The following is a 136,682-nucleotide window of genomic DNA, read 5'->3' as shown; positions in this document are numbered from 1 at the left end:
CAATTGAAGCTTGGCCATATTACGGGTGTCATGAAAGGGAGTACAAACCTAGCAAATCCAAATTCAGCAAATATGCTTTAAAATTCTCATGTAGAAGGATATTAATTGAATTGATGATCGATCCAATGCAGGAATTGCAGCTCATAAGATTTGGGCAAATAAGCCAAGCCCCTTCTTGCTCCTTGAGCTATTCAAAACCTAGTTTTCTAGTCAAGTGAAGAAGCCCCATCAAACTTCTCATGTAACAAATGGTCAAGTCTAGTTAGGCACCTGTACTTCATGTAAGAATAGTTTAAAGTCCAGATCTGCTCCTCACAGAGTACTCCCCACACTAATCTTACAGCACGTCCCAGTCGCATATTTGGCGAACATCCCATCCATCCATGTATATTGTTATTCATGAGGAGATGTTCCCAGTACAGGATGGAATGTGTTGTAAGGTTGGTGTGAGACTGTGAGGAACAAATCCTGATTCCTGGGGAGGTGTAACGTGTTTCTGATGTACGGCTGTAGTGTCTTGTGGCCAAGATAAAGTCAGCACTTTGTGATCTTCAGATCCGAGCTCTTCATGGACTGTAATTGTCTAAGCTTTAAAACTCCTACACTGAAGAATCCCTCCTCCTTGGGGCCAGTAAAAGGACACTACAAAACGACTTTTGCAAGAAAATGACAACTTAATGATTCACTAGGAAGCAAAAAATGGATTTAGGTGCAGAATTGCTCCTTGTGCCACCCTTACGGCTCCTTGGGCAACTTTTCACTCAATTGGTCCTAGAAACAATACAAAATTAAAGCAAAGGCTAGGGCCTTTCGTATGAGTTTTTTTTTTTTTTTTTTTCCTTTTTGAATTCATACTTTGTTGCTTTTGAAATAAAGGTTCGGTTCTGCTGTAGTGATGTGAACTTTAGTCCATGTAACGAAGGCGATGCAAGAAAATGGGGACCGAAAGAGAAACAGCTAGCCAGAAGCCTAGAAAGAAAAAAGTGGAATAACTAGGAACCCATCACCAAATCAGCAGGACCACACATCAAAATAATGGATGGTCAGGACAGATTATGATATAAAGTTCAAATGTGTTAGACACATTCCATTTAATCATATATCTCTCTTTGATTGTTGTACGTAGTACTTGTTTTATTTACTTATTTTTTATGCACTCACTTGCTTTCACTAATTACAGAATCTCCTCTGTTGGGGTCATTGCTTGGTTCAATTATAAAATCTCAAGTTGATAAGAGTGAAAACATAAATAGTAACTAATCCTGGATAACTAGGACTAATATTATGGTCCTTCGATAAAACCAGTTATATGTGGAATAAAATTAGCCAATTTTCTTTTTTAATCAAGGGGCATTTAAGTTACTAAGGATGATGGATGGAGTTTGAGTTATCATGTGATGACTGTAATAGTAATTTAATAATGGATATTGACATTAAGGTTCTGTTTGTTTTTTGGTAAGTTATTTATTTGGATGCGTAAATTTTTTCTAGGAAATATTTACTTAGGTGAGTGTATTTATTCATGTTCTTCTATTTTCCAAGCAAAAAAAAGGAAATGACCATTTTAACTATAAAAATTCATTATTAAGAGGGACATTTTTGTCCCATTCAAATCAAGTGTTTGATCGAGTGTTTCCCAACCATTTCAAGCACCACTGAATGTCTTGAATTCTTTGAAAGCAACTTTTGCCGAAAATGCCATTTTAGCATTTTTCTTTTGCTATAGAATAATTTTGCCTTTTTTTACTTATATGATGCCTAATGGCACCTAATTGACACAAAACAACACTATAAAATAGCACAGAACCCAAAATTACTTTACCGAATTCTAATGATATCAAACATTGCCTTAATTTAAGTGCCTATTTGGCATGACTGAACTAAAGATTCAGCTAAGTTGGTTCAGCTGTTCTCAAGTGCTTTAGATAAGCTTTTCAAAAAATGCTGACATAGATGAGTCTGAATCTACTGACACAACACATTGCTGGCTACACTTATCCAGCCACATATATGAAGCATCGGTTGTATTGTGGTCACTGATATTCTCAACGTGCAGCTGGATGAGTGGGGCAAGTGAATCCGGACTCAAAGAGAACAGCCCTTCAAATGACCGACCAATATTCGATCTGGGCTTTCTATATTTTATACTGAGCCCACCTCAGAAAGCAAGAAGGCACTACGACCTCCCAAACAAGCACTAAAACTTAGGTTTTCAATAGCTTCAAAAGAAATGGCTACATCATTATTCCAAGTGGTAGGCATAGGATGGGTGAGTGATGGGCCCAATATTCTCTATATCAGCAGGAAGTATAACATCATATCGCGCAATTATATTAAAGTACTTTACAGGAACATACAATATTGAACAGTTATCCTCCTACATAAAATTCAAGACTTTGTATTTTGTACCTTTTGTTAATATACCCATTTGATGATTCCAACCAAACAGGACCTAAACTCCATTTTAGCAGCTGGCCCATTAGAAGGGGAGATCAGTTTCGGTCAATGCAAGGCCCGTTATAATACTGTTCAAACAGCCTTTAGGCCCTTTACAGCCTTGCATCGGGAACATCTCCATACTTCTGTGCTTTATTTTATGGGAGATATTCCCAATGCAAAGCTATAATGACTGTTCAAATGGGCTTTGCACTGACTGAAACCGGTTTCTCAAAATAATAGCCCATACTAGAAAAAAGTTGGGTTAAGTACACTGCAGCCCGAATTCTGAATTACAACCCCCCATAGTCTACTAATAACCCCCCTATAAGCCGCATCTTGTCCATGGATTTAACATCAATCCATTATTAGGATTCATCCCCTCTACGATGGGGTTAAAAAATTCTGAGCTGAATTGATTGATCATTCTCCAAAAAAACGTTCTTGGTCAATTTTCAACAGAAGAATCTATAGTGCCAACATTCCAGTCCGTCCACTCGTCATACTTGAGGGGATACTTTTTGTTTGTATTCTTTAATCAATTAGTTTCTTAAAATTAGATTTCTTTAGGCAAATTTATATTTTTCAGGTTTTTCACACTCCCAAATGCTGTGCTGGAATCTGAAAGAATGTATGAAAAATTTCGATTAGCATCCTGTGTATTTTGTGCCTAGTGCCATTTTAGTCCCGAACTTCAAAATGTGATAATTCAATATCCGGATTTTCAAAACATGATAATTGAGTATTTATCATTAATCAGTAGTTAACCTGTCATTAAATGACATTTGAAAAGGATATAAATATCTTTTAAGTGATATTTAAAAAATAATTAAAAAATGGTCAAAAACTATTAAATGGGTCAAATGGGTCGACAGTTTGACTGCTCAAGTCAATAGATTATTGACCGATTCAACAATTTTTAGCCATCAGGTTTGGGATAAAATCTCGTATTGATAAAAACGAAATGGGCTCTCCACAGCGCATCTCCTCATGATAATATATACAATATAAATACATACATATTAATAAATTAATACAAAATAAAAGGTTTTACATTCTACGTACATATTTGTATGTATTTATACTCCTTTTAAACTGCGCCTTTAGAAGTCAGAACCAAGGGGTGAGATTTAATTTTACTATAAATTTATCATTATCTGATCCTGCAGAGAATTTAGACATGAAACTTAAAAAAAAAATAAATGGATAAGGAAAAAAAAAGGGAAAATATTGGAGAAAAATAAAACCTTTGATCGACACTCTGACAATGGGATGCTGCAGAAGTGATAATGCATAATCGAAGGAAATGCAATTGGATAGTTAATATACAGACAAAAGCAGAAAAAATAAGATATAGAATATGAATAAGACAAAAAGGTGATCATGAATTGGAAAAATAAATGTTATTACTTAATGGTCCCCATAACCTGGGGTCTTAGCGCTAGGGATGGATTGGAGAGATACCTAACCTTATGGCATTTTCTTTTTACTTTTTTGGCATGGAGTGGCTGCTATTAGAGATACCTAACTTTAAAATTGATGTCAGATTGTGGGGCTAGTGATAGGGGACGCCCCCTTTGGCACAACATGGAGAGCCTGTGGGGGTGTTTGTCAAGTCTTTTTCAAGTAAATCTTTCTATTGTGTCAAAGTCATGGTTTTCGAACTGTCGTTGATTCGGACAGTTGGACTCTTTGCCCCAACAACCGTTCAGGCAATCAATTATATTTTACTATAAATTTAGTTTTTTGTCAAAAATCGTTGAATCGGTCAATAATCTATTGATCGGGATGGTCGAACCATTGACCTGTTGATCTGTTTAATGATTTTTGGCTGTTTTCTTTCTTTTTTTATTTTTTATAGTCAAAATGGGCCATCCATTTGAACTGGACAATCGAACTATCAACCTAAAAACCAGTAGCCAAAACGATTCCATTTTCAAGTTGTTTTTTAAAACCATGGTGAAAACTTAGAAGACTGCATGAAAAAATGTACCAAATACCCTCTTTTTTCTGCAGTTTGAAACCTTACAATCAACTTGACACAAGTGGCTACTCTTAGAATTGAATCCACATTTTGTTCACTTACATGCTATTATGTTATTATGCTTTTTTTTTGTTCTATTGTTGTGTTTATTGTTCTTATTTTATTCCATGTTCTGTTGACTTTGTTATACAATATTCAAATGGTAGGGATCTTCTTTTGAAAAACTAATAAAATTTCTGTCCAAGTTATATTATTGAAAAAAGGGGGCTGTGTGCCTTTATTTCAATCCCAGCAGGAAAATATTTTTGGCAAGCAAAATGTTTGTAAGGGAAGATATTTATTTATGAAAAATATAAAGCTCAGTTTGGAAAGAGTACAAATGTAAATATGTACAGTAAAAATACATACAAAACAATACAAAATATAAGGTTTTGCACTTTTACATATTTGCATTTGTACTTCTTCCAAACTGAGCCTAATTGTTATTCATTTTTTTTAACATTTGAATGCAAATGTTAGGGGCCTCATCTAACAATTTAAGCTTTTAGGTTGCACGGTTCCTCCAAATGATATTAGTCTATTTAGACAACTGATCTAGTATTCAGTCCTTATTACCCTCATTGTAATTAATTAAATTTTAATATAAGGTGCGGAAGCTTATAGGATATTTCACTGAGAAAGAGTATAGTCAGCAATTATAATCAAGTCTCATCAGATCAGATCTGATGGTCCCTATTACAAACCCTAAGATGTGGATTAGGAGTCTACCTTGACCCGACCAGGCCCTTATTCATTGGGAAGAACTTTAGCTGTTGCAAGCCAACAGCATATGCTGTTGAAAGAATTTTTGGGAATGCCACATTACCATGAGAATGGGTAAATTAGTAATTATATATATATATATATATATATTAAAATTGGTCCTACCATGTCAGCAGTCCTCTCCTTGCTTCAAACCCCTTCCTAATTTTTTATATTTTTTAAATTTTTTTATTTTTTTAGTTCCACATATTTACCCATTAAACCAATAACGAAATCACATATGCTTAACTATTTCTTACAACTATAAAGAAAGAGGGATTTGTTTTTCTAATGTTTAGCAAAGTGGCACCACTTTCCCCCACTTCCTCCTAAATTGTCTCTAATTCCTATTTATCTCCTAAATGATCTCTAACTCCTATTTATCTCTTAAATGATCTCTAATTTAGTAGAGAGATTCTCTCCTAAACTATCTCTAATTCCTATTTATCTTCTATTCCGCTTTTTATCTATCTATCTAAAGAAAGTTTCAATTTAAAAAAATTCAGAACTATTTAAATGTTATAAAGAAATTATATACTAAATTTAAAATATTTATTCAAAACATAAAAAAATAATAGATTTAATAATATTCATATTATTAATAATTCAATATTTTTACAAAATTCATCATGAAAGTATGTAGTAACAATATAAATTATAATTTTACGAATTATTCAATTTAAATGTTATTCAAATAAAAAAAAGTAACATTAAAAAATAAAACATTATTTAAATATTTCAATAACTAAAAATCTTAAATAAAAAACATTAAAAATAGCTAAATAATATAACAAAATATTTAATATTATGTAATAACATTAAAATAAATAAAATTCAAATAATGAAAACTTTTAAATATTTAAATAACAAAATATTTAACATGACAAAATTTTAAATAGTTAAAATAAAAAAATTATGTAATAAATTAAAAAAATCTTAAAAGTAGAAAAATAATTATAATAGAATTCATAATATTCATATTAATAATAATTTAATATTTTACAAAATTCATAAAATGACGATGATGATGAGTCAACTTTTCGAAAGAGGGGTACTAATAATAATAATGAATTCTAGTTAATTAATTTCAGTTATTAATTATTAATTATAATAACTCACTAGTAATAACTAATTACTGATAATAATTTCTTATAAAAATTACTGCTAATACTTAACTACTGATATTAACTAATTACTGATAATATTTCTCATTATTAATTCGGAATGATAATTAATAACGATTTTCATAATTGTAGTTAATAATTCAGAAATAATAATTATATATATATATATATATATATATATATATATTAACTCGTATTAGTTATTTTGAAAATAAATATTGAATGTTAATTATTTGTATTTATATAAAATAATTAATTATATTATTATTATCAGTAATTATAATTAACTTATATTAATTAGTATAATTATATTATTATTATCATCAATAATTATAATTAATTATTACTAATAATAATGATTTCTGATAAAAATTAATTACTGATTATAATTACTTACTTATAATTAATTCCTTAATTATAATAATGATAATTATTGGGATATAATCATTTTATATTTATATTAATTCATATTAATTTTTTTATAAATATATAATTAGTGTTAATCATTTACATTATTATTATTATAAGTAATTATAATCAATACTATTACTATTCTCCAATAAATATTTCATTTAGTGAAAGTAAAATTATAAACTTTCAATTATTCATTATTGTTAAACTAAAAGAATTATAAAAGCAATTATTATTTCAGGAATTAATTAAAAATCGTAATTATAACAAATTAATTACTTCATAATAATAATAATAGTAATAATAATAATAATAATAATAATTTAATATTACTGATTTCAAAATCAATACACACATAATAAGAATATATTATTAGTAAATAATAGTAATAGTAATATACTTATATTGATTTCATAATTATTAATATATTATTAATCTATGAGTATTCTAATTTACTTGAATTTGACACATCAACATGCCCAAAATTATAATTTCAACCTACATTTTCTATTTCTATCTCTCAATTCCCATGATTCAAACATACGATTAGGTTATGTACAGTCTTATCTTTTTCTAAAGATAAATTCTAACCAGTCTACGTGCATTGTGGGGAGCTTAGACTTAAAATCCATAACCATGATTGACCAAAAGAAGCGTTGCCACCTAACTAGGAGGTGACTTCCATACTTAGGATGGTCCCATTATTCTCCTTTCTTTCATGTTTCCTCTGTTGGATGGGCTTCAAAGTTCTAATTATATTATCAGTTGATTATAGCCATACATGATGATGATTTGATTGTAGTATATTTTTCATCTCTTACTTTAGAGGATGGATGCATCTGGAAATGTTGTTTGGCATGGATTGTTTTTCTTAACAGCTCTTTGAATGATTTTTTTTCCTTTTTTACCTCTTTGAATGGATATCATATATGCTTTTTATGCATTCATATGTCCCTAAATATTAAGCACTATTGGTGATATTGTTGTAAACATCTATCTAAGTTTACTATTTTATAAATAGATTAGTGATTTCAAAATTATTGATACTTTTTTTGGGATGGGTTGCTCAACAGGACATTGATTTTTTATTATTAAATAGTAAATTTCAAATTAAATGATACTGTAGTTGCCCCTTACTATGGGGTCATTGTCTAGATAAAAAACATGGTAAGTCTCTTAAATCAAATAAAGAGCCTACCCTAAATGTCTATTATAAATAATTAAAAAAATAAAATAATTCATATTAAATCAAATAATTACTTACTCAAAATTACTAAATCATCAAGTACTTATTTAAGTAAATAATAAAAAAAATAACAATCATCACTTGTCATTAATGTTTATTCAAAGCATGCCCCATAATAATTACCAAATACATAATTAAACCTTAAATAAGAATCAATATTTATTAATAGTCATTAAAATTGTTAAGCCAAATCATTAATGTTTATTCTAAAATGGAAAATGTGAATTAACAAATCTATTATATAATAATTATACTCGGTTGAAAAAAAATTTAAGTAAATATTTAAATAATTACAAATTTAGTTAATATTATTACTAAATAACAAAAAAGTTAAATTAAATACTAAAATAAATTAATAATAATAATGGTTAAATTAAAGTAATAAATGTTTCAAGTTGAATTTAATGACCCGTATAATTTTGCAGGTTTGTCATATAAGGGTCAATTTATGTAGACCCGTACATATATATAGATTAACTACCCCGTACTTAGTACGGAGTCATTCACTAGTTGGGTGACAATTTTAAGCTATTTTGGCGGATAATTAAGCAGAAGCTTTTTATTAGCTTGTGATTTCTATTTTTTTTTTGGGTTTAAGGTGTGGGCCACATTTTAAAACTTCTAAATTCCCTTTTAAATGCCATTAATTAATGACCTCAAAGTTATGCTTTAAATTTATCCATAAGCCTGGATAATTTTTAAGCTATTGGATTGAGCCTTCCCAAACACAGCCTAAGAATTATATAAGGCTTGGTTTAGAAAGATTATAAATACAAATATATACAATGCAAATATCTATACTACTTGTAAAAGGGCGAATGCCCATTCTTTCTGGAATTTTTATTGGACATTTTCTACTCCTTTATCTAAAGATACAATGGGCATAAAGAGGATATATATGTCATTTACTCCTTCAAAAACTATCCTATAACCGCTTAGAAACTATCCACTCAAAAAAATTTAGAAACTGATCATGAATTATAAATAATTTTATCTTAAAGATACTGAGAAATGCAAATGTACATACACGTTTACTAATAAATTTAAAAATACAAAATACAAGTAAGAAACACTGTGGTTTAGGACAAATTCACACTGGTGTAGTTATGAATTGATACAAATTATAACAAATTAGTACTTGGAATTAATTAATGCTTCACATTCTTTTGTCTTAGAAGCTGGAAGGTGTCCTCTTGACCAGGCCACTTGCCTTACTTGATAAGGAAGTGGGACCCCCTTGCAGAATGGGGGTGGGACCCATATACAACATATCAGAATTTGATTCAACCAAGGTAGGCCCCTATCATGTATTAGGTGCATTTTCGTCATCAGAATTTGATTCAACCAGGCTGGGCCTCTTATCTGTAATCCAACGATAGAAAATGGAAGATGGAAGAACAAGACCTGAAGATGTTAGATGACCCCACATTATGATAAATTGATAATGGTGATGATGATGATGATACCGAGTCACCGAGTTGACTCGCTTGTACCAAGTCAATCGACGCACCTGACACATAACCGTTGCTCCGTTGGTTAGAACACGAAAAGTACGGGGATGAATGGTGAAATCCGCTACGCGTTGGCCTAAAACATGAAATCATGGCCTTTGGATATATTTTTGGAGCCCACCTTACGTCACTTATCCATTTCAAGGTGGGCCACATCAAAAACATCGAGGGCTGTGATTCACGACTTTAGCCCAAGGCTACGCAAACGGTCGTAGCAGATATCTATTTCTCCGGTTTCATCCCAGATTCCCGACATACGAAAGAAAAAGGAGCCAAAGCCTAAAATCAAGGAAATTGTTTGAAAAAAAGAAGCCATATTTGAATCTTCTTTATCGGTTTCCAGTTTCCACCGTTGCCGGTGCCACCATGACCGGATCTTCAGGTTCCTAATTTCCTCACTCTTCCTTCTCCTTTTATTTCTTCATTCCCTCGCATTCCCCTTCTCGTACTCATCCCTTCTCCGCCTCTTATCTAACAAATTTAAAGAAAAATTCAAGTATAAGAACAATTCTCTGAAATCTGAATATCTGAAGAAAGCTAAAAAGTAAGAGATAGAGAGAGAGAGAGCGAGCGAGAGAACCAGAGTGCAATTACTCGTTTTTTGTTAAGCTTTTGCCAGCTCTGCATCCCTTCTCACCACATTCCGGCCATCTTCGGCTCTGCAAGGAGAGATAAGAAATCGCCGGTATGTTCGGTTTGCATTCTTATCAATGAGATTCTTTCTGATTGCTTATAAGTTTGCTGTTTTCGATAACTGCAGTAGTTGTATGAAGATCTGGTTTACCTTAGATTCTTGTTACGTCAATTTAATTTGTTGTCCAAAAATATTTAATGTTAACTGTTTTAGTCATTTTTACTTGATAATTCATAATGTCTTTTTTTTTTATTGTGGAAAAAATTGGAGGCTTTTTCCTTTGGTGTTTCTATCGTGCACTGTACTGATTGATACATTGTTGAAGTGGATTTTTCTGATGGTTTTGTGTTTGTTGGATTTACTTGATGTTTTGCAGGACATTGTATTCCTGAATCCATCTGAACTAATACTGAATTGTAATTGAGCATATTAGACGCGCTTATATGTTTTTCATGCACTAATGGATATCCTAATTGTGCATTGCCTTTAAACGGAGTTATTGATTTTTGAGTAATCTTTTTAGATTTTTCAGAGGATTAGGAATATCATGGATGCATTCTTTCATTTTATAACTGATTATTGCATAACTTGTAGATCTATGGTCGTTGGTTTCTCCCTAGTATTGCTTCCACAAAAAAAGTTTCTCCACTATTGCTTATGATCTGTCATACCACTTCTAAATATGTTTGAGGCTTATTCTTTTTTAAGAAATTCATAGTCATGTCAATGTTTTCTTTTTCTCTTCTCTTTCATTTTCTGGTTCTTCAGTATCTCATATATGTTTGTGTTGTGTTTGTTATTTTTTGAAAATTTTAGACACCAGAAATTTGGGAATTGGAAGGCATCCTCTGAAGCCTGTATAAGAGAGATTGATAAAGAAACTGCTGCACAATGGCAAGCTCTACAAAAAATGTGGATCCTGCATTTCATGGAGTGGGCCATAAAGTGTATCCTTTATATGAAAATTCAAATGATAAATGTTTTTTTCTGGTATTCAGCTACAGTCAGCCAAGTGCATTTTTCTGTCTCCTGCTTCCTACTAACTGGAATGCTTGGATTTTCTCAAATTCCATTATTGCTTGGTGCAGTGGTAAAATCTCAGCTTGACAAACATGAGATTGTATGTTTCAGTCTGAGAGTGACCACTTTGTGTAAGAAAGTGTCAATGGTTAGGTCTATATCCACTCCACCTCCCACCCTCAAGAAAAAATAAATACACTAGATAGCTAGGACCAACATTGGGTAATGACCCTTCTTAGTAAAGCTACAATTCATGGTTGCTGATCCTAAAAAAATGAAAAATTTTCTGGTATTCACTCAATTGCATTTGGACCTTTGTATGAGAGAACAGGAATTAGTGCAACTTTCTTAGATTTTCTACTTAACATTGTACAGTGGGACTGAAATTTGGCGAATTGAGAACTTTCAGCCAGTTCCTTTGCCAAAAACTGAATATGGTAAATTCTACATGGGGGATTCGTACATTATATTGCAGGTACTTTAAGTCATCTATTATATTTGTTTTTAAATTTGGACATGTTCCTTTACTCCTATCCTTCTGCCATTTATGTTTATATGCTTGCGGGTAATTTCAATCATATGTTTTGGTTCTCTTTTTCTTCTCCTCTTCTCCTCTTCCCCTTCCCCTCTTTCTTTCCTGTTTTCAATTTAAGTGCTGTATTTTATTCCTTTCTTCTGTCTTCAGTGTTCTTGGACAATCTAAATTCTTAGCACTGAGTCCTATGTCACTTTATACTAAATGGTATTTTCTTAATATCATCTTGTATGTGGTAGAGACTTGGGATGAAGTTAGAGCTCCCAAAGAAAAGGCATTTACAGCTCTGTTCACACAGATCTGATTTAAGAAAGCTCTTCAAATTTCATGCATCAAATAAAAGTTGAATTACATAAAATGGAAAGTACCCATCACATAATTATATAATATGGTCAATTTATAAAATAATTGATTAAAAACATATATGCACATTCCTAAAACATCTGCAACAGCTATTTGGGCATCTGATACAATAACTATGGCTAATAGATTTACACTGATGGCCAGTTAGGGAGCCTCTGGTAACTTCCCAAAGCTCCACTGATTGGTTTCTATTGGCTGTAACCATTCTACTACCTGCTGCTTCAAAATAAGTGGTCTCTACCCCCAGCTGCTGCCTCAAGCCCAAGGATTAATTTGTCACAAAGTGTGTTTACATTTACAGAGTTTGTTTCGTGAGGCAGCCTCGGTCTGTTTCCTGTAATGATACTCTTATCTATTCTTGGAAACAAGATTTCTTTCTCTTTTTCATTAATTCAATCCAATTTCCGTTATTGATAAAAAAGAAACTGTGCTACTGGTTTATAGAGTGACTTAAGGAGTGAAGAAAAGGCCTTGCACTTTTTATATGTCTTATTTTCAGATAATGGAATTCTCAGTTACCGGAAAAATAGGTGCTGTTAATTTTCTTAAATATTTTTTAAGTACTCTTGCATATAAAATAAGTGCTTCCTGCTTAAAAAGTCAACTGCACAATGGTTCAGGAATTGACCTGAACCTTTTTTTAATCAATACCAAGAAAATTTCATTAATTAGAAACAATGTACATTAGGGAGTGGTAAGCTCTCTTCGCTCATCCAAAAAACATACTAAAAATCCAGAAAATTACAACTGAGCCCAGAATAAAGCCGCCCTTTTCACCCCTTGTTTGGCTAACCCATCAGCAAAGGAATTGACACTTCTTTTAATCCAGAACACTCTAACTTCAATGCCCTGAGCCAGCCATTTGAAATTTTTCTTTTCATTACTATAAGCCCACAGTCCATGTTCATTCTGTTTTGCCTTCAACCAATCCACCACCAGTTTGGAATCCCCTTATATTATCAGTTTGTTAATTTTCATCTCCTTGTCTCTTTGTACACCTTCCAAGGCTGCTAGGATCTCAGCCCTAAGGGAGTCACCAACTCCAATTGAACCTGAGAAAAGAGAAACTAGATTCCCTTCCTCATTCCTTATCACTCCCCCAATGACTGAAGGCCCTGGATTCCCAACATTACTTCCATCAAAGTTTAGCTTAAAAGTTCCATTGGGAGGAGGGGCCCAGGAATTGACCTAAACCTTTTTTTGCAACTTATTGACTGTCAGTACTGTAAACTGTATGGTCTGGTCATTCCTTATATATGTATCCGATTTTGACACATTTCTTTAAGTTGGTGTTGCTTCTTACTTTTGGAATAATACTGCTCTTTTCTGTGTTTGATGAACTGTTTTTTCTATAGATGCATTTGCAATTATGCACCCAATTTCTGTAAGTCTAATGTTATGGTGCGAAGTGTACTCTCTTTTAGGCTTTTTATGAACTCATCTAGCAAATATGCTGCAGACAACCGCTGGAAAGGGAGGCTCTCATCTATATGACATTCATTTTTGGATTGGGAAAGACACGAGTCAGGTGGTCTTCTAGAATTGCTATTATTCTGCTTTTATTAGTTTTTTTCCTACAATGTCCCTGATAAGGGCTATTACCTACCTAATACATTGTCACTTGTAATTATCTATATATTATTTTTATTCTCATCAATAACATTTAACAGTTACTGAAAACAATCTGTTCTAACTCGAAGCTGTAATTTCCGCAATTGTGATAGGATGAAGCTGGAACTGCAGCAATCAAGACAGTTGAACTTGATACAGCCCTTGGAGGGCGTGCAATTCAGCATAGAGAACTCCAAGGGTATGAGTCAGACAAGTTCTTGTCATACTTTAAACCATGCATTATTCCTTTGGAGGGTGGTGTTGCTTCTGGATTTAAGAAACCTGAAGAAGAAACGTTTGAAACTAGACTCTATGTTTGCCGAGGAAAACGAGTTGTCAAATTGAAGCAGGTTTCAGATATTCTCAACTTGAACCTGAGGCACTTATTTTTTTTAATCTGGGATGAAGGGAAAACGTGATATTATTTCATGTCACGCAGGTTCCCTTTGCTCGCTCGTCACTGAATCATGATGATGTGTTTATCCTTGATACGGAGAACAAGATTTATCAGTTTAATGGTGCAAACTCCAATATTCAAGAAAGAGCAAAGGCTTTAGAAGTAATTCAGTATTTCAAGGACACGTATCATGAAGGAAAGTGTGACGTTGCAATTATTGGTAAGGCCACCTATAATTTTGATGTTTTGTTTTCTCACATAATTTATTTTCTGAATATTTTAATATTTTATGTTTAAATTTTGTACCTATATCTGCATGCATACGTAGTTCTCTTTAAATATCTAAATGGTGTTCTTTATGCTAGATGATGGAAAACTTGTAGCTGAGTCAGCTTCAGGTGAATTCTGGGTCATTTTTGGTGGTTTTGCACCAATTGGGAGAAAGGCTGCAACAGAAGATGATGCTATTCTGGAGACTACTCCTGGAAAACTTTACAGGTATTTCCAAAAAAGAACCTTGCTGGTAGTTTATCTTCTATAGTTCTAATATTTGTACAAACCAAAGGGGAATCCTAATAATGATAGTATCCTGAATTTATGTGCCCCATGAAGTGTGTAACTAGTCAACATATGATACTAACATGAAATTTCTGGTTACTGTAGCATTACTAATGGTCAGGTGACGCCAGTGGATGGTGCACTTTCAAAATCAATGTTGGAGAACAACCAATGCTATTTACTGGATTGTGGTGCTGAGGTTTTTGTCTGGGTTGGCCGTGCCACACAAATGGAGGAGAGAAAAGCTGCCAACCAAGCTGCTGAGGTAGAGCACTTATTTCCATTCCTTCATGATAATCATAGCATCAGACATTCTTATATATACTCTCTGCTGTCAGGAATTTATTAGCAGCCAAAACAGACCAAAATCAACGCACATAACCAGGGTTGTTCAAGGGTATGAGACACATTTTTTCAAGTCAAATTTCGAGTCATGGCCAAGTGGATCAGGTACTTCTGGTGCTGAGGATGGAAGATCAAGAGTAGCAGGTACTATCACTTCTACATTTTGCAAGTACATTTTTTCCTGAGATGATAATTTAATTGTTAAATTGTTTTCATCTGTTAGCAATGCTGAAGCAACAAGGTGTTAATGTCAAGGGAATAACAAAAAATGCCCCTGTTCATGAAGAAGTGCCACCTTTACTTGAAAGTGGTGGAAAAATTGAGGTCTGACTATTCCCATTGTTTTGTTACTGTATTTCTGAAAATGACATGATCTTTACAGGATTATGAATGATAATATATTATTGAAAGAGATGAAGTGTGAAGTCCACTAGTTTTTTCAGGTATGGTGCATTGATGGCAGTGCCAAGACACCTGTTCCTCAAGAGGAGATTGGTAAATTTTACTGTGGAGATTGCTATATTATTCTCTATACATATCATTCAGGTGATAAGAAGGAAGAGTACTACTTGTCCTGTTGGGTGGGGAAGGACAGTATCCAGGTAATTTAAGTTATTCTGGACATGCTACATGACAATTTATTTTTGTGCCCTCCTCATGGGGCATGTCAAGTGTCAAGGCCTATATCTTTCTTATGAAAAAGTTACTTTTATATTCCTTGGGAGGCAATCCTATGTACTGCATTTTGATTCTAATTACCCCATTGACCCCCTTTTTTGTCTTCTTATCTAATGAATGATGCATCAATTTGGATGGAGTTAAATGTAGAATAAGAAACCTTGCTTTTCTCAATTCATAAGCTGCAAGAATTATTCTCTTTTATATGCATGTATCTTCCAAAAGTTATGGCCCTGGATAGAGTGGAATGCCAGAACAAGGTCTCTCTAACCCACCTATCTAGTTGGGACAAGGCTTTGTTGAGTTGAGCATCTAAATTTTTGTCTCCAAAGGTTTTTCTTTAGATGGTTGCACTGGTTTTGTTCAGGTACATTGATGTATAACACTAAATTTGGTATATATTTTTCATTTCAAGGACCACAAAAGTTTCTACATGATTGGTCCCCCTACACCCACCCCACCCGAAAAAAAAAAAAATCCACCCATCCCTTCATTCTGGTAGAGGCTAAAATCCCATTATGTTGTGCCATTCTGTTCATACTTCACTGCTCAAGTGGTTCTTACACAATCCTTTTGGTACTTAAAACTCTCTGTTGACTAGTTATCCAATCTATCTACAATCTAGTCCTTCCTCCTAATTGTAAGACTAGTTTTCCCTGCAAGTATATATTTTGCTTGCTATGTATCCAATGTGTAACTGTTTTTGCTGCTGCTAGAATAATATTTCCACCATATCTCTGGACTGTCCGGTAGCCAAAAACTATACTTGTGATTGAGTTCTACTTGTCTTTCACACAATCCTAATTGCTAACTGTAAGTTGATCTCATATTTTAGACTTTAACGTTACTTTTATGTCATCCTATTACTCAATCTCAGGAGGATCAGATGATGGCCATGCAGTTGGCTAATACAATGTTTAACTCATTAAAAGGAAGGCCTGTTCAGGTAGCATGTTTTACCCTATTTGAATAAAGGTAGGGTAGGTGACTTAAATTTGGTATTTACCATTAAACTTCCTGCAGGGCCGCATTTTTCAAGGAAAAGAGCCTCCACAGTTCATTGCAATCTTTCAGCCTATGGTTGTCCTTAAGGTATGAGATATTGAGCTTGAAGGACCGACTCTGTACAAGTAATATGTTTACTCAGAAATTGGACTGTTATAAGTTAGATGCTTATTTAATGGGAATTGCTATGTTTTAATCCAGGGTGGACTAAGTTCTGGTTACAAGCAGTTTATAGAAGACAAAGGTCTAAATGATGAGACTTACACTGTTGATAGTGTTGCACTTATTCGTATTTCTGCAACATCTGTGCATAATAATAAAGCAGTGCAAGTTGATGCGGTATGTTCTCATTATTTTACTACTTCCATTATGATATTTTAAATTGGAGTTTGCTCATATGATCGTATCTTGTAAGACTACCATTAATTAGGGTTATAATCGGATCAGATCCAGCCACATATGAATCCAATCCGACTACCGGAAGAATCCAAATACAATCAGATCTAGGGGCATAGGATTGTATTTGGATCCTGATGGATTTTGGGTCATATTTAGGTTTAATCCGACTCTGTTTTATTGTCTTTACAATAAACAAAAACTATAAAATTTAAAAAAAAAAGCTATCAACTTAACAAGGGATTTTGTTGGGGTAAGGCTTGGGTGATGATGATGGTTCCAAGCCTTACCCCAATTACATGGGGTTGGCTACATGAATCCTGCTTTGCCATTTGGTTCTGCTTATGCCATATCCATTGTTAAATTATAGGTTCTTAAATCATTTCTTACTACTTTGACCGATTCTCTTTTTGGTCCACCCCGAGCCCTTCTACCCCCTTTAGCCTCTTCTACACACACACACACACACACACACACACACACACACACACACACACTTGCATGCATAGCATGCTCAGACATCCTTTTACCATTTAGAAGTAGGCTGTTAAAATCACTACCCATGTTCACTTTACTCATTCTATATGCATCTGCATGAGCCCCAAAACAATTGTTCCATATTCACTCCTTGGCAAGTGCATCAGACATGGAATTCATGCTGAAATGAGAAGACAGGGGGATTTCTTTTTATAATTTATTCACTAGTATCATATTTTTGTGCATTTCTGGTCTATTTTTGACTTTTTGTTTCTGTTGCATCTCCTGCATCAGTACTAAACAAATCAGATTTATTTTGTCATTTGTTAATGTATTTTCTTTTCTCATTCAGGTGGCAACATCTTTGAACTCTAATGACTGTTTCTTTTTGCAATCTGGGTCTTCAAATTTTATCTGGCAAGGACATCAAAGTACTTTAGAGCAACAACAATTAACTGCAAAAATTGCGGACTTTTTAAAGGTATGTAGTTCAGTTTGTCCTTTATTTTTATTTTTTCTATTCAAAATCTGGGTTGGGGGGGAGGTGCAAAACAGATTGCACGTTCATCATCTTTTTTCTTCTTAGTAGATACATAAAGATAAAGAACAGTATAGAAGGAGAAGAAAAACCAACATATGCCAATAAAATCTGAAAGCTTTGGAATATTTGGGGTTTCTCTCACTAGTAAGTTATAACAATAAATTTCTGATTCGCTTTCTCTGATAAAAAACCACAGATGCCAAAACCCTGAATACCACAAACCACCACTCTCCAGATACTACAAGTTCACACCAAACGGCTCTTAACCTTGATGGGCATTCCATTGCTTCCCCTGTGACCCACAAATCTCTCAGTTTTTACTAATTTCAACCATCATCCCAGTGGATTCTAGCTACTCCTTTACATCTACCTTTTGTTATTTTATATCTTATGTTTTAACTGGAGCATTGTCATAATTCTTTCTCTTCAAAAATCTTAGATTTCATTTTTTTTTCAAATTCTTCTTTATTTTTCTCTTACTTATGTTTATCTTAGGAAAGTGGTGGAAAGGAAAGAACATATTGAAGAACCACTACAGTTAAAACCTCAAAAATTATTTCACCTGCTTATGTCATGGTAATGGCATTCATATAGAAACTAAAAGGCCACTACCCAATATTGGTCCCAGCTATCTGGGGTCTTGGGAGGGGTAGACAGGGTGCGGTCCTAACATTTGGCATTCTTTGCACAAAGTGGCCTCCCTCAGACTCAAAACCGTGTTTTCACCTTTGCCAAATAATTTGAAGTACCGGATAATGTAAGGTGGTAAGGAAAAATAAGTTCAATCATTTCTAAGAGAGGTCTAGCTAAGGAAAGATGTCCTTGTAAACTGACTTTTGGTTGATGTGGTAGATTTTTTTCTTTCTTTTCTTAGTTTTTTTGTGTGTTTATGGAGGTAAGGAGGGAGGTATTCTTTTTGACTTTTACTTGTATTAATTTGTAAATCTTATCATTCTAAAAGCCAATAAGATAAATTGGAAAGACTACTTTTATTTTATAATTTATAGTTTTTTCCTTTTAATTTATTTCAATTGATAATTTAAACTGGATGACATAGAATATTGTTTTAACTATATTATATTGTTCTATTAGTGATCTTTACAAAGGTGAGGAGTTAGGGTGGAACCCATCAAACATGATACTAGAGTGGATTTGGAATCTGGAAACTCTGAAGAAAATGGTGGTAATTAGCAGGAAAACTAGCTTGTCTTTATGAATGACAATGGGGAGGTAAAGATTTCTTTCTCAGTGGTTAAGGAATCCTGTTGAAGAGAGTGATAGCTCAAAAAAGGTCGCAGGGGCTGAGATAAGCGAGTGGAAATAATGAGTGAGAGGTGGAATCTTTGTACCATTGATCCACATTTTAAAAGGCAGTAAGGCCTAAGGGAGAGTTAAATCCCCTTGCCTCACCCACCTTGTATCTTTAGCAGCATACACCTCATCTATAAAACCTCAAAATTTAAAAAAGAAACTAAAACATTAAAATATTAATCTATCATATTCTCCAAAGTTCAAGAATACTTGAGTATTTGTTTGCGCACACTCAAAAATCCCTCATAATACCTCTCTTAGTCCCAAAAAAATCTCTTTGATTTTCTCTAACTTAATAAATATGGTAATACCAGTATGCTACTCTATGTCTCAATGTACCACATGTAAAAATAACTTCTCCATTCAGATGTTCACCCATGACATGTGACAATGGGACCCATAAATCTACAAACTAAAAATCACAGTTAGTTCTTTCTTTAACTCAAGAAAATAAAATATAAATTATTAATAATAAAAATAAAACAAAATTTTCAAACTATTTTTTTATCACAATCTCACTTCAAGTCATTAGTTCCAATAAAGAAGTTGAATATGATGCAAACTATTTATTTAAAAATTTTATAAATGAATTTATATTGAAAAAAAAGACAGGAAAGAAGCATAAAAATCAATATTTAGGTAGGAAAGGTTGTAATGTAAAATAAAATACAACATAAAATTAAAAAATGTAATATTAAAAAGAATACACATGTAAAGAGGGGACTTGATCAAGATGAATCAATTGTACTCCCAAAGGCAATATAAAGATATTGATAAAATTATCATGGATCAGTGAATGATAAAAAAAGATTTATTGGAAACCCAAAAGATGTGTTTAATTTTTCATTTGTCAAAGAATGCCAATTGATTTGTTTATTTAGTCTTAGTAATATTGCAATGAATTTTGTAATATTAAAAACATTCTCTCTTATCATATTATGATTTGGATAATCAATTCTGACGTAATTTCTTAATGATTCAGCCAGGAGTTACTTTGAAACATGCCAAGGAAGGAACTGAGAGTTCGACATTCTGGTCTCCATTAGGTGGGAAGCAAAGTTACACAAGCAATAAAGAAACACAAGAAACTTTTAGGGATCCTCACTTGTATACTTTCTCATTCCTTAATGGTTGGTGCTTAATCTTCATCTTGTTAGTCCAAAATATTTTGTTGTCTGTAAACATTATTCTTTTAATACCCTTAGTTAACTTTCGGTATAACTGCTGGATAAAGCTGATCATTCTTTTGTACTTGTTTTTCCTCTTTCAATACTCGTACCACCATGCTGCTTTGCCAGAAAAGTTTGAGGTGTGCCCACGGCTTCAAATTTCAGTGAAACTTTCTTGTATTTTTATTAGGTATCTTAGGTTTTCTATCTTTAACTGTAACTGTTTCTACTTTGTAGGTATCAGAAGTTTACAATTTCTCTCAAGATGATCTACTGCCCGAGGACATTATGATACTTGACACACATGCTGAAGTATTTATTTGGGTCGGCCAGTGTGTGGACAGCAAAGAAAAACAAAAGGCTTTTGAAATTGGCGAGGTATTAATGCTTTCAGGACTATTTTCCGGGATTATCTAGTTTCTCTTCTTTTACCTCATGCAGTGCAGTATTTTTCAGAAATATGTAGAACTGGCAGCAAAATTGGAAGGTTTGTCTCTAGAGGTACCGCTTTACAAGGTCCTGGAAGGAAATGAACCATGCTTCTTCACAACATATTTTTCATGGGATTCCTCAAAAGCTATTGTATGTGCTGCAACTATGGAACTTTAATTTGGTTTAGCCTGTAATTTTTTTTTATTTTATTTTAACATCTTATAACTTTTTCGCTTGAAATAATATAGAAATTTGTGCTGTTGTAGCAATAGTTAAAGAAAACGCTAAAGTAGGAATCATATTAATCATTGCATGGGGTTTACCTTGATGGAAATTTAAATAATGCTACAGGAACAAAATATTAAATTCAGTGGGTTAATATTAACCTTTTATAGTTATGAATCTTCCCCATCAAAGTTGCCAGCGCTGCATTATTTCTTTGAACAACCTCTATTTATTATGTTTTTATTTAATTTTTATTTTTTTTGTGCTTCATGCATCTTACTTAAAATCCACTAGAATCTTCACCATATTGTGAGCGATTCCTCTCAAAATCTCCAAACCCTTCAGTGGCATAACCATAAAACCAATTAGGACTGTATAATGTTTAATGAATATGGAAAAAAACAATTTTCACAACTTGCATATTTGTATTGTAATTACTTAATAGGTTCAAAATGTATAAAAATGGTCCAGTCCCCTTCATTTCACTGAGATTATGTCAATCAGAAACAATGCCATGAGAAGTGATTTATTTATATTAATCTCTATAATCCAGTGTTAGGTTCTGATACAAATTATCTATTGCTTCTTTTAAGCATATGTTCCACATCAAAGATGTTTTCCTCTATGAAATTGCAGGTTCATGGAAATTCGTTTGAAAAGAAGGTCTTGTTCCTGTTTGGTGCAGCACATGTTTCAGAGGTGAATGCTTGATCTGGTTATTTAATTCCATTACACGGATGAAATTACACAAATTGTCTTAGTTTTATAGTAGGAAATTCAAACCATCCAGTTTAAGTGAAATATGCTTGAGGATCGGTGGACTACAAACATTGGGATTATATGATGCCCTTAGGTGTTTCACTTTCTTATGTTTAACAGATGCCCTCGCTTTATATTATTTTACTGTTCATATACAATAAAATGATTGCTTTGCTTTCGAGTTGCATTTGGAATTTAGTCAGCCAACAGTGATAGCTTTACTCAAGTTTCATCATATCACTATGCCATTGAAGGGCTCAGTTTTTTCCCCGGTGGATAAGAGGCTTTCTGAAGGTTTCTGTTTTGAAACAGTAGATTTCTTTCATGCCTCATTGATTATACTGTTCTTCACGGTAAAGTATGAGATATGTGTTGCAACAAAAGATATTACAACTGAAAGAGTTGAAAAGAAGTTCTAGAGTAATGAGTTTGAGGGAATTTTAGCTCATATCAAGGATATAAAAATGTCTTGGGGATTTGAGATTCAAGGGTTGAATACCCTTATCATAATAATCAAATTGGGAGTACAAAATTCAGTTCAGGTTATAGTCATATATACATCGGGAACTCAGGTTTAAAGATTACCCAGCCAAAAATAACTGAATGAAAAGGGGGTTGGCACTTTTTTTTTTTTACTCAATTGGAACTGTCTACATTCCAATAGTTATTGCATTATTGCTTTGTGAGTTACTTCTTCGAGTTCATTGATAACTCTTGGGGATGCAACGTGGGCGGGCTGGGATGGTTTTAAGGTCAAAATAGGCCCAACCCTAACAGTTGGGCTAAGACCAGATCCTGAGGTCAAATGCCATCTATCCAACCCAGGCTCAGCCCGAACTAAAATTTGACATACTTGGGTTGGGCTCAGGCCTGGACCAACTTGAGGTTTGACACTCAAGCTTGATCAGGACTATTGGGTCCAATGTGTTTAAAATGGTCCTAAGTACCTTAACCATTAGATAGGAATAATTTATGTATCTATGCTTGTGTGTGTATATATGTACATTATGTATGTATGCATGCATTTTTTCATGTATATTAGTATGTATGTATCTGGTATGTGTATGCATTATGTAGCTGAGCTAGGGTCAGGTTAGGCTCGGTCCAGGCTTGGGTTACTTAGGTGCTAGGCCAAGGCCCAGCCCAAGGACCCAAAATCCAAGATTAGGCCATTTAAAATTTCAGGTTGGGTCCGTCCAGGCTTAGGGCCCTCTCAAGTTGCACCCTTAATCACTGTTACATCATGGATTTTGTAAGTTGTCTGTTTATTACTCTTCTAGGGTACTGAACTCAACATAACTGGATGTTTAAAAGAAGTGTTATTTAACAAGTTACTGTGGAGTTTATATTGTACGAAGGAATACAGATTGATTGGTTCTGTTTTAATAAGAAACCCTACTGAACATTTCATTTCAAGATTAGGATGAATTTTGCCTTGTTACCAGATAAGGTTCCTTTTAATGAATGACAAGTTTTGGTTGTGATCTCTCTCTCTCTCTCTCTATTGTGGAGCCAGGATAAGTCTGGATCATCAAATCAAGGGCCAACTCAACGGGCTTCAGCTTTAGCTGCCTTAAATTCTGCATTTAATCCATCCAGTGGAACAAAATCAGTTGCCAGGGTATCTACCAAGGGTGAAGGATCACAGAGAGCTGCTGCTGTAGCAGCTCTTTCAAATCAACTTACTTTTGAACAGAAGCAGCGGCCATCCGATGCCACTTCTGCAAATACACCCACCAGGAGTCCTACTGGTACGGGAAACAGCTTCTTTTTTTTTATGCTTGATTACATATTATCTATTAAAGACTTCTGCATGCAGTAACCAGGAATCTGATTCAGTGAACCCAAAAAAGTAGGATTAGTGGACATGTGTTGTATAAATAATGCTTTATCATTCATTCATTCATACATACTTACATACATATCCATCATCTAAGCCTTCCAACTATATGGGATTGGCTACCTGAATCTTGTTTTGCCACTTGGCTGTTCAGTGCCATATCTATGGTTAAATTATCATCACTCAAATCATTTCCTATTACTTGTACCCAAGTCCTTTTCGGTATGCCCCTAGCTCTTAGCCCCCTTGTTCAAAAAAAAAAACCTCTTATAGCCCTTTTTTCAACTTGTAACAGATCACTTTTTCTAACACACATGCACACATAATTACATATTATGATTTTTAATATTATTCTTAAAATTATACTTTCATAGAAATATATAAGCATACTTAAGATTTTAAATTACAATTTACAATTGACAACTAAATTAGCAGTTTCCTATTTTCCACCTGGTCGCATTAGTTTCTTTTTCGTTATTTTCCTCATTCAATGTTAATTGGAAAGGTTTAATGAAAAATGGTCATAAATTATGTTTAATTTGGGAAAAAACACAAATATTAAAGTTCCCTATTGGACCGTTAAATTGTTAGACCAGTGTTACGTAGAGGCATTTGTTAAATTGTTGGACCAGTGTTACGTAGAGGCATTTGGAGTGAGAATTCGTAATTTTGGAGAGTTCAGCTTCAGTCAGGGCAAAGCCCATTCAAGCAGCCTTTACAGTTTTGCATTGAGAATATCTCCCTGCTTATGCTTATGTGCTTTATTTCATGGGGAGATATTTCCAATGTGCAAAAGGCGGTTGGAAGGGTGTGGGCACGGGCTTGCCCTGATGGAAGCCAATCTCAATTTTGGAGAGTCAACACAGAGGGCATTTTGGCAAGTCCCCTTGAATCGTACTGTAGCTGAGTCCAGCATCTATTTTGGAGAGTCAGACATGAGCCAGACTTGAAAACAGATGCCAACTTGTGAGTTTCCTCCCTGTAAAGGTTGGGTGTCCATGCAATAGTGCCCTTTATACAAGTGTGCCACTTAGGTTGGGGTCAACTAGATCATTTGGTTTGGCTCAGCATGTCCAATACAAACTTTTATTTATTTTTTTATTTTTGGTTTGGTTGAATTGATGAACTTGTAGTCTTAAGGTTGCCAAGAAAAAATCCATGGAACAAGCAGAAAGAAAACTAGGAAAGTAACAATCCCCATCCCCCGGGATTTTTATTACCCAAAAAAACAGTAGGCTACAAGGCATTTTGTAGGGGCGCCTTTATATCATGCCTGGTTTTGCATACATGTTTGTTGCCTTATTAGGCAAGGCGGTCAACTTTTGCTTTATGTTGGAGAAAACCTTGCAAGTTCAAAATTATAATCAACCATGATTTGAAGCTAATCATCGACTCTTCTTGGTATGTCAAATCGGGTCTCATTTTTGTGAATGTACTGTCTATTTCCCTAGATTAGAATGATATTAATTAACATTATTCTATATCAGTTGCGGCTGCCACGAAGAGTGAACTTGCTCCTGAGACGGAGGATACTGAAGATGTTCAAACCAATGAAGAGGACTCAGAGGTGAAAGAAGAGTCAGAACAGCAAGACAATATAGTTGAAGGTGTATACACATACGATCAATTGAACACCAAGTCAGAAAACCCAGTTAGTGGAATTGATTTCAAGAAAAGAGAGGTTTGTATGATTACCTTTTATCTTCTTGATATTCAATAGTTGAGAAGTTATCTACTTATATAGAAGAAACAGATATGTTCTTGAAATAGAAGGACTGCTTTATTTTTCTTTGCTTTAACTAATCCTATGGAATGTCAAAAGACAAAATAGCGAACCTATTTTATTTGATCAATTTAATTGCTAATATATGCTCAATTTTATCAGGCTTACCTGTCTGATGAGGAGTTCGAGACTATACTGGGGATGACCAAAGAAGCATTCTACCAGCAACCAAAGTGGAAGCAGGACATGCAGAAGAAGAAGGTTGATTTGTTCTAAATCAAACCAAGTAGTGACTGCTTACATTTCTGCTGGATTTTATCCATCATGCCTTTGCTATCCTGCTGTCTGTTGAGAAATTTGGTAACACTGAAGTCTTGAGGGGCTCCATCTAGCATTTGATTTTTGCTGGTAATGAAGTTAGTAGCTGTCATTTTCCTATTTATCATGACTTGGTAATACCAAGTCTGGGAAGTTTTCTTAATTTTCTTCGCTTTTTTGTCTTTTCTGTTCAGTTTTTATAATTTTTTGGGGTGGAGTGGGGGTTTAATTAAGCTGCTGCCGCTATCCCTGTGATAAGCAAGATTTGTAGCTTTAAGAGAGCAGCATGCAGGCCATATTCTTTTATTTGTACATGAGGGTATTACCATTTGATGCCCTCAGATTGATGTTTATCAAGAAGGGGGTATATATGTTCGTTGTACTCCTTATCGAATTTAATTAAAGAAACCCATTTGTTTCGTTGAGGTTATCTATATATTAAATCTTATTCTTTGTTTCGTAAGCCCCCCATTTAGTGTTGGAAAACATCTGCTCCTCACACCGGCCTCACAGCATGTCCTGGCCGTAGGGAGATAGATATTCATGGAATACGGTCAAGGTGCAGACATTGTACTTATTTCCAACATGAAGCCCATGGCTGTTTTGGGGGCCATGTTGGTAACAAGTCCATGATGCATGGAATAATGACAATTTCAAGATTTAATTAATCAATCCTAAGTAGTCTAAAAGTCTAGTCTTGGTTAACTTTTTGATATCCTGAGAAGACCCAGAGTTCACTTTAGTTGCATGTGGGTGTTTAAATCTGTATCCAAATATGTAAACCAATTATTTTTAACTTCCTAGATTTTAGAAGTTGTATATGTGAAGGCTAAATAAATATTAATGTTTAGACACTGAATTTGAATAAAAGTCCATATTAATTATAAGGAAAGTGACCAGTAATGTAATTAGTGGTCATATTAATGTATACATTAAGGCTAATTATATAGAAAGAGTAATCCATGCTTCCATATTTGCTAACTTTTGTTACTATTAATGGAAAGGAAGAAGGTATGTAAATTTGCACCAAGCAATTAAGGTGGCCACAGAGAGGGATCCTAAGGCCAATTTGATCCTTGGATCGGGTACCTTCTTGATTGGCCATGGTTTCACTCTGGTCCATACCAACTGCCATGATTGACCACTTGGACCTTTTGTGCCTATTGGACCATGCTGGAGAAGTTGTGTTGGGATCTATAGGCCTCATTACACTGGCATGTTCATTCGTAATTGATCTGATTATATAGCCTGTTATACACAATTGTATGAGCAGTAAATCCGAAATCCCAACTACATGCTGTGTTTGGAAAACCAGATTGAAGATCAAAGAGGGCTGATTTTGTATATGTTTGCCAGTTTAACCGGGCAGATTTGCCTCAAAACGCCAGGTTTTCATAGACCCAGTCCTTGTCCAACCCAGTTCAATTGGCTGTCCAAGTACTGTTTTCAGAACATTGACTACATGGGTTAAGTCAATAGCCATATGTTCATCTGACCTTAATACCAACACTATTGTTCTGGACCTCTTTTGGAAGAGGTTCAATCGGCTTCCCAACATTTGATGCTATTATTAAGCCTAGAAAGGCTCTTACTGAAAATACTCACATTGTGATAGTAAAATACTGAAAATACGGCTATTGAAATAAAAATCAAAGATATAAGAAACAAAATAAAGATATTATTTAACTTCTTTTCCTTAGTTGCATATTCTTTTCACTTTTCTTGTTTAGCTCGAACTTCATGCCATATGTTTGGTATTTTGTTTTTAGATACATAATATGAGTAGTTTCATGTTTTATTGGCTTATTTTCACCATGTTCATTAATTTTTGATGGTATGTTTTATTTCTTGTATTTGACCTCTGATGGTGATTTTTATTTATTTTTTGACCCAACGTAATAAAATTAGAAAAAATTGTTAAACATTAATATTTGCATAAACAATAATTTGAATAATTATTTGGCAAAATTGTAATTTGAATAATCAAGATTTTAATATCAGAAAAAGAGAATCAACTTGTAATTGATAAGAAGTTTTGTTACAAACCAAAATTATTGATTACTTGCTATAAAATTTGTTGAGCTGGCTGACTTTACAAATCGGAACAATTGTACATGATCATATATGGTCCAATATTGATGGACAAAGATAAAACACAGGCTAGAAACAACATGTATTATTTTACAAATAAAAAATGTTCAAAAGATATTACAAAGAATGCTAAGAGATTGATAATTTCTATTATTTTACAAATAGCCGGGAATTTTGGCAGTACGGCGTCAATGGTTGTTCGGGAATGGCGGTTAGTAGCAGCCTAGAAACGACGGTCAATAACAATCCAAGCCAAAAAGAGCAGCACATTGTTTCGTGGTAATTGTTCTAGTTTTCTGATATATATTGTCGGATGTTATCAGTGGTATTGCAATAGACCAACATCGATAATAGTCAATGGTCGGGACAGCAATGATAATGGATAATGGATTTAAGTTAGGATATTTTAATTTAAAACTTCAATCAAATACAGAAATTGATTTGGGAGGAGGATTGTGTATTTGGGTCTCCCCCAACCTTTTAAGGTCTTGTTGGATTTTGGACCTTTTTCTTTTTCGTCTATGAATAGGTCTTAATTTGGCTGATTTGACCATGATATATGTTAATATCTATGCAATATGAGGAGGGAAAAGGATGGAAGTCATTAGCAAGTGAATTTTAATTGTTTTTCATACTCAAGAGATTGAAGAATTGTATATATATATATATATATAGAGAGAGAGAGAGAGAGTGAGACTCACAAAAATTCCTATAGAGAATCCTTTAGATAAAACCCAAAAAAAAAAAAAAAAATCTTTCCAAAGAAAACAAAAACTTTGTGATCAGAATCCATAAAAATCCCATCTTTCCTATGAATTAAGGGGAAAAAGCTCACCTTTTACAAATTTTCATATCAGATCTATGAAATAAAATCATTATTCCTCTACTTTCACATTCTTAGAGCTAGAAGGATGAGGGAACAAGGGCGGAAGCCATTAACAAGTGAATTTTAATTATTTTTCTAGAGTTGTGGTCTTTTCTTCTTTAAGTGGTAGGCATGATAAGGAATCTCATTCTTCTTCAATATTCATCAAGGAGCTATCATATGTGAGCATACTTTACTTTTATGGATAAAAGTGTTTGATTTGTAATAAATATGTAAGTATATTTACACATTATTGATTATTTGCTATATATAAAATTTGTTGAAATGATTGATTTTATAAACCAAAACAATTGTACATGATTACACAGTTCGGATTTCCGGCTAACCTTTTCCTCCTCTCCTCTCTACTAACCCACTCAAATCAGGCCACCTGTCCCTATCTATCCAACCTGCTAACAAATGTCCAACAAAGTTAACCCTCCTTTAACTTTAATGTTTTATTGACATCTAAATAAATCAGTTCAGTTTAAATTCTAAACCGTTTTAATTAATTACTGCTAATTAATAACTGATAGTTAACAACGGTAATTAATTACTGATAGTTAATAAATAATATAATTAATTAAATTATAAACCATTTTCATTAATTGCTGATAATAATTTCTTATAATTAACAACAGTTTTAATAATGACAATTATTAATTCCGATATAATCATTTAATATTTATATTAATTCATAATAATTATTACATAAATATATAATTAATGTTATTTACTAATATTATTATTATTATCAGTAATTATGATTAATAATATTATTATTATCCATTAATTATTTGATTTACTGAATGTTAAATTATAAAACTTTCAATTATTCAATATTCTTAACTAAGTTAATTATAAAAGCAATTACTATTTCATTAATTAATTAAAAAATAATTATAACAAATTTATCACTTAATATACACAAAATAAGTACATACATAATTATAACAAATTTGTTAATTACTTAACAAATTATAAAAGCAATCATATGATCCAAACATTCACCAAGGAGGAAGGAGACAATTTCCGTAAGACCTTTCCATTCTTACTTAGCTTTGGCATGCACCCACCTTCTATAGCTTCATAGAGTGTTTGCGAGAAGATCCAATTGACCCCAAAATCTTCTAACAAAAGATCAAACCTGTTTTCTAAAATTATAACGCAGGAACGGGTGACTATTAGTTTCATTTACCCTTTTGCATGGCATACAATAAAGGGTCCTGAACTATCATTCCTCTGTGTTTGAGTTTGTCTTTTAGAGGGGGCTTGCTGAATTCATAACTGCTTTCTTGGGAAGCTAGGGCTTTCTACTCTTAGAATATGATGATCTTTTAGGAAAAGATTTAGGGGTCATTTAGTGACAGCTAAGTGGCTGAAATGAATGACTTAATGTTTTGTCTTTTACTTGACAAAATAATTAATAATAAAATAATTGAAGGCATAATAATCAACCTAAGTTCAACATCAGCTATTAAGAAGCTAACAAGAATCCCTTCAATTAAATTTCACTAAAAGACAAAACAATAATCCATTCAATTTAGCTACTTCAGCTGTTACCAAACATCCCCTTAGTTTTGCATGCTATTGATGAATCTCATATCCATGGTCCAGTATCTTGATAGTTGATCCTTACTTGATTTTGCTCCAATTTCAGCATAAGAGTTGCTGATGCATCCACTTCCCAGTTTCCAATCGTTCAGGTCTCTATGAAGGTTTAGGCACCAATTTGTACCTTATGCTGAAACATGTAGCAGTTTTTTTACAAAAGCTTCTTTGAACCGTGTACAAGTGCAACAGGTGAAAACCTAAAACTAAGGCACAGTTTGGGAAGAGTAAAAATACAAATATGTACAAAGCCGTGTATATGTTATTTCTAAACCTTGTATTTGCACTGTACGCATTTATATTTGCAGTCGTCCCAGACTCAGTGATTATGTTATTTTAACTTAGTAGCTTCTTTTGTAATTTGGACCTTTATATTCTTAAATAATGAATTGACATTTATTTTATTTTGTTTCAGTAGGAGATATTGAAGCGTCTTCTCCCTGCACTACTCCTGCTTGCAAATTTAAAACATGAGCATAGGCAAGATGTTCACGAAGCATTGGATGTTGTTACTTCATTGGCAGGTGTATCCATAACTAACAACGACACATGTAATGAAGTTGAGCTTCCATGGAATAAATTGGTACGTGCAAGACAGAAGAAAAAAAAGTTTGTAATCATGTTGTTGATCTTACTACTTTACATTCAGTTGATAAAGTGACACCAGTGGAAGATTCTCAAATGAAGACATACAAAAGAGGATATGGGCTAAGAAGTAGATCCAAGATGAAAACACAATGGACTCCTAAATGATGTTTTTCATCAATTAACTCTACTTTGGTTCTAAGTATATATAAATGTAACTGTTTTTACAAATGCTTGGCATTCTAAGTAACATTTTGTTTTTCCTATTTAATATGGATTAATTTCTCTTATCCTATATCAATTCCAATCTTTGTATGTATTTTTAGTTTTACTAGATGATTTATACTAATAACACCTTTTTTAGAAAAGTATGTTAAAAACCGTTCGGTCTGTTCAATGTCAGATGGTTTCTAAGTCTATAAATTAAACACCATCTGGACTGCCTTATACCGGATGTACACATATGAGAATCATATAGAAACATGTGGTTTATTGGGTCCTAGATGCTTTTAATGGTGTAACTACATGCAGATCATCTGGGGATAGATGTTCGCAATTGTAATTGATGTTTCAAAACTGAAAACAATCATTTGGTCTGTTTAATGTCAAATGGTTTCTAAGTTTGTAAAAGACCATCCAATCTCTACTAATACTGGATGGCCAATCATATACAACATGTGGTATGTTGGGTTTTAGATGAATTTGAAAGTGTATCTATTATTTTATTACCAAGGTAATTGATGAATCAAAATTTTAAGCTATCATCCAACGCTAGTGTAATGTCAAATGGTTTCCAAGTTTGTAAAACACCATCTGGTCTTCCCTACACCGTAAGGTCTATATACTTGTGAAAATTATATACAACCTTATGATAAGTAAAACACCATCAGGTATGTATTTTGTCCAATGCTGCCTACATCTGTTAAACACCATCTGGTCTTCTATATACCGGATGGAAAAGCAATGATATATTAGATTGCAACATTTACTGGGAACTTCACTTTATGAAGAGTCTTGAAATTCTCATCCATTCTTTTGAGACTTGATCATATACATAATTTCCCTTATTAGAAGATTGTTGTTTACAATTTGTTTCTTTGTTTAAGAAGCTTGAACACATTGTAGAGACTAATCTGCTTATAAGTAGTTGCATTTATAGATGGCTGCTCTTCAGAACAGCCATAAAAGCATACAAACTCCAATCATTGTGTTGAAAGAAGTAAATACAGTCTGCCTTTATCCATATTGCAGTTGCAGTTGCAGTTGCAGATGATATTGATACCAAACAATCCATGCATCCTCCAATCAAGAAGGTTCGAAATTGTCCAAACCAATTTACAGAAATCAAACTTGAAGACTTCAAAATTGTCCACTTCATCAAGCGCACATCCCAAGTATATCTTGGAAACAATGAAGATGTCTCCTCAAAAATTTACCAAATAAAACTGTCGTGCTATGGTTTTTATATGATCCTGCACTTCAAATAAGATTATGGTGGCAGTAGTAGCAGCAACTCCACTTATATAATAGTTAGACTTCCATTAAAAGTATAAGCATATGCTTTGACCCCACAACCGATTTACAGAAATCAAATCTTACTGTCCAAACCAATTTACAGAAATCAAACTTGAAGACTTCAAAATTGTCCACTTCATCAAGCGCACATCCCAAGTATATCTTGGAAACAATGAAGATGTCTCCTCAAGAATTTACCAAATAAAACTGTCGTGCTATGGTTTTTATATGATCCTGCACTTCAAATAAGATTATGGTGGCAGTAGTAGCAGCAACTCCACTTATATAATAGTTAGACTTCCATTAAAAGTATAAGCATATGCTTTGACCCCACAACCGATAAACAGTCATAATCTTACTGTCCAACTGTTGCTGCAAATCTTGATGAATCTATTGGTCATCGTCAGGTCGGGCAAACAAGATGCAAGGCTCCTCTGATCTAGGAAACAACATCACCACAAACTTACTGAGATCAGATTCAGTGGCTGTTGGATTACATGTCAGAGCAGAGCCGTAAATCGAAACGGATGGCTCCAAATTCAATGACGGTAGCTGCAATTTTACCCGTGTAAAAGGACTCCAGAGAAAATAGTCCAAGCCAGAGGCGGAGAAATTGTCATCCCATAAAACTAACCAGCCTTTGGAAGATGCCAAACATTCCATCCCTCGCATCTCCGCCTCTCTGGTATGCTGTTGACGTGATAACGTCCTTCTGGCAGGTTGAAAAACATCCGGTTGTGCATTTTCCTCCCATGCATGAAAACTAAAAAGGGCGCTACTGATTTAGGTGGAGCTCGGAAACGCCAGCCTTTCTCTATCGATTCTTCTTCTTCTTCTGCCTTCAATCCTTGGCTCTGTTGCACCTCTCCTCCGTCTATTCTGCAATGTTAGCAATGATTAACACCGAGTCGCTAGCTTCCTATTCCAAATAAATTCAGTTTCGACCTATACAGGTTTGAGGTTGTTTTCCTAGTTGTTAAATACCGGAAAAATTAAAAAGGATTTCCTAGTCGTTTAATAACTGGAATTTCGGATTTAGATTTGGAGTTGGAGTTGAATGGGTATTGGGCCGTGTTGGAAGGGAGTAGGATCACAAGTTGTTACTCTGGTCCAGTGACCAGTGGGTTGGATACGAATGCTGGGCAGTAATTACTATTAGTCCCCACCTTATTCACTAGAACTTTATTTAATTTTTTGGAGTCATCATGTATCCCAATCCTGTTTTTGTGGGAGTCTTGTATTTGGGGGTTGGCTGTTGAGTTAAAAAATTAAATTTCAGATCTGGTTCAAATTTGGGTTAAACTGATTCGTATGCCAACTTTTGAATGAGGGAAATTCAACCCACTTGTGATCTGTTGTTTTTTAAAAAATAAAAATGGAATATATGTTCAATTTTTTTCTGATTTCTATTTTGTAAAGAAAGTTACAAATTGGATTTTCAATTTGATTATTTATCCAAAAAGAAATTTCCAATTTGATTTGTATTTTGGAGTTCTGAAGAAAAAATGAATAATTTCCAATTTGATTATTTACCAGAAAAGAAATTTCCAATTTGATTTGCATTTTGGAGTTCTGAAGAAAAAGAACAATTCCCAATTTGATTTGTATTTTGGGTCTTCAAATTAGTTTTTACAAGCCTGTTACAAATATGAATGATGTTTCTACCATTTGCATGGAATGAATGACTTAACCGTAAATGTCTTAGCATCCTTATAATCTTTTTAAATTTCTTCTCCTTTTCTTTAAAGGTCTTGGGGCCTCACAACAACTAATCACAAGGTACGTATTTGAAAAAACAATCACAAGAAATCTAATAGCAACAAAAATGATAAAATCCAAGCAAAGACAAATAAAAGCATATGCCACAAAGAATACAGAGACTTAAGTGGTCCGGCCTTATCACCTACGTCCACGGGAGAGATAAGATATATTCATCACTATGAAAGAAAACTGAGAGCAATATAAATACCTTGTGGCTTGTTGCTCAAACCAACCCTTAACTCTTGTGCACCTGTTCTCCCTTTCTTCTCAACCCAAAAAACAAAAACAAGAGAAAAAATTCACTCTCACACCAAGCATTTTGTATTTTTCTCACACCTTTTTTTCCCAAAAAACCTTAACCTTACATAGAAAAAAAACTTTTATATGTAAAACCTCTTTAACCTAAAGAGGGACCACACCAACCGATAGCTAGGTCATAGGGCTCACGACCTTCCTAATTATACTACGACCTTCCTAATTATACCAGTGGAGTTCTTTATCAGAATATTCATCAGGCTTCGACTCAATTTCAATCCAAGTGCAATGCCGCATTTCCCATGTGCCATACTGATAGGTCCCAATCAAAGCTAGAGAGAGATAGAGTATTCTGCTTAGGGCAAGAATAGGCCACAAGAGGTTTATTAACTTTCAACTGCCCCATCCAAGTGGTGGGGTGGTGTTTAAATACATAAACTTCTTAACTTCCTACCACTGAAATAGCCTTAAAGTAAGGGATTAGCCTTCTAACTATATGGCCTATCCCTATGCCTTCTCATGCTAACAACTTAACAGAAATAACAAATAACTTATTTGACTCAATCTTGCTTAAGACCAGCTAACAACATGCTTAAGACTAGTTAACAATCAACAACTAACTGCTTGACCGATTCTTGTGGCTTGACTGAATCCTTCTCTACTGGGTACTGCTCTACCGGGCCGTTGCATGGGCCATGCATGTGCATTATCAGTCCACATACCTTGGGTTACACGTGGGTACCTAGTTCGATCTTCTCGGCCCATCATTGCCACCATCCTGAAGATGGACCTTGTCCTCAAGGTCCAGATTGATATACTTCTTGCGCAACTCTTGGGAATTCTCCCAAGTGGCATCTTCGCTAGGAAGGTTCTTCCATTGGATGAGACTTTCCTCCACGAAAGTGGATCCTTTCTTCACCAGCGGGTATCCAGGATGGCTTCTGGTTCAGTGATGAGTTCTCCCTCCTAGTTTATGGGTGGTAAGTCGGTGGTAGTGGCAGTGGTGTTGCCCACCTATTTTTTGAGTAGGGAAACATGGAAAATTGGATGGATGCGCGAACCCTCGGGAAGTTGCAGTTTATAAGCCACCTTGCCTATTCGTTCCTCCACTAGGTACGACCCATAATAGCGACTGGCCAGTTTGTGATAGGCCCGCCTATGAACCGTCTGCTGTTGGTATGGGTGGAGCTTGAGAAAGACTAGATCGCCCACTTGGAACTCGACATCTCTTCTTTTAGCGTTAGCCATTTGGGTCATGCGATTAATGGCCGCATGTAAGTTTACTTTGAGTTGCTGCAAAATGGCATCGCGAGAGAGCATGGCTTGATCTATTTCTTCTACTAGGGATGTTCCACCTTGGTAATTTGGAATACGAGGTGGAGGTCTCCCATATAGTGCTTGAAAGGGGGTCATTCCGATAGAGGAATGATAGGTGGTGTTATACCAAAATTCTGCCCATGGCAAGAAGGAGCTCCACTTCCGAGGTTGCTGAAAAACAAAGCAACGAAGATACTGCTCTAGACAACGGTTGACCACTTCTGATTGTCCATCAGCTTGGGGGTGATAGGCGGAGCTCATCTGCAATTTGGTACCAGACATCTTAAAGAACTCCCTCCAAAAGTGGCTGATGAAGATAGGGTCTCTGTCACTAACTATCGTCTTGGGCATACCATGCAGCTTCACAATGCCTTCTACAAACCTTTCAGCTACTATCTTCACCGTATAGGGGTGCGGCAGGGTCAGGAAATGGGCTGATTTGGTGAGACGGTCTACTACCACAAAAATAGTGGTTTTGCCTTTGGAGGGTGGTAGTCATTCTATAAAGTCCATGGTAATGTTGTCCCATACTTGGCAGGGGACGGGTAATGGCTGTAACAGTCCTGCCGGGGATAGTGTCCGCCTTATTTTTTTGGCAAATGGCGCAAGAAGCTACATATTGTTGAATATCTTTGTACATGGAGGGCTGCCATACGCTTGTATGTGCGTAGTACCCCAGAATGTCCACCATAAAGGGGAGTCATGGAACTCCTGTAAGAGTATAGAAATGAGGTGGGACTAAGGAGGGATCACAACGCGGTTTTTGTAACATACCAGTCCATTTTTCCATGTGTAAGGAGCTCCAGGATTCTCTGTTGCCAGCTTGTTGATGGGGATCATGTAGGGGTGGGTGCTGGCTTCTTTCTTGATGGTGTCCCATAGAGATGTTTGAGGCATGTAGAGAGTATTAAGGCTGGGACTGCCCAAGACTCTCGAAAGTGCATCTGCAGCAGAGTTTTCTCGTCCAGGCTTGTAGATGATTTCATAGTCATACCCGAGCAGTTTGGATACCCATTTCTGTTGTTCTGGTGTCCCAATGCACTGCTCTAATAGATACTTGAGGCTGCGTTGATCGGCTTGGACGTAAAACTTGTGGCCTAGCAGGTAAGGTCGCCATGCCCGTATTGCCTGAACAATGGCGAACATTTCTTTGGCATATGTGGACCAACTTTGCTTGTTGACGCCTAGAGATCGGCTCGTGAATGCAATGGGTCGTCCCTGTTGCGTCAATACTACTCCAATACCTGCGCCGGAAGCATCTGACTCAATGGTGATGGGCTCCTCAAAATTAGGCATTGCCAGTGTGGGAGTCGTGGTCATTGCCTTTTTTTAAGGCTGTAAATGCTTCTTGGGCTTCGGTGGTCCATCTGAATTCACCCTTCTTGAGAAGATTGGTAAGGGGTCGAGCTATAATTCCATAGTTGCGGACGAACTTCTTGTAATACCCTGTAAGGCCTAAGAAGCCACGTAAGTCAGTAATATGATAGTGGGTTGAGGCCACTTAAGCATAGCCTCAATTTTCCTTTGGTCTACCTTGACCCCGTGGGAAGTGACAATGTGTCCCAGATACTCTACCTCTAGCTGGCCGAATATGCATTTACTAAATTTGATAAAAAATTGGTGATGCCTTAAAACCTCAAAAGCTGTTCGAACATGTTCAAGATGCATGTTCTAGTTGGGACTATAGATAAGAATATCATCAAAGAAAACTAGCACAAATTTACAGAGATAGGGTTGGAAGACAGAATTCATAATAGCCTGAAATGCAGAAGGTGCATTACATAGGCCAAAAGGCATAACCAAGTACTCATAGTGACCATTGTGTGTGCGAAATGTCGTTTTATGAATGTCTGGTGGGTGGATCCGTACCTGGTGATATCCGGATCGTAAATCAAGTTTGGTAAAAAAGGAGGCTCCATATAGTTCATCTAGCATATCGTCAACAGTTGGGATAGGAAATGTATCCTTAATGGTCACGGCGTTGAGTGCCCGATAATCGGTACAAAAATGCCAAGTCCCATCTTTTTTCTTAACTAGCAAGACAGGGGAAGAAAATGGACTTGTGCTAGATCGGATGAGCCCCAACCGTAACATATCTTGTGCTTGTTTTTCGATCTCAGCTTTTTGAAAATAGGCATACCTGTACGGCTGGACGCTGACAGGTTCCGTTCCTCCTTTGAAAGTGATGCGGTGGTCTATCTCTCTTCGTGGTGGCAGTTGTGTTGGTTCTTGGTAGAGATCACTGAATTCCGCCAACAACTGCTGCATATTCGGGTGTAGTTGTGGATACACCTCTTCTGCAACTGCTTGGAGACAGACGACAAATAGCGAATGTTCCTGTTTGATCCCCTTTGTAATTTGTTTGAAGGAGGCCGACTGAATTGTTTGGTGGTCGATCCCCTTCAATAGCCGGTGTTGGTTGGCCCAAGAAAAATCCATCGTCATACGCTTCCAATCACACGCCACAGTTCCCAACTGCTCTAGCCAATGGATTCCTAGTACCATATTCAATCCAATTAGTGGTAAAGAATAAAGTGTCAAGGTGAATGGAATACCTTGTAGTAGGACATGCACATTCTCGAATCTTCCTCGGCACTTAAGGGGTTCGCCATTGGCTACTTTGACGTTGAACGGCTCGGTAGGTACTACCGGTAGGTGCAGCAGTTCGGCTATCTTATTGTTGATGAAGTTATGGGTGGATCCACTATCGATGAGAACAATCAGTTCGTGTGATCCTACCTTGGCCGTGACGCACATGGTTCTAGCTGCCGACCAACCCGTGAGAGCATGTAGAGATATTTCAGGCTCCCTACGCAATTTCGTAAAGCTTGGTTCGACATCCTCTGGTTCGTTGTCGCTGTAGTTCCCAGCGAGCAGTAACAGTTGCGGTCCCTTGCATTTATGCCCGGGCCCAAACCTCTCGTCACAGTTGAAACATAGACCTTGAGCATGCCTTCGCTGCATCTCTGTCCAAGAAAGACGTTTCAATGATGGGGTTGACTTTGTCTTTGTCGGGAAAGTTACCAGTAGTCCTGGTGGCTGTACGCAGAGTCCTCTCTTGACGACGCAGCTGTTCATCCTTCATTCTAGCTAGGCTAATAGCCTCCTTCAAGGATTTCAGTTTAAACATTCGAATCCCGTCGGCTATGTCCGTTTTGAGCCCTCCCATGAACGTACCGACCAACGCCTTCTGGGTCATTCCGTGCACCCTATTGCCCAGTCGTTCGAACTCTTTCTGATAGTCACGTAGAGACCCCGTTTGTCGTATTTTGGATAACGACTCATCGAAGTCTTCGCAATCGGTTGGGCCGAAACGGGCCCAAAGTTCTTCTACAAAAATCTTCCACGTTACCTCCTTTCCGTCTTCGAGATAGGTCCGACGAAGCCATTGCCACCATTGGTTTGCTTCTCCTTCCAGATGGAAGGAAGCTAGTGACACCTTCTGTGGATCCTCGGTGTGTTGGCATTCGAAGAATTGATCAACACGGGCAAACCATTCAGTTGGGTCATCACCTGCATACTTGGGAAACTCGAGCTTGGCTAACTTTGAGGAAAACATGGGTCGTCCTCCTTCTGTATTGTCACGGGATTGTCCGTAGGAGGACTATCCGCTGCGTTCATTAGTTGGCTCATAGATGGTTCCTGCCGCATCAACAAGACTTCAAACATCTTACTAATAGCTGCCTCAAGCTGGTGTAACTTGTCATTAACACCTAACTCGAGCCTGCTCAAACTTGCTTGGAGTCCTCCAAGCCCAACTTCCAAACTCTTAATTCTTTCTTTGTTAGTTGCCATGGAGCCTAGCTCTGATACCAATGATAGGTCTCAGTCAAAGTTAGAGAGAGATAGAATATTTTGCTTAGGGCGAGAATAAGTCACAAGAGATTTATTAACTTTCAACTACCCCATCCAAGTGGTAGGGTGGTGTTTAAATACATAAACTTCTTAACTTCCTACCACTGAAATAGCATTAAAGTAAGGGATTAGCCTTCTAATTATATGGCCTATCCCTATGCCTTGTCATACTAACAACTTAACAGAAATAACAAATAACTTATTTGACTCAATCTTGCTTAAGACCAACTAACAACATGCTTAAGACTATCTAACAATCAACAATTAACTGGGTACTGATCTACCGGGCCGTTGCATGGGCTATGCATGTGCATTATCGGTCCACATACCTTGCGTTACGCGTGGGTACCCTTTTCGATCTTTTCGGCCCATCACACACAAATCCTCACGAGAGCAAAAATTTCCAAAACAACTGTACTTCCGAGTTGCAGAGAGTAAAACACACCATCTTGGCCCTGAAATCTTGGAAAATAAATCTTGTTTTCTGTTCCCTTTCTCGGAGCCGGCGTCAACAGTGATGCGGTACGGCTGACGAAGAATGTACAGTTATCCAAGCTCACCGCTTCCTCCCACTTCAGCCTGGACTCATTCAGCCTGAGAACACAAATTGGCTTTACGAAAACCGCGAAAATCTTCCCATTGCACTCGGCCATGAAACTATTGTGAAGGGAAATATTTGGTCCTATGACCTTTGGAAGAACAGTCCAACCATTCTCACCTAGCGAGGGATCAAAAGCTCCCACTCTCCCATCCTTACCCAAACAATAGAAACTCACTTTATTCTTGTTTTCTATTCTATAATTAGTCCAGTCGCTTTCTCCCCTACGACAGACATAGATGCTAACAGATTTCGGACTGCAATCAAATTGAGCGAGAACTACGCAATCTGAGCAAGTGGGTGGGGCTGAGAAAGAGACCCCCAAAATTTCACAAGCATAGTCTAATAATATATCAGGAAGGTTGATTGTAGTTCTTGTGCTGGGATTGAAGAAGAAAATCGAGTTCCTGCTTCGAGACATTAACAACCACCCGTACTTGGCGTGGCGGATGTCTGCATCCACTATAGATCGGGACGAAAAAATTCCACAGACCTGCGCCCGACGATGTAGCTTTTAAATTCCGTCGGAAGGACAAAAGACATGGACTAGAAAATCGTTTCGACGAGGTTGCAGGAGAGAGCGTGAGACATGGACTAGAACATCGTTTCGACAAGATTTCAGGAAGCGAGCGGGGTGGAGGAGAGATATGTAGCCACGCTTTACAGACGAGGCGGAGGCGAATGCAATCACCCATGAATAGACCTAATTGAACCAACTCTATGAGATCCCTGGGGAGGTCAGCCCACGGTCTTTTCTCATCCTCCATCTCTTCTTCTTCTTCATCCTTCAGTTCTGCTGCTACTCCTCGCTCCTCCCCACAATCCAAAGCTAACTTCATCGCCATGTTCTGCGCAGGACGCGACACCGGGAATAAAGAAAGAGAAGGAAGAAATAAACAGTGATTGATGGCTTATCATATTGTATCTCTCACGAGTCACGTCACGAGCATATATATATAGCCGGGGACCGGGGTTTCTAATTTGTTTCATATCTCAACTAGGAAAAAGCCAAGTCACACTATTAAGTCCTAACTAAACTCCAATGGTCCAATCCAATTCTAATTCTAACTACGTACGTACCACTGACTCCACCATACACATCGGGCTGTTAATGGACGGGATATGGGCCCAATCCGACTCGGTATAAATCCATTACAGATGGACCGCGGGTCCAATCCTATCCGATCAATTCTAGATTGGTCCAATTCAATGTTTAGACCATCCAATTTAAACCTGGTCCATTGACACCTGTACTCTTATCTTTTTGGTTCAATTTGCTCCGAGTTTAATATAAATCCATTAGAAATGGATTATGCCCAATCCAATCCAATGAATATTTTGGACCATTAAGTTTGGACTGATCCAATTTAATATGTCTTATTGGTCCTTCTTCCAATCCAATTAAATTGCTTTTGATTTGGATGGAATCCAACCAAATCCAGTCCATTGACACCTTTATTTAAGCAGAGTTGGCTGCTCGTTTCATTTGTATCCATGTCTGTTTATCTATTCCAATTTATCATTTGCTATTGTATGTAGAGTAGAAATTTATTAAGAATTCAAATCGCCCCACAGAACATCCCCATCTTGTATTGGGAACATCTCCCAATAACAAATACGAGCGATGATGAGACATCACCAGGAGATGTTCCCAATACAAGGTTGGGATGTGCTGTGGGCATTGTGGGGCGTAGATGTGAACTCATTTATCAATTACAATGAAAATAAATGCAACACTCCCTGGGACACCCACCAATTCTCATCACCCATGGATGTTGGATAACAAATAGATTTTCTTTTTCTCTACTGAACTTACGGGCACTGAATAACTTAAAAGGGATATGATACATCACTGATAACTCTCGATAACAAAATGACAATAGAATGTATAAACCAACATTTCCCATACTTGTTTTTATAATTCATAGGGAGATGTTCCTAATACACGATGGGATGTGGTTGTGAATTCAGTGTGAGGAGCAGATCCCAATTTCTTTTATCCTGCCCAACTAGGCTGCCCCCTGGCCCCTTCCCACCAAAAGTAAAAAAGAAAAAAAAAAGAAGAAAACAAAAGAACAACAGGCCTAGTTGAATGTCTGATATAGACATCAATGAATGGGTCTCAACTAGGATATTGGCCATGACAAATTAAGTAATAACAATGAAATGAATTTTAACCATTTGATCTAATTTTGGTTTTGCCTATAAATACTCCTTGTAACTTAAAAAAAGAATGTTAAAAGGGATATTATCTAAAATTCACCATGATTTTTCACATTCTCTTAAATTTATCTTGACTTTTCAAAACCTCAAATAGCCTTCTATTAATGAGTTTTATTTGTTTAAAACTCACATTCCGTTAGATTTCCGGTAGTACATTGTTAGTGATTATTAACAAAAGTTGTCCACATAAATATTTAAGTATTTTACAAAACCAATCTACCCCTGAATGGGCAGTCAATCTTATTAAATAGTTTTATGGCAAAATTATGCCAAATCCGAGCCTGGGTCACACTAGGCCTGCAATTTTTAATATGTATATATGTTATTCTATGTTATAATATATATTTTACATATAAATATTATAATATGATATTTATAGTATATTATATATAATATTTTTATATTAATAATGTATAATACAAATTTATATGCATATTGTAATATATGCCATTTCAAATAAAATATTATATATGTAATAGTTTATATGTTAAAGATATAAGCCTAGGTTTTATGTTTTAGGCTTGGAACCTAGGTTGGGCCAGGCCTAGGCTATAGCAATTATCATAGGTACAAAGCCCGACCCAGGATCAGTTTCACCCATGATCACTCCTAAATTTAACCCATCAAAGAATATATATGTATAATTATTATATATGGGAAATTAAAGGTAATTTTGTCCTAAAAATTTGTAATAAGGTTGAGTGGCCATTTAGGGGTAGTTTGGTCATGTAAAATACTTAAATGTTTATGTGGACAATTTCTATTAATGATCACTAACAATGATCTAACGAAAATCTTAATGTAATGTGAGTTTTGGACAATAAAACTAACTTTGGAGGTTTTGAAAAGTCATGGTGAATTTTAGAAAATATCCCTTCATTATAACATGGCTATCCTTAATTGTTTTGTAATGATGTTATCATTCCTGGCAAGCTTTTTTTTGGCGATCTTCGAGTTCTCTCTGACAATGTTCAAGGTCCAAATGTTTCGACTTCTATAATGACATGGATGGGTGGTTTTTTTTTTTGCACATTTTACGTCCCTACAATTACAAGTTACAACTTCTTTTATGCACTTTTGGCTTTCTATGGGGCCCATTCCTTGAATGTTTGGATGGTAGAATGTTAGGGAGAGTTTTGTAACAGGAAGCAATCTTGGGCCTCTCCCGCTCTCACATTTTCAATTAATGCCATGGATTGGGTGCCATAATACCTGTTTTCTCTATACCCCTCGAGGGTTTTGCATAGTTGATTCAGACTCATTTGGTAGGGAGACACACTTTCTAGCTTCACCTCTGTTGGAGGCATTTAGCTGACCTTTTTGGCATTACCTATATTTGCGTCAATTGCAAAGATTTCTCAAGTCGTTTTTTTCTCCAGGTGCTCGTGGTTACCTATTTTTGTCTCAGCATGCTTAACATTCTTTTTTGGTTATATTTTTCATTGCTGTTACTTTTTCTATTTTGTAACCTGAGCATTTATGAATGAATTTGCCTTGAGGTGTCAGAAAAAAATTGTAATGATTAAATGCTCGAAAGCTTTTGCTTACTGAAATTATTTTGGAAGACAGTCATGGCTTGATCCTTGCCATTTCTCTATATTCCCTTTGGTTGATTTTGTTTCTCCATAAAATGAATGGGAAAATTTTCAAACCAAAATATTTCATTTATTATTTCCATCCCTTGGAAAATTTTGCTCTCCACCTCTTAATTTGTGTTGATGAGATGGTTTTCAATGTAAAAAGTTAAAAATGTAGCTCAAATATTTTAGCCTGTAAATTTTTGTACGTTTTACTTTGAATCAAAAACAGCCTTACACTCTTGCCTCCCCACCCCCACCTCTTAAAAAGAAAAGAAGCCTTACACGGCCTTTGTAGTAAGGCTGTGAAGAAGGGGAAACAATTCAATCCCTATAATTAGGGATAGCGATTCAATTCAGCTCCTTCAACCGCATCAAACAAGGGAGACTGGATTAAATAAAAGTAAAGAGAAACCCGCACAACCCACTCTACATGGGCCATAATTGTGTTCTTCGAAGACTCTTAAGTGATGGAACATTACCAAATTGGATAAAAGACTTGGGATCTCCCCTGAGATTTCTAAGACATGGTATTGGAGGGACTTTGGACCAATCAAAGCACCCCGTGAATTTTGATTAATACCACCTAATTGGTTACCACTTTTATGGTGCCACTTGATTGCCCGCAAGCTTTTTTGGTATCATAATCAAACCCTAAATACTTACAACCCTCTTTTTTTTCTAACAGGACTTATGCCTCCCCAGTCATAATAAAATGCCGTTATATTCAACAGAATTAGAAAAATACTATTTTACCCTTAATTTTCATTCAAATTTTCAAAGAGAGCCACTACCATTGTTCTTCTGGGTGGCTTTGCCGATACCACCCACTTCTGGTTCATCATCATTACTCTTGGTTGAAGAAGCCAGAATTTTCAATCTAAGTCTGAGCTCAAATGGCAACACAGTTTACGTGGCAGATTGAAGATGCTGGGATATATAGTTTCAGGGTGCTGAAAATCCAAATTCCATTTCATTGTTCAAAATTTCAAATCATAAAAACAACTTTCTATCAAGTTACTAAAATTCAGCCACAATGCCGCCATGATCGACAATGAAAGAGAGTATTTATATATCAAGATTCAGCTTCAACAGAGAATGCCAACATGGAAATGGGTGCAGGATGGGTTTTTCTATCTCCAAACATTAGCAAGTTATTCCATTGACATCAGCTTTTATCAGTCAGCATATGTGATACTATTCCTTGAAAGACTTGTTCAGAGGATAATGGGGACTTCAATAATGATCCTGATGTCAGAACCAAAATCTGCTCTCAATATTTTCTTGTGTTGGCATTGGCTGAAGCATTGCTGCTTTTGTGGAGAAAGCATACTGGGGGCGGAAGGTCATTTATTGATGCAACATTAGCAAATTTCTAGGTTTCTCTTTCTAGAATATTTCTTTACTTACTCGTGCTGAACAATATTATCAAATCATAGGCCGTCCAACTCTTACCAATTCTATGGACTGATGAAGAATATTTTTCTAATTTTGATGTTCTGTTAAAGAATGATTCTGAGCTCCAGTGAATATATATATATATATAATGATGACGTGATTTCTTTACACTCTTAAAAATAAAAAATGAGAACTTTACATGGACGTAAGAAAGGAAAGTATATTGTTATGGAGGGGATCTGAGATGTGTTCAAGAAGATTTTGTAGAGGACCTTTACCAGTTAGAGCTGCTTGGAGATAGAAACCTAACCAGGCAACCATGGCTAAACGCCCATTTTTTATCTCTTTCACCTTCAGTTCTTCAAAAGCCACTGGGTCCTTGGATAGGCCCAAAGGGTCAAAAAGTGTACCTCCAGGATAATTGATGTCCCCTGGCAAGTATATTCCTAGAGGCTCAAGGGCTTCAATACCGCAATATCTTGCATACTCAGGTCCCACCTATTTACACAAGTGAAAAAAATATATATATATATTAGAAGATTAGAAGTGTATCAAAGTTTTCAGTTACAAAAGACAAATCTTGGTCCCTATGGTGGCCAATCATCTTCTCAATGTGGACCTCAAACCACCTGTTTTATTGGTTCGGTTTACATTCAGTTTATAGATGTTCAATTCTGACCATTTAATTTGTCTATTAAATCATTCCAAGAGGAGGGGGTAGTCTAAGATACTCCCTTTATATGGTATACCATCTTTTGAACCATGAGCACGAGCATAGGCATGGCATCTTGGCAAAACAAAACTTTTTTTTTTGGAAGCACTACATGAAAGCAGAAGATTATAAAGAAATTGTCAAAAAAGAATCCAGACATGAGGATCAGATATACATCAAACTTTTACTATCCATATGCTGCACTGGGATCTGAGACCAAGATGGTACTTCAGCAAGGGAAATGGTGAATTAGATGGTAGAGATTATGATATATATGATTGAGTTCAAAATAACAACTCAGTAATTCCCAACAATCATGGATAATAGCTGATGAATGTGATAAAAAGAAACATTAAACAATAATATGCATACTATGATATCGGAAAGGCATGATATCTAAAAAAATAACCAATCAACTAGTATCATCAAAGTGGTTACCAATAAGATGGTATTCATTGGGAATATATATTGTTAATTATAGATCCATGGTTTGGGAATAAAATCAACTCTTAAGCATTCTATGCACATGCATCCAAACTGATTGGACCTCATGGATAAGAAAAGACATCATCCACAAGATTTTACAGATTAGATGGTTAATATCATTTGTTAAGTACATACACCAAGAGGATTTTGAATGCTGGAAATGGGGTTAGGAAATGCACTTTAATGATGGATTTCAATCCCTTACATGCATGCAAATTTTATGAGACATAGGATAGAAATATTCTACCATTATGATAATATTGCTCTATAGGGAAAAAGAAAAGGAAAAATATATAGTAAACTTGGTACTTCATAAATTTATTACCATGAGAAGGGCTTGGCATATAGCTATAACGATCACTCCTTGGCTTCCAGCAATGTGAAGCCCCGGGATGCCGAGGTAGTCAAGAGTATCCCCCTGGTGGAATGTATGCAAACAAAAAGGAAAATCACTTGAGTTTTCCAAAAGAGTTTCTAACTGACTCCTTCCAGTTAGAAAATAAGGAACACATTACGTTCAAAGCAAGAAGGTAGATTTAAAATGAAAACTCAGTTTATGCTCCAGGGAGATGGTTGACTGCATGGAATAGCTCCACAATATATTAATGAAATAGAGACCATGTCACTTACCTTGAGTTTTGCATAGCCAACACGCCACCATACAGGCTCAACAAAGTGAACAGTGCCTGACAGGTCCAACAATTCGGGAATCAGAGCACCAAGAGCTGCAAGCATAGCCCATCGAGCATGCAGTATTTCAAAGCTGCAGAAAGGAATAAATACTATGTTCATCCTTTGAAAACTCAAATTCCAAATTAATAAAAGCTTTTACATCCTGTTTTCTGCATTAGGAATGAGATATAAAACACAAGTAAAATAAGTTTTAAATGAATCATGTTTAGATGATGCATCTCATCCATGGTTACAAGGAAGTAAGAACCAATATTAACATTTAAGTGTGTTTCCAATGGAACACTTTCCGGGACCACAAGTGACTTTCTTTTGCTTTTCTTTAGTTCTAAACTTTGCTACCTAGAGGATATCAGTATAAAATATCCTTGACAACACTAACACCACTAGTTTAAACTTAAAATTTTGTGTATGGAAAAATATCAGAAACAGACAAGTATGATATGAAAATAGATGGAGAGACAAAAAGTCTTCATACTTGAAGTATTTCTGAAAAGAAACGGGATCCTTGCTCAGGCCCACAATGTCAAAACCATAATCACCAGGTAGTTCTCCTGTGAGATATGATGGGTAGTCATACTTGATTGGACCAAGCCAGCGAGGACGTTCTTCTCCATACCAAAAACTGCAGGGAGACCAAAGATCTTATCATGAAACAAAACAAGTTTAATTAAGACCAAAATGCAAGGAAAAATGAGAATCTAGTTGTAGATACACTTAGAAACTGTTTCATAGACAAGTATTAAAATTGTTTTCAACCTCTAGAAAAAAGAATAGGAAAACAAGAATACAAAACCAAATTTTTACTAACCATGCAAAATCAAACAGCTGGTAATGCTAGTAGTACATATCAGAATGCATTCCGTTCTCCTATTTTAGAATCCCAAGAAAATGTTATATAAACTAAGAAAAAATCAATTAATGAAAGTAAACTATCAATGAGGTCATGACTAGAATGCATCATATAAGATAATGATAAATATCCATCTTAAATTGTCAATGAGGTCAGTACATATCAGAATGCATTCCATTCTCCTTTTTTAGAATCCCAAGAAAATAGTATATAAACTAAGAAAAAACCAATTAATGAAAGTAAACTATCACTGAGCTCATGACTAGAATGCATCATATAAGATAGTGTTAAATCAGTGTTCACGCTCTCTTTTATCAGCATTATTGGGATGAGGTTGGCCCAGATCTACTACAGTTTGTAAAATCAGTGTTCCGAAATCCACAGTTAGTCAAAGAGGTAAATGATACCATGTTAGTGCTCACTCCCAAGAAAATGGGAACAGCTATTCACCTGATTGGACTCACGAATGTTCCCTACAAAGTGATGACTAAGATCATCTCCTTCAGATTGAAACAGTTCTAAATGATCTTATCATACCTTTTCAGAATACTTTTTTGCTGGGAAGACAAATCCATGACAACAGAGTAATTGCTACAGAGATTGTTCATTCTATGGGGAAGTTGAAGGGTAGGGAGGTTTCATGCTTAAATTGGATTTATCTAAAGCCTATGGAAGAGTAGAGTGGGGCTTCATTCCGTGGAGCCTACAGAAACAAGGCTTCTCTTCCCATTTTCGGTCACTTATTCGGGTTTGCATCTCAACTTCCAACTATTCTATTCTAATCAAAAGGAAATGTAGAAGCATCCTTCAAGCCTGAGAGAGGACTTCACCAAGGCTGTCCTCTCTCACTGCATTTATTTATTCTTTACATGGAACTCTTCTCCAGGATGCTCACTAAGAAGATGGACATTGGGGAACTTCATGGTTTTAAGCTTTCCAGAAACTGTCCAAGGCTGAATCACCTCATGTTCACAGATGACATACTTCTTTTTTGGCAATTGTTCCACTAGCGAATTTATCAACATTAAGATCACTCTTGAGGAGTTTGTAGATGCTCAGGTCAAGAGGTAAACCTTACAAAGTCTTCTATATTCTTTAGTAGAAATGTACACCACAGAAATAGAGGGACTTGCCTGTCTGATGAGAATAAACATCATGAATGGAAAGGAACACTACCTTGGAGCCCCACTGTTGTCCAATGAAAATTCTTATAATAACTGGAAGTTCATTGTGGAGAAGTGCCAAAATAAGCTTAAAAGTTGGAAGACTAGCTGTCTATCCCATTCAGGAAGAGAAACACTAATAAAGTCCAATATTACCTCTATTCCTTCTTACTTTTTGGCTACACAACAGGTTCCACATTCAATCTGTTCGCAAGTCAATGCCATTGCCAGAGACTTTTGGTGGGGCTTCACACCAGGAACCTCTCATATCTACATTCATGGCTGGAAAAAATTCATGGTAAGAAAGGATTTGGTGGGCTAGGCGTTCACAATGCCAGTTTGAGAAACAGAGTACTTTTCATGAACCCCTACCAATGATGTCAGCATATTCACCAAAGGGCCCATCGTGATGTGGCATTGCTGAAACATAGATGCAAACAGGTGAAGGAGGGAATTAAGATCAAACCGGTCATAATGATAGCTGCTGACCATGCACAAATTGCTGAGCTTGTAGAGCTAAAACTCAAAAGGAAAAAAAGAAAAAAAAAAAAAAAGAAGAGGACTCTCCCAGCACTATGAACAGACCTAGTTACTAATTGGTCTCCTCCACACTACCCTTTTGTTAAATTAATGTTGATGGGGCTACAAATGGACCCAAGTCTGGCATTGGTATAAAAATGCAAGACCATCTCTAGGACTGTTACTTGGTCCCTTCCTGATTTTCCCAGGCCTGTACTGGACAATGAGTTGATGCAATGAATTTGCCTACGGGATTTCCTTAAAAAAAAAAAAAAAATTGTAAAAGGAGAAACATGCGTTGCATGTCCACATTGATGGAAATGCTTGTGAGGCTTTACTTGCATATCAGGATATTGGTAAAAGTATATGTATGCTCCATAACAGAATCCTCTTTCATTCACTATAACAAAGATAAGATGTTATAGTAAAAATAAGATAAAATAAAAAAATCCGAATTTTCTTTCTTGGTAATACAACTTTAATTGTCAGAAATTTATAGTACATTGCAACTTCAACTACATAAATCTATTTTCTCTATCATAATTACAGATCATTTTAATACTCTTCAGAGTTAAATCGTCTTATTTTTGTTTGTTCCATATCATGCTCTCATCCAAATGCAACAAAAAATTATACTCGTAAAATCGTTGATAATAAAACGTAAAAAAAAGGAAAAATGAAATTACAGAAGAAAGAACCAAGACCACATTTTGAGGAGGAAAACAAACTTGAAGTTTGAACCTCAGATGCTAAGAAACCCGGACAAACATTGATTTTTCTCAGAAATAAGATACACCTCAAGGATGCACATCATATCACATGTAAGAAAGAATTAAAAGGAATGGGAAAATACTTTGAATTAAAAAACAATACTTTTAAAAAGAATAGATAAAAAATTCGAGTGCTCTGATATTCGAATTAATTTGATTACCTCTCCTCTCTCGCTTTCTTGGATAAAGCCTTGAAATTCGAGGAACGCTCAATTGAAGCCTTCTTCGTCTCTTCCATTCGCCTCTGAAGCGTTGCTCCTATGGAACTGTTAGCTATGGCTTTCACGGCAGTGAAAGGAATCGCAGAGAAGATGAGAACTCCAGCGAGCTTCAACAAGAACCCAAAAGCATATCAGAACTTAAATAGGTATAAGTCTTCAATTCCTCAATTACACAAAACCCTAGAAATGCAGAGACCTCTTGCCATGATGCTCTGCAACCTGAATAGGACTTCTTGGGTCTGAATCTGAAATCACGATTTCGAGGTTTCAAATGGAGGTGCTTCAAAGCGAATCCTTCATGATAACCCAGAAACAGAGACGAAGCAGAAGAAGAGAGAGACGAAGATGAAGCCTGTGGTGTGAGCAGAGCCATGGCCATTTACTTTGCGTGGAGCTCGATGATGACACAGAAAAAATGAAATTTCTAGTGAACTAACGGACCAAGCGGTTCAACGACTCCTGATTAAAAATCGAATCGATGAACTACGAACCGGGTCTAATTATTAGCCGTCTGATATTTGGAGGATGCAACGCTTTTATACCATATCTTTGACTATAACGGATTGGATGGCTATGATCATGTCATTGGATCATCATTTTGTCCTGGACCTCTTAGGTGGATCCTATTTACAATACTTTTAACTCATGGTACACTGTAACTATTGGTATACTAAAAAGTACTAAACCGTTACCTCAGACCCGATTCTTCTTCTTATCTAGCTTTTCTGTGGACGGATAGCTTCGGCTGACTGTGAAGTGTGAAGTGAACAACAGCAACAATGGCTTCTGCTGCTTCTTCTCTGATGTTAACATACGCCTCTCCAACAGTTTTTCCTTCAGAGACCCCCTCTTTATGCTTCAAATCAAGCCCCGTCTCCCCTTCCTCAAGGAGCTTCTCCGTCTATCCGTTAGTTTTGCAGAGCAGAGGAAGGAAATCTTTTAATTGGGTTCAAGTTTCTTCTAGGAAAGAATCTAAATTTGATTCTTCACTTGTCGTTGCGGCAGCTGTTGCTGCTGAAGCAGAGGTAGCTGAGGACGTCGAACAAGAGGGCACCGAAGGCAGCGCTACTGCGATTGCGCCGGCTCCGTCGAAGCCTAAAAAGGGGAAAGCAGCATTGCCATTGAAGAGAGACAGAGTAACCCACTTCATACTTCTCATCTAATTCTTGTTGGTATTGTGAATTATGACTGTTTTATGTGAATTAGTTACTTGGTTTTGCTTGATTCTAGTATTTATTGTATGGGTATGAGGTTTTGGATTTTCTGGTTTCTATTTTTATTGAATTATCAAATAACATGCTTAGTTTTTATATGGATTTTTTTTGTTTAATTTTTTTGGTCTGCTTCTCTTCCATTTAATTCCTTTATAGTCTTTCTGGGTTTTGTTTAATTTTGTGTTGTTGGTCTCCATGTATTTTATTTGTTTATTTTGGTTTCATTTGCTGAAATTTATCTTATATTTTTCTTTTTGGTTTGAAATTTCAGACGAGGTCTAAGAGGTTCTTGGAAATTCAGAAGTTGAGGGAAAATAAGAAAGAGTATGATTTGCCCACTGCTATATCACTTATGAAGCAAACGGCAAAATCTAAGTTCGTAGAGACGGCGGAAGCCCATTTCCGACTAAACATTGACCCTAAATATAACGACCAACAGCTGAGGGCTACTGTAAGAATCTCTTTTTTTAGATTTTGGGAAGTGTTTTTTTATTAGGTTGTTGATCATTAGAGGTTTCTAACATGTCTTCATCTGTTTTTGACAGGTGAATTTACCTAAGGGAACTGGTCAGACTATTAGAGTAGCTGTGCTTACTCAAGGTGGGTTCTCTACTTGTCACGTTAACTCCTTGATTTAGGATGAAGCAAAACAGAAGAAAGATAAATGAAAAGGAAAGTAAAAAAATAAATAAATAAAACAAGGAAAAGGGCAATATGCAAGGAATCAATATAAGTGACTAAAACTGCAGTATAGGGTCTAAAAGAATCAATTTAAAAGTAATAATTTGAACTTCTAACAGTCTCAATTTGAAGATGTGAATAAGCAATATAATCCCTGGTGTTTATGGAGATAGTTGTCCAAGGGTTGTATATATTAATGTCTCTCTGTCTAAGATGCCATCTCCCCACCCAACTAGTATTCATCTTTGCTTAACAGTTGAATAGAACATAAATCAATGACATATCATGACAGGAACATTTAAGTACCTAGGTAAAATTTTGAACTTGTTGAGAGTCAAGTGGAAGATCATTTGGCGTAGAAGCAGTTATATGAGAAGGCAGATTAATAATTGATATTTCATATTGAAATATTTATTGTCACAAGAGAACACAAAAAAAGTGTTAAAATAACTTGGAAGGTGTGGTTCTGCTTGCTTTCAACCAAGTGAACTATGCAAGAATGGCTTTATTGGTTTGAGATGCCAACAGTCTTTGTATAACACTTCTATTCAGTCTAAAATTGTGCCTGAATGATTTTTGCATAAAACTGTAAGGCCACTCCAACCCCCCCCCCTCTTCACAATATTTTTTTTTTCTTATTGATCAAAAAAAAAGAGGAGTTTTTCTTTTTCTTTTTTCTTTTTTTGAGCAAAGTTAAAGTATCAATGTATTGATGAAAAGGTCCTTTGTACAATAAGAATCTGTACACAACAAAACAGAAGGACCTCAAAAAAAGTCCATCGTGAAAAAATTACAATCAGATGTATCCCCTTTAAAATCAGTAAGTATAGCCAACCAACTTCTAACTCTCAAAGAACCATTCAACCTAAAAGCTTAAGCTGTTAAGTGATGTCCTTGAATAGGTTATATTCTCTAACATGCACCCTCACACGAAAGCCCATTGTCTTGAAGCATGGACAGCACAGGCCCACCCATACCTTGTGCTGAAACTTAATTAATTATAATGGGGGTGACGAGAATCAAACACTAGACCACTTGGTCAAAGTGGCTCTGATATCATCTCAAAGAACTATTCAACCTAAAAGCTTAAGCTGTTAAGTGAGGTCCTTGAATAGGTTTTATTCTCTAACGCTAACAAAATCTACAGCTGATATGATGACTTCAGCTGCAGAAGAGGTTTTATAATCAAAGACCCTCCTGTTCCTTTCCAACCAAACCGCCCATAGAATTGCTAAGGGAATGGCAGACCAGCAAGTTTTCCCTTTCTTAGTCAACCCTTGGATCTGCCAAGCCTCCAGGCAGGCTTTAACTTAGGCTGGCATGCACCAGCTAACCTTCAGACTTCTTAAGAAATGGCTCCAAATCTCTGAGGCAAAACTGCAGTGTAAAAACAGGTGGTTTGCTGATTCTGTTTCTCCACCAAAGGCTACATCTCAGGTCTCTACAATTAAAACCTTTTTCTTACCAACATATCTTTGGTGAGGCATTTCTCTAATGCTGCCCCCATACAAAAAATTTTACTTTAGAGGGAGCCACGGTACCCCAAATGGCCCGGCTTGGGAAGGGAGTTTCAGCATCTCCCTTTATGGCATTGAAGAAAGATTTAACTGAGAACTCCCCACTTTTGTTCCCTTTCCATACTAGAGCATCTTCAAATTGCAAATTCAAAACCTGGGACTGAAGCAAAACCAAGAGATTCCCTACCTGTTGAATCTCCCATTCATTGAAGTTCCTTCTGAAGGTAGGGGCCCAGCAAACAACATTACCCTTAACACAAATGCGTCTGCAACCACTGCTTCTTTGTCTTCAGCCACATTGAACAGGGTAGGAAATAAATCCCTAAGGGAGTTTTCCCCTGTCCAGGCATCCAACCAGAACTTGATCCTTTTACCAACTTTAAATCTGACTTCTCTTCTGAACAGGTTGGAAACTTTGCTTATACCTTTCCAAAGACTGCAGCCATAGGTTGGCATGGGTGGACCACTACCTCAATCCCTTTCATCAGCCCATATTTTTCTGCTATGACTGTCCTCCAAGGTTGTCAGGCTTAGTGGCAAACCTCCAAAGCCAACTTCCTAGCAGAGATAGATTAAAAGATTTAAACCTCCTTAACCCCAACCCCCCTTGAGATAATGGTTTACAAATCTAACCCCAACCCCCCAACCCCCCTCTTGATGAGTGCTACTTTCCCTCCTTTGGAGAGATACCTTGCTTTCCAAGTGGCCAACTTCTGATCCATTCTTTCTATTATTGGGTTCCGAATGGTTTTTGAATTGCATTTGGCAGCCAGGGGTAACCCTAAATACTTTGATGGTAGCTTACCAACCTTGCAGCCTAACAAGTCTGCCATACCTTGAATGTTAGCTGCATCCCCCACAGCTATTAACTCACTTTTAGCAAGGTTCACCTTCAGACCTGAAATAATCTCAAACCAGTACAGAATGTACTTTCAAATTTAGAACTTGCTCTTCTGAATCCTTACAAAAGAAGAGAGTGTCATCAGCATACTGTAAGATTGGGATAGAAGTCCCATTGGGCTTCACCTGAAAGCCTTCCAGCAGCTCTCCCTCCACAGCTCTATCAACCAACTTACTCAAACCTTCCATTACTATTAAAAAGAGCAGAGGAGACAACGGGTCTCCTTGCCTCAAACCTCTAGCACTGCTAAAATTTCCTTAAGCTGTCCCATTTACTAGCACTGAGAATCTAGGAGTTGAGTAGCAAACCTTCATCCAATTTCTCCACTTGGAGCCAAACTGCATTCTTCTCATCAAATAATCCACGAAGGACCAATTAACATGATCATAGGCCTTCTCTATGTCAATTTTTCAGATTAGATCACTCTCCCCAGTTCTTAGTCTGGAGTCTAGAAGCTCATTTTCTATGAGCACTACATCCTTCTACAAGATGAGTTTATTGCTTTAGTCTCACTCTTGATGGACTTATTTAATTTTGATTTTCAACAGGTGAAAAGGTAGATGAAGCAAAAAATGCAGGAGCTGATTTAGTTGGTGGAGAAGATTTGATAGAACAGATAAAAGGTGGATTCATGGAGTTCGATAAATTGATTGCTTCTCCAGATATGATGCCCAAGGTTTTATTCTGCTCATTTTGATCTAAATTATATAGCATGCAATTTCATGTTCACCAATTCTCAAATTTCAAAAACAAAGTTTTCTCAGTTTTCCTTATCAATGAAATACTTACAAACTAAAAGTGAAAGCATATTTGCAGTGAGGGTTGTGAGTTGAAGTTTTCTCTATCATAAAATGAAAACATGGGAAGGGCTTCAATACATGGACCTCTTGGTATTGAGCTTTCCATGCCTTAAAAACATTAAACATGTGGGCCCTACTATTACAAAAATAGAGAAGAAGCGGATTCAGTGGTTGATACAAGTTTGAGGCAGAACCAAGAAGATTTGGATTGGGTGGTGAAAAGAATTTCAAAAATGTGGAAGATATGGTTCCACATAGATTTGAATCTTAGAAACAGGACTCATCTTGCAGAGGGCAAATAGTTGGAAAAGGAATTGATGCTGTTAACGGTTATGATGAATTGGACTATGCCTTGCATGTGATATTTGACTCTAGTGTCAAACATGCCCTACTTCTGGAAGTCTCCAGGGGGCTGTTCAAGTTGACTGTCCAACTTTTTTTTCTTTCTATCTTTTTTTGTAGGGAGGGGGAGAGTACCTAAAATATTTGTATTTTAGTCTTCAAGTACAACTGCATCTTCTTTTTCCTTCTAATTTGGGGGCAGGGGGTTATAACATTAGTCAACTATATCATTACAATAGTCATATATTATATAATGTTTGGTTGGTGTAATGGCGAAATATTGGGCTGATAAGCATGAGAGAGTGAGTTAAAATCTGAGAGTAGTTACTTTAAAAAAAAAATGCCAAAGGTTAGGTCTGTATCCAATCCACCCCTCCCAAGTCCCAGATTGCTTGCTCTTAATTTTATGCAAGTTTTATTATATTGCATTATTACTATCAAAATTTATCAAATGTTTTTCCAATTTATTTTTCTTATGGTGATTATCTTAATGGTTAATGTGATTTTGATGTTATATATTCTAATATTTCTGAAGATATTTTTATAGAAAAAATGACATAAATTCAAGCAACATGTTTTGCAGTATATTCCATAGATGAGAACACATGTTGGCCTCCATCCATTTCAAAATCAGTATATTCCATACATCAATCATGATATTTTGTGTGGTATTTGAGTTCTGTGGCTTGGCATTGTACTAACATGTTAACTTGACTCTGGTTGATTGTTATTCCTTTCAGGTTGCCAGTCTAGGAAAGATTTTGGGACCACGAGGTCTCATGCCAAATCCAAAAGCTGGTACTGTCGCAACTGATATACCCCAGGTATGGTCAAAATATTCCCATAACAGTTTTCTACTAGTGGTTCCACTGACATTCCTGATTAAAGGATTATAGTCTAGTGAGCTCCTATATATTCTTTATGAGGAACTATGATTTATCACTGGCTTTTTCTTCATCTGCTCTATGCCACTTTGGTAATGGTCAGTGGAATTTGGTCATCTTCACTTAAGATGAATTTTTGGGTAAAGAATATTATGAGAGAATTGAGGATCCAAATGGAGAGATAAAAGATGAAGACAAATATAAGTTATATTTACCTGATCATGTTGTCAGATTTGTCACAATTGAGTATAATCAAGATCTATTATATTCCATGGAAGAAAACCAACAGATTTCACCTTAATTAAATTCCACATTGAAGACTAAATTAATTCAACATATTTGAGACAAATCAACTGACATCATGATGGACTGGATCTGGTAATATTTAATGTGTCAGATTAAAACTTGTTTGATCACTTGGTGTTATGCAACTAGATGCTAGAAAATGGAGAGAAAGAAAGCAATATCTAGGTTCTTTTGTCTGGTTCCAGAGATCCATTCAAATTGAGACACTAGGTAGACTGTTATGAATTCTATAGCAATGAAAAGAAGGGTTGAGTTGAAACTGTTGACAACGAACATAATGATCTCTGAGAATTGAAATCTCTTGAGAATAATTGGCAGTATCTTTTCTTTTTCTATTCTTGGCTGCATCAAGATTGGGATAAATGGAAATGTTTGGCCAAATTTTTTCAGGCTATTGGAGAATTCAAGAAAGGGAAAGTTGAATACAGGGCAGATAAAACTGGGATTGTTCACATACCTTTTGGGAAGGCAAACTTTTCTGAAGAAGATCTTCTTGTAAACCTGATAGCAGCAGTAGTATGTTCTTCCCTTCTCTAGCCTTAAACATAATTTAAAATGCATGCTCCACATGAAATTTGCGTTTATTTACCATTGGTTTTTTATGCCCCCATAGAAATCAATAGAAGCAAACAAGCCATCAGGTGCAAAAGGAGTATACTGGAAAAGTGCACATATATGCTCATCAATGGGCCCGTCCATTCGGTTGAATATAAGGGAGATGCTTGACTACAAGCTTCCATCTAATGTCTAAAAGAGTTCATCTGTTCCTGTAAAGTTTGTTTTCTCGTGTTTTATTTAATCGTCTTTGTTGATACTGGCTTTGAAGTTTGCTGATGATTCAGAAAACAAGATAAGGCAAGGACAAGGATGAAGAACAAGAGGGAGACCTTGACAGGTATTTTCTGGTCCAAATTTTGCTGCAGTGGGCCTGCATGCTCTCTCCTTTTACACTGCTTAAGCAAGATCTTGTATAACGACAATAATCAATGTTATCATCATTTTGTTCCATTAGGATCTTCCAAGGTGGATAACTATTAATGCCATTTTCTAACTCCTTGGTGCTCAAACTTTGTGATATCAATCAAAGATGCATATACTGAAGTTTCTCTTACCATTTTGACTTTGGCTCAGCCCTCTCTAACAAACAGCGGGGACCATAGAAAAGAATGTTTTCATTAAACCTTGGAGGTTTAATAGACTAAGCTTAGATGATTACTTTTGTACCATTTGGAATTAGAAGGCCACAGTTTGTTACCTCTTTCACCTCTAAAACCTTTATCCTTCTTGTTCGTTTGTTTTTCACCTCTAAAACCTTGTCTGTAACATCCAATACATTACTTTTGCAGATACTCACATTAAATAAAGTAATAAACCCTCCAAAGCTTGTTCTTGGTGATTCCTCTGTGGGGTCATCGAGTGCCTAGCTAGGACCCAATTGAGTGGGTCCCCACCTAAGAGATTGCCTTATTTGAGAACCGATGGTCCTTATGGTGGACTTCCCTCAAAAACTGTTGGCATGGTGTAAAACCCATAATGCCAGGTGAGCTCTTGCGTTAGGGTCCAACCTCCGACTGGAATAAACGCCAAAAACAAGATGGATGTCTGGTAGCGTGGTGTTGCGTCTCCGATGTGATTCTGTTTGAATCACACATGAACGTCACCGACAATTATGCTTTATCAAATCATAATCCTGATTGATAAAGCGCAAGGGGCATATACAACACCACCATATCAAACATTGCCAAGTAAGGTCATGCTTGGGTGGCTGGGTGTCGTATGGATCTTATTCCGATTATGAAATGCCCTCTCAAAGGAGGGGCCTTATCAGGAGACAGAATCCTGCCAACATGAGTGCAAGTGCAAGTGATGAGTGTTCGACCCCAATTATTGTTCAACGATTTTTGTCGTACCTCGAACCCGAAGTTTAGACGCTACGCCTCTTGATATTTGGAATATAATTTGAAGTAATAAAACTATCATCAGATCGATTGGAATTTCCAATCAAGGGATGTTTGCAAGGTGGCAACCAGTTGGTTGGTAAGGTCTCTTACTGGTTGTAGTGGAGACTTGCGATCAAATCCTGCCTGCACTTGGATTGGGGGATGGGTTACCTCTGTTGTGTAGCCTGTTAAATGATATAAAAAAAAAAAAACAAAAAGGATCAAATTGGATTGGATCTTATCCATCGATATACGGATTCAAATTAAATTCAGCTTACAGTAAAAAATTAAATAGTATAAATAAATCAAAGTAAAAAATAAATATTATATTAAATGAACTAAAAATGATTTGATGTAATATTTAAAAAAAAATCTATGATGCTAGAATGAAGATACTGTAAAGACTTTGACCAATCAAAATCCTCATGAATTTTGATGAAAACCCCCTAATATTTTTAAGAAAAATCTATTGAATGTAAGTTTCTCCAGTATCATGACTTCCTTGCTACTCTGGATCTGCTTCCACTATTTGTTTCCACATCTATACCCATGGAACACTGCCACTGTGTATTGGAAACATCCCCCTATGAATGAGAAGGGAGATATTTCCAAGTGCAGCTGTTATGTCATGTGGGAACAACTAGTGGGTAGCATATCTAAGCCCATCATAATTGAACCCTATATGTTAATGAACAAAATGAATTGATAATTACTTGTATGAAAACTTGTACATATGACAATTTAGTAAAAACTAAAAACACAACATTGAAAGTTTAAAATCAAATCAATTCTACTGATAGTATATATGACTATATGAGCATATATATTTAAATCAAATTATATCTGATTGGATAGGGGCGTATCCACATTTTATCCAATTATAAATGGATAACTCAGATCACCCTTAATAGGGTCGAATTTAAATATAAAATTCGGGCAATTGGATACCACTTACACAAATAAAATAATTTTTAAAAATTAATGAAATAATTAAAAATTATTATTTAATAAAAATAATTAATATTAGTAATTTTTAATAAAAAATAATTATTAAATATTAATAATTAATAAAAATAAAAAATAAAAAATAATTAATGTTTAATAATTAATAATTAATAAAAATAATTTATAATTAATAATAATATTATTATTTCTACTCACCGAACCACCATTGCAAGTTACAGCGGCGGTGGCGGTGGCGAGAAGAGAGAGAGAGAGAGAGAGAGAGAGGCAGAACCGCTGCAATGCTGCAGTGGCAAAAATACAAGAGAGAGAGAGAGAGTGCAGCGGCAGTGGAGCTTTGTAAGTCGCAATGAAGGTTTGATTCAAGTTAAATGAAGATCAAAAACATGTAATATTAAATTTTTTTTAAGGGCATTTATATCTATCATGCACCTCTCAATTACATCTCAACACACAAGTGCTAGGCTATTAACTTAAAATTTTAGATCTGAAAAAAAATTTCAGATCGATTTTCAGACGTAATACCAAATGAGTCTGGTGTCTGAAAAGCAAATTTTTCAGACACCAGACCTCTGAAAAGTGTTATCAAACGAGGCCCTAAACTGGCCTAATCTTAAACCGGATCAAGTTGAAATTGGTCGAATTTTGTATTCAGGTTGGGTGGCCTTTATTCATGCCTTTTATATTTGGGGGATCTGGTAACATTTTAAATGCTCAAGGAGTGGTGGGTATTGGCCACTTGAGTCTGGATCGGTTTTTCTCACTATGGAGTATGGATGTCGAGTTGTCGATCCAATTGCATGAAGAATAGCCGAAGGTCCATCTCCAGCATGGAGCCGGTTGTCTTGGGCCGTTAGACTGCCAGCGCTCCTCATGACTATGGAGCCCACTTGGACAGTGGATCCTGAGGCACATTATACCATCGAATCAATGGAGGAATTATGTAGAAAGCACGAAATAGCAAGCCATAATTCAGATTACAGACCGTTTCTAATCCCTCTAGAATATCAATTCTCAACCATGGATACCCATTTTCAATAGTTTCAACAGTGCAAACAGGATCTTGTCCTTTCCTCGTTAGACTTGTAATTTTGATCTGAACAAAGAAATAACTGCATCCCCTTTCTATAAATTTCTAAGTTGCACATTCACCTTTTCATCAACATGTCTCAATACTCAATTAAGCTTATGTACTCAGACAAGCCAATTCCATAATCACATCTGTGTATACACGGAATGTTGAAACACTCACGTGCATGTGAACACCAATTCCACACGAGTGCAATACTTTTCACTTAATAAACTACCTTTCAATCAGTATTTTCTTCAGTTCTGTAGCAACCATGCAATGTTCAAGTTGCAAGTTCTAGATGAAAACATCATTATTCTGGATCAAAATCAGGGTATTTTGAATGCTGCACTTCAAACAAAAAACAAAAAGAGGAATCTTGAATGTGGAGATGATCAAAACTGAAATGGCCTATCAAGTTTGCATTTCCATCAGTGAAACAATTCTTGCATCTTAAATAAACTAGAGTAAACCTTATCAACTGTAAGGTTCATAAACAATTACAATGTTACTACAATTTCAAAGAACAGGGAATCTAGCTTCCAAGCATTGTAGAAAGATTTGTGACTAAGATGATTCATATTGGTATTGATCTTTGTGCTTAATTGACAGTCTTCTGGTACAGTTTCCCTAAGCATGGTGTGTCATAAAGGACAAAAAAACCAATCAGAAACAACCATTAAAATAAACAAAAAGCTACTTATGATGATGATGAAGCGCCGGTTACCACAAACATCACTTTAGGTTCCATTCTCATCCTCTGAAAGCAGAAAATCTTTTATTTGTTCCCTGCAAGTGCAAATAAAGTTGAAATTACTAGTGCTTTCTCCTGTGTTGGATGGGACTAGATAACTCATTAGTCATAAAGCAAAAAACAGAAAGGAATTGAAGAGCACAATAGACTGACAATGCTACACCTGACCTTAGCAAGTCCTGGTCCCTAGAGATATGATACTTTGCACGATCAATCATTGGTTGGGGAAGAAGTGAGTAAAAATGCTCCTTGGATGATGATTTCTTTGGTAGTATCTGAAACTGGCAACTAGAACAGCAGCTTATACCCAAAATATCAGCACTGGTTTCGCAGTGTCTTAAATTGCTTTTCAACCTCTCTGAATCCACTTTATTCAGTGGGCTATTGCAGATTGGACAGAAAAGCTCTGAGGGAATAGATTCATTAGATTTAGGGTTAAACTTCTTATGGCGCCTTCGGGAGGACACATGATTGTTGGGATCATCAGTTTCTGGTAGCCTATTGAAATGAAATGGAGTAAGCTTTTCTGCTGTTCTTACTATAGTGCGCTCTCGTGAAGGATTTTCTTTCTGCAATATAATAGCATCTTTAGAGAATTTGATGGAATAGTTGTTACAGGAAGGGAATGCAAGCCCCCCTACTAGAAGACAAATTAAACAAAAATCACTCATTTACCTGCAAGAGAGTTACAAATGATGACACCAAAACATTGATGCCAGAACCAGAACCATCAAGCTGCTTAACAATCTTCAAACTGCCCTGCCAGAAGTAGATCTAGCCCATGATTCAGACATAGCTGGGTGGAAAAGCCATAGCATAGAAAGCATCTAAGACAAACCTGTCATGACTACAGATCATGTTAAGCTCCTGTATAAGACAGTCCCGAAGAGGAAGAACCACTGGGATCTCCCACCTTGCATCAACATACTGTATATCTGCTGGTAAAGAGTAACCCTGGCCCTGTTGAAACCAGAGAAATTAATAAGACCTCTAGGCCAGTTGATGCAAAACACCTACCTCCCTTATGCCAACTTCCAAGGCTCATATCCAACAGCCAAGTCACTAGGATGGATATCTTGGCTAATGATCTGGGAGTCAGTTTCTCCAAGGAAAGACCAGGCATTTGATTGAAACCAGGCAACAAAGAATTTTTATCCAATAAAGGAACATTAAAAAAATTTCTTTTTGGTCCTTGGAGCTTTAATTCAGTGTTTTAAAAGATTTTAGACACCCTTTCCTAATTATACTGCAACTTTTATGGTTGGTAAAATACATGTAATACCACTGATATCTGGATAAACATAAGCTAACAGTGCATGAATAATGACGTGTTTTCACCTTAGCAGGCTTAGCTGCTCAGCTCATTTGTATATATAAAATAGAATAGGTACTAATATATATAACCCGATGTGGTCATTTGTCTATCCCAATTTATCTTATGCTATTTTATGTAGAAACCCACATTCTAAGGGCCAACATTCCCAGGAACAATGAAAATAAACAAAGCATTCCCTGAGAAACCTACTAATTCTCATCACCTACAGCTGCTGTTGGATATCACAGATTTCTCCCCATTGCACTTATAGACACAGGATACTTAAAACGGATTCATCATTAATCATCCTTCGCACCAGAGTGATAATAAAATGTCCAAATAAGTTCATCAGTTGAAAATCCTAAAGTGACTCCATTCAAATAATTTTATGCCTAAAATAGAATCACATTCTTTTGATGCACAGTTGACAATCCGTGAAGCATCTTTTCAAATAGAAAGGTTTGTAAACCAAGTGAAATCAGTTAATTTCATTTTGTCTTACATAGAAAGGTTTAAACATATTGAAGGCAATGAGTTACACGGAATGCGTTTCTTCCTTTTTTTGTTATTTTCTTTTATAAATCAATAATGGGAATTTACAAAAGAAAAGAAAGGGAGAAAACATAGGAGCCAAATAAACAGACAAAACAGACCTGAGAGGAGCCTGATGAAAGCCAACCACTCCTGTGGTGGCTGAAGAAGAAAACAAAGAACACAATCTTTTTTTTTTTTTTTTTTTCCTTTTTGAAAAGGAAAGAACACAAAAATTTAGATCAGAAAAATTATTTCATTTTACAAATTAATTTCTTCTGCACATTGGTTAAATGGATTAATGAAATAGCATAAGGTAATGCAACCATTTCCACTTGGTCAATTGCAGTTTTCCTGCAAATAGAGTTTTTAATAACAGTTTTATAATAATCAAATGAAGGAGCTTGATACTTCCAAGTCAAGGAAAATTTATGAACTATATATAAATTGATAGCGAACCTTTACAGTTGCTGAAATGACATGGCAAGCAATTCTTGATGCACATGATCCTAAAACCAATTTGTTGTAGCCATTGTCAAGAGCAATCTGTCAAGAAGATAAAAAGAAAAGGTTCCATGAAAAAACAGGCTCCTATTCATTATCCTAAATATGCAAATGATCTAAGAAGTAAACTGAACCTTTTGTAAGGACATCATATGCAAATGGTGCACAAGATCTTCTTTCCCAGTGTCATCATCAATGGCATGCAACAATTCCTTCAGCCTACTTGTTTCACCCTTGGAATCCAAAGAATAGATATTCTCAATGGGTACAATATGCAGTTTTTTTTCTGGTGGAGCTAAGCTTGACACAATCAATCTGATATCTTGAATTGCTTTTTCATATTCATGGGAAGGAATAGAAGAAATAACAGTTTCATCAATAAAAGCAACTCCAACACCAAATACTGGCAAAGATCTATCTCTGCTGGCATCAAAATTCCTCTGTGCTTTCTGTTGCATCTCATGTACAAATTGTAGAACCACCCTAAAATGGAAATTCTTTTCTTTTAGGGAATAAATTCAATGTAAAAAAGAACTAATAAAAAAATTCAATGTAAGAAAGGTCATTTACAGAATCAGAAACATGTATTCCCCTAATTAGATGAATTATTTTCCTCTCAAGCCAATAGAAGAATTACCCCTTGACACGGGAGAAAGATTAGGGATAGAAAATAATACTCATAATCCTAACAGAAGGAATAGTACAATCATAGGAGATGTTGAAGAAATTATCCCAGAATGTACAATAATAAGAATTCAAGTGTTGCGATAAGCAACAAATTGCAATAATATTTTCCTCATATCCTGAAAATTGTAAATCAGAACATGGTGATTTTGGATTCTTTTCCTGGTAATAGACACTAGGAATGAGAAGTAATACATCTAATGAATGGGAGGCTATAGTATTCAGATATTAAAGATCTTGGAATGATGTAATCTTTATTTAACCCCACTCAGATGAGACTCTTCTGTATGCAAAGGAGATCACAAGGGAGTTTGTCAACCTTATCATTATACCATTGGCAGCATGAGAAGTGTGATGGAAAATGATGGAGAGTGTTGGATCTTTGGTGGAGAAAGTGGTCAACCACTGACCTTGCAATGTAGTGCCCAAAGCAACTGTTACTTTCAATGGAAGGAGTTGGAAGAAGATCCACAGCCCCTCTAAATCTCCCTTAAGGTGTAGCACCATTAGAAACTTGTTGATCAACTCAAAGGGAAAGGAGTCATGTGCCACCTATCCCAAAATGGTGGATACTTCCTCCTCCCCTAGGCCCTCCTAACATGGTGGAAACCCTTCCTAGAAGTCGGTCCAGCACTAACTAAGGGCAACCATGAGACCTTGTCTTTAGCATTTCAAATCTTGCTAATTTAGGTTGTTGTTCTATCTGCTTTGATGGTAGGAGGTTTGGGCGAGGGTGAGAGGTTGTGAGATTACCTTTAAAAAGAATAATTAAAAAGGACCCCGAAAAAGGCTATTCTACTTCCAACAAGAGGTGATTTGTTGTAATCTAGCAAGGAGGTACCACTGTACCAGAATTGGAGAAGGTAGGAAAATCCTTTTTCAATAAGAATGGAGATGGGAAAATGGAGTTTTTTCTTCAGAACTTCGGGAAAATGGGATCAGTTAAGAAGCAGAACAGGAACCTATGGCTGCATGGGCTTAGTACGCTGGTCGCTGGTAGGATGGTGAAAACTGTAGTGGCTTAGGGGAAGGTAGTATAATTGAAGATGTTGAGTGCGATGCAGCAATTATGTCCAAAAGCAGGAGATACTTTTCAACATGTGCATGCTGACCATGCCATAGAACCAGTGCTCTTATTCTTTGAGATTGTTTTGAGAAAATTTAACCAAAATTCATTAAGTAAAGAGGAGGTACATGAGAAGATGTACAAAGCAGGGGAAGAACCCCTACAAATTACAAAGGAGGAATCTTGTCGCTATACAAATGCTCCAAGTACACGCCACAATTGGCTAAGCCATCTGCAGTATGATTGTGTTCCCTAGGAACCCAAACTAAATTAACATTTAAACAGTGCAAAGAATCCCTAGCCTCTGTCAGATAGTGATTCAATCTCCAAGGACCCCCCTCTTTGTTTCTTAACCATTTTACGGACAATCAATTATAGAAACACTGAATGTATGGATTTGTTCCTCTTCCCTTACACTTATAGGTGTCCCTGTAATTCGTAATTTTTTATCATTAACAATCAGAAATGTTTTTATGAAAAATTTAAAGATAGTACATAAGTATAAAATACCACATTCAGAGCCACTAGCTTCTCCCCTAAAACTTTAAATTAAATAATACTGCCTAACCTTGATTGGCAGGCCCCACATATAGTTTGGTCCTATTTACCCCTTCCCTTGCATATGTATTGGCCAGGGCATTTTCTGCCCTTGTAAACCACTTCATGAGATATACAGGTTAGTGGAGAAGAATTTAGCTTACCTTAAAACATGTCTGAACTCCAAGTAACCACTTTATTTACATTCATCCACCCCTATGATAACCAGATACAAATACTGACACAGACATGGATATGGGAAAAGGGGATGTAACTCTAAATTTCCTAAAATCCCAGACATGGATAAGGATGCAGGTATCCATAGTATGCTTATACCATACTTCCATATCTAGTTTTTGAGGCTAATTGTTGTCACTTCTCAAGACTTGTGTCTTGTTAAATTTAATTGAATTTCCAATAAATCATAAATGCAGATTTTTGAAGTATAACATGTTAAGACATACCATTTTATACACGTCTAAAGTATTAATGTATTGAGAATCTATAGAAGTGTCCATGCAGTATTAGGTGTTGTATCAGGTACATATTGTGCCTGATACTGATATACTAGGCATGTACAGGCATCTGGGTGTCACAGATCCACCAAGTCACCACCTTCAAGTCAACTCTTACCACCAAATCTGATATGCTTGGAGATTAACAGATCCTAAGACATTGAACTGAGAAAATCTTTTCCCTAATTGAGTTGCCAACACCAATGGGTCCGGAAAAATAAGGACAATCCCCATCTAATGATTTCCCCTCTACCTGAGTTCCCTGGATTGCCAAGACAGCAGGCATAAAAATTTAATTTGAGGAAATTTGGAGGTGGCTGTAATTCATTATATACTTATTTGAGAATATGTACAAATGGAGAAACACAATAGAAATAAAAATAGTCCCAGATAAGGATGCAACTTGGGTCGGGTTGGGTTGGGAGTTTGTTTAATTTTCAATGGGGCTGAACCCTAACCTGAGCCTGATATAGTTGAAATTCTTTAAGCCCGGCAACCCGATTTGTAGCCCTCATCCCAGGTCAGCCAACAGACCAACTCCACTACACCTACGTATATTATTTCTTTATCCCGCCACTACTGCCCAAAAATAGAAGGTCCACTAGACGTTGCTTCCCTATTAACCCCTTCCCTAGCCAGAACATCCACCACTAAATCAGCAGATCATGGAACTCATTAGAAAGAGTAGTTCAACCTAAGAAGCTTAGAATCTCACCTCTGTAATGTGATGTTTTAGGATCCAAGGTCCAGGCTCATCCCTCCCTCATTCATCTTATATAATTTTTATGCCATTGAGACCAAAGAAACTGCAGAGTCTAACTAAGATACAGGTGATATCACCAGAACGTTGTGAATTCCCTAAAGCAAGATGGTAGCTTTACAGGATATTGGTGTGCAAAAAGCATCCCGAATGCATGTGATCAACAATCTTGCATTGCTTGACTGCAGACCAAGACAGACCAAGCTCATCAGGCTTGACATCCATAGCCATCCCGGCTATTAGTTCATCTTCTATCCAACCTAAATCTATATGCGATGCCATCCTCAATCTCTCCCTCGATTAAAGTCCAAATTCTTTCTGATAATTAAAGTTTTTTCAATAATTAAGCCAGAAGCAAAAGCGAAAGAAACTGGGAGATCAAAATATAGATAAAGGTATTCTTCAAAAGGAACACTTGCCACAATCAACACACAACAGAAAGACAAAAAAAGAAAAGAAAGAGGAAGTGGAACCTAGAGGAAGGACCACCGGAAAAGGCAACGAGGATATTGTCGAAAGGGTTAATCATGTCATGGGAAGTGACGGAGAACTTGAACTTGCCGAAGAGAGAAGAGCGGAAACAGCCAAGGCAAAGGTGGGCTTCATCCCCAGTGATAGCTTCATCCACCTTGCACTTGAAGCAGAGATTCCGATGGTCAGAATCTTCCTTAACTGGAAGCGAAGCAGAACCATTAGCAGTTGTAGTAGTTGCAGACTCGCTCCTCCTTTCAAACTCCATCGCCTCGTCGTCATCCTCCTTGTAGCAACCAGATTGGCATACTCCTGTAGTACACGCCATACTCCTCTTTTTGCTTCTTCTCCCACTCACGTCTCTCTTTTTGGGTTACCAACTTCGTATCGACTATCGAGTGTCGAAGCCCTCTCTCTTCCCAGTCCGGAATCCGGATCGGTTGCGTTTGGACCAGTGTTTTAAAAGCCGTCTCGGTGGCTAAAACGTTTTCCCTCGGGTCGCGGGTATATATAATAACGAAAATTGAAGATTAGTATCCAATAATATGGCCAGTTGTTAAACTTTTAAAATGTGCTAATTTAATACCTACCGTTAATCATTTATCAGTTATGTGTATCAAATAACATTATTATAATTTAAAATTTTTAAAAATATCAAAATTATAATTTAAATAGGATACCCAAATTCAATCAATTATAATATATAAATTCAATTTGATTATATCCAATAAAAAATTTAAAATCGGAATTTCGAATACAGTTAACAACCCTAAGGTATCCATGGGCCTACAAATACAATTAAAAACATTACACACCCAAGACCCAACAACAAAACACTATAAAGACCAAAATAAAATTAGGGGTAAAACATGCCATTGAATTGATGTTTTAGAGCTTGGGTCTCTCAAGGTTTTTCCTGGACTTCAATCATATGATAGAGAGAGAGAGATCAAGGTGATTTTAGGCCTCTTACACCTTTAGAATACTTGGCATTTATTTGATTACATTCAATACATTTTTTCCAACTTTTGTTGTTACGTTAATACAAAATATTATAGGTTTCCTATTTGCATAGGCTAACGGCCACAAGTTTTTGTTAGTTTAATCAACAGTTTCTATTTTCTTTGGCACCAACACATGGAAAAGAACAGCAAAACAAGAAAGGTTCTCGTCCGTGAACCGTCTGTTCTGTTGTAGAAAAGAAAAGCGAAACCGACACCTTGGATGGATTAATTTTTGAGTTCACGTTTCCTCTGCACAAGGGGCTGCCCCACAATGTCCCACAGCACATCCCCGTGTGTATTGGTCACATCTCCCAATGATGACATCATCAAGTCTGGTACTATCATCAGGAGAATGTTTCCAATACACGGCGGGATGTGCTGTGGGTCATTGAGGAGCGGCCCCTTGTGGGGAGGAGATGTGATCTCTTTTTCAATAGGCTATATTTGTTTTATGAGCAAGGGATGGAAAACAAAGTCGTAGGATTGCAGCAGTAAAACATAAATATAGTCGAGATTTTACAATATAATCACTTTTACTATATTTTGACGGTGAAATAGAGCCTTGGGATATTACAATCCAGCTGAAAAATGGTCTTCAGTCCTGGCTTTGACACTTGGAAACAAATCCCAACTAGACGGGGACCTGGACCTGGGGAGGCCAAGGCATTTAAATACAAACGATGCAGGGGAATTTTCTTAAGCGGCAGTCAATGATACAAAGCAAGTTGAATGTAACAGAGCTATTTCATTTAAGCCAGGGAAAACAAGTGCTTGAATTAAGTTAGTAGGGCACAAATCAGGATTAGTGAATTGCACGGTTTGCACCCTATACAGTATACTTGAAAAATAAACCTAATGTTCCAACCAATTTAAATCAAAGAAAAAAAAATACCGAAACTGAACTTATTTACAAAAAAAAAGGAGAAAAAAACTACCATTCTTGTCACAGGGTACATAAACTTCCCACCACGTTAGTTTCAGCTAATTGGGCTTTGGTGGTTCTCATTAGCACTTCTTTCACCCTCTGAAACTCCAACATTAACACTCACCAACCAAGCCCATGATTGTTCTCCAACATCCTCCATTACTCCAGGCTGAATTGGAAATAGACAAACATTTCAAAATAGGCATGAAGTAACAAATAAATAATTAATAAATCTTGCTTCACTAGCATTGTTACCTTGGGAAGGCTCTTCAATCCAAGGTCCATTCATAATATTCAGAATACTACATGATTCACCATATTCCAGGTCTGGCAGCAGCTTTGGGGTAAGTAAAAAGCATCTGATATGGTGACAAGCCAAATGTCAAATGCTGGAGGAATATAAATAGGAAGTGACGCAGGCCTATTCAGTGTTGCCCATAGATTCAAGGATTCAAGGACAGTTGGTCTTTATTGTCCTACTAGCAAGTAAACCCATGCAATAATACATGGGGTTCAATAGAAATTTGGTTAGGTTTAGGTTGGCAAATTTGGGTTTTGACATTACTCAAAAAAAAAAAGCTATTTAGAAATCAGTTCGGGTCCAAGCCAGGGTCCATGTCTAGGGCTAGTCTTGCCATGGCTCTTAACCTGACCCTTCTAATTTATACCCTTACTTAAGGGAGTCAAAAGTAGTCAAGAGAGACTTACGAGGAAGGAAGGGCAGAATTAATAGGGAAGGGGAGGGCCGGAGGGGATATTTAATAGGGGTAGAAAGAAGGGCAGATTTAATAGGAGAGAGAGTTGTGAGAATGTTCTTATTAAGAGTAAGGTTGGATTTAATTAGAGAAAATTAAGACCTAAGAGTGTTTTATTGCAACTTCTTATATTTTTTAATAATTTAATTTAGAAATATATAATCACAATGAGAGATGGGAGGAGAAAGAGGTCAATGTGAGCTTATGGTGAGAGAACCCTTCACTTCTCCTCTCTCTTTCTAATATAGATACAAATTAACTTTCCAATTATTATCTTCTTATTTTGGGAGTAAAAGGCCCTTTTCTAGTTAAATGTTACTTTGAGTTGTCACTTGAATGCAGTCTTAAGAGCATTTTTCTGACTACTTCAATTTTGCTGGAAATGCTCTTGGGGTCTTTTTTCATATTTTTCTTTTCTGGAAAAGACACATTATCTGCAGTTCACAAGAGCTATGCAAACCCAACCTCACTATGAAGAAGTTAGGGATCATCTAGGGAAGGTGCTTGCAGTTTTAAGCAAGGACGTGAGCTCTTGTTCTATCAATAGTGCAGAAGCTTGGGTGGCGCTTGAAGCTCATAGGATGGCGATGAGGTTCATAGATAAAGAATTTTATTAAAGGAGATTCGAAGATTGTGGTGATGGTATTAAGGGAGCTGAAGACCCCCTTGGTGCATGAGTGCATCAAGACTATTTTTGAGAATTGCTACAATTTGTGTTTATGTTGCTGTCATCTGTATGTTCTCATGTTTTTACTTTTTAGAGAAGCAAAATTCTGCTGCTGATTGGGTATAGGTTGGCAGTTCAAGTTTATTTTTAATAGTGATGTGTGGGGGAGGGTACCCCCCGTTTTGTGTAGCCTATGCTCCTTTTCCATTTTACTCAAAAAAAGTTAGAGATTTTTTTTTTTTTTTTCCTTTTCTCATAGCTATGTCATGCTTCCTGGATTACCTTCTAGTTCTGTTCTGTTTTCTTCTTTATTTTGAGAATTTCACCATATTTTGGTGCTAATATGGCCCTGCATGTGCTAGGCAGAAACTAGGCAAGCTAGCCTAGTAATTTACAGATCAGACATGATTGACTTTTAGAACTTCGAAAATTGACAAGCAGCAATTTACCAGTGAATGGAATAAGGTAATTGGTTCTTACTGTGGTGTATTTGGTTGGCTGGCTGCCCTGACTAGTTGCTGGAACATTTTCCTTTCATTTATAGGATCCATTCCTGAACCACAGAAAAGAAGGGGGGTGGGAGGATAAACCATCATGTGGTATACAATTTTCAACAAAAATCATGTCAAATATGTATGTATTATATGCTAATTTACCTTGGTTTATCTCATCAACCACACGAAATGGGCAGTTAGTAAGATCTTGTAGTGAAACCAGATAGAGAATGGTAGAAACAGAGCGTTCCTATAAAAAAATGAAACCTCAAATTACAGTATAGGAAAAACAATATCATAACGTAAAATGAAAAACCACAAAGAGTACGGTATACTATGATACCCCCCCAGACTGATGGTGAGCACTCAGCACTTTCAGTTGTCCTGTTTGCCTGACAGTATCAATATAATGGAAGGTGACAACTTCAGAAAGTAAGCATGCTGCCCCAACCAAAATGCCTTACCAACAAAAGAGTGTAGGAACTAGCTCTCAAAATTATATTACCTAAATTTCACTTTTATAAGTATACCATATTTGTCAAAGTCCGTGTCATGTTCATCTGAAATGCACCACCAAAACCAATAAGAAAGGCTATGGAACTTTCAATGAGTATATTTGATCATGGCAGGAAAGTTTCGACAAAATACCCAAAGAAACTTCTCCTGCAACAGCCATTTCTTGAAAGTTGCGACTGAACGTCTGATTTATGTGGCAAACAAGGTTTCTTAGATTTGGAAGCCAGCTTTCCTGCATAAACACTTCAATCAGAACATACTTAAAAAAGTAAAGCAAATAGTTGACTATTTTGGCATATTAACTCAGATCAGAAACAAAAAATACAAATAAAATATGGAGTTAAGAAGGAATGGAATGTTTGAGTGGTCAACTTGCCACACACAGAAATGCTGCGAGTCTATGTCCCTAATCAATAAAATTCCTTTTCTTGACAGAATACTAACTATAACTATGCCTTCCAAAATGACAAGTGATGATATACTTCAAAAACAAGGAAGCTTCAGGCTTGTACACCTCTCTTACCTTCAGAGAATCAATTTCAGCCAAGCACCTCTTTAGTTCCTTGTTATCAGCATCCAATTTCATAGCCATGGCTTCAATCTGTAAGAAAATGTCAGCACCTATAAATCATCATAAGCTCAAATATATAGAAACAGATCCAGTAGCAATTACCTTATGCTGACGGGTTTCATATTCTTCCAAAATATTCTGGTTTAGAAAAAGAATAGAATTGGCTTGAGAAATATTGTCCTGAATAGCAGCTTCCAATTCCTCAATAGTACCAGGCATCTGGTTTGACATGGGATACAAATATTTAGACTATACTATTTAAGGATAAAAAAGTAATGGGGTTCAATTTAAGTAAAATATTTCAAACTTCTAGGACAAAGTAATCATCTGAAACAACAAACTCTCTTGCAATGAGCATAGTTCCAAAAAGAACTATTCATAGAAAAGGGTAAGTTTCAGTGAGTATTAGAAACATGTAAGATGGGGGCATTACTACTATTAGAGGAGAAAATTAAAAGTGTTCTACTCTAGGGATCTGAAGAAAAGCTTCAAAGAACAGAAAATAAGCATACCAAACATGCAAGTAATACTAAATGCAGAAGTTCCAAACTGCTATTGACATCATGGAAGAACATGGAGCCACTGGATAGCTCTAACTTTTGAATTGTGATTCCAGTCATTGGTTTTGAACGGGGAATGAAAGGGACATAAAAACTAGGCCTCTAATCATAAAAGAAAGGTGAACTGAGATCACCCTCCTCATTTATAAGTCTGCAAATTAGGTGCATTTTGATACATGAGCCTTGCTTTAACCTGAGTGATGACAGTTTCAGAAGGTGCTAGCATGGTGCACCGATGTACACACACCTTGGTTGGAGCACAAGGCAACCCAGGAGTTTGCCCAACCATACTTTTTTTTCTTTAGTTACTTCTATATACTGTCATGTGTATTGTGATCTACTACTAAAGAAACTTGTTATTGTTGCTTGTAGCCTGACCTTTACACTAGTTATAGTGTACTGACTTTAAAAGGAATAAAAGCAAAGACATGCCTGAAGTCCTAGCTTAAGTAATGCGACTAAGGGAATGACAAAGTGAACATGTTGAGAACTTGAGAGGACTTGAAAGGCAAGAAGTGATTATACAAATCATAACTAGTTACAGGTATGTATACTTTTCTCTCTCTCTTTCTTTCTTCACTGAAACAGGGATCAGACCTTTCTCCATCTTCTCCACATATTTTCATTCTTTCTTTCTTCTTTTCCTCCTGTTCTGTTTTGTATTGATTTCTTTTTTTCCTCCTTCAAACAGGGGATCCCCCTTCTCTTTTTTCTGATTTGCTGGAAAAAGGATATGCTCTATGCTGTCTGCCACAATCTTCTTTAATCTTTTCCTTTAATTGATTGCGGTTCCTTTCCTTCTTTTTCATAATTATATAACTCTTTTAATAGAACATAGCTGAACTGTTTAAGTTACTAAAACGTTGAACATGTTTGGTAACTTGTCTGTCTTCTATAGATTTGGATTGTTGCTTTTTATAAATGTTGAATTATTGATGTCTTTTATGAAATATGGTCATGGATTATCATATGGAGGTCTATATGCAGATTTTATTTAATTTAGAATCCATATTTACATATTTTTATATCTGAAGTTTTATTTTATTTTATTTTACATTTCAAAAGTTGTTTCACTTTGTTCGGAAACACACCTTGCCTTGTGCCTCATGCCTAAGGAGTTTAGAAGCCCTTGCACTTTTGTTGCCTGTTAAAAGGCTGTTATTCTTTAAGTTTAGTACCGCAGGGGTACTTTGGTATTTTCCACATCTCTCTTCTCTCTTCTCTCATCTATCTTCTCTCTTCCTTTCTTCTTCTCTTCTGGACAACATGGTATCAGAGCGGGACTGTCAGATCTGAAAGGAGATCGAGCAAGCCTCTTTTCTGTCTTCTCCCTTTGCCAGCTACAGTGTGGTTTATTGAAGATCCAGATTTTTTTTCAGCATCGGACTGAAGTACCCTCTCTACCTTCCTCCTTTTTTATGTTTTTTTTTGTGCTTGTGTGCCAGGACAGAACCTGTAATAGGTACAGTTGGTTGATGTGAGGTGATCAGCACCTCCTTTCCTTTTTTGTGGGATTGGCTGATCCCTGTGATAGACTGTAGGTCGGTGATGAGTTGATGACCTTTATATGCTGTGACAGCAGCCATATTTGATTTGTAGGTCAAGAGAGGACCTGTATATGCTGCGACAGCAGCCATACCTGATTTATTATAGGCCTGTGATGACCTGTTAGTGCTGTAACAACACCTTTTTCGTTTGAAGAACTGAGCTTTAAAAAGAAAAGGAGGGGAGTGGTTGTCTCTAGTCTCCTGGTGCAAAGAGTTTTTTTTGGGGGTGTTAGACTGCTCTTTTCTAAGGTTTTTGTTCTCACTTGGAGTGTAACCTGAAACTGTGATTATGAGTGGTGAAGATTCTGCTACATCTGGTGTCTCCTCAATGCAGAATGGAATGAGTGGAGGTATGGATTTATCCTTCCCTATGACTGTCATACCCCTGGATAGCTTAAATTATTTAGAATGGTCGAGGGGGATCAAGCTATACACTACTTCAAGGGGAAAGATAGGGTATATAAATGGGAGAATTAAAGAACCTAATTCCGGGAGTGCCGAGTATGACAGATGGAACCAAGAAAACAGCATGGTTATGTCTTGGCTTTAGTGTTTATACAACCTCAGGTGAGAAGGAACTTTATATGGGCTGAAACAGCTTATGAGATTTGGGAACAGGCAAAATCGACCTATTCTGAACTACGTTACCATGCAAAAATCTATCAATTACAGGTGGAATCATTCACTTGTAAACAGGGGGAGAGGATTCTTTTTGTGTACTATTCAGACTTGACCTCTGTTTGGAAGGAGTTAGATCACTATCAAAGTGTAGACTGGAAGTGTGATGAAGATGCAAAAGCGTACACGAAACTTGTTTCCCAACAAAGAGTGTTTGCATTTCTCCATGGCTTGAACCCTATGTATGAATCCATCAGAGTCCAGATCCTAGGTAGCAAGGATCTTCCATCTTTCTAGGAGGTTTATGCATTAGTACAGTAAGAAGAAAGTAAAAGAAATTTAATAAATAGTTATGGAGGGGATGCAATTGTGTTGGCAGTGAAAGGGAATGCTATTACAGGTGGAGGAAATCCTTTTAAGAAGGGGGACTTTCAAAAAAGGGTGGAAGACAAAGACAAACTATGGTGCACACATTGCCAGAAACCCTGACACACCCGTGAAACATGCTGGGAACTTCATGGGAAGCCAAAATGGGCTCAGGAATTGAGTAAGAAGCAAGGTTCAGATCTGAATAAGAGGTCAATACAGCAAGGTCCAAGAAAGTTCACCATAGAAAACATGGCTACTCAAGAGAATCAGCCCCCTACTACTACTAGTCTACTATGATTCGGACACACACCTCTAGTTTTGACCCAAGGGAGGATATTATTAATTCTTTCCGTGACCATTTAGAACTCTATGGTAGAGCAATTCGTCAGATGGAAGCTTCTCCTCCATTAACTTCATTTGCGTCTACATTAGGTAACTCTGCCACAACTTTCCGTGTATTGTCTCATTCCCCCGACTCTCCTTGGGTAATTGATTATGGAGCGTCAAAACATATGACTGGTAAGTCCACTTCTTTTTAGACCTACCACCTCCTCTCTAAAAGAGACAAGGTGAGACTAGTTGATGGTTCACACTCTACCATAGCTGGTCAAGGAACAATTTCTCTTCCCTTTGGCCTCACCCTGACTAATGTTTTACATGTTCCAAAATTCCCTATTAATTTGTTCTCTGTTAGTAGTATCACTAATTCTTCTTTAAACTGCTCAGTGACCTTTTTTCCCTTCTTATTCTGTGATCCAGGATTTGGCCTTGGGGAAGACGATTGGTAGAGGAGATATGGTGGATGGACTCTACATGCTAGAGAATAAGGTTAGTCTTACAGTCACAGAGTCTAAGAGTCAGTCTGGTACGAGTCAAGTCTGTTTATGGCACAGTCGTCTTGGTCATTTGTCTTTTGAGTCTTTAAAAATGGTGTTTCCAGAGTTATTTAAGTCAGTGTCAGTGTTAAGAGTTTTCATGTCAAACTTTTCAATTGAGTAAGCATTGCAGAACTCATTTTTCTTCAAAGAATAATAAATCCGAATCTCCTTTCCACATTGTTCACTCTAATGTTTGGGGCCTTGTTACTTTACCATCTGAGAGTGACTACAAGTATTTTAATACCTCTATTGATGATTACTCCAGATATACATGGGTATATCCCATGCAAACAAGGGATGAAATACAAAAAAATATCCAAGATTTCCATCGAATGATCTTCATCCAATTTCAAACTAAAATTCAAGTTTTTCAATTTGATAATGCCAAGGAACATTTTCATAATGATCTAACGAAGTTCTTTGCTTCGCGTGGATCACTTCACCATAACTCATGTGCCCGAACACCACAACAAAATAGTGTTGCTGAAAGAAAGAACCGACACCTTCTTGAAGTGGCCCAGGGGTTACTCATTCATATGAATGTCTCGAAACGTTTTTGGCTTGAGGCTGTCCTTTATGCTACCTATCTCATTAATCGTATGCCCTCTCACTAGTTAGAGTGCAAAGCCCCACATCAACTTCTTTTTCCTAAGGCTCCTCTTCTTTATATTCTTCCTTGTGTGTTTGGTTGTCGTTGTTTTGTTCAAAACCTAGCGCCCACCTGTGGAAAATTAGACCCTCATGCTATTCCTTGCATCTTCTTGGGGTACTCTTATCACTTAGAAGGGATACCGGTGCTTTGATCACGTCTCTTGGAGGTATTATGTTTCCATGGATGTCTCTTTCTCTGAGAATGATTATTTCATCCCTCTTTTTCCTTAGGGGCAGTGTATGAATAAGGAAAAACCGGTTCAGCTCCCTCCACTTCCTGGTCCTCCTCCCTTTCGTGTTTTCTTTTGACGTCACAAAGGCCAACCAAGTTCAAGAGCTGTGGAGCATCTAAAAGCTGTACCACCAATGCCATCAAACTCTCTAGGGGTGGATCCTACCCAACTAGGTACCTTGGTTCCCATTCATGTTCCTGACCCTATTGCCATTGATACCTCTATTGCTGATGACCTTGACCTTCCCATTGCTCACCGGAAGGGTGTTAGGTCTTGCACCATTAAACATCCCATTTCCCATTTTGTTTCCTATGAGAACATTTCACCTTCCTTTCGGGCTTTCCTTTCTTCCATTGATAGTGTTTCCATTCCTAAGAATGTGGCATAAGCTCTGTTGGTGCCTGAATGGACAGATGCTATGAAGGAAGTGATTAATGCTTTACATAAAAATGGCACATGGGAATTGGTAGATCTTCCTGACGGAAAGGAACCAGTTGGATGTAAATGGGTTTTCATAGTAAAACATAGGGCTAATGGCACAGTGGAGCTGTATAAAGCTCGTTTAGTGGTAAAAGGGTTTACACAAGTGTATGGAGTGGATTATGAAGAAACTTTTGCACCTGTTGCTAAGATGAACTCCATTAGTCCTTTTCTCTTTAGCTGCTAATCTTGATTGGGACCTCCATTAAGTAGATATTAAGAATGCCTTTCTAAATGGTGGACTTGAAGAGGAAGTGTACATGGTACAACTCCCTAGTTTCCGAGCTCAAAGACATGAACAAAAAGTGTGCAGGTTAAAAAAATCATTATATGGCCTGGTTCAGTAGGTTTCATGTAGTTGTTCAACAAAGAGGATACAAGTAGTGTCAATCTGATCATATATGATTTGTGAAAAGAGGGAAAGGAAAAATTGCAGCCCTAATAGTATATGTTGATGATATAGTTATCACTGGTGATTGGAAAGATGAAATTCAAGAGTTAAAGAGATTTCTTGCTACCCAATTTGAAGTGAAAGATCTAGGTTCTTTAAGGTACTTCCTTGGGATGGAAGTTGCCCGCTCACAAAAGGGTATCTTCATTTCCCAAAGAAAGTATGCCCTAGATCTACTCCAACATACAAGAAAATTGGAAGTGAAGCCTAATGATTCTCCTATTGATCCTAGTCACAAATTAGGTGACTGCCAAGGTGAATTCATCAAGGATGTGAAACAATTTCAGAGACTTGTGGGAAGATTGTTATATCTTTCTATGACCCGACCAGACATAGCTTATGCAGTGAGTGTTCTTAGCCAATTCACGCATGCCCCTAAGACCACCCATTGTGGAGTAGCTGAAAGAGTTCTCAGATATCTTAAGAAGTTTCTAGGTGTAGGTTTATTGTTTCAAAAGCATAGGCATTTGAAAGTTGAAGTATATACCGATGCAGATTGGGCAAGATCCCTGAGTGATGGGAAGTCGACCAATGACTACTGTACCTTTGTGGGAGGGAACTTAGTTACCTAGAGAAGCAAAAAGTAGAATGTAGTGGCTAGGTCTAGTGCTGAAGCTGAACATAAAGCAATGTCTCATGGAGTGGCTGAAATTATGTGGCTAAAAAAATTTGTTGAGCGAGTTGGGATTTATAGTTGATGGACCTATGACTCTATACTGTGATAACAAAGCAGCCATAAACATTGCTGCTAATCCTGTGCTGCATGATAGAACTAAACATATCGAAGTCGGCAAGCATTTTATCAGAGAAAAGGTTGTCACAGGGGAAGTGTGTACTCCCTACTTCAGTTCTGAAGACCAACTTGCAGACATCTTCACAAAAGGGTTACATCACTTGCAACATAATGATTTATGTGACAAGTTGGGCATGATTGACATCTATGTCCCAACTTGAGGGGGAGTGTTAAAAGGTTGTTATTCTTTAAGTTTAGTACCAATGGGGTACTTTGGTAATTTTCACATCTTTTATTTTATGTTGTGTGGCCCTAGTATAAATAATAAAAAAAAGCTGGCGCCACCAGGAGCTCTTTTGGACTCTCAATCTCTCTTCTCTCTTCTCTCTTCTCTCTTCTCTCTTCTCTCTTCTCTCTTCTCTCATCCTTTCTTCTCTTTTGTACGACATTGCTCTTAACATTTAAACCACTAGTATAAATATAAACATCTTAACGAAGGAGATTAACTAATTATACCCCCTTTATATATTGATACAAGTGTATGACCAAATTGGGTTGGCATGAGTATTATGTAATGCTAAAGGCTAGGCCAATAAAAATTAATTGTAAATTTTCACTTAAACCATTTTCTGATACAATTTCTCACTAAATAGCTTATTTATTTATTTATTAATCAGCAGCCATTTTGGATATTCTTCAATGTCCCAACTGTTCATGGAAATTTTAACATGTAATTACATAATGCTTATGCAGTGGTTACATAAATACATTGCAGAATATGTATTACCATCACGAACATAAGCTCACTGGCTTGGGTTCAAGTCGTATTTCAGGATTATATGATTTCAAGCCTAAATATCTCAAATTTAGGCTTGGATTTGGATGCTAAAGACCCTTGCAAAACAAAGGAGGCATGCCCACATTTTCAAGAAACTAAGTACATGTTCTTTTGGTCCATCTACATATGCATTATGAAATGGAAACATGTGCATTATGAAATGGAAACATGAAAAGAGAAGAAAAGACGTTCTGATATGAAGAGAAATGGCAATGCCATTCTAATGAAAATGAACAGAACAGTACAAATGGACAAAGTCCCTTCCCAGCACCAAAAAAGTCACTACCCAATGCTGCCCAAGCTTCTTGCTGGGATTTACCATCAGCATTTTCCAGAAGTTACAAGTCAATCTAAGAATATCATCAGAGCAATAAAAGATATATTTGCAGATTTGAAGTGTACTGCAAAGTATTTCAGTTAAAAGCCAAACCTCAAGAAATGCCTGTTCAAGTTCTGGTGTGATCAAGGCAATTGATTCTGCATGCCTTTTGGCAGCAACTAGCTGCTGTCTGCAATTCTCTGACTCCTTCTTACCTGTATAACAAACAAACTAGTTAAATAAAAAAGAATTGAACATAAAGCAATACGTAATTCCTCATCACATGTACCCCATTTGAGACACTGACCAGAGAACCATGGAGAAGAAATAAGTGACAACAAAAACAATTTAAATTTAAAAAAACCAAGAACAATTTAAGCTTTATACCTTTGCACCACTGAACGTCAAAGAAAGAAATTTCAATTCAAAATAAGGATAACCACCTGAAGAATTACAAAACATGTAGCTTTTTGGCTTTCCCAAGAGAAACTCTAAATCAAAGGATGGCAAATTAATCTTTTGGATGCCTATCAGTTGTGCAACTTGGGCAGGCCCAACCAGACCAACCTGGCCCAAAATTTTACAGACTAGACCTGGATTTTTGGTCCTCAGTCTGGACCTGGGCTCTGGTCTTTTTCAAGCTGGGCCCAAGCCTAGCCCTAGACGCAGCCCAAGCTTAGTCTAATCCTGGACAAACTTGAACCTGGCCCAACATATATACACAATATACAGAATTCCTGTTTAATGGTTTTTATTGCTGATACTTAAATTTTGTGCATTTTTTAATACATTGGCCTAATAGGCTCACCTAAGCCAATTGACCAACCCAAGTCCAATCTGAGAGTATCAAATTTCAGTTCAGGTTGGGCACATCAGGCTTGACCTTGGCTCAGTCTGGGTTTGGGCCTTAAATCCAAGCCTTGGGGTTGGGCCTCGGTTGACCTTAAAGCAAGCCCAGCCTACCCAAATTGCACACCTACAGCCCATCCTCTAGTAATGCTTACTGACTTTATTAGTGTACCACTGGTTTTTGACAATTTGCATGATTCAAAAGCATGTCAGTAAGAATGTGAATGTAGCAGGCTATCCCCGGTTTCTATAAAGGAAGCTGTGTGGTTTTGTACCCTCACTACTTCAGAGCTGTCAAGCTCAATTCTGAAATCTGTTCTCCCATATTTGTGGTGCTTAACGAGATATTGAAGGTTGGGATTATTCAATTCTGAAATCTGTACACAGGTCTGATGAACTAATGGCAACTCCACTAGATCAGATTTTTTTCCTCTCAAATGATTATCATCTGGATGAGAGGAGTCTGATGGGCCTCGCAGATGAACACTTCAAGAGGGGCCTGATGGATCTCAAGCACCAGTGATCCAACAACAGATAGTCCTTCCAGAAATGAACTAAGGTGGACCATGTTCTATTAGGGAACTTCTTTTCCCAGATGATTTGTAATTTGTGAATCTCTTTCTGTCAAGTTCCCTGTTTTAAGCAAGTGAAAATGATCATGGGGTAGATTCTGTCACAGAGACACAGATCATAGGTCTTATTCTGAATATTGTACATTCTTGGAAGTTAACCTAGCTACTTGGCGGTTTGAACAGGAAGGATAAAAGTCCTACAATCATCATGTTTGGAAGAAGAGCAAAATCAGGTTTGAGATGGGATAAAGGAAGCAAAAGCAGATGAGATGAGACCTTACATTTGCAAAAGAAACAGAGAGAGAAGGACAAGAGAATATTGCTCAAAATAACTCAATTCTATTTTTTTCTATAACCAAATTCTCTACTAGCAAATTTAGAAAAGCACATATAGATTATAGAATGGATGATTGGCTAACTCATTTTCCTATTTCATATAAAACTCAAAGAAGATAGAAACTCTAAACTCAATCCCATCATGCACTAACACCCTATCAATAAATAACTTCTAAAATTCACATTGGATTCAGAAGATATTGCTCTCATTAGATAACTAACCAAAAAACATTTTGGAAGACACCAAAACCATGTAAAATATAAAAGTTCTATCTCTGAAAAAAAACCCAAAAGAAAGTGGTATGATTCAACTTAAGGTCCAAGAAAACTTTGTACTTTGTTCACTCGACAAATCATCTACAGATCTGAATTTTGCAAAAAAAAAAAAAAAGGAATACAAAAACAACTGCCTGGAATGCTGGATCCCAAAAACATTAGGAAACTAAATATTTTCCAAACTATTGATCCTATCAAACTTGTTCAAATAAAGAAATAAAAGTTCAAAATTAAAAATAACAACTTACAGTATTCAAGGTGCAGAGATGCTTGCATAGCAAGCTTTTCTTGTTGCTTGAAGTTGACTTCCAGTTCCTTTATCTAATCCATCCTCAAGGCAAAAGAGATTTCATAAACATGATCAGGCAATAACTAAAATTTAATATACAGACATCTATTTGGCCAGAGTATGTTCGCAAAACCAAAAAGAATGTAATATGAAGATCATGCAAAGAAAAGATGTAAGCACATTATCTTCTCAAAGTCAAAGAAAGTTCACTTTAGGGTCGAAAGGAGCAACAGAATGAGGATTTAAGAGAATATTTGCAGCCAACACATCTTTGTTTGTAAGTTTCCATCGGTTTCAAGAGGTAACTGCTAAGAAATATGTATTTGTGGCTCTACATATACACACATAAGCCTATATACATACAAAGTATGTTTGCTAGCATGCAAACAGGCATAAACACGCACAAATCTATGTTATAGTGCTTGCAGTAAGGAAAATAGGTACCCAGAGACCCCAGTTATATTTCATGTTTGTGTGCACACTTCTAATTACAATGGTTAGCATGGCAGCTGCAACCTAGAACACCATATATTAAAAGAACAATTGGTTCCTCAACTCGTCATTGCAGTATGATTTCACACTTTTCACTATGAGATCCCATTAACAGAATCATGCCCATAATAGGAGGTACAAGTTCTATGCATTTGCTTTTGAGAAGAAAAGGAGAACTATAAATGCAGATTTGCATGCTAGCAAACATACTTTATAAATGCAGATTTGCATGATATTCGGGAAAATAAATCTTCCAACTTACTCTAGTTCCATGAGCAAACACATTAAAAGAACTTTACAGGAAAAAATAAAAAAGCCTGGTACTCAATCTTAAATAATTCATTTTCTGCTCTTATAAATGCAGATTTGCTACTACCAATTTTAGTGAACCTGGGAATCTTCCATGTGGCAAAGTAATTTAAAGCATTGTCGAATATGCTGAGATATATTTTGGAAACATTCCATGTCAACAACCATGTAGCAATATTTTGTGGCAATATTATAAAGTATATACACATTTTAAACCATGCACAAGATCCCTCCAAATGGCGAAAATAGGTGGGTTCATCTAACGAATCTCCCTACTTGACCCAATTATATGTTGGAGACTTTGGAGTAGGTCTGCTAGTTTAGTCATTACTGAAATTCCCTAGACAACCCAGAATTCTTAATGTGATATTCCATTTAGAGCCCAAAAAGTTACCATATGTTGGTCTTGGTGGCCTCTATTCATGAATCAAGTTGCAGCAAAGAAACATTTGCCAAGTATCCGCATTCCACAATTAGGTGCAACTATAGATAAATAAAAACTTGAATGGCCATCATAAGCATACATGGCATGCCAGACAATGGATGGGGTGCTGGTCTTGATCCTAGGGCATCACGGTCGTCTCCTTGGAAAGCAATTCACAGCTTACTACATTCCTTCCTCTTGAATATCAGGTATGATGCTTGTGCAGGTAATATAGTGTGTTTCTGAGAAGATGTATGGTTTGGGGATACTTCTCTTAAAGACAGATTCCCATCTATTTATTCCCTGCCTCTCAACAAAAGGAGAGTAATATCCTCATTGTATGGCTAACTCTTTAGTTGCACAAAGTGTGATTCAGCCCCTTTGGACACCTGTGGCACAACAAAGAGTAAAATTGAATTTCAATGGAAGCTCATTGGGAAACCTGGGGCCCTCTGGAGTTGGGGGAATTTCCAAGGATGGGGAGGGCAGGATGCAAGCACTTTATTCTTGCCCAATAGGCATGGGAGATTCCTTAAGGTATGAGATTGGCCAAGCAATGAGGATATCAAAACCTTGAGGTAGAGGGAGACTCTAAACTTCTAATAGGATGGCTGCAGACAAAAATCTTGGGTGTATGGGCCCTTAGACAACAGATGAGGGAAATACTTTGCCTAGCAAGGGAAGTGGGAGTAATTTTCAAATGGATAAGGAGATCAGCCAATTCTGTAGCTGACAATTTGGCAAAGTAGGGGACTCTCAGGGAAAGCTCGTTTTGGGCTATATTGTAAGATTTGAGATTTGTATGGGGTCAACAATCATGCTCTGACCGGTTGACACTATTGTATTTAACTGTTATTTTAATGAAAGTTACCGTTTCCAATATAAAAAGACTTGAATGGATAACATTGTAGGAGAAATAACCAATATTTTTAATATGAATGTATGTTTTTGAAATTTTACTTAATATAATGCCTTATATAGGATCCCAACTATCTGAGGTTTTGGGAGGGGTGGACTAGATACAGTCCTAACCTTTGGCATTTTTTGCACAAAGTGGCTGCTTTCAAACTCGAAGCTGCATTTGTCAGTCCTTTGTTCTCCTTTATGTTTCCTTCTTTGAGAATGTGCCCTTTTTCTTTACAATAATCTCCTAGTCTACACCACTTTCCTTATTTGTCCCCCTCAACTTGTGTCTCTTCTTTCCACTATCTGTCCCTCTTCTGTTCAAAAAGCCTTGTATTTGTATCCCCTGATTGGACGAACATAATGGATGAAGAATTTCATACTTCTGAATCCAACCACACCCGGAAGCTCACCTCCTTTCTCACAGCAAACAAATAGTAAGGTGCACATGAGTTTACACTGTTAAACATTGCCATGATGGTAATGTTGATCACTATGAAGCATAGTTAGTAGCAAAGGGGTACACCCAGACATATGGAGTTAACTATAGTATACTAAGACTTTTCTTTGGTTTCCAAAATGGGTTTTGTGCAGGTGATTGTTTCCTTGGTTTCCCATTTTGGTTGGTCTTTGTTTCAGCTTGAAATTAAGAACACTTTCTTCATGGTGAGCTTCAAGAAGAGGTGTATATGGAGCAACCTCCTAGTTATGTTGATCAGAAGAAGGTAGAAAAGGTGTGTAGGCTTAGGAAGGTGGTTTATCGTCTAAAATGCAGAGGCGTGACAATATAGTGTTGATCATGTCACTATAGTGTTGATCAACCTCCTAGTTATAGTATAGGAGTTTGGATCATATCACTATAGTATTGATCAATGTTTTAAAACGCGGAGGCGTGACACGAGGCGTTCCACTACCTAGAGGCGTGAGGCGTAGTTCAGAACACAAGAGGCATAAGCCTCCCGAACACAAGGAGCCGTAAGTCTCCTTAAGAGGAGGGGGGTTAGGAGGAGGAAGGAGAGGATGAAGAGGAAGGGGATATCTCATTTTTTCTTTATTTTTAATAAAAATATTTTATACAAAGAAGAATAAAGATGCACAACATTAGTTGAAAGGCGAAGACCCCAGTTGAAGGGGTAGGGGCAAACCACTTTCTTTCCCCTTATCTTTTCTTCCCTTCCCTTTCCTTTTCTTTTCTCTTTTTTCTTCTCTTTCTTTTTCTTTCCCTTCCCTTTCTTTTCCTTTCTTTTCATGTTTTTCTTTTTTCTTTTTTTTCTGTCTTTTTATATAAAATGTGCATGAGGCGCATGAGGCATACACCTCTAGCACACCTCATGAAAAAAGCGCATGAGGCGTACGCGCCTCTTGCAGATGAGGCATACGCCTCAGAGGTGTTAGTGCCTCTGTCATACGCCTCAGGGCGATTTGGGAGCGCCTCCGGGCATACGCCTCCCACACCTTTTAAAACACTGGTGTTGATCACTCAGTCTTTAGTAGAGATACTTCATTACGCAAGATTTTCTTGTAGTATATGTTGATGATATATTATTACAGAGAGCGATACATGAGGAATTGATAAGTTGAAATAGCTTTTGGAACAACAACTCCAAACCAAGGACTTGATTTCTTGGGAATTGAGGTGGCAAGGTCTTAGTGGGGAATCTCCCTTCACAGTGGAAGTATGTGCTTGATTTGTTGGATTCATGCTTACTACGAGCTAAGCCAATTGAAACTCCTATTGACCCAAACACTAAGGTAGTTGATAACAATGTTTTAATGCCTCCGATTGATGGTACTGGTGGTGGTGGTTCATTAACAACTCTTCAGTCGTCTCTCTCCCATCTCCAGTGACATTGCAGACTTGGTCATCCGTCTCTTAAAGCTCTGAAGCAACTTGTTCCAGCATTGAGTCGTCTTTCTACTTTGGATTGTGAGTCGTGTCAGTATGGGAAACATCACCGGGTTTCCTTTAGTCCTAGAGTCGAGTATCGTTTATCAAATCCTTTTTCTTTGGTCCATTCAGACATTTGGGGTCCAAATAAAATAGTGTCACACAATGGATACAAGTACTTTGTCATTTTTGTTGATGATTATTCAATGATGACATGGCTTTATCTTATGAAAGAAGTGAATTATTTTCTATTTTCCAAAAGTTTCATGCTGAAATCCGCACTCAATTTGGTGTCCATATTAAGATCCTACCTTCAGATAATGGCTGAGAATATTTTTATACACCATTTCAGCAATATTTAGAAAGCTCGGTTGAGAGATTGAAAGATCTCTCCGGGGTGGCTCATAACAATAAGTGGTGTAAGTGGGTTTACACAGTCAAGTATTTGCCTAATGGTAGTGTTGAGAGATTGAAAGCTCGGTTGGTTTCCAAGAGTTATTCATAGTTATATGGTATTGACTACATAGAGACCTCTCTTGTTGCCAATATTTGTTTTGTTCGTGTTTTGATCTCCCTTGATGCTATGTATGATTGGCCCTAGTTTCAGCTTGATATCAAGAATGCTTTCTTGCATGGTGGTCTTCTTGAGAAGGTATACATGGAGCAACTGCCCGGGTTTGTTGCTCAAGGGGAGGATGGTAAAGTGTGTAAGCTCAAGAAAGCTATTTATGGACTTAAACAATCCCCTTGTGCATGGTTTGGAAGGTTCATTGAAGTAGTGAAAAAGTTTGGCATGAAACAGTGCCAAGTTGACCATTCAGTATTTAGTTATGATTCTTATGTTGGGAAGATTTTGTTGGTGGTATATGTGGATGATATTGTTATTACTGGTAGTGATAGGTTCAGGATTGATAAGTTGAAGACTTTTCTGCATGATCACTTCCAGACAAAGGATCTTGGCAAACTAAAATATTTCTTAGGGATAGTGGTAGCAAGGTCCAAACATGGTATTAACTTGTGCTAGAGGAAGTATGTCCTTGATCTACTGGATGAGACAAGGTTGTTGGGTGCCAAACCAGCTGAAACACCTATGGAATTGAATGTTAAGTTGAGTAGTGATATGGGTGAGGAGTTTGAAGATCCAGGAAGGTACAAAAGGTTAGTGGGTAAGCTAAACTACCTAACTATCACTTGACCAGATATTTCATTTGCAGTTGGTGTGATGAGTCAATTTATGCAGAATCCTCAGGTTCCTCATTGGGATGCAATTCAACCCTTTGGTGAACAGATCTGCCCATTGGCTTCCTGTGTTAACATAAGTTGTACTTATTACTCCACTAAGAACCATCTGTACCTGATAGAAGGTCGACTACAGGTTATTGTACCTTTCTTGGGGGTAACTTGGTGACATGGAAGAGTAAGAAACAGACAGTGGTGGCAAGAAGTAGTGCAGAAGCTAAATACAGAGCCATGGGCCCATGGCACATACAACTTATGAGTTGGTGTGGTTGAAGAACCTTCTATAGGAGATGAGGTAATCAATTGACACACTGATGAAGCTTTATTGTGACAACCAAGTTGCTGTCCACATTTCCTCCAATCCAGTCTTTCATGAGAGAACAAAACATATAGAAGTTGATTGCCACTTTGTGAGAGAGAAGGTTCTTAGTGGAGTAATAAGTACAACTTATGTTAACACAGGAAGCCAATGGGCAGATCTGTTCACCAAAGGGTTGAGTCAGGCAAGAGTAGACTACATATGTAACAAGTTGGGATTATATGATATATACTCTCCAGTTTGAGGGGGAGTGTTAGTGTCGATTATGTAGGGGTAGATTAGTCCTTTTGTTTATGTTTAATATGAGGTGTAATATTGAGTTAAATGATGTGTCCCATACTTAAGTAGGGGCACAAGAGTCATTTTGTATTGGAAAATAGAAATATTAATACATCCTGGCCGACTAGAGGACTGATTTTTCTCTCCTGTTCAAACCAGATTTCTCTCTTCACTCTTCTTTCTTCCCCCTCTTTTCTCTTTCTTTCTTCTTTATCTTTTCTTCTCTGATTAATCTGAAACCAACATGTATACAGATCTGAACTTTATCATAAAGCAATTTATTTGATAAATAACATATATAAAGCATTTTCAAGCATGTAAAACCCACAATCTCTTTTTTTCCTCAATTGCATTATTTCAAGTAGCTAATGTGATGTAAAACATATTGCATTCCTGATTCTATGAGCCGCCTTTGTACCAAGCCCCTAGAGGGAAGCCCAAACAAGTCCATGCTAGGGTCTTAAATTCTTAATTCTCACAAAAAATAATGATTTTATAATTTTAATTGCCTTTTAAGAAGATATCTTATTAGAATTAGTGAATGAGCAACATTAGCGAGTAGGGGGTTCTCGGAGTTAGGCGCATAGGCATGTCTGTGCTGAGGCACAAGGCGCATGAAAGGGCTGCACCTAGGACCTAGGAGAGGCACATACCCTAAAATGTGCATCGCCTATGCGCCTAGGTGCATCTTCTAAATCACTGATTGATAATGAGGGGGAGCTATTGGATGATCTAGAAAGATACAAGAGACTAGTGGGAAAACTTATCTTATTATCACTAGAGAACATAGTTCAAACCCTTCTGCTCTTCAGGCCTTCTGTTCAAGTTGGAAGATTCCCTACACAACCAGCCATATTTCTGCTGCATTGAGCAATGATGTGGCTAACTCAAGCAAGTTGGCACCTGTACCAAGTACCTACTGCTACTTCCTTTCCCCACCCCCACCTCCTAGCAAGGCTCCTGAATTCAAGCAAACGAATTTGCATGCTTGAGAACTTAAATGATGCAGAGGAAAAACTTAGAATCAGGCTAACCTTTCCTTGCTAGGTGACAAGATTCAAAAGCAAAGAAATAGACAGAACAGGGGATGGAAAGAGAAAAAGAACCTAAAAATGGTAGGAAAGCCCTAAAAAATAAAACAACATACACAAAGAGCCAACAGCTTCACAAGGACATATATATTAATAACCTGCAAAAGAACTGGAGAACAATCACCAGTTACACCAACTATTTTCTGGTAACTTCTCCACTTCCTTAGCATATAACTTCCTTCTTTTCTCCTTTCTTGATATTGTTCAGTTGTACCATCCACAAAGAATTATGACATCCCCTTCCCCTTCAACATGGAAAATGTGAAGTCTGTCATTTTCCCTCCATCTGTACTGAGCACCCTCCACTTCTAAGTCTACAAACACTGACATTTGGACCTTGCTTCCAGCTCCTGTCTTAGACTTCAATCTTCAAAGCTTTCTTGAAAACTATCACTAAATTTTCCTTGTTATTAATCATGAATCATGTTAGTAGTAATGCTATCACAAGATCTTGGCAGATGGGTTGGACATCAGTCAATACTGCCTAGAAGTCCAGGATAGGCCAAGGGATGGGTTGAATCACGAAGCAGGCAATCTGGTTTGCCACACTATTACATATTGGAATCATGTTACTTAAAAGTTTCTCAGATCTGTTATTGATAAAAAAAATTGGAGTCAACCTTGAGTCCTTGCAGAGACAAACCCCTTCCCCCTCCAACCAGACACCATCTAATAACATACCTGTCTGAGACAATTCCCTCAAAACTCCTCTCCTATCTTCACCTTGTTAGCAACTTCTCTTTTCTTGGTTACAGAAGTCCAGCCTTGAACATTTCTGCTAGGTCTAGCTTATTCACCAATCCTCGCTTGCCCCGGTTCCTTTTTACCAAATATATTGCTTCAATCCATCTTTAAAATCCGATTAAAGTGATATTCATGCTTGATATCTCCTACTTTGCCCCTCATGATAGTATGCAGACAGATTCCTTATCAGAAGATTCAGAACCACCAATACACTCCCAACTAGATTTGCAAGGGATGCAAATATGGTATAGGGAAGAGAGACTGAGAAGATGTGCAGATAGGAGGTTTTGTGTGATTGTATTACCTCTTAAAAGATTTTGGGACATTAATGGTTTGTTTTGTGAGCTAGGATTAGGGTATTCCCTTCAGATGTATGAGGTGCATCCCCCTGCTGCATACTTTTTGTTTTCTCATCTTAATGAATGCATTATTTATCAAATAAATAGATAAACAAATAAATTTCTTCCTCCCCTTAATAAATATCTTATTTATGAAGTAAATAATAAACAAAATAAGGCAACACTTGTCAACTAAAATGAAATAGTGCACTCACTCAAACTATCAGCACAAACAAGAAAACTGTTCCCAAGACCCAAAAATTTACTCTAGTCAATTAATGATGAATATGCTGCAAAGCTCAAATAAACACATACATATCATAATCGCCAAAACCCCATAGTGACAAGAAAAGTTGCTAGAGTACCTTTCTGTCAAGCTCAATGGATGACAAGTGCTTTTCGGTGAAGTTCCGTTTCAAGGAAACAGCTTCAATCAATAAATTCTAGAAAAAAGGAAATTACCCAAGAAAAATAATATATCAGAACTCAGAACACAAAGCTCAGTAAAGAAAATTGCATGCAAAATATCAGACATCATAACCATATAGTCTTCTATTCTTTTCTTTTTTCTAATCATGAGTAATCAAAAAGATTTATTAAGAGGGTATGATTTCATCAAGGGTAATAGAAGTTGGGGCATTAGAGGCCCTGATTGTTCATCTGACTACAATAGGCATCAATAAGGTAAGGGGGCATAGGTAGTACTTGCAGTGTTGGACTGAAGTCCAGTGGGGGTGCTTCATCAATCATCAGAACCTCTTCCTCAGAATTATCAGACCTGGCCTCTCATAGGAGATAACTCAAGTGGTAGTGAATTGGGGATCAATGGTATGTTGGTAGAAAGTAAGGAGAGCCTGGTGGAGGATTGCAATATCAAGGGTGGTGATGTAAGGTTCAAGTTGGTAAGGCCCTGGGCATATTTTCCTTGGGTGGTAACTGGTAAGACATATGCCAAGGTGACTTTTCAGCAACTAGATGAGTGGGAGATAAAGGAGAAAAGGGCAGTGGATGGGGACTTGTTTTCTAGCGGTAGTGGAACCTTTGAGTGCCTAGAGGAAAGGGAAGGGGGAGAAAAAGAAAAGGAGGCACCTAAAATGGTGGTTTTACCAATGTCATCTATGGGAGGTTCCTCTAGGAGCACTAGAGGATGTGAAATGGGCATCTGGGGCATTGTTTGCAGTGTTGCAAGAGCACTAGCCTTCAAAGGGGACTTGCAAATTGGCATGTATCCACAAGATGAATCTTGTCCAACTCCTCAAAACATGTTTTAGATTCAAGTACAGGGCTAATCAAGAAGATTTACCGAAATGCTTACCACACCAACTCTGCAAAATTACAAATCCCCACTCTAGAAGCCTCTAGTAACAGTGGTCCAACCATTTAAACTGTCAAATAGGGGACTCTAATACATGGTCCTACCATTTAAACATAACTTATGATCCATTGTATAGTGGATCTTTTCCAACTAACATTGATATATTGAAAACAATGAAACAACTAGTATGTCCACGTGGCAAATAGGCAAAGGCTGTTATTTTATGTGTCAATTGTAAATTGTAACTTTTTTTTTTGAAACTGTAAGGTAAATTGTAACTTATTATTTAAGTTGTTATATAGCAATCAACCCATTACCTAGAGACAATGATGGGTCCATTAGTTATGTTTAAATTGGAGAGAGAGAGAGAGAGAGACATACAAAAAACGGAATAACATTTACTATATCTAACCTGTGACCTGCTTACTGGTGCGAACGGATCACCAGTTCAACTAGCTGGGCCATCGGATTACTGACCAACTCAACCTTTTTTGCCAACAAATAATTCAGAGGGTGAAACAGACCTGGAAACATGACCCAGTCACAGGTAAAATGGTCCAATAGAATGGTTCAACCATGGGTAGAAAACATTGCTTATTTTATATATAAGAAAGAAGATGCCCTAATATTTCGATCTGAGGGCTCAGATCTTTTGATGGTCTGACCCATTTGACCCAAATGGTCAATCTAGTGACCCATCACCTAGAAAGAAACCAGGTCAATTTTTAAAACGCTTTAAGAAGAATAATAAAAATCATAGCATTTAATATAGACATCATCATCATCATCTAAGCCTCATCCCAACTATATGGAATCAGCTACATAAAAATCATAGCATTTAAATGCCACATCCATTGTTAAATTACGAGCGCTTAAATTATTTCTTACCATTTGACCCATGTCCTTTTTGGTCTGCCCCTAGACCTTCAAGCCCCTTCAACTTGTAACAGATCACTTCTTACAGGTGTTGTAGGCGGTTCTTTATGCATGTGGCTAAACCATATTAGTCTACTCTCACCTTTTATCAGCTATTGGAGCTATTCCTAGGTTCTTTCAAATGACTTCATTCCTAACCCTATTCTTTCTAGTTTTTTCACTCATCCATCTCAACATACACATTTCTACCATACTCATTTTTTGTACATGTTGTTTCTTGACTGCCCAATATTTTTTATAATATAATAATTATATTCACCAAAAAAGCATGGGTTGAAGTTGCTAAAAGTAATATGGATATGGCACTAAATAGAGATGGAATGGCAAAAAAGGATTATTTGAGGGATGCAAAAGGGAATGTGATAGCTGTGTTCTGGCCCAATCGGAGTGGGAGATTCCTTGAGGGCTGAGATATTAGCAACTCTGGAAGGGGTACAAAGGGCTAAAGACCTGAAATATTAACAAACTGATCATAGGAGACTCTGAGACTGTAATGAGATGGCTAAAAGAAGACAACTTGAGGCTTTGGAACTACAGAAGTGAAAAGAGGAAATTTAAATGGCTGACTAAGGACATTGAAGTCCGATGCACATGGGTAAAGAGAAGTGCCAATTCATTTACATTGAAGTTCGACAAGACCCCCCCCCCCCCTTTCAACTAGTGTTATTCATCTTCATTCTTTTTAATACAAAAGGTTTTTATTAAAAATAAAGAAAAATGAGATCCTCTTTTCTCTTCTTCCTCTTCCCCCTCCTCTTAAGGAGGCTTACGCCTCACGCCTCTAGGTAGTGGAATGCCTCGTGTCACGCCTCTGCGTTTTAAAACATTGAATAGGAGTTTGGTTTTTTGGGCTCAGTTGTAATTGCTCTTGTATTTGGGGTGTATGTTGGCAGTTTTGGACTTTTGGGAAGTTAAGATATTTTAGCCTCTGTAATCTTTTTCTTAATCTATTAATGAATCTTTCTTTTATTGATAAAAAAAGGATTCATGTAGCTAACCCCATATAGTTGGGACAAGGCTTAAATGATGATGATGATGATATAATAAATTAAAATAAAATTTTATTTATGAGAGATGTGTCCATGAATCCTGCTTTTTTGAGTTCATCATGTTGTCTAATGAAATAAACTATATTTTATGAGAGATGTGTCCATGAATCCTGCTTTTTGGCACCAAGGGATGTAGAGGAGCTGCTAACAGGTGATTTGTTTGTACTCATCAAAAAACAAAAAAAAAAAAAAAAAAACAGGTGATTTCTTTGTGTGGCAGGCTATGCTAACCAAATAGAGCAGCTTCACATACGAAATTTGCACTAAAAATTGAATTATCTGATATAAAATAGCACCTTGTACAGGTATCTGGGTATCATAGGTGCAAGATGTGGTGGTAAGGTGCAGAGTAGTATTTTGGGCATTTGGGGAAGCTTGCAGGACACTATCTTTGCAGGTCAGGTGGATTTTGAATTTTTTTATCTCTTTGGGTCTAGGAGCAGCCAGTGTCCATTTGGTTGGTAACTTTTAAGTAGGGCAGGGACTTACTATACCTACATATAGTTTTGATCTTTCGCTTCGGCCACAAAAGCATATTTTGTTATTTTTTTCTAATAAATTTTTATCTTACTAAAAAAAGTTAAGAGTATGTATTGAGATGCACAAAAAACTCAGAGGACAGATGCTTTATGTTCATACCCTCTACACACACAATATAGCATGTTAGCATTCCAGACTTCCAGTTAAACAAAACCCCTTCTATATAACCTGACAAAATCCTTAAGCCCCACATAATTTTATGCTTGTAAAAGATTATAATCACACACACAATAAGCAGGAAATCTGGGTGACTACGACCTCACCTTCATTTCAATAGCAGTTTTGAACCTTTGCATATTTAACATTGCAGCTTGATCAATGAGCTTTTTCATATTTGCCTCTAGGTTGTCTTCCTTCTCCAAAGACTCTAGTTTTTTCTTCCTTTGCACTGGAAACAATACCACAAATTAATATCGTTCAAAGAAACACTGAACTACAAGGTAAAAAGGTGAAAAGGCGACCAGCTAAACACTTCCCTATATGCAGTGTTTTTAAAAGTGCAAGGCACAAGGCAAGGCGTGCACCTTTTTGAACCAAGGTGTAAAAGTTTTAAAACATTTCAAAAAAATGCATAAGAATGCAAAAAAACAAAAAACAAATAAAAACCAAAAAATAAAAAACATTAAAAATAATATTAATTAAAAAGTACAGATTTTTTTTTTAGGAAAGGTGACAGTTTTATTAATAAATGAGAGAGTACATGAGGAGATGTACAAAACAAAGGGGAAACCCCAGAGGATTACACAGGAATCAAACTATTTATTGCCGTATAAGGCATCCAAATGGGCACCTATTTTAGCTAAACCATCTGCAACAGAGTTTAAATCCCTTGGAATCCAACTCAATTTTGCATTTAGCAGTTCCAGAGAGTCTCTAGCTTCTGTCAAAAATATAGCCCAAACTCCTGGATGTCTTAAATGTTTGAAAAAGCCTATTAGCTCAAATTAAAATGCATAAACATAACACAATAAATAAGGGTGTCAATGGAGTGGTTTTGGATTGGACCCCGTCCAGTCCAAAATCAATTTGGATGGAATGGACGGACCAACAAGACATATTGGATTGGACGAATCCGGTCCAAAATATTTATTAGATTGGATTGGGCCTGGTCTGTCCGTAATAAATTTATATTGGATTGGATTGGATTAAGCCAGTATCTGGTCCATTGATACAAGATAAGAATATAGGTGTTAAATGGACTGGGTTTGGGTTGAAACCAATATAAATCAAAACGAATTTGAACAGATTGGACGGTCCATACATTGAATTGGACCAATCCAAAATGGTCCAAAATAATTACTCACATTGGACTGGATCGGATTGGACCAAATCAAGTCCAATTGACACCCTTACACATAAAGCATATGCAAAGTGAAAATGTAAAAATAAAATTAAACATAGTATATAAAACATATTCAAGCACTCAACAATTTAAGCATGTGAAGCTTGCAAGCTCTTATTTGGGCTTAAATTCTTCAGTATAACAAATAAAACAAATTTAAAAAATATTACTCAAGAATTTAAGGCCCTAGTGTGGACTTATTTGGGCTTGCCTCAAGGTGCTCATCAGGGGCTTGGGGTCTCTAACCCCAAACCAGCCACCATGCTTAAGAAAGCACAGAAAGAACCAAATTCAACAAAGACACGTGCCTGTGCTGTGACACAAGGTGCACCAGGCACACCAGGTGTGTACCTTTCTAAAGTGGTTGCACCTGGGCCTGAGCAAGGCACAACCCTTGAAATGTGCCTTGCCTATGTGATTTGCCTATTAATAAAATACTTACCTATACGATTTTCAATGTCACGGCGTTTTCTCCTCTCATGCTGTACAGTGTTAGTAATCTCCTCCTGCAGAAACGAATAATAAATTGAACATGTACAAACATGTAAATTACATTAATGCCTTTTTTATCTTTATTTTCATTACAACGTACACGCTGTTTAATAAGCTTAGCAGTTTCATCCTCCAAATGTCTTTCTTCAGTCTGAAGTGTTTTAAAACTCTCCTCTAGACCAACAATGGTCTCTTCCAGTTCCTTTTTCCTGGACCTCAGCTTTTCAATTTCACCAACATCCGTACCTGTAAAATGTGACAATATAAGAGTATAAATATAGAATGTAGACCACAGATTGTGGAAATAAAAGTTTCTAGATACATACCACTAAGGAAAAGGCGTGAAGGAGGTACTGGTTCAACACTAGCTGAAACATGGCCACCATATCTAGAAACTGACCACCTATAATGATTATCTGGGGTCCAAAGATCAAAAATTTGTAGCCGTGGGGCCTCATCAGCCTTTTGATCGGTTTCCCTCGTCCCAATATACTGGAATAATATTTAAGAAGATACAGATATAAAATCCATCAAACCAAAATGTTCTCTAAACACACCTACCAATTTCAGACATCTTGGAATATATCATCAAATACTGACATGCATGTTTCATTAATTAAACTTTAAAAAAAGAAGAATAAAAAGTAAGCATACTGAATAGTCCAATCCAAATTGGTTGGTCAAAACCTCCTTGACAGCAGTAGGAGCATCAAAAACTTGGTCAAGCCTGGAATTGATGCCCAGCTTGTCCATCTGCTCAGCATAATGTAATGAAAACCTAAGTGAAATGATTTATCAAATACTACAAACAGAATTGAGACGTCCAATGATGACTACCTCCTCAGAAATTTCAAATGGTACTTTATTACTGCCTCCATCCCCTACATAATTTAAAACTGGAACACCAAATGAGCTCAAGCTTTTGACTAGCATGTCTCTATCAGCAGCATCCTGAGTAACAAAGGACTGCAATTCACAAATATGCAAAAAATGGCAATCAGAAATATGTATGGATACAAAGAAACTTAAAATACATCAGCAAAAATCACATTCATATAAAATGCCAATAATGAGTTAAAAACATAACACATCACAAGCAAATCATAGATACAAAAGATTTTGACAACTCTGAACTCTCATATTTTCTACATGTATTTCTGTTGTATACTTCGGGGCCATTACTTGGTATAATAGTAAAAACCCAGCCTCATAAGTGTGAGAATGCAGGTTCATGTCGGAGAGAGGCCACTTTGTGCAAGTTTAAGACTGTATCCAGTCTACCCCTCCCAAGTCCCCAGACCCAAAAAGCAATCAATATTGGGTAACAGCCTTATATTTCTTTTGTATACTTGATTTTTTTTCTTTTTTGGGAGTTTTTTTATCAATTCTTTTTGGGAACATTTATATTCTAAAATCTAAACTAAGATCATGCAAACAGACTATGTCAATGTTTTATGTTAAGAAAAAATATGAGAAAACTTATCATGGGTGCTGTTTGGTATCTAATTGTTGATTACTAATTTACAATGCAAACAAAATAAAAAAGGAGTTTTTTACTTACAAAACACATCACCTACGTGCTCCCTAGTCACCTAAATTCACATTGGCACCTGAAAACTATGGTTGAGGGTGAGTGTAGAAGGGATGAAGAGTATTTGCCACTTATTTGTTTTCGTCTTATTTATGTCCTATTATTTGTTATATAGTCCTTGAAAACATATTTATATACACATTGGCCCCTCATAAGAGCTACCTTGTACTTGTACAATGATTGATTCTTTGACACCTGTACATATGTTTCTCACACTGTTTCACTCTCAAGTAGACTGGTCTTTACCAAACCTAGGACAGATCAATTCTATCCAGGTTTACAAATACTTCCTACACCAGATAATACATCAATGAGATCATAATTAACATATAGCATGGCATAATTGGATAATTCTTCCAAAGAGGGGTTGAATACTTGTATTGTGGAGTTGGGGGCTTCAGAGATGTTTTATCCTTTCTCTGAGATCTTTCCAATCTGTACTCTTGTACACATATTGGGTAATGACCATTTTATATCTTAGTTATAGATCAAAAAAATTATTTCATGGTGATTGACCAATGGTTGTCCTCACTCATGCTTCTACAGAATTACCAACAGATATAAGCAAAAAAAGAATTCTACAAAGAACATACTCCATAGTCCAAAGGATCTTTAGACAAGTACAAACATGTATACCATGGCCTTTGATGGTACCCTAGAAATATAGAAAATCTCAACAAAGTGTACAGGCTATGGGACTCCAGATAGCTATGTTACAAATAACAAGGGTTTATGGGTCTCTAGAGTGCATAAGATGGATCAAGGAAATGCTGAAATAAACACATGAAAATATGGTACTGTAAAAGGACATTTATTGAAGCAGATGTGAGGCTATCAAGGAAAGAAGAAAATATCTGGCTGTTGGTAGCTAGAATCACATAAACAAGAGCTAAAGAAAAAAAAAAAATAATAACAACAGTTGGGGGAAAACAATACCCTCCATGCATAATAAGGAACATGGCTTTCTAGGTAAGCTGCATGAGTACGACTTGAAACATTAACCTGAGAATGCAATTCCAAATGAAATTACGAAAGAACAGAATTGGCATTCATTTCCTTAATAAAAGGATAATCTGCCAGTTAAAAAAAAAAAAAAAGATAATCTGACTTTAGATAGAACATAGACCTACCTCAATAAGGACAGGACCATAAACTTCCTTGTTTAATTCATGACGATGTTCCTGTAACCATTGATAAGCCTGAAAAATATTTTCAGATCCTGAATTTTGTAAAGCCTGTAAAAGTTTATTAGTCATATTCTCCATATCTCTCAATCTGCAAAGAATGCATCAAAGAGGTCAAGTAAAAGTTGTTAAAATAAAAGATGGACAATCCAATCAATGAAATGTTAGCCAAACAGAACCCTACTTGTCTAAGCACTGTCTAAGAGAAACCTTCTTCTGATGTATAAGTTTTTCCTTTTCTGACTTCTGGTTTCTTTTCTGAATTGCAGATACTTGCAGCTCCTTTATTTGAGTAGCTAATCTATCCTATTAACAGAAAGAGTTACACAGTCATTTCTCAGTCATGTCACGGACCAGAATCTAATCCTAAGCTGTATGAATCAATCCAATATAAGATCTCTTAAATATGATCAGCAATGAAAACATAAATTTTAGTTCCCAAGTATTTACTTAATGAGGGGCTAGAAGGGGTATGGGTAGACAAAAAAGGACATGAGTCAAAGTAGTAAGAAATGATTTAGGAGCAAATAATTTAACAATGGATATAGCATTAAACAGAATGGAATGGAGAAACAGGATTAATGTAGCCAAATCTATATATCGGGGATAAGGCTTGGATGATGAAGATGATATTTACTTAATGAATATAGCATGTAAGGGTTACTTGTTGATACCATCAGAAGTTCAGAACTACAAGGACAATAAAATTAAGAAAAGATGTAATTACATGTTAAACTGATAAATCATCATCATCCATGCCTTATCCCAAATTACATGGGGCCATTTGTACCGATAAATATCAACCCTAAAATCAGTATCACATTGAAACTGCATAATAAATTCATCTTATTAGGATCTACACATTTTAAGGTATAGCCTACAGAAGCAACAAGAACAAATTGATCCAAACACACCAGTTCATCCCTGGGAGGCTCATAGGTAGGCAAGCTTTCAAGTTCTGACAGAGAAGCAGCAAGTTCATCTTTAGCTCTAGAGATTCTTTCTTGACGAGAATACTCTTGCTTTCTTAAGTCTTTCATTTCTTCATATTTTCCTTGTATTTGCACCCCCTTGCATATACAAGCAAACATGTTAAGCACAATTTGAGTACATATCAATCACCCCCCCCCCCCCCTTTTCCAGAGTAATATTGCACTAGCAATAGTAATAAACAAAATCACAAGAAACAAAAGGAATATGTTTGACATACCAAACGGCTTTCTGTGTCTAGGATTTCCATACGTTTATTGTTGTTGTTACTTATAAGATTGCTTACTTTTTTACAAGCAGCTTCTTGTTTTAACTTCACTTCCTTCTGTTTCCTACAAAATCAATTATTTCATTAGTGGTTTGTGCCAAACAAAACACCCAGAATTACAATATTAGAAACAAAAATGAATTTAGCACATTTCATAGTAAAAACAACCAATATGTAACATTGAAATGACACTTAAGAAATTCTTGTAATAGTTATTCCAGTTCATCAAAACCATTGAAATGATCAAAAGGAAAAAGAAAAGATCAAATTTTCAATAACCTAGACATAGAAAAAAAATAACTCCACCTCCATGAAAGAGTTTGAAAACCTCACATATATCTGCGAACTCATATAAATTCTAAATTAAAGGCAGAAATACCTCTTAAGAAATATGGAATCCAGAAAATCACAACTCTTGTCAAAAGGAAACACTACCCCCTCAGTAAACCCTACTTGGATTACCAATCCCTCAAGTAGCCTATGCCATAGACGCTGTCTCAGTACCTACCAGTCTTTAACATGAAAAGTCCAGACAATAACATATGAAAAAGCTGGAATTAAAGTCTCTCCAACCCAGTGTTTTAAAAGGTGCGCCCATAAGCACAAGTGAAGCACATTCTAATGTATGTGCCTGGCTTGAACCCAAGTACGACCCCTTTCAAAAGGTGCATGCCTAGTGCACCTTGTGCCTCAGCCCAGATGTGAGCCTTTTTTTGAAAATATGTATTTCTTTATTATTTTTTTAATTTATATTTGGTTTACAGCTTTGTAATAGTTTATCAACTTCTAAATTACCTTTTTACTTTTGTTGTACACTAAAAATACCCTATTAACTTCTAAAATTAACAAAACCAAAGACCTTGCAAATACCTAAAGCCTTGGTTCATGCAAATAGGAAAAATTAATACATATTAAATAAATTATTTAAATAATAATAACAAGTAATTAAAAGAAAAAGTAAATATACCACTCAAGAAAGTGATAGATATTGAATAATCATAAAATAATAAAAAATGTTAAAACATTTAATAAATAGTAAATTTAATAATTAAAAATAACCAACCAATAAAGCAACTAATAATAAATAATTATAAAATATGTAAATACATTAATCAAAAAGTAATGCATATTAAATAATTTTAAAATAATAAAGGAAATTAAAAATGATTTAAAATAATGAGAAATGTTAGAATTATTAGTAGAGTAATCAGTTATTAAATAACAGTTGAAAATTAATAAAGTAATTAATAATTAGTAACATTTAATTATAAAAAATCTATAAGACACATTACTCTATAAGATACCTTTTGGGTGAAGGTGTGTATGGAGAACTAAACTTCTGATTTTTGTGGAGTGATTAAACCCTGACTAATGGACTTGAATAAATTAAACCAGCAAATAGTTGTTTTCTGATTTAAAAAGGTAGAAAAGAAAGAGAGAAGGATCATGAATAGAAGAGGAAGGGAGAGAGGAAGAGAAGAAGTAGGAAAGAAAGGATTCAGCTAAATTATGTTTCTAGCCGCCCACTAACGTGTATTTATATTGTAATCTATTACAATGACTAACTACCATAATACCCTTACTTAAAACAAATGAGAGAAAGGCAAACAAGGCCCAGCCGGCCTAATTATTCTAAATAAAAAATAAAATAAACGGCAGGTATAAAATGTGGGGTTGGAACCCCACAAACACTAACAACATATCAGCTATCTCTACACTCCCCCTCAAGTTGGGAGTAGATATTTGTCATACCCAACTTGCGTAAATCTGTCTCCAATCTGAATTTTGTGACCGCTTTAGTAAAGAGATCAGCTAGCTACATGTCAAAGGTAACATAGGGAAGACACACTTCTTGAGATGCAACACGCTCTCGGATAAAATGTCTGTCCACCTCGATATGTTTAGTCCTATCATGTTGTATTGGGTTATGGGCAATGTTAATTGCTGCTTGATTATCACAATACAACATCAAAGGTTTCTCATAGTCAATTCCAAGTTCATCCAGCAAAGATTTCATCCATAACACTTCTGCAACACCATTGGCCATGGACCTGTATTCAGCTTCAGCACTAGAGCGAGCAACAACATTTTGTTTCTTGCTTCTCCAAGAAACAAGGTTCCCCCTTACAAATGCACAATACCTCGAGGTAGATCTTCTGTCATCAATATATCCAGCCCAATCAGCATTTGTATACACTCCTATCTTCATGTGTCCATTGTTCTTGAAAAGTATGCCTCTCCCTGGGCATCTCTTCAAGTAAGCAAATATCCTTTCCACCGCAAGAAGGTGAGTGGTCCTAGGAGAATGCATGTACTGACTGACAACACTGACAGCATATGAAATGTTTGGTCGTGTTAGGTAGAGATAAAGAAGTTTCCCAACCAACCTTTGATACATAGCCCTATCCTCAAGAGGTTCTCCACCTTCTGCACTTATTTTATGGTTCAACTCAATGGGTGTGTCACCAGGCTTTACTCCTAACTTTCCAGTTTCTTCCAATAAGTCAAGGACATACTTTCTTTGAGAGATGAAGATGCCATGCTTAGATCGAGCCACCTCAATTCCTAGGAAATAGCGCAGTTCTCCCAAGTCTTTTACTTCAAATTCTTTGTGAAGATTCTACTTAAGAGCATCTATCTCATTAATATCACTTCTAGTCACCACAATATCATCCACATAGACAGCAAGTAAGGTCAAAGAAGAGAGTGTGATTGAGCCTGCATGTAGCCGAACTTTTCTAATGCCAATCTAAACCCGTCAAACCAAGCTCTCAGAGACTGTTTCAGCCCATACAAACTTTAGTTGACAAACTTTCTTTCTTGCTTTTGTATTGTAAAAACTGGGAGGTAACTCCATGTACACCTCCTCCTGCAAATCTCCGTTTGGAAAAGCATTATTGACGTCCATCTGAAAAAGTGGCCAAGAGAAGTTCGCAGCCATAGATAGTAGGACTCTAATTGTGTTCATTTTTGCAACTAGTGCAAAGGTTTCCATAGAGTCTATGCCATAAGTTTGTGTGAAGCCCTTTGCAACCAATCTGGCCTTGTACCTCTCTACAGAGCCATCAACATTATATTTTACTGTAAACACCCATCTGCATCCAATAGGTTTCTTCCTCTTAGACTAGTAAACTAGTTCGCAAGTGTTGTTCTTAATAAGTGCATCCATCTCTATTTGCATTGCTTCCTTCCATTCAGGTATCAGAAGAGCCTCTTGCACTGTTCTGGGTATAGGAATGGTAGCAATAGATGCCAAAAATTATCTATAGGATTCTAGGAGACGACCATAAGAGAGAAACTGGGAGATACAATGAGCAGTGGATGAAGTACAATGACGTTTCCCTTTACGAATTGCAATTGGGAGATCAAGGTCATCTGAAGGAAAGGACTGAGGCTCAACAGTGTTAGGTGAAGTATCTGCAATAGTGGGCTCAACAATGGGTGTAATGCCTGGATCTAAAGTTGTAGGAGGTGTTGGGATCGGCTTGGACTGCTGTGAACGAGAACCAACCTGCCTCCATCACTGTCTGTGATACACTCTCAACTCCCTACACTTTTGACAACCCTCTTCACGGCACTCCCCTTCAACAACTAGGATAGGTAATGGAACTTCTGGGGCTGAAATCCCTTCCTCACGACTCTCCTCCTGAGGAGAGGCCCTATGATAGTAGGGCATATCCTCAAAAAAGGTGACATCCATGGACACATAACGCCTTCCCGAAACAGGATCATAACAACAATACCCCTTTTGATTTTGTGCATACCCAAGGAAAATACATTTAGCAGCTTTGGGATCAAATTTGGAGCAATGAGGTGCCAGGATTTGAACAAAGCAAGTACACCTAAAGGTTTTAAGGGGAATAGCGAACAAGTCCTTGTTTGGATAAGAAGGTTGAATGATGTTTTCATGTCCAAAACTCGTGAGGGAATTCGGTTAATAAGGTAAACAACAGTACGGATTGCATTCCCCCAGAAGCGTATGGGAACATTAGAGTTGAGCATAATGCTTCTGGCTACTTCCAAAATATGTCTGTTTTTACTCTCAGCAACCCCATTTTGCTGAGGTGTACGGGGACAAGTGCTCTGATGAATAACTCCATGGTCTAGAAGATATGATGCCAGGGGTTTTGCAAAATACTCCTTGGCATTATCAGATCTGAAAATTTTGATCTTGATTTCAAATTGGGTCAATACCATCTGATGGAAAGCTTGGGTCAATGAAGGAACCTCATCTCGAGAGTGCATGAGGTATATCCACGAGAAACAAGTATAATCATCAACAAATAACAAGAAGTATCTGTACCCCCCATGGCAGGAGTAAGATATGGCCCCCAAACATCAATATGCACAATTTCAAATGGAATATTGCTTCTTTTATTGCTCAAAGAATAAGTTGACCTACAATGTTTTGCAAGTTAGTAGCTTTCACACTTCAAACTAGACACTTGGACTGATTCAAACAAACTTGGAAGCAGACTCTTCAAAGACCCAAAGGACAAATGACCTAATCTGTTATGCCAAAGCATAATCTGACCCAAAGACTAAGAAACAAACAATCTCCAACTTCACTTTCCTTCCCCTGTGGATGCTCAAGCAGGTAAACTCAATTCGTCTCACAGCCAATCCCAATCACCTTCCTTGTTTCCAAATCCTGAAACACACAATGATCGGGAAAAAAAGTCATTGCATAGTTTTGATTCTTAGTAATACTACTAACTGAAAGCAAGTTAGCACTAAGCTTAGGGACATGCAAAACTGAGGACAAGGAGATGGCATCCGACAGCCTGATGTCTCCCTTGCCAGAAATAGGAACAAGAGAGTCATCAACAATAGACACTTTGTATTTGCTTGAAGATAAATAGTAGGTGGTAAACAAGGTGGATAACCTAGTCATATGGTCAGAAGCACCTGAATCTATTACCCAGAAGGGTCTAGTATTACCTGGGGCTGAAGTGTGATATGATGTAGCTCTTGTACCTGAGGTAGCAAAAGCTGAAGTAGGAATGGCAGGAGTAACAGTTGAAGACTGAGATGATGACCTGGAAATACCAGCTTCATTCTCCAATTGTGTCAAGGCAGCCCAGACAGCAGCTAAGGCATCTATAGATGTGGTTCTTGTATTGGAAGATGATGCACTGTCAGTGTTGGCTGCTATATTAGCACTTCCTTTCTTATTTCTGAATCTAGTTGGAACAAGATGGGGATGCAACTTCCAACAAGTATCCCTAGTATGCTTGGGCTTCTTACAATGATCACAAAACATCTCCCTTTTATCTTCCTTCTTTATTTCCATTTCCTGATCTTTCCCAAATTTCTGTTTTGTTGCTGCTAGGGCTGATTCCATGGGTTGAACTTGTAACATCACTTTTCTTCTACTCTTTTCACTGTGCACTAGTGAATAAGCCTGAGACAAGATCACACTATCCCTGGTAAGAAGTTGTTGTCTTACTATGTCAAAATCTGAATTCAGACCTGCTAGGAATTCAAAAACTTTGTTTGTTTCAACCAGCTTGCTATAGGTAGTTGCATCTCTCTGACTCTCCCATTCAATGGTTTCCAAATGGTCAATTTCATGCCACAAAGATTTCAAAGTAGCAAAATAAACGAAGATTGGCTTCTCCCCCTGCTTGAGATTTTTCACTTCACGCTTCAGTTCATAAGCCCTAGCAACATTAAGAGGTTGGGAGTAGGTATCTTTCATATTATCCCAGATTTCCTTAGCTGTTTTGGCCCATAAATAATTTCGGCTAATGTGAGGCTGCATTGAATTACACAGCCATGTCATCACCAAATAGTTCTCTTGAACCCATTTGGCAAGTGATGTGTCTTCGCTTGCTGGTTTCTTTATATCCCCCGTTACATAGCCTAATTTACCTCTACCCCCAATTGCCATCATGGCTGATTGTGCCCACTCCAAGTAATTTGTTCCATCGAACCTAATAGTTGTAATTTGAAAAGAACTTTCAATCATACTTCCAGCCCCTAAAAAACTTTCCCTTGGAGTCTTGAATTCACTTCCAACTTTCTCCATTTTAAAGAGGATGTTAGCAGTCACTACTAGAAATCAATTTCAGATTATTGGTAATTCCCAAGAAACACTCCTCAGTCGACAAGAACACCCAAGAGCCAAAAAACCAGATTACTGTAGCTACTCAAGAACCAGTCACGGTCACAGAAAAAATGGGAGCAATAGTTGACCGTGGGATTTCACAAAGAACTTAGAGAAACTAGCAGATATATCAGAAAACTGCTGAATTAAGGTCAATCTCTGTCAGAAAACTAACAACAATAATTGACTTAAATCAGAACTGCCAAAAAAAAACTCCTTTCAAGGTCGATCTCTGCCAAGAAACCCTAAAGAAATGGCAAAGGAGACAGAATTCTATTAACCACTGCTTCCAGAAGGTTAAAAACTGTTCCCTTTAAGGTCAATCTCAATAAAGATGTGTTCTTTCTCAGAAAGAATTTGATCGCCACCTTTAACCTTCAGATTAAGCCCTAATCTTTGAATTACCTGACTTCTCAGACTCTTCCTGGTCACCGGGCACTCTCCAAAGGCCGTGTAACCCCTTGGGCACAATTCGAATCTCCAGTGATCCTCCAAGAATCAGACAAAGATGCAATACTTCAGATTCAATAACTTCTCATGCTGTCGACTGGATTAGGCTCACATGAGAGCCCTAAACTGCTCTAGTTTTGGATCTGATACCAACTTGAATAAATTAAACCAGCAAATAGTTGTTTTCTGATTTAAAAAGTAGAAAAGAAAGAGAAAGAAGGGTCACGAATAGAAGAGGAAGGGAGAGAGGAAGAGAAGTAGGAAAGAAAGGGTTCGGCTAAATTATGTTTCTAGCCGCCCACTAAGATGTATTTATATTGTAATCTATTACAATGACTAATTACCATAATACCCTTACTTAAAACAAATGAAAGAAAGACAAACAAGGCCCAGCCAGCCTAATTATTCTAAATAAAAAATAAAATAAACAGCAGGTATAAAAAGTGGGGTTGGAACCCCACAAACACTAACAGCTTATCAGCTATCTCTACAGAATTTTGGTGAGTTTTCGAAGCAGTTTTGATAGGGGTGCAAATGGATCGAATCATGATGCAATCCATTCTGAAGTCTGATACTATATTGTCAGATTTGGATATCCCCATTTCAGATTTTAAGATCAGATCGGATAATCAGATCCAATTAAAAAATCGAATCAAATTCAGATCACCACCCATCCGATTCGATATATATGTTATTTATTTATTTATAAATATGTTATTTATATTACATTTCTATAATTTTTTATATTATTTATTGTTTTATAAAAACATGTATATATATGACAAAAATAGTTGAAAAAATACTTCTATTTTTTGTTTTTCATTATTTTAATTGTTTTTTTTCTTTTCCTTTCATTTCAATAGTTTTTAATTTTTTTTAAAAATTAAATCGGATTGGATCAGATTCGGATATCCGACATCCTGATCGAATTCAAATTCGAATCAATAATGATGAGATCGAATCGGATCTACAATGTATCGGATAGGATTCAAATATACCTTGATTCAAATCCAATCCAATCCAATCCGTTTGCATCCCTAAGTTTTGAAAGTCCAAGAAGGTTCTTGTAGAATCATCCCAAAACCTAGCCAATCAAAGAAAAGTGTGTTAAGGGACAAGGAGAAGGCTACAGCCTACCACTTGGAAATTAGGGACTTCTTTTGGACCTCTTTAGAGATCAATCCAAGAAGGAAGTGTATCTGTGAAGCCTGGTAGGAGTGGTTTCTTTCTCTCGGGTTGTGGGGTTGTGTGAAACCATAGATTAAGGTGATCCAGGTGTTGGTTTGGTGACAGACCAATGCTTCTAGGGTGATAGTATCCATTTTTTGTTGTCGTTTGCCTTCGTTTGATCAATGGAGCAGTTTGAAGTTGACTTTGAGCAAGCTTCAGAATATGGACTTGTTCCGATAGGGTCCATAGACACCTTAATGAACACTGACCACAATTAAGGTGGATGGAACCAATTACCTTGCTTGGCCATAGTTTGTTCGTATCCATGTTTGTAGTAGGAGGAAATTGAGCTATCTCATATAGGAAGTAAGAAGCCAGAAGAGACAGATGCCCTTATAATAAGGGGATGCAAAAAAATTATACGATGATTGGTTGGCTAGTGAATTCCATGCAACCACATATTAGTTAGCAATACCTATGGATAACTTCAGCAAAGGAAATCTAGGATAGTGTAGCTGAAACCTACTCCCAAAAGATGAATGTAGCTAGAGCATACTAGCTGAAGAATGAAGTGAATATTCTGAGACATGGGGAGAGACCTCTAGCCATGTACTATTCAAAGCTGAAATCGTTGTGGCAAGAGATAGACCTCATGGAAATAGTTGTCTAGAAAAGTACCAAGGATGCAAAGACCCACAAGAAGCTAGTTGAGAGAAATAGGATGCTTGAATTTCTTACTAACACAATCCAGAGTTTGACATTAGAAGACATAGCATTCTGGCCAAGGATGAAGTCACTCTCTCTCAAGCTTATGCCATGGTGAGTGGTGAGGAGAGTAGAGGAAGGTGCAACTTCTGGAGGCACCTACAAATCACTTTGCCCAAGCAGGGAAGAAGTCCAAGACTCTAGATGAGAAGAAGGAAGTCGTTTTTAAATACAGTAAGAAACCAAAGCATACCAAGGATACAAGCTAGAAATTGCATCCTCATCTCCTAGCTACAAGGTTTAAGAATAATAAGAAGCCTGAAATTGGGAATGGTAAGAATGGGAAGACCAATATGGCTACCATTTCTGAAGGTGATAATGGATTCATAAATAAGAAGTCAACAATGGAGCAATTGGTGGCAGTAAGGCCGATTTCGAAAAATATTGCTGGCTTATAACTCACTTAGAAGCCACTATGGCGACATCCATATATTTAGGCACTTCATCCTCCACTACATTTGCTCACCCAGGTACTCGTGCCACTACAAATCATGTGATTGTCTCAAGTAACAATAGGGTTCTATGGATTATAGATTCAAGTGCTTTTAACCATATGACTAGTGTTTCTAAGTTATTTCATACTTATCAGCTCCTTTCTAGTAGTAAGAAAATATTCCTTGCCGATGGCTCCCTTGTACATATCTTTGGCAAGAGAGACATAAAACCTTCTAACTCCCTTACCCGTCTTTTGTTCTTCATGACCCTGAATTTAGAACTAATCGTTTATACGTTAGTAGTTTGACTAAATCATTGAATTGTTGCATAACCTTTTTTTCCTTCCTATTGTGTTTTTCAGGACTTGAAGCTTAGAAGGTGATTGGGAGTGGCCATTAGGCAAATGGGATATACCTGCTAGATGCTCCTAAGAAAAGCCATGTGCAGCCTCAAAAGTTTGCTTTGAAGTCTACTGTATTTTTTGTTTAGATCTTTGGAGTCTACTGTATTGGAGTTTATCAATCAGATCATGTTGAGTCATTTCCATTTGGATCACCTTTCTCTTTCTTCTTAAAGTCATTTGTTTCCAGAATCATTTAAGAAAATAAGTTTATTGAGCCTTCCTTGTTAGTTGTGTCAACTTCAAAGCATTGTAGAAACTCTTATCCTTTAAGCAATAAAAGATCACAATTTCCTTTTCACATTGTGCACTCCAATGTGTGGGGACTTTGTTACTTACCTTCAATGGTGGTTATAGATATTTTATTTTCTTTGCAAACGATTTTTCACAATATACTTGGATTTATTTGTGTTATTTCAGTAGCCTCAGTAGTTCGAACCAGAAGATAGTGAAGGAGCAAGAGAAGAAGAAGAAGAAGAAGAAGAAGAAGTCGAACTTGGTAGTCCAAAAACCCTACCAGTTGACCATAAGATAGATTAGGGGTTCTAATTAGAGTACAATGACTAAACTGCCCCCTAAGTATGGGACAAGAAGTCTACAAGAGATATATTAGAACTGCCACATAAGCACATAAATTAAACTGAATGAAAAGACTAATCTACCCTTATTCGGCTAACTCCAACACTCCCCCTCAAGCTGGAGAATATATGTCATAAAATACCAGCTTGTTACATATATAGTTCACTCTCCCTGACCTTAGACCTTTTGTAAACAAATCTACCCACTGATAACCTGAGCCCACATGTTCTGTGCTTATCTCTCCAGCAAGGACTTTCTCCCTCACAAAGTGCCAATCAATCTCTATGTGCTTTGTTCTCTCATGAAAAACAGGATTATATGAGATTTGAATTGCAACTTGATTATCACAGTACAATCTCATAGGTTTGTCCATTGAGAATCCAATTTCTTGTAGAAGGCTTCTCAGCCATACTAATTCACAAGTAGTGTGTGCCATGGCTCTGTATTCGGCTTCAACAGTGCTCCTTGCCACAACGGTTTGCTTCTTACTCTTCCATGTCACCAGATTTCTTCCAAGGAATGTGCAGTAACCTGTAGTAGATCTTCTATCCGACACGGAGCCTACCCAATCTGCATCTATATACCCAACTACCTCAAGTCTTCCTCCTGGTTTGTACAATAACCCACGGCCTGGAGCTCCCTTCAGGTACCTTACAACTCTAAGAACTGCATCCCAGTGAGGCATCCGAGGATTCTGCATAAATTGGCTCCCCACACTGACTGCAAAGGAGATGTTTGGTCTTGTGATTGTTAGATAGTTCAGTTTCCCCACTAACCATCTATACCTTCCAAGATCATCAAATATTTCACATGTATCATTGCTCAACTTAGCATTTGGTTCCATAGGAGTTTTAGTCGGTTTCGCACCTAATAGTCCTATTTCATCCAACAAATCAATGACATATTTTCTTTGGCACAGATTTACACCTTGTTTTGATTTGACTACTTCTATACCCAAGAAATACTTCAACTTCCCAAGGTCTTTTGTTTGAAAATGGTCTTGTAGGAAGAACTTTAGTTTATCAATCCCCAATCTGTCACTACCAATTATGATAATATCATCCACATAGACTACTAATAAAATCTTTTCGGCTTCCGAATCATAGTTGAACACTGAGTGGTCAACTTGACATTGTTTCATTCCAAAATTCTTCACCACTTAACTAAACGTCTCAAACCAAGCACGAGAAGATTGTTTCAACCCATAAATTGCCTTTTTTCAGTCTACACACCTTACCATCCTCCCCCTGAGCAAATAACTCAAAGACAGAACTAGTATCTTGAGTGCCTTAAGAGATGGATGTCCCAGCCGACAATGCCATTGTAGAGGAGTGAGGGAAGTCTGAAGTGCAACTAACGATCCACCACCGACAAAATAATACAATCCACCGGCTTCATGCCCCCCACCAATCTTCTTCCCTCTCTTGAGATCATGAAAAACACAAAAGAAAGGGAAAAATGTAATAGAACAATTAAGGGTCTTAGTTAATTTACTAATTGACATAAGATTGAATGGAAATTTAGGTACATATAGAACAGATGATAAGGAAAGAGAAGCCATGTCAATATTACCAACACCACAGATGTGAGAAGAGGAACCACTAACAAGGGTAACAGTTTGAGATGTGGAGGTTTTAGAGAGGGAAGAGAACACACCTGGAATCCCGGTCATGTGATTAGAGGATCTAGAGTCAATAATCCAGGGAGGGGATTTGGATGTCAGACAAACTATACCTGAGTGTGCAAGGGTGGTTGTAGTATGTTGTGAAGTAGCCTGAAGGAACCTCTCATACTCGTCGCACGGTACACATTCCGTCCCGAAAACAAATGTGGATGTGGAAGGTGTGAGATCTGTCTGTTGGTTACCACTGACTTCAACATCACCAGCTACTACATGATTGGCCCATGTAGAAGGTGGGCCATGGAGATCATAACAAAAATTCACTAAATGTCCTTCCCTACCACAATGGGTGCACTTCCTAGTAGAGTTACCTTTTCCTTTACCATAGCCTCCCCTTGAGTCACGACCACCACCACGGCCAAATATGGAACTACCACAACTTCCTCGAGATGCGATGTCCTCCCCAACTAGTACCACGTCCACCTCCTCAGGCTACTACAAATCCTGATCTATTAGATAGTGTGGTACTCTCTGTAGATCCCAAAGAAATCCTGTGAAGCTGTGCAAACACTTCCTCAAGTGTGAGAAGAGTAGAGCCCCCTAATATTTGGGCTCCAACTTGTTCGTACTCTAATTTCAGCCCCACTAAAAACCTAATGACATCAAGTTGCTCCCTCTATTGTTGTTGAACCTTAACATCTAGAGTTAGGGGAAGATAGACATTGAGTTCATTCCTGAGGTTTTTCATGCTGACATAGTACTCTTCTAGGGTTTTATTCCCTTGCTGCATATCAAAATACTCCTAATAGAGCTGATATACCCTCGTAGTATTATCCTACCCAGAATAAAGTTTCTTGGCATGTTCCCATATGTCCTTAGTTGTATCTAAGAACATAAATTTGGCACTTATTTTGGGTTCCATACTATTCCATAACCATATCATGATTTGAGCATCTTCTTGTTCCCAGTCATCAAACCCTGAAGAGTCAACTGATGGTTTATCTTCCTTCATGTGTTTCACTTTCCTCTTTGCCTTGAAAAATACTTCTACTGACTTGGCCCATGGCACATAATTCTCACCATTAAGTTTAATTGAAGTCATCTGCACACCCAGATAGTCGGAGGGAATCATCACACCAGGTTTCTGATCACAACAACCATCTCCAGTTGCTGCCATGATACCCTCCCAATGTTACTTCTAATGCTGAATCCCTAGTCACCAACCGAGTACTGCTGTCAGGAGTTTGATGTTTCAGACACTACAGCAGTCTCCAAACACAAACAATAGGTTCACAACCAGTCACAATCAATCACCAATATGTAAACTACCGCTCAGATTAAGAGCTTGACGTTTCAGACAGGTTCGGCTACCATTTCAGATTAGAAAAAAAGGTAAACTAGCATTCATACAGCAACAACAAATCAAAAAAAAAAAAAAAAAAAACACAGACTTTTGTTCTTGTTCACACCACTACTGATTACACAACCATAAATCACCATGACAGTAACTCAGCAACTCAACTAACCACACACAAACCCTCTTGAAACAGCTCAATAGAGGGTGAACATCATAACCACCACCACACAACCAAAGCTGTCACACATGGTGATAGCAATATGGAACTGATAGGCTAGGACTGCCGCACCTTCCTAACCACTTGAAACAGGGACTGCAGCAGTCCTAAAAAAAAAAGAAACTTGCTGCAGTAACTAGATTGAGTACCTCAGATTTCGCAGCCCAGAGAAGAACCCAGAAGAAGGAGAAATCACAGAATATGAACCTTGGTGCCACAGCCTTCTTCTCTTTTGTTTAGCGCTCTGATACCATGTTATTTCAGTAGCCTCAACAGTTTGAACCAGAAGATAGTGAAGAAGAAAAAGAAGAAGAAGTCAAACTTGGTAGTCCAAAAACCATACCAGTCAACCATAAGATAGATTAGGGGTTCTAACTTCTAATTAGAGTACAATGACTAAACTGCCCCCACTTAAGTATGGGACAGGAAGTCTACAAGAGTAATATTAGAACTGCTACATAAACACATAACTTAAACTGAATGAAAAGACTAATCTACCCTTATTTGGCTAACTCTAACAATTTGCTATGTTCTCATGATGAACTCTCTAAAAGCGTGAAGTTGTTTCATGAGCTTATCCTTACATAATTTGATACCCATATCAAGGTATTCCATTAAGACAATGTAAAGGAATATTTTGAGAAGGGTCTCCCTTGTTACTTTGACAGTTTTGGAGTTGTCCACCAAAGTTCTTATATTCGCACTCCACAATAGAATGGAGTGGCTAAAAGAAAAAATCATCATGTTGTCGAGGTTTCTAGGAGCATGCTTTTTTTCTTCTAATGTTCCTATGAAATTTTGTGGAGAACCTATTATTACAACCACTTATTTAATCAATTGTATGCCTTCTAGGGTCTTCGGATTCAAGTCACCTTTTAGTCTTCCCTTCCCTAATTTTGAGCCCTTTTCTCTTCCTCTACGAGTGTTGGGTGTACTTATTATGTACATGTTCCTAGTAGTCAACAGCATAAGTTTGAACCCAAGGCTCAGAAGTGCATCTTTCTCAATTACACCTCCACACAATAGGGGTACTATTGTTACAATCCCTCTAATGGCACAACGATTTATATTTATGGATGTTACATTTGCAAAGTCAATACCTTTTTTATCCAATTTCTTCTGAGGGGGAGCACTCTGTTGACTTGTTTGATATTCCTCTCCTTATTTCGGTTCCTATTGATTCCACTAGTGAATCTTTTTCTGATCCTCCTATTGTGTCATCACCTACTTCCTCTACTCCTATTCTTGTTCTTCCTAGTCATCCTTCCTTTTCTCCTCTCCTATCCTTTAGAGGTGGTATCACAAGTGTAGACATGAGTAGATTGCTCCCCTATCTTCTACCGAGCCTCATGCACCTCCAGTTGCTGAAGAGACGACGGATTTTACATCACCACCGCAACCTTTCTTGACCTTGACCTTGCCAAATGGAGGTGCACTGCAGATTGTATCTCTAAACACCTTTCCTATGGTTTACTTTCCCCATGCTTTTTAGTCTCTGTTCCTCGTAGTGTATCCCTAGATTTGTATCAAAAGCACTATTTAAACCTGAATGGAGGGTCACTATGAAAGCTGAGATAAACGCATTGCACAAAAATTATACTTGGGGATATTGTTGATTTTCCAGAAGAAAGGAATTTGTACATTGTAAGTGGATGTACACAGTCAAATATCATGCCGATAGAACTATTGAATTCAAAACTAGATTAGTGGCAAAGGGTTACACATAGATGTATGGTGTGGATTAATTAGACATTCTCTCCAATAGCAAAGATGAACTTTGTTCGAGCGCTTCTTTCATTAGCAGCCAGCTATGATTGGCTTCTCTATCAGTTGGGTGTTAAGAACGTCTTCCTGAACGGTGATCTCCATGAGGAAGCCTATATGCCCCTACCTCCAAGTATGTATGGTAAGGAGATGATATATATGCAAACGGAAAACATCTCTCTATGGATTAAGTAGTCAACAAAATCTAGTCTATGTAGGAGCACCATTGCAACAAGTGGAGGCTAAATGTGCATAACAAAGGATAGAGTAATATCATGGAGGGCACTACTTGACCAACTAAAAGATTATTATATAAAATCATATTCTTACACATAACAAAATAGTATAATTAACCAAGTAACATACTCTACAGGTTCTTTGAGATCATTTAAAATCTTAGCAGCTTCATCCAGCTTTTTTTTGGCATCACTCTCCCGTGCTTTTGCTTCCATGTATTCAGCCTTTTTCATATCATACCTAAGCCAAGGTAATTTCTTTTTCATGGCCTTAACCTATAAAAGACAAGGAAAAGATGTTACAACTTAAGAAGAGTTGTAGAGTGACAGTTATATGACGCTAAGAAACAACCTTTGCAAGCAGTTCTTCTCTTTGACGGACACGCTCCACATCTTTTTCTTGTTCAGCATTGAGTGCCTTCAGCTGATTCAAGGTATCTCCATTTGCCTTCACAGTCTACAAAAGCATCACTACAGTATATTAGCAATCATAACTCATCAGACATTCAATATCAAAACTTTTTGATACTATTTCTAGGAAAAATTAAAAAAATAAAAGATTGCTTACTTGAAATGTGAAGACAAGAATGACCACATTTTGAGGCCAAGTAGCAGATGAATGAATAAAATTTGATAAGTTTACAAAGAAAAAGGTTAATTTATAAACTCACAACTTCAAGTTTCTTCAGCTCACGGCTTTTATTGACAAGAGCATGATGTTGAAGAGGTAACTGAGGATCACCAACAGCCTTTTCAGTCTCTTCTAGAAGTTGTACAGGAGTTAGCTTAGCAAATTCACAGACCCGGTCTTGAGGTAAGAACTAAAATGAAAACAAGAAAATTTTAAAACCATAGTTTCATATGAGCTTCCCATAGAGCCAATTTATGTCAAGTGTACAAGGTGAATGGGAAAAAAATATGGACATTAAGAATATTAAGCTAGAAAAAACAATTCTATAAATGTATATAGGATTTAGTACACATGGATAGAATATGATAATATGGACTAAACAAAGTTATAAAAGAGACTAATAAATTTCACCATAGCCATCTAAATTTAAAAATGAAAAAAGGCTTTCATTAAACATTAAGGATCAGTTTTGCCATGCAAACTCAGAATCAAAGTTTCATTATATGCTAGCAAATTCATACCAGTTATATTGTTTTCCAAAGCTTTCATGTCCATTAGACCGTTACTTTTTCTTATTTTTACGAGTAATCAAAGAAAATGATATGAGGTATAACCATATATGTAAACATATAACTATACTGATCAATAAGGGTATGACTACATATGTAAAGATACATAGAAAATAGGGGAAAGCAATAATAACCCCCATAAAGCTTTACAGTGTACCACACTGTACACCCAAAACAACATACCAATTGAACACAATGTCTCTCCTAGTTGGGCATGCAATGGAGGAAGAAATGGATATTCTTCAAGCAAAATGTACATGGAAACTTATTTCTCCCTTCCAAATAAGCATATAATTGTGTGTTGTGTCAATTGTGTCATCATATCATCATCATCCAAACCTTCCAACTATATGGGATCAGCTACAAGAATCCTGTTTCACCACTCTGTTCCGTTTAATGCCATATCCATTTCTCAGTGCTTAAATCATTTCTTACTACTTTGACTCATGCCCTTTTTTGGCCTACCCCTAACCCTTTTAGTTCAACTTACAACAAATCACTTCTTATAGATGCTGTCAAAGGTCTTCTATGCACGGGATTACACCATCTTAGTCTACTTTCTTATTCTATCACCTATTGGAGTTACTCCTAGGTTCCTTCAAATGACTTCATTTCTGACCCTATCCTTTCTAGCTTTTCCATTCATCCATCTCAGTATACACATTTCTTCCACACTCATTTTCTGAACATGTTGTTTCTTGATTGCCCAACACTTCGCTCCATACAGCATAGCTGGCCTCAAACTGTTTTATAGAATTTTCCTTTTAATCTAAGTGGTATTTATCTATGACATAAGATTCCAAATGCACCCCTCCATTTTGCCTATCCTGCTCTAATTCTATGGGCAACATCCTCCTCAATCTCTCCCTTGTAAAGAATTATTGATGAGAGAGATTGAGGACATCACCCATAGAATTTAAGTAAGATGGGCAAAATGGAGGGGTGCATCCAGAATCATATGTGATAGGTGAATGCCACTTAAATAAGAGCAGGACATCTCCTAGATGGATATGTGGAATGTCTAAAATCAAGCTTAGTAGCAAAAGGATATAGTGAAACTTAAAATATTGACTAATTTGAGACATTTTATCCAGTTGCTTAAGCTTTGATCACTGTGTGTTATTATTTTCCTAGATGCTAATCTTAGGTGGCTATTGTTTTAACTTGATGTCAAAACACTTTCTTGCATAGTTATAGGATTATGAAGAGATATATATGGCACAACCATGAGGAGGTATAAATTTGGAGGTATAAATCTGGAAAAGAGTTGCGTAGCAGGTATAAATTTGGAGGTAGGGGAGGTCAAGGCTATTGCGGAGTGTCTTGAGTGTTCCACCTCTGCTTGGCCTATGTCATATTTAGGGCTTCCTTTAGGGGCAAATCCTAGGGAGAATAGATTTTGGACTCCAGTGTTAGAAAAGTTTGAGAAGAGATTAGTCTCATGGAAGAGGAACTATATCTCTTTAGGAGGAAGAATTACCCTAATAAGAGCTACCTTGGCTAACTTACCTACCTATTATTTGTTCGTCTTTAGGATACCAGTTAGGGAAGCTAGGAAGCTGGAGAAGTTGATGAGAGACTTCTTATGGGAACCGGGACAAGAGAAAAATGATCATTTGGTTAATTGGGAAATTGTCTGCAGAAGTAAAGAAGATGGGGGGTTTGGGAATTGGGAGGGTAACTAGAAAGAATCAAGATTTGTTAGGGAAATGGTTGTGGAGATGGCCTTTGGAAAGAGAGATTGTGGCATGAGGTGGTGGGAAGCATTCATGGGAGCTCAGAGAATGGATGGGATGCTGGTGTATCGAGGCAAGCTAACCTAGCAGCACCTTGGAAGGCTATTCACAACACCCTTCCTCAATTCCTCAATTTTATCAGGTATGAAGTTTGTTCTGGCAACTCTATCCTTTTTTGGGAGGATATTTGGATAGGAGACTCACCGTTAAAAGATTTGTTCCCTTTGCTTTTTTCTATTTCTTTGTACAAAAAAGAGGTGGTCTCGAAATTTGTCTCACCTTTGGGAACACCCTTAGATCCTACTTGGGATTTTGGGTTTCGTAGAGGACTTAGGGATGCTGAAATTGAGTCTCTTTCTTTGTTGCTTGGGTGTCTCAATCAGGTTTGTTTGGATCCCTCCAAGCCAGATAAGAGGGTTTGGACTCCTAGACCCAATGGAACCTTCACTTGTGCTTCTTTTTTCAAGTCCATCTCTCAACTTCCTACTCACCAACCCTTTCCATCAAAAGAAATTTGGTGTAAGCCAGTCCCCCCAAAAATTATAGCTTTTTGTTGGGAAGTTTTCCATGGGAAAGTAAACACTTTAGACAACCTACAAAAGAGAAGACCTTTTCTCTGTATCTCTCCTAATTGGTGTATCCTCTATAGAGCTCACGATGAGGATTGTTACCATTTATTAGTATCTTGTCCCTTTTCTGTAGACCTTTGGGCTTGGCTACTTTCGTTGTTTGGGGGTAGTTGGAGTCTACCAGCAGAAGTTCACATGCTCTTCAACCATTCTACCTTTTATTGGCCTACAAAAATAGGGAGCCAAGATTTGAAAGACTGTGTTAAACAGGGCAATACATTGGCTGAAGACCTTGGAAATCTTTCATCAATTCTCCTTTAATGACATTTGGAGAAATTGGTCAGCAGTAGCAAGGTGTTCATCTTTAAAGGCCAAATCAATTACAAGCTGGTCTCCTCCACCCGAAGGCTCAATTAAGTTGAACTTTGACGGAAGCAGCATGGGTAATCCAGGATTATCCAGAGTGGGGGGTGCTTTGAGAAATGAGAAGGGAGAGTTTTTGTTGCTCTACTCAGGTCCTTTGGGAATTGGGAATTCCATCAGGGCAGAACTTTTAGCTGCTGTACAAGGGGTCCAATTTGCAAACCAGCTAGGGGTACAACATCTAATAATCGAGGGGGATTCAAAAGTGGTGGTGGGTTGGTTAAAAAATTCTGAAGAGGCTATGTGGCGATACAAGAATGAAATGAAGAAATTTAGTTGGTTGACAAGGAATATGTTGGTCATTGTACAGTGGGTGGGGAGATCAGCAAATACCTTGTCAGATGTGTTAGCTAAGCAAGGGGTAAATAGGGAAGAATTATTTTGGGCTCAGTTGTGATTCTTGTTCTTCTTTCCTAGTTTACTTGTAAGTTTCAAGGAGGGGCTGCAGCTCGCGCCTCTCGTTGGGATGATGTATGAACTCACTCTAATTTGTTTATGAATCAATAAACTTATTATTATTCATCAAAAAAAAACCATGAGGATATGCTGTCCAAGAGGGACTGGACAAGATGTGAAAGCACAAGAAGGCTATTTAGGTTGAAGTGGTCTTCCCATGCATGGTTTGGTTGATTTAAGTGAAGTGCTGAAAATTGAGTTGAAACAGTGTCAACCTGATTACTCAGTGATCAGCCATCATGCAAACTTGGTACACTGTTGGTTGTTTATGTACAAGCTACTGTGAATTGTAAAACTGAAATTATTTCTTCAACATCACTTTCACAAAAAAGACTTGTTTACTAAGGGCCTGAACCGAGGAAGAGTAGATTACATATGCAGCATACTGGGACTATATAATATATATTCTCCAGCTTGAGGGGGAATTTTATGAGCCAACTTATAGAGGCCCATTTTAGTCTTTTTCTCTTTTACTATTGAGTATAATGTCTTTTTTGTTTGTTGTTAAGTTGTGTAGCCCATACATAATTAGGGACACTTTAGTATTTGCACCCAACTTTAGTAAATCTATAAATAAGGGTCAGTTGGGCTAGAGTTGATTTGATTTTCTGTCTAGCCGACTTCTTTTTCTCCTCTCCTTGCTCCTCTTCATGCACTTCTTTTCTTATTGATAAACCTAACACTACAAATCCTCTACCAAGTCTGAACCACAATTTCAACATTTATTAAATATGTAAAATGATACACTTTTTTTATTAGTAACAACTCAATTCTATATGTTAAAAGAATAGCATATACTTACCCTCCTTGGGGAGTTGGGACTTGGAAGCCATAACAGCTGATATGCTGTTTTTTCATGATTGCTGCACATGATACATTGACACACTAAACAAGCTTCCTTGCCATGCCAAAGGCATCAGCCAAACTATTAGTTGACCTTTGTATCCAATTGTAGGCTGTCCTCAATGCTATAGCCAATTGCTTTATCTCCCTCATGACATATTAACATTTCCAAGAGCCCCATACTGTAGTCCATGAGCCAGGAAACAATTACACAAAAATCCCCTACCACCGCTAGATTCCTGTAATTTAGGATTTGGATTTGACCAATCTCAATCCATGTAAAGCTGCCATTTTCTATGGACAAAGGGTCCAAAATATAAGACCAATATATCTCCATTAGCATTTCTAAATACTTGTATACCTGAGGTTCCTGGATTTCACAAACTACAATCATCAAAGTTAAACTTGATGGTATAGGAGGCCAAAGAGGACCAAGGAATGTTCATTCAATCCCCCCCCAACTGAACTAATGTTCACTGTGATGCCAACGGTCTAGCCTCTCTTCTGATATAGTAATGTAGTGACCTGATGGCCCTCAGATCCATCTACTGCCCAACCAATAATCACCTAGAAATCCACCACAACTCCAAGTTCAAACCATGATAAGTCACCAGAATAAGACAAGTATCATGATCTCACATACTGTCATCTAAAAGGTTTCCCCATTCCAATAGTCACTAGTTTCTCAAGGCAAGAACCCTTAAAGTTGAGCTTGGTCATTCCTGAGGGAGAGAAAGTCCAGCTCTAAGCAAAAGCCTGGCCTTGAAGTGACACAATATTATATAATGCAAATTGCATTTCTTAGTAATCAGTACAGTTAAGAACAGTGTAAAGTATAAAACAGAAAAGAAAAGAGCAGGAACACATTGTGTATTATTACTAGCTAGTAACATGGAGCCAGAGGCCCTTTAATTTTGAGTTTCATTTTCAAGAGGAAAATGGTTAAGAACTTACTTGAGTCAAATTGTTGACTTGGATGTTGAACCTTTGACTTATTTCATTTATGTCTTTCTTTGGAACTGCCTTGCCTGAAATTAAAAGAGCACATGATAAATATTGAATACCTACTTTTTGATTTAATATGCTTCCTTTATCGATGTCAAGATCTAAGGAGGAAAAAAAGAGAAAAGCTGAACAATTTTTATAGAAACACAAATAAATCAGGCTATAGAAGCATACCCAGTTCCAAGTTAACCAGAAATGGTAATATATCAAACCTTATGGCTGAATTTATCTGCCTCCATTTATAGGTAACTGATCAAAGAATTTTATTACGAAAAACACTAATTAAGTTGGTTACAGATAACTATGTCACACTTCTTATGTTAAGAAGGAAGAAAATGCTAAAACATTAATTAAATTGGTTCCAGATAATTATGTCACACTTCACTTAGTATTAGAGTAGATTTGAATTTGGAGGCAAAATTGGAATTGAAAATTCCACAAATTACTGAATAATATAGTTTGAGTTTCTTTTTGGTTGTGCAGTATTTTGGCTTCAAAATCCATGTTTTAAAATGTTTGAGAACTATCATTTTAGGAGACCAAGAGTCTTTTCCCAAATTTTATAGATTTCTTGCTCAAGCATTTAGCAACATGTATTAATTATCAAAAAAAAAAAAAAAAATCAGCAACATGTATTAGTCTAGCTGTTAATCCAGGCCACCAAACCACTCCAACGAGTCTGGATCTGCTATGACCCCAAAACTATGGTCATTGCAGTATAGTGTATACCCAATGACCATCAGCCACTTGTCCTCTCTTTCACGAGAAGTGTTTCCTTGTGTGAAGATTAGTTGAGTACCTCTATCCTCCATTAAGACTTTTTTTCCTCAAAATAATTGAAAATAGCCACACCCTAACCCATTTGCTAACCCAGTTCCATAAAACCCCCTCTTGCAGAATCCTCTCTTCTCTCTCAAAGAAAAACCCTCTCATTCACATTCAACTTCCTTTTCTCCCCCTCTTGCAGAGTCCTTTCTTCCCTATCTTTTCTCTCAAAGAACCCCCTCACCCACATTTACTTTTGTGATTAATTGCCCATATTAGCACTAATGCATTTGGACAGAGAGGCATCTCCTTCAACCTCCAGTCACATGCCAATGAAACCCTGAGGATTGAACTGGCAACTGCTAATGGCATTTTGGCTAGCCATCATCTACATATTCTGAGGAGATATGTTTATTCCTTTTTTCCCTTTAGGGCTCAAAGCCTCAAACCAGTGATAGCCACAAGTGGGATTGTAACTTAAAAGAAGGCTTCAGCCATTCATCACACCAGTCCATTAACCACTGTAGAGAATGTAATTTTGTGGAAAACAACGGGAACTAGGTTACAATAAATACAAATAAACTAAGTTCTATAAAAGATGAAAATTTAAGAAGGCCGAGTTCAAAACTAAACCAGAGAATCATTACAGATACCATGAGCTATGTTACATTACGTCAGAATTCTTTTTTTTCAATAGTCAATATTGTCAGAACTCTAGATGCATAGCACAGAGATACAAACAAACTATCTTTTCTGTGGAGAAACCCATTTTTCATTCTTCCACTCCTGACAAAGCCTCGGCAGAGAAAATGGATATCCAATCTCATTTCCAGTGGTATCCAAATACAAAAAGAAGCTTTGAAAGACTCAGAGGTGGCCCATTTTGTGAGGTTTTGCAGTGGAGCTTTATGGAATGACTCTAGCTGAAAACATTTGATAACTGAGAGAGAGAAGAGAAAAGAAGAGAAGAAAAGAGAGAAGAGAGGGAAGGGTCCGCAAGAGTGAAGACTAACGGAGGATACAGGCATTGCTAGTCTTCACTCAAGGAGACGCTTCACATAAAAGAGAGAAGTTCGGCTTCGGTCAGTGCAACACCCATTCGAACAGCCTTTACAGCCTTGCATTGGGAATATCTCCATACTTATGTGCTTTATTTCATGGGGAGATATTCCCAATGCAAGGTTGCAAGAGGCTGTTCGAACGGTGTGAGCACGGGCTAGCACTGACCGAAGCCGAACTCAAAAGAGAGTGCAAGTGGCTGGTGGTCATTGGGTACATTGCAATTATTACTCCATTCCAACATTGAAATAACAGCCCCTAGCAGTTCCTTCATATTTGATGCAAAATATGTACTTAAATGGTCTTAGATACATGGGATTCTATTTTGCACATTGACAAGGATTTAAAACTTAGTTTCAAGTAGTGATGCTTTGTCCGAAGTCAAAATGAAAATTTAAGAAAATAAAACTTGAAAAAAAAACATTGTTTTACATGCAAATCAAGCATGCCATAACAAGAATTGGATGCACGGAGAAATACTGTGAAAAATGGGCATGGAATTTCCCATATGACACAGGAAAACAGATATAACTTCTAATGTCCAGGCTTTCAGCCTATGTGCACCGTAGTTGGTGTTCTGAGCCAGTTGCTGATACTCTTGAGCCTTAGCAGTAGTTCCATTAATATAAGAAAACGGCTCCAGTTGCATGACATTAGCTTAAGTCAGATGACCAAAGCATGAAAGAGCAGTAACAAAGCCTAATTTATGAAATTTACTTGAAAAAAAAGGGAAAAACAATAAAACAAATAAGTGAATAACAACAATCTTAATAGGCGGAAAAAAAAAGATGAGTAGAAATCATGCCATTCAACAGCCACTCAGATTTGTTGCGTATATCTATTTTCCTTGTAATAACGATCTGCTCCTCTATAGTGTCGCCCCTCAATGAAATCTTAATATAACCAGACTCCTCTCCACGCTTCACAAAAGCTCCAATACTAGAAGCCCTTCCAAGAAGCTGCACAGAAGTAAAACACTCCACTTGATCATAGTATTAAAAATAATTAATTTTTATTACATACAGGAGGGCCGGCATTTCAACCTGAGGCTCACCACCAAGGCCGAGAGAAATAGCGCAAACGAGCGAACTTTTCCCCGATCCATTTGGTCCAACTACAACGTTTAGACGTGAATGGGGCTTGCATTTCAAGTGATCAAAGGTCATGAAATTATTCAGTTCAATCTCGATTATGTTTCCGGGCAAGTAATCATCCTCACCTCTGAAAATCCACTAAAAATTAGTTCTTTTTGGGAAAAAAAAGAGCATATTTTTCGAGAAAATTTCACCAACAAAAAGAGATAAACTGCAAAATAGCTAAAGACAGCGTGCAGAAACGTGACGTTAAACTGCACAGTGAGGCTGTAACACTGAACAAACGGAGTGAGAAAGGGCATGGATGGAGAAAGGACACGAATACCTTGTAAGCTTGATGCGTTTAGCAGAACGTTCGGCCATTGCTTAGGGCATATGGTTCCTATGGTATTTGGCAACGCAGAGCCATCGTCTTCAAAACCCTAGTTGATTGTGCAGTTAGGGCTTCCGCAGTACCAAAAATGCTTGGAGGGGGGGTGAGGATTGGCGCCAAATCTGAAAGCGGGAACGTGGAACCGGACTCCTATTCAGATAGGGACCCTAGTCCCTATTCGATAGGTTTAAGCATGTTGGTCCGACCGACACCCAACAGGCCGAACCGAGAGAGAAATGTTACAAACAGCCAAGCCTTAAACCGGATGACCCATTGAGTCTAAATGCCTAATCGTTTTCCATTTGTGGATGGGTCATCGATTCAACCGTCCAGGTTAATGGTCAACCCATGCCGTGACTGACAGGAATACAAAAAAGTTAAAAACCGGATGACTCATTGAATGAGTTACATAAATCATCGGTTCAACCGTCGGGTTAGACGTGCCGTTGCCATTATGGCGGGTTAAAGGATGACCGGTACCAAAATTGTGACCGGTTGAACTTGTGAGCTCAAAAATCCTTCGAGAAGCAAGACGAAAATGCTTCTACTCTCCGAGTTAACTCTCGATCTCGAATTCTCGATGGAGAAGAAGTAGGACATGACGATGAAGAGGTCTTCCCACTGGTTCTGTACACCTCTCCTTCTCTGTTATTCTATCCAGCAATATTTGTGTTATATTATAGTTCTTATCGGGAGGTTCTTTGATGCAGTAGGGTCGAAGATGTATGAGTGGAGTAGTTCAGAATGTTGGGTTTTTCTTCTGATCATCTCGAGTAAAGAGATTTCTTTTATTCTTTACGTAATTTTTTGGGTGCTGTTTTTGGGTTTCTTTTTTCTCTTATACATTTTTCTTCTTAAAAGAAAAACTGGTTTCGAGTCTATTGCTGCAGAGCGGTTATTGGGTTTCTGAAGACTGAAATAGCTATATATAACCTAGATGGTTTTCCCTTCCCTCTTTTATTTTGTTTATTTGCATGATTGAAGGTGATTTTTGCTTGACATGACCGATGGTGGTTTTATCTCTTTCCATTTAATTTGCATTCTCACGTTTAGTTGGTGGTATTAAAAATTTTATTTTTTTTCCTATAATAGATATACTACCTGTCCAGTGAAATTTTCAGTGCAAGTTATGCCAATCTGTCTGTTAATGACAAATGATCTTAGTCTATATTTCGATGGCCTTTGAGTTTGAGCATAAGATGCTGCGAGAATCAGTTTACAGAGTAACCAAGTATCTGATATATTTTGCATATCAGGTTCAATCAGACGTCTGATATATTTTTGTTAATTAGTTCTGCATGCACGTTCTTACATTTGCAGTTGATGTATGCTCGTTTACCTTTGTTCCATTCTCGCATGATGATGAAACATTTTACTATATATTGAATCATGCAGATTAGATGCGTGAGGCATGGATCTTAGGATTAAGGGCGTCTACTAATCGTTGACTAAATTTGATGGAAGTTAACCCACAGAAATTTCAACTGGATTTCTTTTCCTGGACAGGAGGTTATACAAGACAAAGGTCCAAGAAACACCTCTCATTTCTTTGATTCTGCTGGATATGAAGTAAGAAAACTATGATTTGAACAAATCAGTTGGGGGTTGAGGAGGGTCCTCCAGGAGCTTTCAGTCAATGTTTATAGATGTAAAGATTATGGGGTTGCTAAATGGTGGTTTCATTAATGTTCAAGTAGTGTGGACTTAAAATGAGGGATTAGGGAAAGCTAAAAGGAAAAGATTACAAATTCTAGGGTTTAAACTGGAAGAAAGAAACATCTAAGGGAATAAGATAAAGGACTAATAAGGCTACGCAAAGAAGAGTTGACAACCAGAGGTATTTCACCTCTTGAGCTAGAACATCTTCTATCCTAAAATTTCCTAAATAGAGTCTGACCACTAATTGATTGAGAATAGGGTAATGCCAAGAGAGGTAGCTATGAGAAAAACATTTATCCAATTCAGTATTCTCTTGGTATGTGTTTGGTTCCATTTATGTTTACTGAGTAAACGCTGCCACATAGGCGCCCCACCAGTAAAGGCCTCATTATGCACATCCGTACGTATTGATGTTTGCAAAAAGCAAACATCGATTGCTGTGCGCCTCTCCCGTTTCAGGAAGCTTCATTTTGGAGCTTCCCCCAACGGTAGGCGTTTATTGGCACCTTTGCTGATGTGGTGCCTTATGGCGCCTATGTGTCATAAACGCCCTCATTAATTGTTTTTCTCGGTTTTGCAGCCACACAAGTACAAAATGTTTACTCAATAAACGTAAATGGAACCAAACACAAACTTGATTGCAGGAGTTCAACTTTCATTTATAGATGTAAGGTTCAACCTTCAAGTAAACACTAAAAGTTTTGTAATTTTCTTATACAAAACAAAACAGAAACTGAATCTCAAATAACATCTGAATAAAACTATTCCAAATAATATAGAACAGCACTTAGGATAATTGATTTTAGTGATAATCATCCCAAATGATGTTTTATTAATTGAGCAAAACTAATCTAAACAACAAGAAACAGCACTAGGTTAACTGATTTTAGTGATAACCATCACAAATATTTATTAATTGGATAACATTTTAAAGGTAACAAATCAAGGATTTTGGGTTTATTTTGACATAAAAAATGAGGCCACAATTAAAACTATGGACTTAATAGACTATAGCTGTACCATTGAGCAACAATAAACAATCAAAAGACTTAAGTTTACTAATTACTAAAAGTATTTGATGATGAGCCTTGCACTATTGTGGTTATGACCTCAGTATTTTTCTTTTGTTTAATGGGTATTCTACAACAATTTGTTAAGGAAGCTTTCATCACAAATTGATTCATGTCAATGCTTTTTTGAAACTTTCAAATCATTTTAGGTTTCATCTCTATACTGTTCTCTCTTTTAATCTGTTGTGTCCCTTATTTAATATGTTTTTTGTATGCAAGTAAAGATTGCAAATTGAGTTATGCAAAATCTTTTAACTGTTGTGTTGCTACATTTATATTTAATTTTGCTGTCTGGGTGGTTGAAAGTTTGGAAGAAACAAGAGAGGGGGAGAATGAATTCATCAAGTGCCTCTGGAATTTGGCAGGGGAGATGGAGGTTGAGGCTTTTAGGCACCTCTTCCCGCTTTCGTTTCTATGAATATCATCTCCTTGAATCCGTACACCCTGATGCCAGGCCACTTGGAAGAGCTAGAGATACCACTGTGGCTCTTGGTTTGTTAAAAATTATTTTACTGTTTTCAGTTATTTAGAAAATATTTTTTTAATTATTGATGTTCATGTTTCTAGTTACAACTTTTTCTTTCATTCCAGGGGTTGTAGAAGCTGCTGATGGGTCAGCAATGGCAATGATTGATTGCACAGTAAGCGCCTTCCTTTTTTTTCTTTGTTTCTTTTCTTCTTCATATATTCTATCCCATTTTTTTCCTCACTCCCCCGCCATGCCCAAAATTCCTTCATATATTATTGTAAGGTAACAATGTCTTTGGTATTATGATATTTTCTAAATTTTATTTTATGCATAGACCATGTTGGCTGCTATCAAGATGGAAGTCATGACTCCTCTATCAGATTCACCAGATGAGTGATCCATAGGTTGATTCTATCCAATATATGGGCACTTTTCTCTTATTCTTTAGGCTCAGTTTGGAAAGAGTACAAATGCAAATATGTACAGCATAAATACATACAAAATAATACAAAATATAAGGTTTTGCACTCTACATATTTGCATTTGTACTCCTTCCAAACTCAGCCTTAGCAATGGCTAAACTATTTGTTCACCAATTGTTAGGCCTGGAAGGCCAGCTGAGGTAGCACCACTTGTTGGTGCCAACACATGCAAGGTGTGAAAGAGAGATGGGTCCTACACTTCTACTGTATCACTCTTCTTTCTTTATTTTCTTTATCTTTTCTTTACCCCAGGGGAATTTCTTTAATCATAAATATCTAGCCATGATGGTGGGAGTTGATTCTTTGAAGACACCCCTTTAATCTTGTGTTTATGGTTCTAATTTGTGGGCTAGGGGGTAATATGGTATCTAAGCATTGAACAAGGATAAATGGGATTTCAATTTAGTGTCATTAATGGATTTCTGATGAAGTTTTATGTTTCAAGTTTATAGACCTGTATGAAGAAGAATCTCATGTGATTCAAAGAAGAGCTTCACAGGTTAGATTCAGTAGCAGTATTTCATGCATTGAACAATTTCTGATAATCTAATTATAAAATGAAAAAGTTCTGATAATCTGATGTATAAAAACTTTATTGTTTTGTTGGTCACATTTTAGGGACTATTTTCTCAGTCATGAACATCCACATTTTTTATTTGAAGAAAAACAGTAAATGAACTAACATAAATTTACATTTAATAAATGATCGAAGGCTCTTTTCATATGGGAGAAATTCATTATTCATATTGATTAGAATGCCCAAGTAAATTTCTAGGTGATCAAGGTGTAAGTGGAAGAAACTATACTAGCCAGTTGTTAGGACTCAAAAGTCCAGACCAACCTATCAGAGTATCAGGTAGAATGATATCAAGATTTCAAATTTCATTGAAATTTTCAAAATATCAAAGGCTTTACATCACATTCCATTTTGAGTTTCCACCAAAATGAAAGAATTCTTACATTTATTGATTTAAGTTAAATAGGAAAGGTTTTCAAAGATTTATGTAAAGGAGAAGAACTATGATGTAGTATATGCATGAGAGATAAAGGAGAGTTGTGCCAGGTTGGCAGCCAAGTGACCTCAGACTAAAGGGCTTCTATTTCAGCCAAGCGACCTCTAAGCCCTCAGACTAGAGGGTTTCTACTTCAGACAAGTGAGAGTAATGAACCCAACTCCCAGAAAAAGTGCCAACTTCAGACACGTGGCTACCCATCAAAAGAACAAAATCACTTCAGAAGATGTGGGACCATTTTATTCTTTCTAATAAACTACAAACAAAACCTGATTTAATCTTTTAAATCAAATAAAAAACTCTATCTAACAAAAATTTAAAAAAAAAATCAAATAAAAAACCTAACTTAATTCAAAACAAAAAAACCGAAATAGTTCAGTTTAGTGGCCCCATACATAGTACAGAGGTCATTATCTAGTCAAATATGAATTGATAGATAAAATACAAAACTAACAAGATAATTTGATTAAACAATTTTCTTTTCTTCCAATTCGTTCATAATCTTAAAAAATGGTGTAGTCTCGAGGGAGGTTGAGACCCATTCAAAAACCAAAATTCAATAACATGGATGAAATAGACAAAGGAATATCTGTAATTCTGTTAACAGTCCATTAAGGGAAGTGAGATATCAGACAAGCCATAGTGCATGTGCCAAGTCTAAGGTGAAGGAAGTCAGCAGCCAGCTGATTAGCTTGAATAGAGAGTTGATTGAGTTAAGATGAACCTGAGTGTCAATATTGTATGTCTATTTGTACTCTAGGCAAGATTTCTCATCTATTGATCTTTTAATTACTCAAGTGTTTATATTGGTCTTATTGGATAGTCAATATACATATGGTGGCTTACCAGTTTCCTTTGGTTTCTTTGCTAGATGTAATGTTTTGCTCTGACTAGTTACCTGTTGCAGTTCTGCAATGATCAATTTAAAGGAACTATCTTTAATCAGCGGAAAGGCGGTGTAGATGGCATACTTGGTAATGGGTTCTAAATTTCTAATATGTGGATTCTTCAATTATACTTACAGAAATCTATATGGCATTCCTTAACTATATTTTTGCATTTGAGCTGATCTTTCTCTTCTAATCGTAATATGCCAATTTTCTAATCATTCTTAAAACACCTACTTTTAGTTTATTTCCGATGTTTATGGCTACTGAAAAACTGATATTATTAAAACCTAGCAAAGGAGATCTTGAAATATCATCATCAGTTTTGTCTCCTTTATTTTGGATGACAGTGAGACATGCTTTTGTGTCTTGTAGGACATATACTGTCTGGATGCAGATGGCGTTCTTTTTAATGCAGCATTACTTTCTGCAGTTTCTGCCTTCTCTCATTCTAAGATATTCTTTTTATTCTTTCCTTCATTCTATGTGCAAGCTTCAACTTGATTGGACTTAAGATTTCTTGTGCCTGTTAACTGAGTTCTGGTTTTGCACCTAAATATGTTTTCATAAGAGCCTTCATAAGTTTCCTGGTCCATTGAGTGCGATACAGGCTTCATTTATTAGTCTGACATGTATGATTTTATTCGATGCATCAGCTGCTTCTTTTAGGCAAACAAGTGACTTGAAATCCTGGCTCACTGACAGATAAGAAATAAACTACCACAAAGCTGACCTGTATGATGCCACTTGAGCCACTTTATTCTGTCATTTAGTTCACGTGAATATTTGTTGCTAAGATCAATTAGTAAAATTCTAAAACCTTCCAACTTATATTTTGGATCAGTTTGCTACCTTATTTTGTTGCTGTGTGCAGAGAGGCACATCTAAGTTGAATTGATTCAAGTGAACATTGCTTGATCGCTATAATACAAGGAACTAGGTAGACCTTTTACAGCTTTAAAAGAATCTTTCATGGTCAACAGCTATCATGCTGAACGGAACCATTAGAGTTGTGGCTTGTCTATCCTATTAAACACCCCCATCTGTTTGATTTAACGAGAATATGTCCCTTTCCAATCTGTTGGGCAATTCGGAAGGGAAACAATGGGATAGTTGGGAGAGGCTCTTAGTGTGTCTTTTTGTGTGGATGTTGGTAGCTTATTGATGAATTGGGCTTTGGTGCTTGGTGAATCCAAGAAATTCAAAAGGACTTTGTTTATAAGCTGTATATTCATCAGATGTAGAGGGTTGTATATTATGAAACTTTTGCTAGGCTTCAGCTTTTTTGTACATCTTCTCTTGTTATCCTTGATAAACTTTTTGATTACTCATAAAAGAAAAAGATGTAATGAGAGTGGTATCTGGCATGCATCTAAGTTGTGGAAATCTCTTTCTCAACACATGGGTAGAAAGACTTATGAGAATATTATCTGGCCTTATCTACATTATAGACAGCTCTTTTGGAACATGTGCAGAAGGCACCTATGCAAGCGCAATAATTAGAATTTTGCAGGAGGGATAGAGATCATGTGTAACTATGAGGCAGTGGAATGTAAATTTTAGTTTAGGTTATTCCACCAATTGTGACCTTGTCATGTATCTTAAATATATTCAGATAATAAATTTGTTAAATCTTTTAATTTTCCTACCAAGTTGTATTAATTATTGTATTTTTCATTTTGACTTGCAGTGCAAACTCTGGCTGTTTCTCTCAATGATGATGGAAGAGTTGGAATTCTGTCAGGGGATTCTAAAGAAGTTAAAAGATTCTGTCAACAAAGAGAAGAGGAAGCTTACCTTGAGTTGGAATTGCATTGCCTTCTCATTTACCTGCATTATTTACTAGAAATGCATATTGACAGATCCTACTGCAGAGGAAGAGTCCACTATGGAAACTCTCATCACCGTGTTATTGGATTCGTCCAGTCAGCTTGTGTCCTTGTATAAGCCAGGTGGATCAATTCTTCCTCATACGGCAGCTGTTCAGGTTTGTTGGTACCTTGCTCCAAAATCCAACTTTAATGGTATTAATACCTAAAACTCAAAAAGGTTCATTTAGTTGAAGAACTTCAAGTGAGTTACCATATTAAATGTTCTTGAAGGTTCCAACACCATGAACCCCTCAATCTTGTTTGACTATGATAACATAGAGCTTGCTTTGCGGTATTCCTGTTTTAGGTTGAAATGCTGCCACACCAGTGCCACAAGAAGTTTGATTTTAACATTCAAAGAACATATTTGATAGAGCAGACTAAACTTGAAATGAGAACACCACATTTTGCATTGGTTTTCATACATAGAGGGTGTTGGGAAGAAACATTAAAATGTTCTTGAATCTGCAGGGTGCACCTACTTCATTTGTCCTATGTGGTACCTAATGGCACCTATGTATTTGGCACAATAATAAACTGTTGCACTTCATGTTTTGTCCCCAAAACTTCTTTCTCTGTTCCCATTGAGCTTGAAACACTGATTCAAACTGAATTTTCTTAGCTTGAAAGTTGAAACACCACTTTACCAAGCACCATCATAATAATACATAATACATTGTTTGTCACAACACTCATTGCAGTATCTGGATAAAAAGTGATATTGTTAGCAATTTTTGGTATCCATATTAGAACACCATTAACTTCTGGGGGACCAGATAAATGGAAAATAGGGTCACTTGAAGTAATGTGAAGAATCCTGCTAGTATCATACTCATGCAAACTATATGGTGATTGCTAATGACTGTTATTTCATTACTGATCAAAAAAATGGCTGTTATTTCATTGTAGGATTGTATTGCACTTACAAGGCAGAGAATAAGGAACTTCAGAAGATTCTAAATGAAGCAGTTTCTGAAATGAAGTTGAATAGGTCAAATACTAATTTAGTGGGTTGGGTTGACAGATTTTCGCAGTTGACTGGAAACAGTTTTGTTTCTAAATGATACATCATCTTATTTTAGTGAATGGTGGTGGAATGGAAGTCACTAACATAGTTTAGCATCATGAACAAACTCTGTTGTTATGTGCTTATGTTCATATGGTGGAATCTGATGGTCATATGATGCCACGGTGCAATTTGATTATCACAAAACGGGTTGGGCAATGCAATGGAGTCAATTTACAGTCTTAGCTTGTAAGTAACCGTTAGTTCATAGAATCCTTAGGAGTTAGGCCTATATAAAGATGTGACCCACAATCAAGCCAGGTTATTAGAAACACGGCCATCTATATCTATATTAATTACTAGCAAGTAAACCCATGCATTGCATAGATTAAATGGAATTTTGATTAGGTTTGGGTTGACAAATTTGGGTTAATTTGGACATCAGTTCGGTTTCATGTTTAAGGTTAGTATTGGTTTGGTTCTTAACCTGATCCAGTCCATCTAATTTATACCTCTACTTTATTAGAAAGAGCTAAGGGGGTTGAGAGGAGGAAAGGAGGAATTAGTGGAGATAAACATTGGCAATAGGAGATTGTATGAAAAAAAAAAAAAAAATCAACAATAGGAGAGAGTTAATAATCATATTAAAGGGAGTAATGATGAATTTTATTAGAGAAAATTAAGACCTGGTTTTCTTGTTGACTTATTATATTTTAATAATTAAGTTGAAAAAATAACAACATAAGGAGATTACAAATACATAAAAAAGAGGGAGACAAAAGTTCTCTCCTCAATGCTCACACAACCTCCTCATTTCTCACACGTAGTTATTGTTTAAAATAAATTACTAAAATACAATAAGTCACAAACTCTCTCTCTCTCTCTCCCCCCCCCCCCCCCCCCCCCCCAAACTGATGTCAAAACCCAAATTTGCCAACCAAATCGCGCAGACAGTAATAATTTTATTATGAATAATAGAAATTTTATTAATTCAGAATTTGATTTAGAATTTTAGCTTCATACAACATCCCATGGAGAGGCGTGAACTGCCGCTTCTCCCAAGTCCCAACAGCTCACAAGTAAACTAGTAATAAATTACATAAATTACAGTCGAGTCCGAAACAATTCTTCCCTATTTATCCCTTGCTTGGCCAATACATCAGCCAAAACATTTGCCAATCTCCCCACCCAATGTATATAAACCAACATATTTCTTGTCAGCCAATTAAATTTTTTTAATTTCATTCTTATAGCAGGATATAGTGTCATCGTGGTTTTATTAGTCAACCCACCGCCACCTTGGAATCCCTTCAATGATTAAATGCTCTACCCCCTATTGATTTCCAAATTGAACCCTTTGTATAATAGTTTTTTCTTATAATAATTATTAATTATGATAATATAGCAATTATTAAAATAAATATAATTTCTTTTTCATTTTTCCCATTGATTTTACTTTCCTATATGATGTTATGACTCCATACAAATATCATATAAATGATTTTACTTTCAACCTAAAAAATGATTCGGGCACGCCACACCACGGGTGATTTAGTTTGATATGGCCACACCCATTTTGCATCTCCTTGTGTGCATGGGCATTGATGAAACATGAAGAAGACTTTGATTTGGGGTAACCCAACTGCTCTAATCTTTTTTTATGGACAACTTGACAAGGCCCTTTCAATGCAATTTTAGTTTCATTTCCCACTGACTATTATCTTGTGACACCATAGAAGATGAAGCCTAGAGAGGGGAGAATAACCATTTTCCCTATCTTTTGGGTCTACTCTCCACACGAACCCCACGGGACATTGCAGCTATATATTAGGAACATCTCCCGTATTTGTATATTATCATTCATGGAAAGATGTTCCCAATCCACAGCTATAATGTGCTGTCAGGAGCCAATCCAAATTCATTTGGCACCAATACTTTTACTATTGAATGCCGAAAAATTAAAAAATTTTAGGATGTTAATACATCGAAATTTCAAAAAAATCATTAAATAACCTCTGGCCTTTGACTATGATACCAAAACCCATGCAAGAACTTATAACCAATCAACCAGCACTATAAAAGCGATAATCAGTCAAAGGCCTTCCTATATCATGTCTTTTGGCATCATAATTTTTTCATCTATGATAATTTATGTTAGACAGTTTTGTATGCCCTTAGCTTCAATCCGGTTTGATGTACGTTTGATATTTAGTGTAAATAAATAAAGTGCATGTTTGATTCATGTTGTTTGGTATAACTCTGTGTA

General features: G+C 36.8%; 7 protein-coding genes across 15 annotated transcripts; 3 read left to right on the top strand and 4 right to left on the bottom strand.

Annotated features, from left to right (window-relative positions):
* The first annotated feature begins 9,800 nt into the window (after nucleotides 1-9,800).
* LOC104589950 (villin-2-like) lies at nucleotides 9,801-26,293 on the top strand. The gene is made up of 23 exons (XM_010248431.3): nucleotides 9,801-10,198; nucleotides 10,964-11,094; nucleotides 11,543-11,642; nucleotides 13,525-13,593; nucleotides 13,790-14,026; nucleotides 14,116-14,293; nucleotides 14,439-14,571; nucleotides 14,737-14,896; nucleotides 14,970-15,120; nucleotides 15,200-15,300; nucleotides 15,420-15,578; nucleotides 16,532-16,600; nucleotides 16,678-16,746; nucleotides 16,861-16,998; nucleotides 17,885-18,013; nucleotides 20,367-20,514; nucleotides 20,683-20,693; nucleotides 20,791-20,931; nucleotides 21,010-21,135; nucleotides 21,847-21,909; nucleotides 23,486-23,720; nucleotides 25,297-25,490; nucleotides 25,695-26,293. Exons 2-23 carry the CDS (start codon nucleotides 11,039-11,041, stop codon nucleotides 25,806-25,808), a joined length of 2,781 nt encoding a protein of 926 aa, XP_010246733.1. The 5' UTR covers nucleotides 9,801-10,198; nucleotides 10,964-11,038; the 3' UTR covers nucleotides 25,809-26,293.
* Nucleotides 26,294-32,124: 5,831 nt separating this feature from the next.
* LOC148790125 (F-box/kelch-repeat protein At1g57790-like) lies at nucleotides 32,125-41,148 on the bottom strand. The gene is made up of 4 exons (XM_088891486.1): nucleotides 40,972-41,148; nucleotides 40,035-40,817; nucleotides 34,487-39,492; nucleotides 32,125-33,396 (listed from the first exon to the last, which is right to left on the bottom strand). Exons 1-2 carry the CDS (start codon nucleotides 41,146-41,148, stop codon nucleotides 40,077-40,079), a joined length of 918 nt encoding a protein of 305 aa, XP_088747612.1. The 3' UTR covers nucleotides 32,125-33,396; nucleotides 34,487-39,492; nucleotides 40,035-40,076.
* Nucleotides 41,149-45,624: 4,476 nt separating this feature from the next.
* On the bottom strand, nucleotides 45,625-51,560 carry LOC104589951 (Chlorophyll A-B binding family protein). Of its 2 annotated transcripts, XM_019196417.2 has the most exons (7): nucleotides 51,112-51,560; nucleotides 50,856-51,022; nucleotides 47,868-48,014; nucleotides 47,330-47,462; nucleotides 47,025-47,117; nucleotides 46,251-46,321; nucleotides 45,625-45,999 (listed from the first exon to the last, which is right to left on the bottom strand). In XM_019196417.2, the coding sequence occupies exons 1-7, from the start codon at nucleotides 51,292-51,294 to the stop codon at nucleotides 45,948-45,950; spliced, it is 846 nt and encodes a 281-aa protein (XP_019051962.1). In that variant the 5' UTR covers nucleotides 51,295-51,560; the 3' UTR covers nucleotides 45,625-45,947. The 2 variants fall into 2 exon arrangements, with proteins under 2 accessions (XP_019051962.1, XP_010246736.1); XM_010248434.3 differs by lacking the exon at nucleotides 46,251-46,321 and having other exon boundaries at nucleotides 51,112-51,336.
* LOC104589952 (large ribosomal subunit protein uL1c-like) lies at nucleotides 51,532-58,671 on the top strand. Of its 2 annotated transcripts, XR_016078658.1 has the most exons (8): nucleotides 51,588-52,051; nucleotides 52,401-52,580; nucleotides 52,675-52,729; nucleotides 55,777-55,904; nucleotides 57,111-57,194; nucleotides 57,951-58,076; nucleotides 58,174-58,455; nucleotides 58,573-58,671. XR_016078658.1 is itself a non-coding variant. In XM_010248436.3 (7 exons), the coding sequence occupies exons 1-7, from the start codon at nucleotides 51,695-51,697 to the stop codon at nucleotides 58,309-58,311; spliced, it is 1,068 nt and encodes a 355-aa protein (XP_010246738.1). In that variant the 5' UTR covers nucleotides 51,532-51,694; the 3' UTR covers nucleotides 58,312-58,671. The 2 variants fall into 2 exon arrangements, 1 of the variants encoding a protein (XP_010246738.1); XM_010248436.3 differs by having other exon boundaries at nucleotides 51,532-52,051; nucleotides 58,174-58,671.
* Nucleotides 58,672-61,927: 3,256 nt separating this feature from the next.
* On the bottom strand, nucleotides 61,928-69,149 carry LOC104589953 (Adenine nucleotide alpha hydrolases-like superfamily protein). Of its 4 annotated transcripts, none has more exons than XM_088891151.1 (8): nucleotides 68,672-69,149; nucleotides 64,771-65,119; nucleotides 64,592-64,678; nucleotides 63,125-63,246; nucleotides 62,962-63,040; nucleotides 62,455-62,855; nucleotides 62,260-62,321; nucleotides 61,928-62,162 (listed from the first exon to the last, which is right to left on the bottom strand). In XM_088891151.1, the coding sequence occupies exons 1-7, from the start codon at nucleotides 68,995-68,997 to the stop codon at nucleotides 62,273-62,275; spliced, it is 1,413 nt and encodes a 470-aa protein (XP_088747277.1). In that variant the 5' UTR covers nucleotides 68,998-69,149; the 3' UTR covers nucleotides 61,928-62,162; nucleotides 62,260-62,272. The 4 variants fall into 4 exon arrangements, 3 of the variants coding, with proteins under 3 accessions (XP_088747277.1, XP_010246741.1, XP_010246740.1); XR_016078408.1 differs by having other exon boundaries at nucleotides 62,098-62,162; nucleotides 62,450-62,855; XM_010248439.3 differs by having other exon boundaries at nucleotides 61,928-62,321; nucleotides 62,450-62,855.
* A 1,249-nt stretch (nucleotides 69,150-70,398) lies between these two features.
* SMC5 (structural maintenance of chromosomes 5) lies at nucleotides 70,399-126,083 on the bottom strand. 4 transcript variants are annotated; one of them, XM_010248440.3, is made up of 30 exons: nucleotides 125,912-126,083; nucleotides 125,536-125,713; nucleotides 125,298-125,451; nucleotides 122,618-122,691; nucleotides 117,108-117,257; nucleotides 116,789-116,893; nucleotides 116,567-116,712; nucleotides 101,286-101,397; nucleotides 100,990-101,145; nucleotides 100,260-100,381; nucleotides 100,022-100,166; nucleotides 99,828-99,893; nucleotides 98,138-98,266; nucleotides 97,955-98,053; nucleotides 97,627-97,792; nucleotides 97,401-97,546; nucleotides 97,251-97,314; nucleotides 95,730-95,854; nucleotides 91,992-92,069; nucleotides 83,560-83,632; nucleotides 81,390-81,493; nucleotides 73,704-73,820; nucleotides 73,554-73,631; nucleotides 73,163-73,262; nucleotides 73,020-73,074; nucleotides 72,858-72,906; nucleotides 72,677-72,764; nucleotides 72,501-72,573; nucleotides 70,854-70,957; nucleotides 70,399-70,767 (listed from the first exon to the last, which is right to left on the bottom strand). In XM_010248440.3, exons 1-30 carry the CDS (start codon nucleotides 125,947-125,949, stop codon nucleotides 70,712-70,714), a joined length of 3,150 nt encoding a protein of 1,049 aa, XP_010246742.1. In that variant the 5' UTR covers nucleotides 125,950-126,083; the 3' UTR covers nucleotides 70,399-70,711. The 4 variants fall into 4 exon arrangements, with proteins under 4 accessions (XP_010246742.1, XP_088747276.1, XP_010246743.1 ...); XM_088891150.1 differs by having other exon boundaries at nucleotides 117,108-117,167; XM_010248441.3 differs by having other exon boundaries at nucleotides 125,547-125,713; nucleotides 125,912-126,053.
* Nucleotides 126,084-126,468: 385 nt separating this feature from the next.
* On the top strand, nucleotides 126,469-134,623 carry LOC104589970 (uncharacterized). Its single transcript, XM_088892463.1, has 7 exons — nucleotides 126,469-126,583; nucleotides 129,054-129,180; nucleotides 129,280-129,329; nucleotides 130,085-130,138; nucleotides 131,560-131,626; nucleotides 133,230-133,526; nucleotides 134,320-134,623. Exons 3-6 carry the CDS (start codon nucleotides 129,309-129,311, stop codon nucleotides 133,484-133,486), a joined length of 399 nt encoding a protein of 132 aa, XP_088748589.1. The 5' UTR covers nucleotides 126,469-126,583; nucleotides 129,054-129,180; nucleotides 129,280-129,308; the 3' UTR covers nucleotides 133,487-133,526; nucleotides 134,320-134,623.
* Nucleotides 134,624-136,682: the final 2,059 nt, after the last annotated feature.

Source organism: Nelumbo nucifera, chromosome 7 (genome assembly GCF_055504915.1).
Source record: "Nelumbo nucifera cultivar China Antique chromosome 7, China Antique-T2T, whole genome shotgun sequence".
Classification (NCBI taxonomy): Eukaryota; Viridiplantae; Streptophyta; class Magnoliopsida; order Proteales; family Nelumbonaceae; genus Nelumbo; species Nelumbo nucifera.
The sequence above is the reverse complement of the archived record's forward strand: the minus strand, read 5'-3'. Positions and strand labels throughout refer to the sequence as shown.

What these genes read in the sequence shown, in the direction of transcription:
- LOC104589950 (XM_010248431.3), top strand. Translation starts at nt 11,039, where the DNA reads ATGGCAAGCTCTACAAAAAATGTGGATCCTGCATTTCATGGAGTGGGC. An exon ending in AGCCTATGGTTGTCCTTAAG is followed by an intron (nt 16,747 to 16,860) that starts GTATGAGATATT and finishes GTTTTAATCCAG; the next exon opens with GGTGGACTAAGTTCTGGTTA. An exon ending in GGGATTCCTCAAAAGCTATT is followed by an intron (nt 21,136 to 21,846) that starts GTATGTGCTGCA and finishes ATGAAATTGCAG; the next exon opens with GTTCATGGAAATTCGTTTGA.
- LOC148790125 (XM_088891486.1), bottom strand. Translation starts at nt 41,148, where the DNA reads ATGGCGATGAAGTTAGCTTTGGATTGTGGGGAGGAGCGAGGAGTAGCA. An exon ending in ATTGCATTCGCCTCCGCCTC is followed by an intron (nt 40,818 to 40,971) that starts GTCTGTAAAGCG and finishes GACGGAATTTAA; the next exon opens with AAGCTACATCGTCGGGCGCA.
- LOC104589951 (XM_010248434.3), bottom strand. Translation starts at nt 51,294, where the DNA reads ATGGCCATGGCTCTGCTCACACCACAGGCTTCATCTTCGTCTCTCTCT. An exon ending in AAGAAAGCGAGAGAGGAGAG is followed by an intron (nt 48,015 to 50,855) that starts GTAATCAAATTA and finishes GTCTCCCTGCAG; the next exon opens with TTTTTGGTATGGAGAAGAAC. An exon ending in TTGGCTATGCAAAACTCAAG is followed by an intron (nt 47,118 to 47,329) that starts GTAAGTGACATG and finishes ACATTCCACCAG; the next exon opens with GGGGATACTCTTGACTACCT.
- LOC104589952 (XM_010248436.3), top strand. Translation starts at nt 51,695, where the DNA reads ATGGCTTCTGCTGCTTCTTCTCTGATGTTAACATACGCCTCTCCAACA. An exon ending in ACCAACAGCTGAGGGCTACT is followed by an intron (nt 52,581 to 52,674) that starts GTAAGAATCTCT and finishes TGTTTTTGACAG; the next exon opens with GTGAATTTACCTAAGGGAAC. An exon ending in CTCCAGATATGATGCCCAAG is followed by an intron (nt 55,905 to 57,110) that starts GTTTTATTCTGC and finishes TATTCCTTTCAG; the next exon opens with GTTGCCAGTCTAGGAAAGAT.
- LOC104589953 (XM_010248438.3), bottom strand. Translation starts at nt 68,997, where the DNA reads ATGGCGTGTACTACAGGAGTATGCCAATCTGGTTGCTACAAGGAGGAT. An exon ending in CATTTGTAACTCTCTTGCAG is followed by an intron (nt 62,856 to 62,961) that starts GTAAATGAGTGA and finishes ATTATATTGCAG; the next exon opens with AAAGAAAATCCTTCACGAGA. An exon ending in AGGGACCAGGACTTGCTAAG is followed by an intron (nt 62,322 to 62,454) that starts GTCAGGTGTAGC and finishes TTGCACTTGCAG; the next exon opens with GGAACAAATAAAAGATTTTC.
- SMC5 (XM_010248440.3), bottom strand. Translation starts at nt 125,949, where the DNA reads ATGGCCGAACGTTCTGCTAAACGCATCAAGCTTACAAG. An exon ending in AGCTGAAGAAACTTGAAGTT is followed by an intron (nt 116,894 to 117,107) that starts GTGAGTTTATAA and finishes ATGCTTTTGTAG; the next exon opens with ACTGTGAAGGCAAATGGAGA. An exon ending in CTTAGACAGTGCTTAGACAA is followed by an intron (nt 100,167 to 100,259) that starts GTAGGGTTCTGT and finishes CATTCTTTGCAG; the next exon opens with ATTGAGAGATATGGAGAATA.
- LOC104589970 (XM_088892463.1), top strand. Translation starts at nt 129,309, where the DNA reads ATGGCAATGATTGATTGCACA. An exon ending in TTCAAAGAAGAGCTTCACAG is followed by an intron (nt 130,139 to 131,559) that starts GTTAGATTCAGT and finishes TACCTGTTGCAG; the next exon opens with TTCTGCAATGATCAATTTAA. An exon ending in CGGTGTAGATGGCATACTTG is followed by an intron (nt 131,627 to 133,229) that starts GTAATGGGTTCT and finishes TTTGACTTGCAG; the next exon opens with TGCAAACTCTGGCTGTTTCT.